This window comes from Danio rerio, chromosome 1 (genome assembly GCF_049306965.1).
Source record: "Danio rerio strain Tuebingen ecotype United States chromosome 1, GRCz12tu, whole genome shotgun sequence".
Classification (NCBI taxonomy): Eukaryota; Metazoa; Chordata; class Actinopteri; order Cypriniformes; family Danionidae; genus Danio; species Danio rerio.
The window spans coordinates 6,728,092-6,872,270 of record NC_133176.1 but is presented as its reverse complement, the minus strand read 5'-3'; the positions used below and the strand labels follow the sequence as shown (position 1 = coordinate 6,872,270).

The window sequence follows — 144,179 nt, the reverse complement described above, 5'->3', positions numbered from 1 at the left end:
AACTCAATAACCTCGATCTCTCAGCTCAATAATTTGGACATAAAGCCGCTCAATCAGACCTCTAGCAAGACACTGTAAATCACACTTATATGCAGAAATTGTGTCCCAGACAAGATGACAATATCTTGATAAGATTCAAGTTAGAATTATCCACAAGAAACACTTATATGACATGGTGTTGTTTTATTTGGGTTGTGGCCCGTTTCCACTGAGTGGTGTGCGGTATAGTTTGGTTTGGTACGCTTTTATGGGCTTTTGTTGAAAATCGGATGAAAGAGAAGAGTGGAAGAACGAGCAGGACGGGGCAGGGGTGCACGTGAACACGGGGAGAACATGCAAACTCCACACAGAAATGCCACCTGACCTAGCCAAGGCTCGAACCAGCAACCTTCTTGCTGTGAGGCGAGAGCACTACCTACTGCGCCACCGTGTCGCCCTCGCCAAAAACAAATATTTTAAAATATATATATATGAACAGTAGCCAAACTGAGCTGATCTGAACTTTTTATTGGTCATTTTGAAACATGGGCTGCGTCTAAAATTGCCTACTACTTAGTAGACTGCATTTGAATTTAAATTTACTACTCGAACGTTAGAAAACTGTTCTATAATGTATAAATGTGAGCAGTATGAATGGAACTCGGATGTACTACATCCGCCATTCTGTCATGATCACTTGACCTACGCATGTCAGTCGGTTCAGATTTCAGAGGTGCTGGATCCGGATCAGGCTCGTTCCGACACAAATTAACGTCAACGAGCAACAAGCTCTTGCAACAAGCCAGGAAAATGAAAACAGAATATGAAATGAAAACAATGCTACAAGTGTGATATTGCATTTATACAACAGTTCGGCTGCATAATCCTGTATAAAACAAAAAGAAAATCAAACATGGAGCGTCTAAAAAACCTTTTTAAGAGGAACTTTATTCTTCCGCCATTTATTCACATCTGCAGCTGACGTCAGAACAGCAGAAACCGTTGCTTCTTCACAAACATCCTTTTAGAGCTAGTGTTTGATTGAGCAAAATATCTAAAGAGATGACAAAACAGGTGATTTTGCTCACATTTTAAGATTATAAGGCTGAACAGCATGAAATGCCATCAGTCTGCAGAGCTTTCCCAGTATTTCTCTGTTGTAATTGGGAGATCACAATAATTAACCCTGAAAAAGCCAAAGCAAACCAAACACTACCAGACTACTATGATATAAATACAGCACTACAACATATTTAAAAATAGAGAGATCAACCTTTTAACGGCTAAATATGTAATAAAAACAAATATGTAATAAAATGTTTTGACAATATTTTAAAAAAAAAATCTATGTAAAAATAAAAAATAAATAAAATTATATATATATATTGATTTAACAGCCTGGTAAATTTCAATGATTCGACAATATAAAAAATAAACAAGTAAATAAATCTATATAAAATTATTAAAAAAGGAAAACAAATAAAATAAATATATATAAAAATAAATATCGATTTAACAGCCTGGTAAAGTTCAATGTTCAACAATATTAAAAAGAAAATATTAATAAAATAAATAAAAAAATCTATATAAAAATAATTTTAAAATAAAGCAAATAAATAATTTATATAAAAACAAATATTTATTTAACTGACTGGTAAAGTTCAATGTTTCAAAAATATATATATAATCTATATAATATAATATATAAAAAAAAAAATATATATATATATATATATATATATATATATAAATAAATATTGATTTAACAGCCTGGTGAAGTTTAATGTTTCGACAATATATAAAAAACAATAAATAAATAAATCTATATTATTATTTTTTTTTTTTTACAAATAAAAGAAATACATATAAAAATAAATATTTATTTAACAGCCTGGTGAAGTTCACTGTTCCAACAATATTTAAAATTAACAAAAAATAATAATAAATGAGTATTTTATTAGATCTGTGAGGGCTGTACTCATTTAAACTTGTATGACAAATTCACGATTTTGGTGAACCTTGCAATCATCTGTGATCTCGAGTGTGCTTTTATAAGATATCATTTGAAAAGTATTCTAGCTGAACGCACACCATCCAAAATCTCCATTCAACAGATGCTTGTTCTCACAGCCTTTCTCATAATCAAATTCACATAGTCTGATGTCCACTTTTCTGCATGAATAATTAAACGGCAGCTTCATGCAAATCCATACAAATGTTTTTTTTTACCAAGGACAAATTGAAGTGGTTAATAGATGGTGTCAACATCTGCTGGCCACACACACACATGCACTACAACATAACAAATCAGTGTCATTACTCAAGGCATTTAAGCGCTGTGTTGACTGTCACAATAGTTGTCTGGAAGTGTTCAATTGTGGCAGGTCATTAGAGGGAGCGTGTGAGTGAGACAATGGAAGAATAGAAAGGGCCGTGACTGCATTGTTCTCTCGTGTAGGATGTGGAGATAAAGCTTTCAGACAAGGAGGCAAGGAGAGGTCAATGTCTGAGCTGGAGATGTTTCTCACATTCCTCTGAGAATGACAGAAGTGCCGTTATTGGAAAACTATATTTAACAGAGGAATTAGTAAGGAAGGATGACAAAAATTGTGGATTTTCTGTTTAAGCCAAACTGTTGATGTTTGTTAGAGGGCAGTGTAGTTTTTATATCAGGTGGAAATGGTTCATCTTTTAGTTATCAAGTTAACTGTGCATCAAAATAATGGTTTACCAGTATTTCCTATATTGTTTCTCTTCTGGAGAAAGTCTTATTTGTTTTATTTCGGCTAGAATAAAAGCAGTTTTTAACTTTTGAAAACCATTTAAGGGTAAGAATTATTAGCCCCATTAAGCAATATTTTTCAAAGGTCTACCGAACAAACCACTATTATATAATGACTTGCCTGATTACCCTAACTTGCCCAAGTTATTAACCTAATTAACCTAGTTAAGCCTTTAAATGTCACTTTAAGCTGAAGGCTGTCTTGAATTATATCTAGTAAAAGATTATGTACTGCAGAGATGCCCAAAGAAGGCCCGTTGTAAACTTTGATTTGGCCCACCATCCCATCTGAGAGAAGTGAGTATGATGGAGGGATCGTCACAGAGATCGTTATTCCTAACTTGACGTAACTTTTTTGTTTGTTTTATTGCTGAACTTCAAAAAATAAAAGCAAATTGAGCTTAAATGTGGCAGCATGGTGACGCAGTGGGTAGCACAATTGCCTTCCAGCAAGAAGATCGCTGGTTTGAGCCCCAGCAGGGTCAGTTTCAGTGGGGAGTTTGCATGTTCTCCCCATGTTTGTGTGGGTTTCCTCCGGGTGCTCCAGTTTCCCCCACAGTCCAAAGACATGTGGTATAGGTGAATTGGGTAAGCTAAATTGTCCGTAGTGTATGTGTGTGAATGTGTGTGTGGATGTTTCCCAGTGATGGGTTGCAGCTGGAAGGGCATCCGTTGCATAAAACATATGCTGGATAAGTTGGCGGTTCATTCCACTGTGGCAACCGCAGATTAATAAAGGGACTAAGCCAAAAAGACAATAAATGAATGAATGTAATTAAATGTTTCAATTCAATGTTCTGAATCTGGATAGCGATGGATAGAGAACTATACAAGACACCGGCAAGCAAATCAAGGCAAAAACTAGTGTTTTCAGTTATAAATGAGATTATTTTGTTTTTATTGTAATAAATTCATTATTAAATGTAAAAAAAAACTGTATTATATTAATATAAAGCAATGTTTTCTAGTCTTTTTAAAAAAAACATTATTAAATAAACTAGGATGACAACTAAATTTACCTCTGGCCCACTAGCCTCAATCAAGTTTGTTTTCTGACCCTTCATAAGATAAAGTTTGGGCACCTCTGATGTTCTCCCTGCAGGCACAGGACATCAATATGACGTCAGATTGACGTTGTACCCCAACGTCATTTTGGACTTTGGTTGGTTAATTCCACAACCTAAAACCAACCAAAAATCAATGTCTACTAATGTTACACTTTGATGTTGTATGAATGTCCAACGCAATCTCACGGCAATTCGTAAATTTTTGATTTAGTGGCTAATGCGTATAAATTCATACAATCTAATTGGTACAATTTAGTACGATTTGCTCATCCCCCAATGACGGTTGGGGTTAGGGGTGGGGTTGGGTGCCATGCCTTTTAATTAAAATCATACATTTTCGTATGACTTAACTGCCACAAAACTGACAAAACGTAAAATACTTTAATTTCTTCGTGAGATCAGGCTGGAATATCACATTATGACGTTAAGATGACGTTGGATTTTGGTTAATGCCACAAATTTCAACCAACCAAACATCAATGTCTACTGTTGTTAGACTTTGACGTTATATGGACGTCACATTATGACGTTTAGATGACGTTGGACTTTGGTAAGTTAATGCCACAACCTAAAATCAACCAAAGATCAACGTCTGATGTTATACTGACGTTGTATGGATGTCTTACTATGACGTCATTTGACGTTAAACTGAAACTAGATTTTGCTCCCTGATGTCGCAACCAAAATATAACCAAATACCTACGTCATATGACATTGTGTGCCTTCTGGGCTGTCATCAGGACAAAGCTGAAAGAAATAAGTTATTAGAAGTTATAGCTATTGAAACTACTATGTTTAGAAATGTGTTAATCTTTCCGTTAAGCAGAAATTGGCGACAAAATATTCAGAAGGGCTAATTATTCAAACTTCAACCATATATTTCATTTAAGTGAACTTTTAACATTATTACATAGTGGGTTTTGATTGCTTTCCTGCATGGTAAAAGTTAAAAGGAGTCCCGATTCTCAGACAAATTAGCCAATAAAGGCCACACTTACTGTGTGCTAATGACTTGAACTTCCTCATTGACTTTATAAGTCACTTTGTCGCTGGGCTTCAAAGGCCAAGCATTGTTATCTATGCCAAAATCAACATCAATTAGCACAGATGCAGCAGGTAAACGATAACCAGAGATTACAGAGAGCGGGAAACAAACTGCAGGAAAAGAAGAGAAACTTCAAAGCGCTCCATTTTCTCTCGTAAGGCCAGAGATAATGGTGTGTGGAGATAGCAGGGATATCAGGGTGAAAGTAATGATGTTTTCTTGCATGTGATTGGTACAGTATGGGTTGTTTATCTACAAGCACACAATGAGGCCCTTGTGCGGGGCCATAAACAGCCTGGTTGTTAAAGGCTGCCCATTAAACCGCCATAAAACTCAACACCGTCTTGGGAAGCGTAAGGTGCGTTTGTTACCTATGTGGAATAAAACAGGTGGCTCAATGCTACTTCTAAACTCTTAAAGCAACAGATATCCTTGACTTTTCATTTGAGGAAGTGTTTTTTTCAAACATCCAAAAGCATTTTATTTATACAAGTATTTTTTTGTATTTTTGCATCTAGCTAAAAATACAAAAATTTAAAGGAAAACTGAACTTACTAAATAAAAACATATTGAAAATATTAATACAATAATAATAGTACTCAGAATTATTAGCCCCGCCTTTTTTCTTTTTAAAATATTTTCCAGATAAATTTTTACAGAGCAGGGAAATGTTCACAGTATGTCTGATAATATTTTTTTCTTCTGGAAAAAGTCTTATTTGTTTTATTTCGGCTAGAATAAAAGCAGCTTTTAATTTTTTAAAATCCATTTTAAGGTCAAAATTATTAGCCAATTTAAGCTATATTTCTTTTTGATCGTCTACAGAACAAACCAACGTTATACAATAACTAATTACCCTAACCTGGCTAATTAACCTAATTAACCAAGTGAAGCATTTAAATGTCTTGAAAAATATCTAGTCAAATATTTTTTACTGTCATCACGGCAAAGATAAGATAAATCAGTTATTAGAGATGAGTTATTAAAACTATTCTGTTTAGAAATGTACTGAACAAATATTCTGTCTGTTAAACAGAAATTGGGGAAAAAATTAACTGGGGGGCTAATAACTCTGACTTCAACTGTATGTGTGTGTGTGTGTGTGTGTGTGTGTGTGTGTGTGTTTGTTTATTGTAAACTATTGGGAGTTTTAAAAAATATTGGCAAATATTTTGCATGATGATTGATGACAGAGCAAAAACATTTTTACATAAATAAATAAATAAACATTTAAATATTTAAAATTATTATAATATCAACCAAAAATTTATGTTTTCATTTATTTATTTGTTTATCTGAAAATGTCCTAGCGCTGTTAATCATCATAGAAAGTATTTCCCAATATTTTCCCAATTATTTTGTATTTTACTGTTCACAATCTTTTGTATCATCAATTTTTTTTTTTTTTTTACCAAATTAAGCTAGCTAAGCCTTTAAATAGCTCTTTAAGCTGAATACTAGTCAAATATTATGGAATAATGGAATATTTGAAAATCAATTGTCCATTTGTGTGGTTTTGTTCTCCTCAAATAATAATGTCTCTTCCCGGAGAATTATGTCAATAGAGAACTAATCATTTTTATTAGTTTATTTTTTAAACTACTTTACTCATAATTAAACATGAAATGTTGAGGTTAAAATATTCTAGTTAAAAGAAAAAAAGAAAAAGAATATCTGAAATACTTCAACAAACTGAATTATCTACATATTCAAATGTAGAAAATCCACTTAAACAGGTAAATTATTCCAAATTTATTCCATGATCGGTATAACATCTTCAAAAATACTGACTGCTATAATAAAGTTACTAACATTATCATTAATCTTGCTTAAATTAATAATTTATTTCATTTAGCAACTGGGAAAACTTTTCTAAGTCCAGGGTTTCTGCAGGTTTCACCAAGTCAAATTTAGAACTTTTTAAGACCTTTTAAAGATGATTACGAATAAAATTTCAGACTTGTACAGGGCAAAACGTTTAAGATTTTTTGTAATAGTCAGTGGAATATTTTTTACTTGCCCCATTAAAATTAAAATTCAGTTATTTCTTAGCCACATATTTTAGCTAAAGTGTCAAAACTGAGTTATATTTTTATCACCATAACAGTTCTTTAACAACTATAACAAACTAAATTTATTCACAACAAACAATTATGCATAAATACATGGAAAATTTTTAAACAAATGTTATTGTAAGGATGTAAGAAAGATAATTAAACCATTTTGGGTTCATCAATTTTATGTTTTTTTTTCTGTAAGCCAGAGATTATGAATCTGGGTTATCAAATGGATCCTGAACTAAAGCTTGAAAGCCAAATTCGGTGTGTTGTTCTCGCTAGCTACTTTCACTTGAGACAACTAGCCAAAATTAAGCACGTTTTATCACACGAGCACTTAGAAACAGCATGTTTTTTTATAACCTCCCGCTTGGACTACTGCAATGCACTTTATTTTGGGTTGAGTCAGTCTTCTATTTCTCGACTCCAACTTGTTCAGAATGCAGCTGCACGTCTTAACTGGCACACGCAAATACAAGCACATCACCCCGATTTTATCTTCTCTTCACTGGCTGTCCGTGCACTTCAGGATCCATTTTAAGTTACTTTTATTTGTTTTTAAGTGTCTTAATGGTACTGCACCCCTTTACCTCTCTGAGCTTTTCTGTCCCTACACAATTTCTCGTTCACTCAGGTCAGCCGACCAGCTCCTTCTGGGTGTGCCCAGGACCAGTCGAAAGCTCAGAGGGGATCCGGCTTTTGCTGTGGCGGCACCAAAATTGTGCAATGAGTAGCCGTTGTATTAGACAAGCCGCATTACTCTTCATAAAACCCACTCGTTCAATTTGGCTTTTAGCACAGCGTGAGATGTAGACATTTTATGTTTGTTTATTTGTATTTTAAAGTTTGTTTTACTCTCTGTTGTAAACACTTTGGTCGACTTTGTTGTTTTAAAGTGCTTTATAAATAAATTGAATTAAAAAATTGTTGGTTGTACCGATTAGGTATAGCTTTCCATGGAAAAAGGAAAATTAAGACGTGTTTAAAAGTATTTAATACTTACAACCTCATATTTCAGTGACTTTAGGGCCTATAGGCTTTGAAATTTGAGATATTTTAAAACTTTTTTTGCATCCAGTTTTATATTTCACCTGAATTTGCTGTAAGTAGTTTAAGTAAACAACATCAGTTTGAAACCTAGAGTTTTGTACAATCAAGAATCTACATTCAGTTTTCATATAGTTGGATTAATTGAGACGTTAATATACACTGGCCCTGCTTATGACAAATATAAATGTGAACAGGTGTTACGATTATCTTTAAAGACGTCTTATCTGAATGAAGGATTATTCTTGACCATCACAGAGCGATCGTAGTCATGACAAAACTGATCAACACAATAAAGCCACATCATTTAATGCCAGCCGGGATGAATTTATGAGTCTCGATGGGCCGCAACAGATAAAAGCATATCACGTGAAGCCGCACAAATGAGCAACCGCTGAGAGCTGCAAATCCAGGACAAAAACATTGAAGAATAATGATTCGAAGTTACTTTCTGGCATTCGGGTATAAAAGCTGGACATTTATCAGTGTTTAGAAGCAATGCCAGGACAGACAGAGATGTTTTCACAGCAGGAATAATTAGTATAATGCATTAGGCAGAAAACGTAGGCTAATTTTTCATAAGATGCTACATTAAAAGCTCTCTTGAAGGGCAGATCTTTAATTAAACATTTAGAAAGCAAAACTTTTTTTGAAGTAAGTGCTTGCGCTAACACATTAAAATGAGTATTTTAGCATTCAAAGGTATCTTGATGTCAAAACAACACCACAAATGATGCCAAAAATGCAAGTCAGTTTGATGTCAGTTGACAACCTTGATATAAAATCAACATTAAATTGACGTCTAACATTGGCGTAAAAAAAAAAACACAGCACAAATCGATTACAGGATTGTTCTCTAATTGATTTATGATGTTTTTATGCAATTGCTAGATGCAATTTTGACATCAAGGTAGTTAGAAAGTCCAGTGTAAAATGTGTGATTTGTAATGGAAGCCTTCACAACCTTTCTTATATTATTTATATGCAATACTTTTTGTGTCATTATGTTGGTGATCAACAAGGCATCAATGTGTGGATGTCAAATAGAAGTCAAGGTTTTGACATCAGATTGATTGGCATTTTTTGACGTCATGCTTGATATCAATTTAATGTAATTTTGACATCACAAATTTTCTTTCTCACTTAAAAACAAAAGTTATTTACTGGTATCAATTGACTGCCTTGATGTCAAATTGACATCTGGCGTCAAAAGCACATCAACAGTCTATTACAGAACTTTTAAATGTGAATGTTAGATGTCGACTTGATGTCGATTTGACATTATTGTAGAGATACAAAATCAAGTGTCAATGTATAATTTGTAATTCAAGCTTTCAGCTGATTAAAACATTTCTTATAATACTTTTGCGTTGTTATTTTGACGGTAAAAGGGCATCAATGTGTGGATGTCAAATACACAAGATTTTGATATCAAATCGATTGGCATTTTTGACGTCATGCTTTTTATCAATTCAATGTCATTTTGACATCACATATTGCCTGTTTCTCTCTTAAAAATAAAGGTTATTTACTGGTATCAATTGACTACCTTGATGTCAAAATGACATCAAATTGACATCTAACATTGGTGTTAAAAACACATTAAAATTGATTACAGGACTGTAATTGATTTTAATTTTTTTTTATGTGAAAGTTAGATGTCAATTTGATGTCGTTTTGACATCAAGGAAGTCAGAGAATCCAGTGTAGAAAATCCAGTTTGTGACTGGTAATTAGAGCTTTCAGATGAACTAAACATTTCTTATATTATAATACTCTGTGTCATTATTTTGGTGATCAAAAGGGCATCAATGTGTGGATGTCAATAAATAAAGGAATATTAATTGACTACCTTGACATCAAAATTACATCAAATTGACATTTAATATTAAAAATTGTAATTGATTTTAGATTTTTTTTTTATGTGAAAGTTAGATGTCAATTTGTTGTCATTTTGACATCAAGCATGTTAGAAAATCCAGTGTAGAAAATCCAACTAGTTATTTGTAATTGAACCTTTCAGATCAATAATAAAAATATTATATTGCAATACTTTCTGTGTCATTATTTTGGTGATCAAAAGGGCATCAATGTGTGGATGTTAAATAGACATCAATGTTTTAAAATCAAATCGTATTAAGTTTTTTTTTTTAATGTCATACTTGATATCACAAACTGATGTTTCTTAAAAATAAAGGTGTATCAATTGACTACCCTGATGTCAAAATGACGCCAAATTGACATCTAACACTGGCATCAAAATACACGTCAAAAGTCGACCACAGGACTGTAATTAATTTTTGACTCTTTTAATATGAAAGTTTGAAGTCAATTTGAAGTCATTTTGACATCAAAGTAGTTTACATGCCTTTAGAGATACAAAATCAAGTGTAATTCGTAATTCCAGCTTTGAGTTGAATGAAACATATCTTATATTATAACACTTCTTGCGTTGTTATTTTGGTGGTAAAAAGGCATCAATGAGTTGATGTCAAATAGACAAAGGTTTTGACATCAAATTGATTAGCATTTAAAAATATATATATATTAATTTAATGTCATTCTGACATCACAAATGGTCCACTTTTCTCTTGGAAATAAAGGTTATTTAATGGTTCTGCTAACAGCATGTGCTAAAGAAATCTTTTGGAACCCTTCTTTTTAAGAGTGAAGAACGATTGTTGGGTTCCACAAAGAACCTTTCAGTAAAGAGTTTTCTCAGAAGAAGAGAGTTTTTAATAATCTGAAGAATGTTTTTACCCATAATAACCTTTTGTGGAATGAAAAGGTGGAGGGATTTGCTCTTCAGTGTTTGGACTTTCAGCAGTGAAAATTAAACCACACTGAACTGAACTTCAATTCACAGTTTCAATTTACTGGAACTTCTAAGCTGCTTTGACACATGAAGATGAATTGAAAAGATTCAACAGATGTTAAAGGCTCTTCATGGAACCAGTGATGCAAGTAAAGTGCAGTTCCTAAAAAATGTATTGTTAGTGAAAAAAAAAATTCAACTAACTAAATAATTAATTAAGGTTCAGTCTTTAAAATAAAAGTGCTACATATTGGCATCAATGCATTCCACTCCTACTAAACAGTTCCAAAGCAGGATATTTTGCAGCAATGCCATGTTTGGCTCCCTAAAGAACCTTAAAGAGTTTTTAAAAATGTATGAAGAAAGTTTTATTAATCCAAAAAAAAAAAAAAAACATGGAATTAAAAGTTTCCATAGATTTAAAGGTTGTTATGGAACCACTGACTGATGTGAGAGTTAAGGTGTGTTGTTCCAGACAAAAGTGTTTTCTGGGGAAAAAAGACCCTCAGGTCAGTCTGTACCAGACTGTGATCTAGGTCATGGTCATCAGACTTATACTGTATTTCATTTCCATTGAAAAAGAGAGAGTGCTGAGTCAGACAGAGGATCAAAGAGAAGTCATAAGACACCGGGACATCCGCCGGTCACGGCTGTGTGATCGTTGCAGAGCTGCGATAATGACCACAAAATATGCTTGTAATCGGTGATAAGGCCTTTAATGTTCTGTAAACGCGACAGGTACTAAAGTTTACAGGCCTAGAATTAAATGATAAACTTTGACTTTCAAAAGCACATCAAGAGTGAGCCGTGATATGAGCACTTTATATGTTCATGCATAGATCCATGTGAACACTACATCATATATTCAAATTATATTATGTTTTAGAAAATGTCTTATTTTTCTTTATCGTTTTAGAGTGCACAAAAAATTTCATATATGAATATCACCATAACTGATGAATCTTTAAAGACAGACCTGTTTGAGCTCTGGGATTGCCTATGATTATGTGTAACCCACTGTTAGTTCAATGTCTTTTTAAAACAATCATGTTTAATAATGGAAATGTTGCCGGTAATAAAAACATCATTTATTTTTAGCTTCATCCAAACACTATGAATGAGTAAACAAGTCTGTCTACCCCTTCAAAATATCATGTGTACATATTTTGCAATAAACTAAAAATATATTGTATCAACTAATAATTGATTAACTACTTTTATATTTCTGCATAATTTTTTATTTGAATGTGTAATCTGCAATGCATCTTTTGACCAATGTTTAGTCTTGGATCTTTAACTTTTTGCTTGATTTTCTTAGCTTGTTATGTTTACTACAGAGAAAAGTGAACAAGTAATGCACTCCACTATGAGTAAAACTATATCTCAATATGATCTTACTAATAAAAAAACTAGCTGTCAAATAAAAACATTGTTTAAATTTAAAACATTTCCTTTAAGACTTTGATTAAATAATTGTGTATATAAACTGTATATGTAATAAGTTAAGGAACTTTAGAAGACACATCTGAGAAAAAAGGTTGAAACAAAACATGTAGTTAAGTTAATAAAACACCATATAAAGAATTGCTGGAGTATGTTTGGTAAAACAAATACTTTCAGGCTAATTAAAAGTTCACATTCGATCAATGTGTTCCTTGTTTCTTTAAAATTATTTCTGTTAATTATTAATTATCAGATATTTAAGAACTGTTTTAAAGTACATCCATCAATTTTTGCTGATGAATCATGCAACATCTGACTAATAAGGAAATAAAAGTAGTATTACACTTGCTTTTTGGATGCATGAAAACCCTTTTTGATTCAGAAAAAAAGTAGAATTTTCTATTGCAACGCTGCAAGGCTTTAATTAAATCCATCTAAGCAAAACATCTCAACTAAAACGCGGAATTAAAAATAAATCAGAAAACTATGACACAACTATAATTCATGTTACAGAGAGTGTTTCAGCCGTCTTATTTTAGCATTGCCTGTCAATGCATTGAATCACTGGTGTTCGTGTGCGCGCGCGCGCTCCGTGACACGAGGCCGGCGGTGCGACCGCGCGCATTGATTCAATTTAATTTGCGCACCTCTGTCACAGGGTGCCAATGACGGATTTACCAGTGGCCGGGCTGTTTAAATTACTTTTAAATCATAAAAGCAGCAGCAGCCGCCGAGGGGAGGGACAGGTTGCTGGGAATATGCAGAGAGCACTTGACTTCATGAGCAAATTAGCTCAGTGGATCCGTCTCAATACGCATATAGTTACCTAACTGGACGGCTTCATAATAGTATTATTATTTCGTAAATTTTCTTTTAGAGATCGCAGATATCTCGTGAAATAAATAAGTAGGCCTATGTTAGCCCCCCAAAAATCTATACTGTATACTTTAAAAACATCACATTTAAAATCTATTACTTGACTGATTGTATAATAGGCTACTATTTTGTAGCCTATTTTGTTGCATGTGCACTGTAAAACATATATATGATCAATTAGTTCTGACAGCATGTTTTAGCTCATTGCAACTTATTAAACTAAGCTAATAATGTTCTAACTTAATTGTATAAGTTAGCTACACAAGCTGTTTTAAGACAGTTTAACATACTATAAGTTCAATGGACTCATAAAGATAATTTGACTCAGCTTAAAAATGTAAGGCAACCATGTTTTTCAGCATAGCTACATTACAACAAAACATACAATTTAAACGAGAAAATCAAAGAGAAATCAGAGAGCCGTTTAAGGTTTAATAAAATACAGTGAATTTTGGTTCGTAATTATCTAATGCGCCCTAAAACGTGTTGTCTGTTTAGGGAGCACGTCGTGTTTTGAGACAGACCCCGCATCTGTACCGCAGCCCATTTGCGGGATAAAAGGGCGGGCCGCTGCAATCTTCTCAGGTCAAGGCGAGAATATCAGCTTTTCGGCCTCCTGTCACCCGTTTTCCATGTTATTAATCCACAGTCCATGTGGAGGCAATGTTTAAAATCCCAATTGCGAATTTCAATACATTTCGTCTCGATTTATTGCGTGTTTACGACAGGTTGTCCGTGTGTGATATTAAGGTTTGGAATGAATTGCCTCTATTTTATTTATTTATTTTACATAGGTCAAAAACCCTTTTTATTATTTGTATTATTACCCATAACGCAGGCTATACGGAGTGTACTTACAAGAGTCTCGTTTTATTTTTTCTCTAAACATACGATGATTATTTATTTCACGATGTTTTCTCGAATGGACGATTCTGTCTAAAAAATAAAAATAAATAAAATCCTAAAAAGTAACTATTAATAATTAGAGTCGCTCATAAATGTCGGCAGGTGATTTGATCAATTAATGAAGCAAAAACTACTTTAATCAGTATTATTATATCATTAATTATATGTTATAATAATAATAATTGAAAACAGAGATGCATTCAGATTTTATGCTATTTTAAGGGGTCAAAGATATTTCTACTTGGCTTGCTCTTAAACTTTTTTATGTGTATTTAAATCAGTATAGTTTGGTCTGTTTAGTGAACAAAAAACAAGCAATTACATGAAACGAAACTAGTTATTTTAGACCATGTTTTATTTTTAGGAAACTATTTGTGTAATAAAATAAATAGTGAATATTTTACAGATCCTGCAAATAAATCATAAATATAAGCTATCGCAAGATTTTATGAACTGTGTAATGTGAACTCATAAAAATAAATTATCTTGATATTACAGTCGCGATTCCTTAAATTAGCAGGTCGTTAAAATATTAGATCACATTATTAAAATGTCTAGAGCAACTGCTCAGTGAGCTCACCCGTTTGTAATGTTTACATTATTATGTGTCACACAATATAATAATAATAACCTATTATTGTTGTTGATGCTGCTACCACTACGGATATTATTCTTATTATTTTTCATAATTAGCCTATTACTATTATTATTATGGACATAATTAAAGGTCTCACTAGTCAAAAATAATAGCAAAAAACAACTACAATAAATTAAGATCATTGCCATTATTATGTAGCTTGATTATTTTGATGATTTTTGATGATTTATGGATACCTTTAAACTTGCAATTTCTGCAATTAATTAACTATAGATGAGAAACGCTTGGTGTCAGGCACTTTGAAAACTCCGCACGCGTCTCGCGCTCTGATGTTGCTTCAGGAACAAGTCTGAGTCCAAGGACGCGCTCCAAGTGTCTATACTACAGTATGATTAGTTAATTAGAAAACTGTCAAGTGATCTGCTCCCCCAGGACAAGCTCTGCAGCCAATCAGCGCTCGCACAGGCGTTATGAGCGAGATGTGAACGCGCGCGGAGGTTCAGAGAGCGGATCAGATGACAGAGATACTCCTCTAAACAACAACAACTAGAGCTCTACCATAAAGCGCTTAAATCTTTTTCTGTGCGTACTTCGGCTGTCTCATGGGCTGAGTTCCAATGGGAAAGTTCTAGTTAGATTAAACTCTACATATCAATAGTTAGATATAACAGAAAAATATCATTAATCGAGATTAAAACGAATGCATCTGCGCGTAAAACGCAGCTATCAGCGCAATTACCTGCAACTCTAAACACAACAAAAGTGTTGCAATGGAAAAGTCAAAGAACTTCAGGATCGACGCCCTTTTAGCTGAAGAACCACATCGAGGGAGCCGAGAAGTTTCCCCTGGACTGAGCAGCGACAGCCCGACTGGGAGTCCGGTGTCCTGCAGGCGCGGTGACACCCCGTCCCCCCGCGGGACCCCAGGTGCCATACACCTCCAACCCGGAATCATACCGAAACCAGGGCTGCTCAATCTCCCTCACCCGGGACTCACTTCTATCCCAGGCATGTACACGACGCCCATGTACCCCATTTCAGCATTGGGAGGTCAGCACCCTGCACTAGCGTACACTGGGTTCACCCAGCTGACGCAGCCGTACCCGGAGCAGCTGAAGGCGGCGGCGATGGCCGGATCATTACCGCTGGAGCATTGGATACGAGCTGGCATCATGGTACCACGACTGCCCGATTACACCTGTGAGTGGGGTAGCATTCAGATGAGTGGGTAACACTTTAAGTTACTAATAAACATCACACAGTCCTTATCAGATCAGCAGTTAATGCTATAAATAAAAAACGATTACGTTTGATTATTGTTTAACAGAAAATTACTTGCCGTTTCTTTATAATTAGTAGTAAAATGTAAAAGCAGTTTCGATTTTTTATGCACATATTTTCCTAAGTGAATTTAAATAATTTGATTGTTGATTTCTACCTGAATGCATTATTTAGGCCTATACATCTACTGAAAAAATGATTCAGAGAATCCTTGCAGTTGCTAATTTTTTAGTAAAGGTTAGGTGGTTGTAAACAATTTATTTGGGTTAAACAAATTAAGCTGAACATTACTGGATTTAATTTGTTTAAACTCGACACATATTTGTTAGCAACTATTTTTAGACATCATTTTTTCAGTGTGTTATATACTCACTGAATTGCTTTATTATGAATGATGTTTACTATTATACAAGAAATTGTAGTAAAGCGCCAAATTAATTTCCCCATATGCATTTAACATAATGACCATCATTTAACAAGTTAAAGTCTACACTGATACATAAACAGGATGTATTATGGAATAATAAATGATTTGCGTTTGAATGCAAATGTAATTTGCATTTTTACCAGTTAAAAAAATCAATAATTATAATTATCGGGTGCATCATATTAGCACCTTATTAACGAATGCCGTTTTGCCTTTAGAATAATACTCACACACACAAAAAACCTGGTTGGCTAATTTTTTTAAAGCTGAATCTAATTAACCTTACAAATTCATGTTAAACTGACTTAAAATAAAATTAAGTTATAGCGTGATTGATTTAGTTTAATAAGTTACAATGACCTGAAAACATATGCTGTCAGGACTAACTGATCATATAATTTTTACATTGCTTGCCCTCAAAAAATGTTTTCTGCTTGTTCAAACTACTTATTTAAAATGAGTTGAAACAACACAATTCTTAAGTTTTTGGAATAACTTAATTGTTTTAGGTTCGATCCACTTCAATTTGTAAAAACAATTAAGTTAGCGCAATCGATTCGGGCTGGGATAACATGAAGGAATTATATGAAACCCAGCTTTTTTCCTAATTGATTCTAATCGTAGTTTTCATTTAATAGTCCGGTTTAAAGTATCCAGAGTTGTATCGAAAGTTTTGCTTAAATCATGCACTGCTTGGCCTGTGCTCCTCCATCATTAAAGCGTCATTACTGTCACACGCCAAATTTTGTTGCATTACCGCCATAGTCAGTTTGAAAGCAAATATCGTAAAAGCGCATGAAATCCTTTTCAACATAATCAAAGGTGAGGGAAAGCAAACAGAGGGAGAGGTGTGCTCACACACACCTGTGACTCTTGAAAAGCCCCGAGTTAATTTGTCACCAAGCAATTATGATGTTTACAACTCCTGTTTGATGGATTATTAAACTGAAATCATGGCGCAGCATGTGGCGAAATTAGTTTGCAGAACTTTATATGGCAAACGATAAAACAGTATCAGGAAATTATGACTTTGCCTTAGCTTTTTTCCCTATGTATTTATTTGCAATTAACAGGAAATCAATCATTAACAAGTGAACAAACCAAATATATCTGATCATATCTAACATATACAACACACTCCACATAGACATGATTGAAAGTTAATGTTATCCTTGGATAGTTAAAAGAAACGTCAACTTAACAGTAAAGACAGTCTGACTTAACAATGGCTACCAGGATTTACACCAAACCGTAATAATATAATTTTATTTTGGGCTTTTTTTATAAAGCCATAAATGTCAGCTCGATGAAAATTGTCTTTGTGTGAGAGAGAAACTATAAACAAACACCTTAAACATACTGTAGTTCATCAATAAAATCCCAAAAGCGTTCATTGAATTTTCATTAAGTTAATGGCTTGCTCTTGCGTTTTATGGCCGCCCAGCCCTGCTTCACTGTGTTTAACAATAAGCTGCAGTAAAGCTATTATAGTAAATGATATAGCTGCGAATTCTGGGCTTTCTTTTGTAGTGTGTGTGCGCGCGACCCCGCGAGTCCTTGACATTATATAAAAGAGACAAAAATCTCATAAAAATAGTCTAAACGTGGATTACAGCAGCTTGCATCCTTTTGCCTGGTGCTTAATTTTTATATCTGCAGGCTCAAGAGGCCTGTTATTAATTGGGAACAGATTTACAGTTTCACCAAATGATATTAGTGCTGGTAATTAAAAGTAAAAATGCTGCTAAACCTTTATGCCCTTTGTTTGAGGTTTATATTAGATCAACGTAAAGTTACGTTCAACTGCAGCAGAATAATCCACATGACAAGAGTTGATTTAATGTAGTTGTTGTTGTTAGTGACTATCTTTGATTTTTGTGCGTGTGTTTGTCTTTCAGCTGCCCCTCAGTCTGGTTTGATGGGTAAATGTCGAAGGCCTCGGACAGCATTTACTAGTCAACAACTACTGGAGCTGGAAAACCAGTTTAAACTTAATAAATACCTTTCCAGACCCAAACGCTTCGAAGTGGCCACATCTCTAATGCTGACTGAGACACAGGTAATGCTGAGATCCACCATGGTCTCAGTGCTATTTATAGTTAAATATAACTAATACCATAAAGTAAAAATAAACAAAGAAAATGCATATTAATGGGAAAACTACTGCTGTTTCAGACAGTTGCTAAAAAAATATTTCTAAACTTGAAAATTGAAATGATTACAATAATAAAAATGTATAAAATTTATTTTAAAAATCTCAACAATAAAAAAATTCTGCTGCCCAAAATTATAAAAAATACTGCTCAAAAATCTTGGGTCGGTATACCATTTTTACTGTTTTAAATGTCCTGTGCATTTATGTATTTTTAAATCATTACTTTTTATTGCGTTCTTTTCTAGTGATGAAAAGCTATTTTGCTTTATCAAACGTCTTACAGAAGTTATTCTATAATGCCCAAACCCACACATCATCAACTGAAACTGTCATCATATCATTAATAATGTTGAAAACATTTGTGCAACTCTGCATTTTGTGTAAAAACAAATTAAACAATTAAACAACAACAACAACAAAAAAAATCTCAACATTTATCAACAAGTAGATGTTCTTTAGTCAGTAAAGAACATTTGTATAGTTAAAAGCATTAAAGGGGCCATGAGCAGTACTGTACTGTCACATTCAACTGCTGTAAACTTAAATCAATTAAATGCAACCATGCAGAATAAAAATGCATAGGAAACAGTACAGTTGAAGTCAGAATAATTAGCCCCCCTGTTTATTTTTTCCCCAATTTCTGTTTACGGAGATAAGATCGGGAAAACAAAAATTGCTTAAAGGAGTTAATAATTTTGACCTTAAAATGGCATTTAAAAATTAAAAAAATGCTTTTATTCTAGTCGAAATAAAACAAATGAGACTTTCTCCAGAAGAAAAAGTATCATCAACCATACTGTGAAAATTTCCTTAATCTGTTAAACATCATTTGGGAAATGTATAAAAAAAAAGAAAAAAGAAAAAAAACTAAAAGAGGGTTTAATAATTCTGACTTCAGTATATATATATATGTGTATATATATATATATATATATATATACATATATATATATATATATATATATATATATATATATATATATATATATATATATATATATATATATATATGCTCTTATTACATTACTCATTATTATAGTTAATTTAAACTATTTAAATTTAAAAGTTAATTTTAGAAGACTTAAAAATTGTTTAACAGGATGTAATGAACTAAAACTGAAAAAAATAAAATAAAAAAGAGGGATAAATAATAAATAATAGTAATAATACCAACCTTAAAACACTTCATAATTATAGAAACTTTAAAATAAAAATATAAAAAAATGTATAAAATTAACACAAATTCTGAATTTTTATAACAAAACTAAAAAAATAAATACATAAAAAAAACCATACGAAAACCTTTTCTGGTTCCCCCAAAAATATTATCTTTTGTGCTATGAAAAGGTTCCATCAATGCCAATACTCATATTAAAACAGTATAGTTTCTATAAAATTGTGATAATATAGTATTTTCCATATGTCTTCATTCCTCTACAATGTAAATACAATCCATGAAGATGTTTTTTTTCATGTTAATTTAGCTTATTAAAATAAGTTATTCAAAATAACCATAATTTAATTCATTTGTTGATTGTGTTCTTTTGATTAAAAAATGATTCAATTGATTTACATTTTAAAGGTTAGTGATTGTAAACAATTTATTTGGGCTGAATTTAAACAAAGTAATAAAGTTGAGCATTACTAAAGTTAACTTGTTTGTTTAAATTCAGCCAATATAATTTGCTTGCAATCACTAACCTTTAAAAAAATTGTAAATCCAGTGAATCATTTTTTGAATCAATGAATCAAGTAAAATCAAATGAACAAAATCAACAAATGAATCAAATTATATTCGTTTTGACTTAAAAATAACTGAAACTTGCTGAACTTTTTATGAGGTTAAATTAACATGAAAAACATTGTTTTCTTTGATCGTATATAGCTACAGCGAAGCAGAATAAAGACAGTAATTTTTAGAGGACATTATTTGGAAAATACCTTATCAATGTTTTATTTGTTTGTTTCATTTGTTTATTTTAATGAGTAGAATAAAAAAAAGAATAAATTCAGCCCATGTAAATTGTTTGCAACCACTTACTCTAGCTTAAAAAAATTAAGTAAACCCAATGAATCATTTTTTTCAGTGAAGCAGAATGCATCTATTATTGCTGATCACCTTGTGTCCATGCATGTGTGTGTGTTTCTCCCACACCAGGTGAAGATCTGGTTCCAGAACCGGCGGATGAAGTGGAAGCGCAGTCGTAAAGCTAAAGAGCAGGCGGCGCAGGTGGAGGTGGAGCGGCAGCGTGGAGGAACCAAACCCAGCGGACGGGACAGCAGACGCGCTCCAGCAGCTCCCAGTGTGGAGGAACAGGAGGAAGAGGAGGAGGAGGAAGAGGAGATAGATGAAGACGAAGAGGACGAAGAGGACGGACAACACAAGTTCATCAACAACAGCCTCAGCGTGTCCCGATCCACAGACTTTCTGCACCACACCGCTGCGTTATATCATCCCGACAGCCCCTTCTCGGAGGACGACATAGAGGAGCTGCATGGAGGAGAGAGGAAGATCCGGGCAGGGTTATGAAGACTTGTTTAAATTACTATGGAACTTTGACTCTATGGTAGCATTAGGGGTAAATATCAGCCAGCCTTTTAGACACTTATCAGTGATGGCACTGGACATTGGAGAGTAGAGGATTGCCACTGATGTTAAAGGAGACAGAGGAACTCAAATGTTTAATATAACAAATAACATATATTTAATAAGCTGTGTTCCAAAATCTGAAGACATCTTTTAAACATCTTAAGGAGATTTTTTTTTTTATAGTACGTATATGTATATACCACATACATATACATACAGCTGAAGTCAAAATTATTCGCCCTCCTGTGATTTTTTAAAAATATTTCCCAAATAATGTTTAACAGAGCAAGGAATTTTCCACAGAAATTTCCTATAATGTTTTTTTCTTCTGGAGAAAGTCTTATTTGTTTTATTTCGGCTAGAATAAAAGCAGTTTTTAAATTTTTAAAGCCATTTAAGGTAAATATTATTAGCCCCCTTAAGCAATTTTTTAATATTGTCTAGAGAACAAACCACTGTTATGCAATAACTTGCCTAATTACCCTAACTTGCCTAATTAATCAAGTTAAGTCTTTACATTGCACTTTAAGCTGACAACTAGTGTCCTGCAAAATAAGTGGTTCAACATTACATAGTCATCAATGAAGAAAAAAATAATATAACTTAGCTATTAGAAATTAGTTGATAAAACTATTATGTTTAAAAACGTGTTATGTTTATTGTGTTTCAAAAAACTCCATTAAAAAGCATTTGGGAAATATTTAAAAAAAGAATACAAATTTTACAGGGGGGATAATAGTTATAATAGGGCTAACAATAATAATGTATTACTGTAAAAACTATTGTTCAAAAATTTGAGGTCGGTTAGACTTTTCATTTAGGATTTTTTTATTAAGACTTTTTTAAGAAATGTATTTATTTATTTTTCTTTTAGCAACAATGTATCAAAAAATTAAGTAAAATTAGTGAAGACTTTCATGATAAAGTCTTAATATTAATATGAAATTATTAAAGATAATATTACTTTTCTAAGTAACGAGTAAAGTAATGCATTACTTTTAAAAAATTAAGTAATTATATTTAAGCTACTTTTTAAAAATGTTACATTTTAGTTTCATTAATTCGCTTTTAAAAAATAAAATGCTGAATTAAAATGATCGTATCATTGAAATAAGAGAATGCAGGAACTGGCAGCAAGGAAGACGGCAGAACCTTACATTTCTGTGAAAGAAATATTTTCATTATTTTGAACACATTGAAGAAAAACAAAAGATGGTTGTCTGAATAGACACTGATTATACTTTTTAATTAGACAAGAAGTACAAAAGTTGCAAACGCATTGCTTTAAACTTTCATTAATCTGTGATCTGCAATTAATAATGTACTGTTTCACCTTCATTTAGCTTTAAAAACACGTTATGTTTTAGGATAATGTTATCTGAGAACTTCCTGACCCCAGAGCTCTACATGGCGTACGTACAGATTAATGAATGCTTAAAGCAATGCGTTTGCTACTTTTGTACTATTTGTAAAAATCACTGTCCATTGAGACTATAATCCCCTTTTCCTTTTCTTCAAAGCGTTCAAAATAATAAAACACAATCTCTCACTGACTGCGTGAATCATTGTGATTACTTTCATTTTAATTCAGCAATTAGTTTTTCAAAAGCTCATTAATTAAACTACAAAGTAACTTGCATTACATTTTCAAAAAAGTAACTCAAATAGTATTACTTACTTTTTAATCGTTACTTACAAAAAGTAACAGTATTACATAACTCGCGTTACTTGTAATGCGTTACCCCAACACTGTGTGTTATGATACTTCACATTATGTATTTCCTTTCTCTTTCCTAATTTCCTTCTGTCAAAAAACACTAAAAACCCCAACTACAAACCTTTAAACGGTTAATGTATATATTATTTGTTCAGTGCCAAAAAAAATGATAATAATAGTATTTAACATGTCAAACACTATCATAACTGCATACCAAATCAGTCACTTAAGTTTTCATGTTCATGATTGAAGGCAGCTGCCTATGTAGGCAACAAGAGCTTTAGATTACGGTTTATTGAATGTATGAGAGCTGCTGTACGTCTTGTTTCAGTAAGACATAAATGTTAATTTATTGCTTTATCATTGTAAATAGCATTCGATGCTCCATCATGCTCAAATATATGCAATTTTTGCAGTAAAACAGTTTTGGCTACATAATTGCCAATTCCCCCAAAAATGAAGGAGGAAAAATAAAACATTAATCTAAATTACCCAGTTTTACTTAAAACATTCCTGGTTTGTTTACACCGTGCATGATTTATTGGTGCACAGAATAGGATTGTGGTTTTGAAAAGTCGTTACAAATAATATTCAACTTCAATTAACGCATTTTTAGTTTGTTTAGGTGCTTTTTCATTAAAATGATCTAATATACATCTCTAATCTAACATGCATCATTTGCCTGTGTGCTGGAGAAAAGACATGTATATTTCAATGTGTCATGGTTACATTCATATGTGGCTCAGTGTTTGTTCACTTTAATGTTATTTAAGCAAGTCTGTAATTTATTTCCACTGAAGAGTTGTCGACGCACTGTATAATGATGCTATATTTGTCTGGGTTGCTGTAAATGGCTTCAAATAAATGAAAAGAAAACTTGCAAAATCTGAGCAAAGCTCCCTTATTGAGTTAAGTAACACCCAATTCATTGTAAAAAAAAATGTCTGTAACTTGTTTTCCGTAATTTGTGATTCATGCTTTATCATTTCCTTTATTTTTTTTTTTTAAAAGTGACTTTAAAAGTTTAAAGTGATATTTTGTCTGGGCTGATGTTGTATACTACAGTACACAAACCTTGTAATAAACTGCCAGTACAATTGATATATATCAATATATATATATCAATATAACAAAAGGGGTATATCAATATACCCCTTTTGCCTTCAGATCTGCCTTAATACTTTGTGGCATGGATTCAACAAGCTACTGGAAATATTCCTCAGAGATTTTGGTCCATGTTGACATGATAGCATCACGCAGTTGCTGCAGATTTGTCGGCTGCACATCCATGATGGGAATCTCCCATTCCACCAAATCACAAAGGTGCTCTGTTGCATTGAGATCTGGTGACTGTGGAGGCCATTTGAGAACAGTGAACTCATTTTCATGTTCAAGTAACCAGTCCTAGATGATTCAGGCATTATTACATGGCGCGTTATCCTGCTGAAAGTAGCCATCAGAAGATGGGTACACTGTGGTCATAAAGGGATGGACATGGTCAGCAACAATACTCAGGTAGGATGAGGCGTAGACATGATGCTCAATTGGTACTAATAGGACCAAGGTGTGCCAAGAAAATATCTCCACACCATTACAACATCACCCGCCTGAACCTTTGATACAAGGCAGGATGAATGCATGTTTTCATGTTGTTGGTGCCAAATTCTGACCCCTCCCTTTACCATCCGAATGTCGCATCAGAAATGGAGACTCATCAGACCAGGCAACGTTTTTTAAATCTTTTATTGTCCAATTTTGGTGAGCCTGTGTGAATTGTAGCCTCAGTTTCTGTTCTGAGCTGACAGGAGTGGCACCCGGTGTGGTCTTCTGCTGCTGTAGCCCATCTGCCTCAAGGTTGGACGTGTTGTGTGTTCAGAGATGCTCTTCTGCAAATCTCGGTTATAACGAGTGCTTACTTGAGTTACTGTTGCCTTTCTATCTGCTCGAACCAGTCTGGCCATTGTCCCCTGGCATCAACAAGGCATTTGTGCCCACAGAACTGCTGCTCACTGGATATCTTCTCTTTTTCAGACCATTCTCTGGAAATGGTTGTGCGTGAAATCACAGTAGATCAGCAGTTTCTAAAATACTTACATTAGCCAGTCTGACACCAACAAGTTGCTGCCATGAGAGTGGCTGATTAGAAATTTGTGTTAACAAGTAGTTAAACACGTGTACCTAATAAAGTGGCCGGTGAGTGTATATATATAATCGTTTATTTTTAATTGAATAATACTTGAATAATTTAAACTATGTAGTGGCTGAAAAAAGCATAATATTTAAATGTTTTTATCTCTATAAAATTAAATAAATTAAATTAGAATTCTAATAAAATTAAATATTACATTCTGGTTTCAGATATCGTGAGTTTCTATTTTTATTTCTTAACATTAATGGAATGTTATTTTAAGGTTTGCATAATGTTCCTACAAATGTTCTTTCTACCTAAATTTTATGAACAATACAAATGTTCAAGGAGTGCTGACTGTATATCATTCATTCATTCATTTTCTTGTCGGCTAAGTCCCTTTATTAATCCGGGATCGCCACTGCGGAATGAACCGCCAACTTATCCAGCATGTTTTTACGCAGCGGATGCCCTTCCAGCCGCAACCCATTTCTGGGAATACTGACTGTATATTCCAAGAATATTTAAATTTATAGTCTTTAGTTTTAATGTTTGGCAAATGTTTTTCATTCATTCATTCATTTTCTTTTTGGCTTAGTCCCTTAATTAATCTCGGGTCACCACAGCGGAATGAACCGCCAACTAAACGAATGTTTTCAGGGTGGATGCCCTTTCAGCTGCAACCCATCACTGGGAAGGCAAATGTTATTTTAAAGTTAAAATATAGCTCTTTCAACGTTCCTTCAACTGCAGTCGGTTAAGTCACTGACTAAAGTGAGCAGCTGCCTTCATCTTCAAACACAACCAACACGGCTGATTAACATGCTGGAGAACCACAGAATCTGCTGGCCATAATAAAGCAGCTGAAAGAGCTTATTTACAGCCCGGCCTCTCAAATATGAATTACTCATGCAGGTTTACTGATAGTCAAATAATTAAGCTAATGAACAGGAAGCAAAGTAATCAGCCCCTTGGTGGTGATGTCATCATGCATATTTCATTTACCGAAAAAAGCAGAAAATAAAAGCAAAATGATGTGATATATACGACCAAAACAATGCACTTTATTGGGCTTTTGTATGAGTGCGGTGATTAAATTAAGACAGAATATCATGTCTGTCACAGAGGCTACAGGACAGCATGTTTATATAGTAATTAAATGCATTTTTAACTGGCCTCAGAAAAGGTGCCTCTGTCTTGTTAAAAGCTGAACCAGACCGGGACATCAAGGACAGTCTCCGAGCGAGTTTTTTTTACTCATTTTCAGAGATTGGACTACACAGGTTTATTTCCCGATGAGGTGAATAACACGCGCTTCCTGTAGGGAGATTATAGGGCTTTACAGTCTGAGAGTTGTCAATGAAACCCTCAAAAGTTTTACACCGAGTAGGTTTTAAAGTCAAGAAAAGGACTCCTGTAGTGTCTATACCTGATTAGGTAATTGCACATTAGCATTTGCTTTACATTTGGCAAGCACATAAAGCAAGAAACGAGCAATATGTTGGATCAGTTTATGCAGGAATCAATTACATGACCTTGGAATTTTGGCAACAGGAATGCAACAAACTAAAAAGATTTAAAAGGCACTATTAGGTTAAAATAATAATGATAATTCCTTACATCTATAATAATAATAATAATAATAATAATAATAATTCTCTATGTTTATAATAATATTAATAATTCATTGTTAATATTAAAAATATTAACATTAATAATAAAAATATTTCCTTACATTTCTAATAATAATATTGATATTATTAATAATAATTCCTTACATTTATAATAATAATAAAAATAATAATAGCTCTGTACATTTATAACAAAAACTAATAATTCCTTACATTTATAATAATAATACTAATTTTAATTTCTTACTTTTATAATAATAATTATAATAATAATTCATTACATTTATAATAATAATATTATTAATAATAAAAATATAATAATTATTCCTAACATTAATAATAATAATAATAATAATAATAATAATAAAACCTTACATTTATAATAATAAAAATAAATTACATTTATAATAATAACAATAATTCCTTACATTTATTATAATAATAATAATAATAATAATAATAATTTCCTACATTTATAATAATAATATTAATAATAATTCCTTGCATTTAAACTAATAATAATATGAATATGAATATTAATAATAATCATAATAATAATTCTTTAGATATATATAGCGCTTTTCTGGACACTCAAAGCGCTTTACACATTTTTGGGGGGAATCTCCTTATCCACCACCAAGGCATTAGGATCCACACAGACCGCAGATTAAGTGTACCCTGCTGGTCATGCTAACAAAAGAAGTTGGTATGATGTGCTGAAAAAAATAAGTTGATTTGGGACAGGGAAAAAAGCATCTAAAACATCTTAGAAACTACATAGCAAGTTGTGTGATAAATTATATTTAATTCAATCACCTCACAGCAAGAAAGTCGCTGGTTCGAGCCCTGGCAGGGTCAGTTGGCATTTCAGTGTGGAGTTTGCATGTTCTCCCCATGTTGGAGTGGGTTTCCTCCGGGTGCTCCGGTTTCCCCCACAGTCCAAACACATGCGCTATAGGTTAATTGAATAAGCTAAATTGGCCGTAGTGTACGAGTGTGAATGCAAGAGTGTATGGGTGTTTCCCGGTTTTGGGTTGAGGCTGGAAGGGCATCCGCTGTGTAAAACATATGCTGGATAAGTTGGCAGTTCATTCCGCTTTGGCGACCACTGATGAATAAAGGGACTAAGCCAAAAAAAATAAAAAATGAATGAATCATACACTGTTTATTAGTTTCATATTTAATATTTTTAGATTACACTTCTATACACATCAGGATTAGCTAGCTTTAGTCTGTAACCCAACAGCAGTGAGCCAAGCCAAAGTCATGAACATGGACTTTCCACTCAGCTCCGCTTTCAGCTCCTGCCCTTTTATCCGCATGAAAATGTCCGTTTCATAGTGAAATAAGTAAACGCGACTCTACCAATTTGTCTGCAGGCAAATCAGCAACAATAAGTTGAGCGACATGACCCTGTAAAATATTTATACCCTGTAGTTTAATCAATCAGACTCATTACGGGAATATGAACAGATTGTGTGATCTTTTAAAGTAATCACCCTTATTGCTTGAGATTTCCCTCGGCCTTGTCGTGTCACTTAAGCTAATGGGAAGGTAAGAGAATGAGAGACTGGCCCCATAAATTCACATCTGTCCCGACTTTAACCGCAGCTCAAACACACACAAAAAGGCCAAGTTTCAGTAATAAAGTTTATTGAAAAAGGCTCAGCCTTTTCTCTTTAAATGCAAGCTTGCGTTCGGGACAGGCATTTATTATGCTTGCGGGAAATCTATCAAACAGATGCGAAATGTGGCTTAATAATCAAGATAAGCGACTCGCTAGCCGTCACGATGATTATGATTGGCTTGGAGTCAGCAAAAGGCCGTGTTTGTTTTTCCCTGCCGCAATAAATAATCAGCCTATCCTTGAGATGTGATTTCTGAATGTACACGCAGAAAACGGCCGATGTTTACTTTTATACGCTAGTGGCTAATTTCACTGTACCTTAGCTTTAGTATATTTATAGCTGACTGCCTTATGGCTGTTTTAAAGATGTAAACTCCGACCTTGTGGTCCAATATAGATAGACGCTCTGTGGTTCAATGTCAAATGTAAACAATAGAAATACACTAATTTTGGATTCTGAATGTTAAAAAGGTCAAACAGATGCAAGAATTGTAAACAAAGAAAGTAGTCAAATTGACCACGTCCAACACATTTACACTGTATTTCCTTCTCCTCTCTGTGTTTTTTTTCTGGCAGATCTGTGATTTAGTGAAGGAGAGAAACACTGCAGGATCAAAGGCACTCAACGCTGACCCATAATCCCTAGCTAATTAAATAATTCACTAATTGATTCATTGCTAAATCAATAAAGCTGGAGATGGTTTATGGTGTTTGTATAGTGCCATGCCACCAATCGGTTGCAAAGAGGAAAAGGCATTTTTATTAAACATATTATAAAGCTTAGTACTGTTAATATAGTAGGTAGTTTCAGGTTTGAAAAAAACCCAAAAATAGGAATTTAATTTTACTACCCAGAACAACCTAGCAAACACAAAGCAATGTGATTCAAAAAAGAAGAATTAATAGACCACCTACCATTAATAAGCATTTAAAGTAAATAATTCTGCAGTATACAATACTTTTCCAAACTTGTAAGTCATTATAATAATACTTACAAACTTGTAAGTATTTTAGAATAGCAAAGTCGAGTAAAAGAGGTCGAGCCTTCTTGTTTATGGCTCCTACACTCTGGAATAGCCTTCCTGATAACGTCCGAGGCTCAGACACACTCTCACAGTTCAAAACTAGATTAAAGACCTATCTGTTTAGTAAAGCATACACTAAATGCATCACTTAACGGGATTCCACACAAGTTTCTGCATCTTGTTTATATACACTATGAACAGCAGCTATGCTAATTATTCTCTTTTTTTCTCCATTTCCACCTGGGGATACTCATCCCGAGGCCCTAAGACTATGTGGAGTCACTGATTGGATCCAAGACGAGATGATCCCAAGGTTTCCATATCCTGGACCAGGTCATATCCTGAGCAGCTGCTGCGCTGGTCATGGAGAAGTGGAGAACATGAGACTCCTGTGACGCTCCAGGGACAGACGAGTCTTCGCTGAGGCCAGCTTCCAGCCTCCGCCTCTGGGACTGCAGTTCTGCACAAGACGTTTGGCCAGCGGAGAAATTAAAATGGTCGTGCCCAACTGAGTCTGGTTTCTCTCAAGGTTTTTTTTCTTCACTCGCCGATCAGTGACGTTTTTTTTTCCCTCTTCGCTGTCGCCTCTAGCTTGCATGGTTTGGGATCAGTAGAGCTACCGGAGCACTTGAAAAAAACCCACGCAAAAACTAGGAGAACATCCACACAGAAACACCAACTGACCCAGCCGGAACTCAAACCAGCGACTTTCTTGCTGTGAGGCGACGGTGCAAACCACTGAGCCACCGTGCCGCCCATCAACAAACCAAAAACTAAATCCTAAAACAATCAAACTTTGGAAAAGTATTTAATATTTTAACAAATACTTACAGATGAATCTACAAATGATTATAATTTTCTTTAAAATAATGATGACAAATATATCCAGCTGTAGCCCATTCAGTATTGATAATAATACATATTTAGCACATTAAATCAGCATATTAGCATGATTTCTGAGGGATCATGTACATTTAAAATAGCTGAAAATCAGCTTTGCCTTCACAATTATGAATTAATAAGTGGTAATTGTTACATTAAAAGCTTTATTGTGACAATATTTTGAAACATGACAAGTTTTAATGCCGTTTGGTCAACTGAAGAAAATCTTCATTCAATTATTCATTTTCTTGTCGGCCCTTTATTAATCCAGGGTCGCCACAGCAGAATGAACCGCCAACTTATCCAGCAAGTTTTTACGCAGAGTTTGCCCTTCCAGCCGCAACCCATCTCTGGGAACAGACATTCACACACACACACTCATACACTACGGACAATTTAGCCTACCCAATTCACCTTTACCGCATGTCTTTGGACTGTGGGGGAAACCGGAGCACCCGGAGGAAACCCACGTGACGGCAGGGAGAACATGCAAACCCCACACAGAAGCGCCAACTGAGCCGAGGTTCGAACCAGCGACTCAGCGACCTTCTTGCTGTGAGGCAACAGCACTAACTACTGCGCCACTGCCTCGCCCTGAAGAAAATCTTATTTTAAATTTAAAAATAGGGTTTTTCCCAGTGTTGGGTTGCGGCTGGAAGGGCATCCGCTACGCAAAACATGTGCTGGAAAAGTTGGCGGTTCGTTCCGCTGGGGCGACCTCAGATTAATAAAGGGACTAAGCCGAAAAGAAAATGAATGAATGAAAAAAAATAGGGCTGTCAAAGTTAATGCATTAATACTGTCTGCTGGAATATTACGAATGTTCTGTGTTAAAGGATGCCGTGGTTAAACCCCTCTTTTTCGAAGGACATCCTAAGATTTTTTACGAAAACGTAGTCAGGACCTCGGTTTAACGCTCAACCGAAAGACGTTGCTCACTGAGCAGTATAGATTCCCTATCAGTTTACTGGGGCTTTAGGATCTACACAGACGACAGGCTGAGCGCCCCCTTCTGGTCTCACTAACACCACTTCCGGCAGTTAACTTGCTTTCCCATGTGAACTTGTAGCATTTGAAGCTACATTTGTTCACAAGAAGCATCAGTGGGCAACCATGTGAGAGTTGCAGAGAGCTAGCTGCCGGCTACTAAATTGAATCAACTCTAAATTGTTGTGTATTAAAGTTCCTTAAATTGATGTTTTGTTAATTATATTAATTTAAGGTGCATTTAGAAGAGATAAAATGTGTGATAAAGTGCAAATAATCCCATGTTAACTCATGGCAATCATGCAATTAATAACGATTAAAAAACAATTCCATCCCTAATAAAAATATTAGCTTTTTAAAACATCTGAATAATAGTGTTTTTACAATAACAGTACAATAGTAGTGTTTAAAACAATAAACTTTATGACCTGGACACATTCGCATTGTAAACAGCATTACAAAAAATATCAGCTCCACCATCATATACACACACACACATAGCTATTCCAGCAGGGATGCAGATTAACCCACAAAAAATATTAGCCTCAGACAAAGCCAAGGTATGTTTGGTGTGACCTTGAAGTGGACTATAACATGACATCATCTCATAGCCGATGGGATCATGAAAACAGAGCGGAGGACATTCGCACATAAACATTGTTTCTGGATAATGAATGATTATCCAGAAGAGACCGACTGGACCTGGTTTGCATGGATGGGAATGCTAATTAAAGTGTAATTCATCCCACTGGAACTGTATCTCTGTCTTTGCATTACATTGACTGTCTGAAAACCGGTGATGTTTAGGTAAATGTGTGTGTGCATATATGCAGTTTATAGCTTTTTTGTACCCCTGTCGGTGGCGTAAGGTCATTGATGAGATTGATTAAGATGAATATTGAGTAAGAGCGTCACTTCTGACCCCCACAACCTCAGGGAACCATAAATTCTGGTGCTTAAACAGCTAGTAATAATTGTTTCATACCTTCAAGTAACAGCATGGAGAGGTTTGAGCAGATTGTTTTGTAGACGTTTCAGGAGGTGGTCACTGAAGAAACTGTATTTGTGAAGGTCAGCCTCTGAATAAACAACATTAAAACATGGCACATCGTTAGAGACCCAAAGTAGGGATCAGTCACAGAGTTTTGGATCAAATTCTGATTTATACAAAGCAAAAATCGATGTAATATTTTAGTTCAAATAAAAATATGAACAAATAAGCACATTCCACTGTGGCGACCCCTAATAAATAAGGGACTGAGCCCAAGGAAAGTTAATGAATGAAAGCACATTAACAATAATATTTAAAATAAAAATAAATCACTACTTGCTACTACTCACTATTAAAACTGCTGCAGAATTATTTTTCTTTATGTTTTTTATTAAATAGACTTACGTTAATATTGGGGTTTGATTTAAACAGCTTTTTAACAATTGTCAATTAAATAAACATGTAGGTGAGCTATATTTATTTCAAAAGCAGACATTTATTGTTTTGCAACAAACATTACATTTTAAAGGAGATTCTTCCTTTCTAAACAATTATTGCCTACATTCCACGCTGAGAAAACAGCTTAAACCAGCCTATGGTGGTTGGATGGATTTATTTGGTCGACCCCCTATTTTTAAATGGGTTTTGACCATTCCAGGCTGGTTTCCAGCAATTTCCAGCCTGGTCTTTGCTGGTCAGGCTTGGAGATAATCAGCTAAAACCAATTTAACCATCCTGGTTCTGGCTGGACTCCAACCCTGGTTAGGGCTGGTCATCTCCCAGACCATCAGATCAGTAAAGACCAGGATGGAAGTGTCTGGAAACCAGCCTGGAATGGAAAAAAACCCTCTAAAACCTACTACAGGAGTACATTCGTATACAACGGTAAATTATTAATTCCCTGCTGAAAAATCCAGCTTAAACCAGCATAGGCTAGTTGGCTAATTGACCAGCTTGGTTTTAGAGGGGTTTTGGCCATTTCCAGGCTGGTTTCCAGCTATTTCCAGCCTGGTCTTAGCTGGTCAGGCTGGAAAATGACCAGCTAAATCCAGCTTGACCAGTCTGGTTTAAGCTGGACATAGTTTTGGCTGGGCTCCCAGCCTGGCTAGGCAGCTCAAGCTGGATTTAGCTGGTCATTTCCCAGCCTGACCAGCCAAGACCTGGCTGGAAATGGCCAAAAACCCCTCTAAAACCAGCCTGGTTGACCAGCTAAAACCAGCCAACAAGCCCAAGCTGGTTTAAGCTGTTTTTTTTCCACTAGGGTAACTTAATACTCCAATTCTTCGGACACACTTTGAAGTGTTAGCTTATAAAACAGCATATTATCATTTCTCGCCATGTAAATATGTCACTACAGATATCAAAAGTAATCAAAACGATCTCGAAATGTCAGAAAACACTCACCAAACCGCGTCTTCAGTTTTCTTCACCGTTTAACCGTCATCAAAACACAACTTGAGCAACATCTCCATCTTGTGGCTATACTGAAAACCAAACCACAACTCATATCTGTCGACTGTTCACACTTTATTCGGTTTTTAACAAAACAAAATTCCTGAATACATGAATGCCAAGTTAAAAGTCTCCGGTCTTATATGCTATAAATTAAGAGTCTTGCATAATAATTCCTGAACAGAAACAAACTCGGATAGAACTTTGTGTGCAAGTTCAGATGACCTTTTTAAACACCTAAATCTGAGAAAAGTAAATGTGAATATAATTAGTTCAAAACAGACGAAGAAAAAGCATGGAAACATTTAGGTCCTTATTTACGGTTAAATTCCAATTCCAATTAATAAATATAGTTATGGAATGCTTGAGTTATTTCAGTCCTGAGTTATGAAAAAGCATGTGATGCATATCTCATGAAAACATGTCAAGGCCAACGTAATGCCCCAATGACAAAAACAAAATGTAATCAAATTAACAGTACAGAATACATGCAATTTATTACTTTCTATTCATTTATCGATGTTGAAAGCTTAAAAAATATGACCTGGATATGTTTCCATGAGACTCATCCTCACTAACCAAGCCTTACTAGACTAAACAAAAATGCTAAAATGATCTCTAGATTTCTAGCTCAATGAACACAATTGCTTATTACAATTCCTTTAAATGACGCCATAATACTGCAAGCAAGTGTTTCTCAACCATGTTCCTGGAGGACCACCAGCTCTGCATATTTTCCATGTCTCCTTAACCAAACACACCTGATTCAGATTATCAGCTCATTAGCAGAGACTGAAAGATCTGTAATGGGTGTGACAGTCAAAGGAAACATCCTAAACATGGTTAAAAAACACTGCTTTAAGCAATGAAAGAAACTTGTTAAAGGGTATTTGAGCACCCATTTGCACCTCTTAAAATGGCAAAAGTGAACACATTCATCTTGGAAATTAATGTGAAATAGCAACAATCTGTTATGAAAACTAAGTGTACATAACATCATTTTCACTTGCTGATAAAAGCCAAGTATTACTTATTCTTGAATCCACAAATTTATCAGACTTTTTTCACACTTCAATAAACATGAGCAGTACCATTTTTACAATCTTACATCAAATGTATGAATTAATTAACAAATGACAACTGTTGGTTGTGTGTTTCACATATGAGGACAAAAGGCAGTAGCACAGCTTTATCTGCACTCTCAGAAATAAAGGTGCGCGAGCTGTCACTGGGGTGTTACCCTTTCAAAAGGTGCAAATGTGTACCTAAAAGGTCCATATTAATACCTCAAGGGTACATATCAGTACCTACAAAAAACAAGTGTTCTTAACTTTTTTAGGAAAAAATATATACTTTTGAGGTACCAATGTGGACCCTTTAAGTACAAATGTGTACCTTTTGAAAAGGTTCCACCCTAGTGACAGCTCACGTACCTTAATTTCTGAAAGAGTGTGGACCTTTTTAAGAAAACGTTCATAATTTTGTCCACAAAAAAAACTTGTGTCTTGTTTTATTGTTTACATAATCACTTTAAAATAAGATCTATGACGAACAATATATATAGCTTCAGCATTTTAGTCTTCATTTATGCATTTTTGAGGTCACAGTTCAACCTGAAATGAAAATGTGCTGTTAATATTTACTCAAACCATTCAAGATGTGATATATACCTTCAGAGTAACATTAAATAAGCTGAAACCATGGTTATTAGTAGCACTCTATAAGAATATACACTATAAATAAATGCATATTTCACACATTTCCTTCATGTTGTCCCAACATAAATCAATTGACCCTTCGCTAAGCCCCGCCCGTCAAGCTTTCGTGCCTGACATGGCTTTTACTACGTATGTGTATGCGCCGGTGTCAGACATTGCCAGGGAGATATCCTAGAAAGCCAGACAAAAAAGGACGCAAGTTTGCATTACAGGGGTATATTCACGACATAGGCAACCCATTAGAGAATAATTTAATCTAAATTAAAGCTAGCTTAGCCTAGCTGCCTCATATGCTGACCAGTCAACAGCTTAGCTCATGGTCAGCAGGAGAGGTGACATTTAAAAATAACCTAATAATAACAAATTAAACCGTGATTTCTCTATTTTTAGCCCAAAAGCCTGATAGACTATTGTTGTGCAATGAAATATAGCGTTACTAACCGACGAGGAAACACGCATGACAGTGCTTTTACAAAATTCGTTCTTAGAAAGAGCAGCCAGGAAGGGGAAACTGATGGATTTGTGCGGAATATTAGCATCATTGACCCATAACCATGTAATGTACAGTGAGTTACCTGTCAGTATGTTTGTATGCTCTTTATAAATTACTGAACAACAGCTGCTGGTAAAGTATATTGATCACAAGTGCTCAGTCTGTGATCATATCTCGGTTTTGTTGTGTTTATTTGTAATTTCAAATATTCGTAGCTTAAAATAGATGGAAATATGAAGTTCAGTAAAGTTAGCAACAGATTCGCTCTGCTCCTTTAGCGCCCCTCACACTGCTTGATCCACGCTGGCATTTCTCCTCTTGGTTTTTTGGTTTTGAAAAAGGAAAAAATTCCACCATCCCGTCCAAAATTTAAGGATACCGGGTATCAGATGTACACAATCCATATGCACTCGCTCGAAAGTTTGAGAGCCCCTGCGCATTGCTACAGTTGCTAAGCCACCATTGGTGGGTGGCGGTTTTTGGGTGTGGCTTAGCGAAGGGTCAATTAACTTAACTGAATAATGGAAAAAAACAATTAAGTAGTCGCCCAAAAAACTTGAATTGTGTCTAATTTTAAATAAGTAGCTTGAACAAGCAGCAAAAGTAATTTCTTGACTATACAGTCACATCAAAATAATTACCAGTGTTTCTGGATTAGATTTTGAGTTCTTATATTGGAAATAATGTTTAGTCTCTTGCACAGGTTTTGCTCCATAAGTCATCAATGTATCATCAGGACCAACAGGTATTAATTTTGTTATTCCTGTACATGTTTTTGACTCTCAAAAGTGATGACTTTTATTTTATAAATCATCGAATCAATCAGATAAAAGCATAAAAGCATGTAAATGTTATGCTAAACAAAAAAAACTCTACATTTTAAACAAAAAGTGAAACGACTGCAAATTTAAATTTCTGGGTGAACTGCCCCTTTTAATGCATTGTGAATAATCAATAAACGATTGTATCATTTATGAAATAAACCGATATTTATCATAATCCTTTAATTCATTAACTAATGGTAAAAACAAGACCTTATTGGAAAGTGTTCCCAAATAATCTAACTTCTGTCAGTTACACTTAAAACATCAATTGAGAACATTATAAATAATCATTTTTGGTTCTTTAAAATGCACAAACAAATACAAGTAATAAAAAAGGGTATTATAATCAGAAAACAGCTTGTTTGATGATACGTAACATTAGTGAACAAACCTATTGCACTCTCTAATGTGGTTTGTGTGATAATATTGTGAATATTGCAACACGCCTGCTCAAATTTGACCCACAAAACCATCATAATTTCATGAATTTTAGGGCGGAAATTGAGACAGTGTGTTAATGGTGCGCTGAGCTCACTGAGGTAAGAGAGAGCAAATGTTTGCAAGGCTTATGAGTTCATTGAGTTATTTTTGTCTGAAATAGAGAGTGCATAGTCCAAAATGTCCAGAGTCCAGTGGAAACAGACGGGACGGCCAGAGGAATCATCATACTCTGTTTGTGTCGATATCTGTACCGTCTGAGCCCCGCAGACTCTTGATCTGATCGAGAACCCAGCCGATTCTGGGCCTTTCCTGAGGATTGGTCACCATAGTGGAGCTGAGCAGCGTTTGGAGCTCTGGAGAATAACTGCATCAAATATACAGACATGTCAACTGCTTATAAAGTTAACACAGTAACGTTTTGTTTTATTATTATTATTATTTGTTAAGGCAGCATTCCCAGTTGTAGAGATGCAAGAATATGTTATGATTAGAAAATATAAAGTAGCTTTCAATTTAATGCAAGAAAAAAAATAAATGTTATCCCAGTATACATTATTCATTCATTCATGGTTGTTTCGGCTTAGTCCCTTTATTAATCGAAGGTCACCACAGCGGAATAACCCGCCAACTTATCCAGCACGTTTTTTTTATGCAGCGGATGCCCTTCCAGCTGAAACCCATCTCTGGGAAACATCCACACACTCATTCACACTCATACACTACAGGCAATTTCGCCTACCCAATTCACCTGCACCGCATGTCTTTGGACTGTGGGGGAATCAGTATACATCATTTTATATATACATCCAAAAACAAATTAAAAGTGCTTCAGGGGTAGTTAATGTGTCTGTGCTCTTTGGGTAAGAGACTGATGAAGATACCTGATGAAGGTAAGTGTTGCCGAAATGCGTAGGCGTAGTTTTAAACGAATAGACAGTTATGATAATAATGGCTTTGTAATTTTTTCACTTACATTTCGAGTGCCTTGGAATTATGGTTTTGTTGTTTATCACTTTATATATATTTACCACAATGTATAAAAAACTTATATACATGTACAGTTGAAGTCAGAATTATTAACCCCCCTTAATTAAACCACTTGTTTATTTTTTACCCAATTTCTGTTTAACGGAGAGCAGATTTTTTTTTTACACATTTCTAAACACAATAGATTAATAACTCATCTCTAATAAATTATTTATTTTAGCTTTTCTATGATGACAGTAAACAATATTTGACTAGATACTATTCAAGACACTTCTATACAGCATAAAGTGACATTTAAAGGCTTAACTAGGTTAATTAGGATAAACTAGGCAGGTTAGGGTAATTAGGCAAGCTACTGTATAACGATAGTTTGTTCTGTAGACTGAGAAAAATATAGCTTAAAGGGGCTAATATTTTTGACCTTTTAATAAAAAGTGCTTTTTTTCTAAAAATAAAACAAATAAGACATTCTCTAAAAGAAAAAAATATTTTCAGACATACTGTGAACTTTTTCTTGCTCTGTTAAACATCATTTGGAAAACGTTTAAAAAAGAAAAAAAAAATTTCAACTGTGTTTATATATATATATATATATATATAACCCATTTCAGGGAAAATAAGTTTTAAAAATACTTAAATTAAATATAGTGAACATATCTTTACATTTAAAATGATTAATTACATTTTTAATCCAATTCAATTAACTTTTAATTAAATTCGAAAACTCAATTTGAATTTCTGAGTACAATTTTATAACATTTTACACGGTACATTTTATAACATTATGACATTATATACATTTTCAATGTGGAAAATGTTTTTGGAGCTTTGGTGTTGCTGCCGCTGACAAATATGTAATATACATTTTCAATGTGCAATTTTTAAAAATTAAATATAATGTAATCAATTTTATCTAAAATTCGCTATTTAAAATTTCATGTTTTAAATTAAACAAATTCCTATGCAATTTGTTAATGTCTAAACATATGTTTGGCATATAATATCACAGTATAACACATATATTATTATTATTATTATGTTTTCATTAAACATGATCTTTTATATATATATAAAATATTATTCAAAAGTAAAGTTCTACAATTTCCTATGCGTTTTGTTTAATGGGGGAAAATTATATTATGTATATATATATATAGTAGTCAACAAGTGGATCAAATAAGTTTTTCAAAATTGTCTTAAGACATTCATTAATTTTCCTTCGGCTTAGTCCCTTTATTAATCAGGGACTAAGCCACAACAGAATGAACCGAAAACTTAACCAGTGTATGTTTTACGCAGTAGATGCCCTTCTCGAAGCAGAGACCTTCTTACTGTTAGGCTACAGTGGTAACCACTTTGATTAAAGGTTTTGATCCACTTTCATCCAGTGTTGACAACTACATGATTATAAAAGTAATCAGCAAACATGTACATAAAGCATTGCACATGCACAGAGCTGCCTCTTCCAATAAACTATTGTCCTGAAAGATCTAAAGCTCACCTGCATGGCTGTGGGATGGAGACTGGATTCTGGACAGCGAGAGCCACACTGTCCCCCTTCTGAAAGATCAAATCATATGGTCCCTCCAGCATCATCATACAGTACAGCACACAACCTAGAGACTACAGGCAGAAAAACAACATACAAGTTACAGACGTAACACTAGAGATGTAAAAAAGACAAAGTTTATTAATTCCAGACCTGCACACACACAACAGTCTACACAATGAAGAGCAATAAAACAACATCTATAATATTATATTATAATTATAAATAATATGGGTTTTGAGTGCTGCTGCTGAATTCAAGCCTTTATTCATGTCATCATTGTTATTTTGGGAAAGAACATCTGAAAGGTGAATAAAAAAAAAAAGAAAATAATTACCCAAATGTCTGTTCTCTCGTCAATAATACAGTGACTCTCCACATTAAACAGCTCTGGCGCTCTATAAGAAATGGTGCATCTCTGCGCTGCCCAATCCTGAAAGACAAAAAAAAAACATATACAAACATAGAATATTTTATTTTAAAGACAACACTCAATAAAGTGCTGCTTAATATTATTCTCCTCTAACCTGGACTGTCATGGCCTCCCGTGACCCCCGGACCTCAATCCTGGCTTTGTTCATGGAGCCCAGGTCCATTAAAAAAGGACGATCGTTTTCATCCAGCAAAACATTGGTGGGTTTCAGATCTCTGAGTTCAGAAATAAAAAAAACATGTTAGAGTCATAAGAAGATATAACATTGTAAGAGGCTAAATTATCATATGCATTTGTTTATAGGAAAAAACATGTCTTTTTGACTCAAGAAGGTCCATACTGACTCCAAAGGCAGATACTGGTAAGATCAGGGCCTGGTATGTGAACTTTGGGGGTTTTACAATGTGGTCACATGTTGATTGGTTAGTTTGAATGTCTCAGCATTTAGACTTTAGGCCGTACTCACACTAGGCACAGTTGCCTTGAACCAGGCCAAAGCACGCTTTGTCAAAGAACCCTCCTGTCTCCCCCGACAGCACGCACTCACACCACAAACGGGCCTGGGCACGCTTACGTCATTGCTGCTGCGCTGTTCAGTGAGAAGCACTCTCTCACTCAGCAGCACAGTGGAGATTTCTCTAGTTATATCGTTTCAGTCGTTTGTTATGCAGTGACATGCAGTCAGATAATTAGCCAAACAGTCATTAGGGATGCGGGGACAAGCAGTCAGATATTTCGCCGAACAGATCCGTCACTTTTGGCGCTCATAAACAATCATAAAGCCCTCGTGCTGCAGGAATGAGGAGGTCTGCTGAAGGCGCGCAGCTGTCGTGCTGTGAGGAGTTCTCGTTTTTAATAAATGACGGCAGTTTGCGTTCACTGAACAGTAAGAATTATTAATAAATCCATATAAAACAGCCCCTTAAAAGTCACGTCTCGCTTTCAGTTTTGAGCTTTGGCGCGTTTTGCACTCACACACAAGAGTACTGTGCCAAAGCACAAGTGAACCGTGCTCAGGCACACCTCTTCCAACCGGGCCAGGGCCGGCCAAGTGAACCGTGCCTGAGCCTGATTCAGCGCACTCACACTTCTCAAACGATCCAGGAAACGGGCCTGGGCACGGTACGGATGGCATAGTGCGAGTAGGCCCTTAGTCACATGGTCAAGAAAGATACAAAATAGCTAGTAAACTAGTGCTCTGCCTCTTCTTTTCCATCTCTGCGCTTTCCTGCTCTGCTCCTCTCCTCCTCTGGAGTCTATCTTCTCGGACTCTACTGCAATCAGGCTAACTTCTGGGCCTGCTCCCTTTGTCTCTCTCTCCCTTCCCCTGTCTCTCTCCAACCTCTGGTAACTTTATTTTTACATTTAAGCTAGGTAAAATTTATATCATATGTTTTATCACTTCATATTTTATCATTTCATACAGTTACTTTGTAATTAATTCAGTTGTAACCATAGAGAATTGTTGCCATTAAATCATCTCATTTTCAAGTATTTGTGAATGACTTTTGATTGAACATCAACATTCATTTGTTCCATATTGCAATACAATACAATCACATAATATCAACGCTCTCCCACATTTATAGCTATTAATACTGCCCTTATTTCCAGTTTTAGAATAAGATTGCAGAAGAATGGTTTGACTAGAAATGTACAGTTTTTTTACCATCATGCTGATCACTTTTTAGTCACTCTGCAGAACTACAGTTTGAACCGCTGTGGTTAAAACCCATTAATACAATATACTAAAAGCAGGTCATTCCTGCCATAATATAATAACTTATTTGGGTTGCCATTACTTAAGGTATATTGATAAGATTTACATAAATGAGATTTTCTTTGCTTTTTATTTCACATCTTTAAGTTTTTTTTATAAAAGAAACTATACTTTTTATTCGTTTAAAATAATATCTCGTTTGTTAAAATTAGCATTAGCTAAAACTAACAAGCATTATGTGTTTAACAGCCTTTATAAATATTTGTTAATGTTTCTTAATAGAAATACTATTAATTGCTGTTTGTTCATGTCAATCCTTATTGCACTGACCATTGTTAACACAACTTTTGATTTAAAAACTGTATCATTAATTGTTGTAAATGCACTAATAAAGATTATTAAAGGACATACAAGTTTTGTTCATTGTTAGTTGATGTTAACAAACAGAAAGTCATTGTAAAGTGTTGCATTTGCATAAGCACTATAATGTAATTAACAAGACAGAAATAAGGCAGGAATTTGGGCTTCAGCTAGATGCATTTTACTTTTAGTACCTGTGTGCATAGCCTTTGTCATGAATTGCTTTAAGTCCTTCACAGATGCCATGCAGAATGTGTAAGATTCGGCTCTCAGGCATAAAGCTTCCCTTATCCCGCAGCTTTTCCAGAACAGACCACACGCTCCCCTTCTGCACACAAACAATTCAGAAAAATCACACAATTATAAGGCAACAAACTGCATGTGAGTGAGATCAAATAAATTTGACCTTACTTCCAGTTGACTGATCACATTAAGCATTACAATCATTTTGCACGTGCATTCATTGTAAACAGCTTTTTAAAATAATATGTTTATATATACAAATGAGGCATTATTTGATTAAATACGCACACATTTGTGTACATTTCTACCATAAACATCAGAATACAGGATAAAGTCAGGTTTCAAAATTCTTGATTTTACAAAAGAGATTTTGGGAAACTCATTTTATTCAGAAAGTACACAAAACAGCCCACCAAAAATGACATTTTCACAACTTCTTTTTGTACAAAAAATGACGTATATATTAAAGCAAATTATGTATAAACAAATCGCCAGGTAAAACTCTTTATAATATAGATATGAATTACACTGTAAAGTGTGGTGTATAAAAAAACTCATTTTGAGAAAACTGCATTTGAAAATATGCACTATAATTAAAATCTTCAGACACAAACTGATCAAGTGCAATAAAAGAAACAAATGAAACTTTGTTTTGGATCTTTTCTTTACATCATAATCTCAAAACTGAGTGGTGCATGAAAGGCCTTTAGTGTCTCGGCTTAAACTGCATATTTGTATTTATTTACTGTATTTAATAATGTAGGCCTGTGGTGTGAATTATACAGTTTGTGTAAACACCTGCCTAAAGTAAAAGGGAAAGTACACTTACTTAGTAAAAGGGAAAGTACACTTACACTAAAATAAATGTTCATTTAATTCATGAATGACTATGGCTCGTGATGATTTAAAGTGGTTCGGTTAAATCAATGTTTAAGTTAACCCTTGTGTGCTGTTTGGGATGTTTTCATCCCCTCTGGGTTGATTTTGAGTCTTAATGTGGCCACAACTTCCTCTGTGTTTCAGCAAATGGAGAGATTTTTGGTGACAAATCTTATTTGACACACATTTTGGAAAAACGTTTTGAAAATTGTCAAAAATTCAACAATACACTCTGGGAAAACGTACTACTCATTATGTTGGGGTTGTTTTTGCCCCATAGACTTCCATAATAATGACATTTTTTTATTTGAAAGCCAAAGATACCATATAATCATGCATGAAGAGGTTAAATAGGTAGTTTTTACTGTTGATCGTCAGTTTTAGTGCAAAAAAAAAAAGTGTAGTTTGTGGCTTAAAATTGTATGGTTATATGGAGTATAGTGTGTATGTGTGTGTTTGTATGTGGGAGACCTTTGCGCACTTACCTTGATATATTTAAGGAAATTAAAAATAAGCAGCTCAGCTCTCAGATCACAGTAAGTGTATTTATGCGTGCACACTATAATTTGTTGCTTTACTTCACAGAACTCCACCTTCCACAGGCCTATCTAAAGGGTTAATGATGCCAACTGATGATCAACAGTAAAAAGGAAAACTTTTACCTCATCCCAACAGGGAAAAACACCAACAATCAAGACTGCATAATTATTTGGTGTCATGGCTTTTACAATCAAAAAATGTGCTTATAATGGAACTCAATGGTGCTCAAATATGTTTACTTACACCTGACACACATTCTCCCGTCAAGTTTGCTTTTTTATAGATCACAATTCCTGCATCGGAAGTGGCATATGCATATGTCCATCGCCATTCTGTGTGTACGGCATCTTTATAAAGAGAAGCAGAACCCACAATCTACTCACACTGATGTAGGGGAGCAGCAGCCAGGCCTCACACTTGCCGCTGCGCTCCATGAAGGTGTATGCAGTGAGGCTAAGGACATTCGGGTGGTTAAAGAGCCGGTGCATCTCCACCTCGGTCTGCGCCTCCTTACGGGCCTCGCGGTCATGGCAGAGGATTCGCTTCAAAGCATAGAAACGACCATCGTGCGCACCTTCTACCAGGTCCACATAGCTGAAACCACTAGACAGAGTGGACAGGATGGTCATGATGATGGTGAATTTTTGTTTAATGCTATGTCAGCAACAAAGGCTATTTTCATGGTTAGAACATTTCATTAATTAATATACAATTAAAAACAACAAACTAATTAATGCATAAATTGAATAAGATTTTTACGGTTAATACATGTTAAAAATTCTAAAAAAAATTCTAGTGGCACTTTGCTAAATATGTCCTTTTAATAAAAGTAAGTAATAAAAACGTAATAAAAATAAGAGTTTATTTAATAAAAAAGCCTTCTGCAGTCATTAACGCTCTTATTATCCTTGGGATAATAATTTTACCCCATTCAAAGTAAAACGTATGTGCATATATTTAAATATATACATATATATATATATATATATATATATATATATATATATATATATATATATATATATATAATTTCTTTTTACTTCAGATTGAATCTTTTCCTAATTTAAATGGAGAAAATTCGTTAACAAAAAATTAACATGATATTATTTGTTCAATGCCCTGTACACATTTTGTCTCATCAGTGTTCTTTGGTGTCAATTTGACCCCAGGGTCTTTTAGCTGTGTAAAACACAAGACATATAAAAAGGTATACATATTTGCTGTGGGTGATATTGAGGCCACTATAACATGCTATGATGTTATAATATGTACTATAATTTTATATGGTAAGTATATAAAAAAACGAACACAACCATACCTTTAGTATTGCGAGAAACACTGACAGTTCACATGACATAGGGATGGGGAAGGTCCTAAATATCATGAGAGCTTTGATATTGGGGGGTGTGCTTGATCATTTCCATTAGAGCATGATTTTAAAGAATATCAAGACACATTCCCATTCCCAATACATTTCATCAGTAAAAGCAATCATGTTTGGACTGACACTGTTCTGGTTTTGAAGGCCTGAAACTGAAGAGAGGGGTCTGGATGCAGACTAGGCGCAGTCACAAGGTGAGCTGCATGCAATGCTTTTTAATGTACACACCTAACCCTACCCCTGACAGTGACATCACTAACTCCATTAAAGCGCATTGCACGTCTGAAACATGCAGTCTCACCTTGCAAATCCAAGTCTGCATCTACACTATTCAAAGTGAACAGTCTAGTTAAAGAGCCTTACCCTTCTTCTAGTTTCTGAACAAAGTAGTATCTCTTGTTGTCAATGGTGATGGCACTGCGAGAGCAGATACACAAAGCCTGGCCCATCTTCTCTGGAGCATCGCTTAACACCAACCATTGGTGGGGGAGAAGCACTGAAAGTCACCAAAACTGGATTATTTCCATGTAAATGCTTTACAGCAGTGGTTCTCAAACTGTGGTACGTGTACCACTAGTCACTAGTGACTAGTGGTACGCAGGCTTTCTTCAAGTGAAACGTGGAGGAATCGCTGAAGAATTAAAGTTAAACAAATGAATACTTTTAACCCTTATAATAACATCATGTGATCAGTAAATAGATTTTAATAGGATATTTATTTTATTTTTAATTTTCTAATGTTTGTTATGTATTCTATCATTTGAAACTAGTTTCCTCTCCATATTTGTAAAGGTTGTTGGGGGCGTATCCTGTATTTTTATAACCGAATGTTGACAGGTATGGTTTAATCACTTGCTTTTCTGACACACAAAGCCTATACTCTAACGCGCACTAGGCAGATCTAGTTTCTAATTTAAGTATGTAAATCCAATTCATATATTTAAATACAAGTTAATACTTTACATTGGAGTACAGCATTTTTCTTTTTCTTTTTTAAGAACAGTGCCATTTTTAATAAACTTTTAAAAGCACATTTTAATTTAAACGTTAATGTTTTATTTTTTAACTAACTGTACACAGTGCAGTGTTAATGTTCAAACTATTTATGTTTAAAGTGGCTGACAATAATAAATATTCATAATAAGAATTAAGCTGCCATGCTTTTGAACTGTGCAGAGCTGTAGCTGCTTAATTAAGCCTACTATGCTACTGTACTTCAATACCGGTCATTATAGTGGTACTCAAACAATTTTTTTTTTGAGGTGGTACTTGGTACAAAAAGTTTAAGAACCACTGCTTTACAGGATTGATTCAACTCCATTTCTTCAGATCTCTATTCTTTTCTTTTCTATAAAGAATAAATGTGTCACTGAAGGGTAAAAATATTATAGTGCAAAACTAGGTTTAGACTCAGGGTTCCCATTATGTATATTGCTCCAATATTTTTGTTTATTATTATTTTTTGTTTTATTATTATTAAAGGATTGCAAATTGATGAATTGTAAGAATTCAGCATTATTGCATTTGCATTTAAAGTACTTGAATACAACCCACTAGATTGTTAATATTATATTATTATTATTCATAATATTTGTTTTGTAATTAAACTTAAATAATTCTAAAATGATAATTTAGTATAAATTCAAATAGTGACTAACAGCGCTAAATAAAAACACGTTATTATTTTGGTATGGCTGTCTACAGCCCGGAACTAGAAACCTAGTTAGCATTTGTCAAAATAACACGCATTCAGCAGATAAAAGTGGTGTTAAGGTTGTGTTTAATACAGTATATCCAACTTTAAATCAATACATTGTTAAACTACAACTACTACTAATATTAATAATAACAGAACTATTATCATTAGTATAAAACCATATTATTAAATACTAAAATTAGTTAATGACTTATTTTATGATATATGATCAAATTAAGCTCGATTCAATAAATAGGTTGTTTTTGTTTAAACATAAAATATTGCTATAATCTATTTTTAACTAAAACCTTATGGAAAACGTCTGTAGAGATGTTATTGAGGTAAAGTTGTTTTCATTTTCACACATTCGGACTCTCTCCTTAAGAATATCATTCCAGAGAAGTGTTGTTTGCAAATTCTAAATAGTGAAATCACATTAGCATCCAATGACTATCAATGTTTACAGTCAAGTAAGTAATGCTAACTTTGATTTCAAGTCAAAGCCTACTAACATGAAAATTCAGACCGAATATTCAAAGTACTATGGTAAACAAAATAAGGAGCATGTCACAAATTGTCACTGAATAAAACGTGAATATAATAACAACCTTACCTCAAAGTACGACATTGTTCACAGGCAAATAAATAAAGGGAGCATGTCACAAATTGTCACTGAACTAATGTGTTAATATAAAACCAACATTACCTCAATAGAAATGTTCACCATCTACTTGGTAACATAGAGGTAAAGTTGGTTTTATATTCGCACATTCGTTCATTTAGAAGTCTCTATATTGTTTACCATGTTACTTTGAATATTCGATCGGAACTACCATACAAATATGACTTGAAAACAACATTAACACTGTTTATTTGACTGTGAACAATGTACTTTAATAGTCATTGGCTGCTAATATGATTTTGCTATTTAGACTTTGCAAGTAATACTTTTATTAAATTATATTATTAAGGGGAAGGTCTGAATGTGTGAATATAAAACCAACTTTACCTCTATCTTGGTAACAAGAGCCACATCTCTGTAATTTGTATTACAGATTAATTATCCTATTTTATTGGTCTTTGTAAAGCAACGTTGCTTCATAAACCAGACCATTTTAAAAGCAAGACAATTTTGGCAGTTCATTAAAGTGAAATGAATATTGTCTATTTACATAAGACAGAGTCAGTGTCTAATTTTCCACTGAAATAAATTATTTATAGTGCACGACGGAGCTTTCTGACCTGCTCCTTATATTATTCCCCCTTTTGACGTGCGATGTTGAGCTCAAAACATGTCAGCCTAGACTTCAGCGAGTTGCTGTAAAACAACTCTAATTACTCCGTAATGTTTTTGTGAATTAATTCACGACTGTTGTTACACACATTGACTTGAATTGTCGACTGCAGTAAACGTGGCGTCTTCGAGAACAGCTGGTTTGTGTTTCGCAGGCAGTGTTTTCAACGAGAGACCCGAAAGATCCAGATTTACAGTAGGTATTGTTAGCTATTTGTTTAATGCTTTTATCAACGGATTTGTAATGAATTTAACTGAAGGGATAATAAATTGAGAGACTCCGTTTACCTTTAAAAGACGCTCTCTCTGTCCTCCGCTGATTTATCCGGTTTCTTCCGTGTACAAAGAAAACGTGACCGTGACGTAAACTGACGGCTGCCGCATTAACCCAATCAGTGCTCCTATGCCTTTTTACTGTTTAACATTAGAAACAGAAATGCGTAAACAAAGAATAAATAAAAATTAAATTAATCTTATAAAGCATTGTGTACATTTAATTTGCGTAATTCTATGTTATTGTTATTATTATAATTACTTTTTACTATAAGAGATCTGCAGAGGGGATGGCAACATCATCAGTCTGAGGTATCAAGAGATTTGTGCTGCCCGTTACATTACAAACCACAGGAGAGAGCAAATTCTTCAGCAGGATAGCGCTCCTTCTCATACTTCAGCCTCCACATCAAAGTTCCTGAAAGCCAAGAAGGTCAAGTTGCTCTAGAATTGGCCAGCCCAGTCACCAGAGATTAACATTATTGAGCATTTCTGGGGTAAGATGGAGGAGGAGGCATTGAAGATGGATCTAAAGCACCTTGATGAACTCCGGGAGTCCTGCAAGAACGCTTTCTTTGCCATTCCAGATGACTTCATTAATAAGTGATTTGAGCCAGCTCATGGGAGTCATACACAATATTCATTCTGTTTCCACTGCAGCATTACTTTATATTCTATGCTGGACATTATTTCTGTTAAGTGACAAGACTATTGTCTAAGCAAAGTCAGACCTTACTGTCCTAATTAAATAAATAAAATTCAAGGCATGATATTCTTTTTTACTTCTGATACCAAATAATCAACGTCAAGTTATTATTTGTTATTCCTAAAACTTGCATAGTCGACAAGACTTTTGTGGCCTACTTTCTCTCATTTCTTTTTTAAAATATTGTGAGATGTATTTGTTTGTAATTATTTGCATGAAAAGAGCTTTGGAGAAAGAACAAATTACTTAACTTTTTTTAAAAATCAATGCTGCTAGGCTGTACCTTAAAGAACATTCATCTCTCTTTATTAATCAGTGTTTAAATAATAAGTAAGGTGTAGGCAATTCTTGTAGCTATGTAAAAAATCTAATTATAGCATGAGAATATAGACAAAGAGAGATATATATTAATTCTGAAATATGCTAATTATTATCTATAGGGAAAGAGATGGTACTTTGAATAATCTAATTATAAAATATTTCAAATTTGTATGTGCACAAAATTTGCTGGTAAATGTGACAATGTAAATATGTTTTTAACTGGGAATTATTTAGCATAATAGTTAAATTAATTTATTATCATTTTAATATCATATAGTTATTTATATTGTAATTAATTAATATTTAATATGCTTAAAATTTAATAGCTTTTTTTGTAATTAGGGATCATAAACCCAGAATCCATTAACAGACAACTAAAACATGTAGGGTCATTCTTATAAAAAATATTAAAATGATAAAGAATAAAAATATTTTAAAACAGTGTTAATAAATATTAAATATATGAATAAATAATATGTATTAAAACAAATAAATCTATTTTAAAAACAATATGGCTTACAGTGCTCAGCATAATTGAGTACACCCCATTTTGAAAATGAATATTTTTATCCATTTCTCATTAAATATAGGAAATGTATTTTGGTGCATTTAAACAAAACAGATTTATTAAACAGATATATTCACTAAAATAATATGTTAGTCACCAAACATATTTAGAAGTTGAAAGGTAATACAATTAAATTAAAGCTAAATATTACAAAAAAATTACAACCTACAAAATTTCAACTAATATTTTATATTATTTTGCTTCTCTTGATTTTTCCTCTTTTTTAAATTTGTTTTTAATATTTTTCTAAAACATTTAAAATCGACTGTACTAGTTTTTGGTTTGTTTCAAGTTATTTTGTTAGAAAGACCTAAAATTCAGCCTTAGTACGGACTAATCTAAAGCATATGCACACATTTAATATTGTATAGCTTCCTATTAAACAACTGAATGTATTTAATACATTTTATTTTATATTTTAATTTTAATCATGTTAATTAATCATTAATATGCTTGATGGTAATAATCAGAAATTGAAAGGTCATACAATTACATTTAAGCAAAATATTGAAAAAAATTACAACCTACAAAATGTCAACTAAATTTTTGCTTCTCTTTATTTTATATATATATATATATATATATATATATATATATATATATATATATATATATATATATATATATATATATATATATACACACACACACACATATATATATATATATATATATATATATATATATATATATATATATATAATATATATATATATATATATATATATATATATATATACACACACACACACATATATATATATATATATATATATATATATAYACACACACACACAYATATATATATATATATATATATATATATATATATATATATATATATATATATATATTTCTTTTTACTTCAGATTGAATCTTTTCCTAATTTAAATGGAGAAAATTTGTTAACAAAAAATTAACATGATATTATTTGTTCAATGCCCTGTACACATTTTGTCTCATCGGTGTTCTTTGGGGTCAATTTGACCCCAGGGTCTTTTAGCTGTGTAAAACATAAGACATATAAAAAAACATTTAAAATCGACTGTACTAGTTTTTGGTTTGTTTCAAGTTATTTTGTTTGAAAGACCTAAAATTCAGCCTTAGTACGGACTAATCTAAAGCATATGCACACATTTAATATTGTATAGCTTCCTATTAAACAACTGAATGTATTTAATACATTTTATTTTATATTTTAATTTTAATCATGTTAATTAATCATTAATATGCTTGATGGTAATAATCAGAAATTGAAAGGTCATACAATTACATTTGAGCAAAATATTGAAAAAAATTACAACCTACAAAATGTCAACTAAATTTTTGCTTCTCTTTATTTTTCCTCTTTTTAAATTTGCATTTAATATTTTTTTATAAAATATAAATTTGGGCGCGAGGCAGTGGCGCAGTAGGTAGTGCTGTTGCCTCACAGCAAGAAGGTCGCTGGGTTGCTGGTTCGAACCTCGGCTCAGTTGGCGTTTCTGTGTGGAGTTTGCATGTTCTCCCTGCCTCCCTGCCCTGTCCTCCGGGTGCTCCGGTTTCCCCCACAGTCCAAAGACATGCGGTACAGGTCAATTGGGTAGACTGAATTGTCCGTAGTGTGTGTGGATGTTTTCCAGAGATGGGTTGCAGCTGGAAGGGCATCCGCTGTGTAAAAACTTGCTGGATAAGTTGGTGGTTCATTCCGCTGTGGCAACCCCAGATTAATAAAAGGACTAAGCCGACAAGAAAATGAATGAATGAATGATATAAATTTGGGCTAGTTACTAGTTTTTGGACCGTTCTCGTAAGTTATTTTGTTAGATAAGCCTAAGATTATGCTTCAGTACTAACTAATCTAATGTATATGCACTAATATAATATTGTATGGCTTCCTATGAAAATATGAATTTAAAATATAGATTTGTGAGGGGTGTACTTATATATGCTGAGCAATGTGTATAGAGAAATTGAACATATTATAAAAACAATATTTTATAATACCATAGTGTAAAGCATGAAACTAGTATAAATGTTTAATTCTCAATGTTAAGAGTAATCAAATAATGCAGTTGCCATTCTCAAAATCCCAGCACCACATTAAAAACAACACAACGGGACAATTTAAAGCTTTACTTTATTTAGTTTTTGGTAGAAAAACAAACAAACACTTTTCTCTTTTAGAACTCTTCCCCCTCCTCGTCTTCCTCAAACGAATCAATGCCCACTTCTTCGTAGTCCTTCTCCAGAGCTGCCATATCTTCTCGAGCCTCAGAGAATTCGCCTTCCTCCATCCCCTCGCCCACGTACCAGTGCACGAAGGCTCTCTTGGCGTACATCAGGTCGAATTTGTGGTCCAGACGAGCCCAAGCTTCAGCGATGGCAGTGGTGTTGCTCAGCATGCAAACGGCTCTTTGCACCTTAGCCAGATCTCCACCGGGAACCACAGTCGGGGGCTGATAATTGATGCCCACTTTGAATCCAGTGGGACACCAGTCCACGAACTGGATGCTTCTCTTGGTCTTGATGGCGGCGATGGCCACGTTGACGTCTTTCGGCACCACGTCTCCCCTGTAGAGCAAACAGCAAGCCATGTATTTCCCATGCCGTGGGTCGCACTTCACCATCTGGTTGCTGGGCTCGAAGCAGGAGTTGGTGATCTCCGCCACTGAGAGCTGCTCGTGGTAGGCTTTCTCAGCAGAGATCACTGGAGCGTATGTGGCCAGAGGGAAGTGGATGCGAGGGTAGGGCACTAAATTGGTCTGGAACTCCGTCAGGTCGACGTTTAAAGCGCCATCGAAGCGCAGAGAGGCGGTGATGGAGGACACGATCTGACTGATGAGCCGGTTGAGGTTGGTGTAGGACGGGCGCTCGATATCCAGGTTTCTCCTGCAGATGTCATAGATGGCCTCGTTGTCCACCATGAAGGCGCAGTCGGAGTGCTCCAGGGTGGTGTGGGTGGTCAGGATGGAGTTGTACGGCTCCACCACAGCCGTAGACACCTGTGGAGCTGGGTAAATGGCAAACTCAAGCTTGGACTTCTTCCCGAAGTCGACCGAGAGACGCTCCATCAGAAGAGAGGTGAAACCTGAGCCCGTGCCTCCACCGAAACTGTGGAAGACCAGGAAACCTTGCAGTCCTGTGCATTGGTCAGCCTGTGGGGATCAAATGATTTGAAATCATTTTAAAGAGCCACTAAATATTGATTGATAAATCAACAAACTCGTAATCATGTTTAATGTACTTGTTTTATAAATGTGTGTCTACCACATGTTGTTTTTGTTTTTCTAAAATAAAAGTCCTATTATAGGGACAAGTTGGTCTGACATTGCATCGCTGAGTGATGCAAACTCAGCTTGCATCAAAAAGGCTGAATCCAGATATTATTGACAAGTTCTGCAAATTAGATCATTATGGTACATGCAGGGATGGCTGTTAATGAATTGAATAGAATTTTTATTTGACAGATTTTAGACAAGCTATACAAAATACAAGTATCTCATACATTTTAAAATAAAAGCCAGGATAAAACCACAATAAAGCCCTAGGCTTGTTATGTTGGCTTGAGAAAGCCAACATACTGCTATACTACTCTGTCCTTGAAAACAAACGTATCTCCTCCTAGGCCGTTCATGCCACAAGGCCCAAATGTGGTCAAAATGTGCCTTCTACATTCAAGATTGTTGCTATATCTCCTCATGCCTATAAGACTTATTTTTTTTTTAATAAAAAATGTTAAATATTAAATTTATATAATCCGGGCATATAAAAAAATTATACAAGCCCCAAATATGGCCAAAAGCTGTATTTAGATGCGTTAGGTTTTGTTGCTATATCTTTAACGTTTATTAGACTTATAGTTTTCCAAAAAATAATTTTTAAGCATTAGTTTTCTTAAAATATGGCAAGCCATTTTTGACTTAAACTCCATATTTTTTACTGATATGGCAAGCCATCTTTGCATGTATCACTTTCACACTTATTAAGCATTGTATTTTCAAAAAAATACGGCAAGCCATTTTTACATAATGTTCATTCCCTTAGTCCCTTTATTAATCAGGGGTCGCCACAACGGAATGAACCGCCAACTTATCCAGCGTTTGTTTTACACAGCGAATGCCTTTCCAGCCGCAACCCAACACCAGGAATCCATAATGTTCAAGTACAGTTTTTGACAGTCATAAAGACTGTCATAGAAACATCGGGGTTGATTAAGATCACTCATATTGCCAAGAAGCTTTGATGTATGGACGGTGTAGTCCCCATAGTAATAAAACAGTATAACCTAGCAACCATTTAAAAATAGCAATATCTCTACATCAGAACATCGTAGGGACCTGGGCATTGGCTTGTTTGACTTATGCTAGCAAATGGGACTTCCTGTGTACTATGCATGGTAACAATGATAATGGAAGCCAAGTGCTAAAAACGATTAGCTACATGCTATGAATGATTATCTAAATGCAATAACATATGCTAGAAATGCCTACTAAGTATTAGCATTTGATCAAACATGTACACGAGCATTGCCATTTAGCAACTGCTTAGCAACCACCTAACAATGCCATAATTGTTTTAGCAACTGCCTAGCAACCACTTAGCAACAGCCGCTGTGCTTCCTGCCAACTGCCATTCCCAGTCCTAGCGCAGTCACGTTGGCTTTCTCAAGCCAACATCAAAGTTTATCAATAAACTTTAGGTTCTAGTTTCCATTGTGGTCCTCGCTGTTAAATAAAACAATGTCTTCAAAATACAGTTGATGCATAAAAAACTGTACCTCCACATTTTAAAACAGGAACAAAATTATTCACAAATACATTTATTCTTTCATTGATTTCTTTTCTTTTCGGCTTATAGTCCCTCTATTAACCAGGGGTCACGGTAACCCTATTCACAATACAGTTGAAGACTGAATCAAAATCAGAAATTTGGCTAATAATTTTTACCTTAAAATGGTGTTTAAAAAATTTAAAACTACTTTTATTCAAGCCAAAATAAAACAAATAAGACTTTCTCCAGAAGAAAAAATATTATCAGACATACTGTGAAAATTTTCTTGCTCTGTTTAACATAAATTGTGAAATATTTAAAATAGAAAAAAAATTCAAAGGGGGGCTAATAATTCTGACTTCAACTGTATATGCTCTGAGGAGGAATTGAGCGAGTGTTGATGTTTACGTGAACAATATCTTTAATTTGAGGGCTTTTGTAAGCTAATGTAAGTGTTTAGCATTACCAGTTTGCGAATGCGGTCGAGCACAGAGTCAATGATCTCCTTGCCGATGGTGTAGTGCCCGCGGGCGTAGTTATTTGCTGCATCCTCCTTTCCTGAGATGAGCTGCTCGGGGTGAAACAGCTGGCGGTAAGTGCCTGTGCGGACCTCATCTGAAACAATAACAGCACCACATTAAACCAAATCCTGACCAGCGTTGGGTACTAAACCTACACTGTAAAAAAAATTAGATGATCATTTAGTCATGACAACATTTGTTTTTAGTTAATTGTAACTTATTAAGCATGTTCAAACCTAATTTAATGAGTTAAGCAAGCTATTTTAAATAAGTTTAATATAGATGACTCATTTATTCATTAATTTTCCTTCATCTTAGTCCCTTAATTAATCAGGGGCACCACAGTGGAAGGAACTGCCAACTTATCCAGCATATGTTTTACACAGCGGATGCTCTTCCAGCTACAACCCAGTACTTGGAAACATCCATACACGCTCATTCACACACATACACTATGGCCAGTTTAGTTTATTCAATTCCCCTATAGCGCATGTCCAGTCTTTGTGTTGGAACGTGATCAAAATTCAACGTCTGATAGATGTCATAGTGATAACGTCCACACAACATCAAGGTGTAACATTATAGACATCGATATTTGATTGATTTTAACTTAAAAGCAATACGAACAAGGACTTGGCACTAATCTTGGGCTAAATGACGGAAAACCCTTGGATTGTTGTCGTTTGAATGATGACATCGATGACATATATATATATGTAGTTTATATATATGAGCAATATCACACGAGTAGCAGTGCCGATATACAGCCATATCGCACTGCCACTCATGTGATATTGCGTTTATACAACAGTTTGACGGCATAATTGTGTATATAAAAGCAAAATCATACATGGAGAGTCTCAAAAACCCTTTTGTATGAGGAACTACTTTCTTCCGGATTTAAATCATAAGCTGACAGTTAAACAGTTGAGCGTGCATCATTTAATCTTTAGATCTGTAGTGTCTGCTTTTTGCTGGCTGTATGTGGGCGGAGTAATACACAAAGGGTAAAGAGGCTGTAGGAGTTCTGATATTGGAGAATATCGCACGGCTATAAGCCAATCAGATTTGAGAACCAGACAGAACTGTTGTATATATATATATATATATATATATATATATATATATATATATATATATATATATATTGGGTTGATTATAGGTTGATTTTACGTTGGACGTTGGACATTGATGTCGGCCTGACGTTGGGTTCTGATGTCAACAGGATTTACATTTCCAAACAAAATCCAACATTCCCACGACATTGGGGTACAACGTCAATATGAAGTCATGTTGATGGCCTGCGCCTGCAGGGGTAGCTGTATTGTAGCAGGTGCCAGCTTCTTTCTGTTATGCAATATGTCACTCGGGACTGCACTAATTTTACTCTGTGCTGCATTGCTCATGTAGTCTAATAGTAAACTGACTAATGCATGTGCTCTTGTTGCCTTAAATAAAACCCCATGTTGATTTACCAATGACTGTCGGCTCCAGGTCTACAAATATTGCCCGGGGTACATATTTGCCAGCTCCTGTCTCACTGAAGAAGGTGGTGAAGGAGTCGTCATGTCCTCCCACTGGTTTTTGGCTGGGCATCTGCCCGTCCGGCTGGATGCCGTGCTCCAGACAGTAGAGCTCCCAGCAGGTGTTGCCCATCTGGACGCCAGCCTGCCCCACATGCACAGAGATACACTCACGCTGAAAAGAGAAGAAGGGTTACATTAGTGAATGAGGGATGATGCTCAGTACTGCTTTATGGGACATTTGGCAGTTAAAGTCAATGTGAAAATTATAATCGCTAAATTAATACCCAAGCAAAGAATTCTGGCCCAGATTTGGCATAAAGCTGGTACAGCAGGCCTTCATCGGGCACTGTGGGCCAAACATGGGCCAGGTTTGGCAGAGGTGGCGTCATCTTTCAGGTGGCATAAAAGACTTAGGCCAGATGTCAAATGTAGAATTTGGCCCAGAGGTTAAAAATTGGTATGTGGGCCTTAAGTTTGGCCTATTTTGACCCACATTTGAAAAACATTTAAATTATTTTTGAGTTAAGAAAAAAATTCTACCAATCAGGTCGCTTCGAGAAAAATAAAGCTAATAAAGCGCAATACTTCATGGGATTATCAATTTCATTGCAGTTGGGACACACCAACATATCTGGCCCAGTTCAGTCTCAGTTATAGGTTATTAGCTTCGCTGAGACTTGACCCAGATATGGTCCATGTTTGGCCCTTGTCTGGAAGCCAGACCAATCATGCCATTCACCGCAGCATGTGGGCCAAGCAAAGCTGATTGTGTGGGCCAGAGCTGGGCCACACACGCTATGTGGGTATATCTGCTTATATACTTTCTTAACACACACATTTTTAGTAGTCCTGTGCAAAAGTTAATCGTGATCAATGGTTTTTAAAAATAAATTTTGTTTTACTTAATTTATGTACGTATGTTTATTATGTATATATATAAATATACACATTTATGCATATATTTGTGAAAATTTTTATTTGTATTTAGTTATAAAACATATTCAATACAAATTATATATGAGTCCATGTAACGAAATTGGTTTGTTTAGTTTTGTTTCTATAAATGTGTATCACATATACATAATAAATAATAAATGTTATATATATACACACACACAAACACACACATAAATTTTGTCAAAACAAATGTTTATTTAATCAATCTAGATTAATCTTTGCCCAGCATTAATTTTTAGTCTTTTCAGTTTGTTTATTAAGTTTGACAAAGTAATAATATCAACATAACATCATCATCAACATAATCATGATAATATATTTATTTCAGTAACCAATATCACAAACTCAGAGTGTGTTTAATTTAGAAATCTTAGAAATCAGATTTAGAAATCAAAAAATGAAACAAAAATCACAGAAAAAAAGTGATTTTTATTATATTAAAATCATTATGCTATAATCATTATATATATATATATATATATATATATATATATATATATATATATATATATATATATATATATATATATATATATATATATATATATATAATAGACAAAAACAATAGGTATGCAACAAAATTATTAAAAGGTGAACATAATAATAATAATAATAATAATAATAATAATAAAAATAATAATAATAATAATGATAATAATGATAATAATAATATTATAATAATAATGTAAGTATCACAGCAAGTAGGTCACTGGTTTGAGTCATAAACTAAATTGGTCGTAGTGTATGAGTGTGTATGTAGGTTTCCTAATACTTGGTTGCAGCTGGAAGGGCATCCACTGTGTAAAACATATGCTAGATAAGTTGGCGGTTCATTCCGCTGTGGCGATCCCAGATTAATAAAGAGACTAGCCTAAGCCGAAGAAAAATGTATCCATGAATGTATGTATGTATTGCATTTTCCTACGGACTATGTTCCAAATAAATACCAAAGCTAACATTCAATCTGTTTACTTTCTTAATTTATTGGTACTTTCTTAAGGCCCAAAATGTAAACAAACTGATTTATTTAATACAATAAATTAAATGCTTGCATTTCTGATAAATTTAAAGATTCTATTTCTTTTCAAAGAAAACAGGTCATGCGTCAATTTACTTTTCAATGGGTATTAATTATATATTATGCTACACATCTATCCAATAAGAAGCCCACACTCTTGAGTGTTTTCCAACTAAATAATAATAATAATAATAATAATTTTTATTTATATAGCGCCTTTCCAGAGCTCAAGGACACTTTACAAGGAATGCAACAAAAAGATAAACAAACATACATGAGGTCAAATATAACAAACATGAATAACACAATCAAAACCTAAGAGACATATGAGCAGGATAGTGGTGGATCAGATTAAGTGGTCAGTTTGGTAGATCAGATGCAAAGCATTCAGAAAATAAGTGAGTCTTAAGTAAGGATTTGAATTCAGAGATATTATTAGCAGAGCGAAGTGAGTGTGGTAGAGAGTTCCAGAGTTTGGGTGCAATAACACTAAATGATCTGCCCCCCATAGAATATGTAATAACATCTGTATAAAATTTTAGTTTCGCCCACCAGGGGGCAGAAGAAAACACAAAACGTCCCTTTATTATTATTATTATTAGCGTGAGGGTGGTCTCAGTGTATGCCATTCACAGATGACTGACATCTGCAGCTGACAGGACAGAAAAAGGTGCTTATCAGATCCCTCATAAAGCCACCAAACATGTTTGTCATCGTGGGTCTGCTCCTATCTACATAACAACCCTGAGATAACAACGTCCGAACTGTCCTTGAATGCATATTGTGGCGTGTTAAAGTTAAACACCTCTGTTTGTTTGTAAAGGGAGTTTCCTGAAAGACTCGACCTGTGAGCCGTTTACGATGTGACACTAGAAACATATGGCAGACAGACCTACTAACCCTCACAGCCGTTATTTTCTCCTCACACATACACACTAAAACCTTCCACAAACAAGAGTGAAGCAGCAAGATGAGGCTTGAGGTGTCGACAACAGCCCTGACAGGTTTATATCAGAGCTGCGCCCTAACGAGGAATTCATAGTATGTGTCCTAAAGAAAGTTGAAGATCAATGAATGGAAAAACTGATAATGAGTATGAGGAGCTAACATGGAAGATGCTGTTACTTGTAACCTTTATACACTATAGGCCTATATGGTTTAAATTAGCGATTAGCATGGACGTATTTGATCAAAACTAACTATAAATATATTTCCTGGCAGATAGACAATATCATAAGACGTTAATATTAGGTTAGACTTAGGTTGCCAGCGTCTAAGGACAATGTAATTTTTACATCCAATAAAGTCGTGAAATTATGTTAATATTTGGTTGATTTTAGGTTGTATTGGAAAGTGACCAAAATCCAATGTCAAGCCAACATCTTAAACCAACGTCCTATTGGCATCAAAAACTGACATTTATTCTTTAGGTGTGGCAACCAAATCTAATGTCTGATAGATGTCATAGTGGTAATGTCCACACAACGTCAAGTATTAGATGTTGATATTTGTTCCCACATAGCTAAATTTCTTCGGCCCAGCTCTGGACCAGACACTCAACTTTTGCTTGCACCATATCCTGCAGCGAATTACGGTACATGACTGGACCAAGTCTGGCTTCCATACAAGAGCCAAACATGGACCATATCTGGGCCTAGTCTCAGCCAAGTTAATAACCCATAACTCAGCCATAAACTGGGCCAGATATGGCCCATGTTTAGCCACTGTCTGGAAGCCAGATTTAGTGTGTCATGACTGCAAATAAAATTGATAAACCTATGAAGCATTGCGCTTTAGGTGCGTTATAATAGTAATGTTAGTAATAGTTAATAATAATATAATTTGTAAAATAATAATTTGGTTAATAAATAATATGTAATGTAGGTTCAATTCCAACCAAAGCTCATTATGAAATCGTAGCCCCGCGGACGTTTCTGGAGGCCGTGCTTTACGTGGCCGGAGGGTGCATTTTATTTTTTTAAGCGAACGCTATGGTGCGGTGTGACGCCGCTCCTCTTCGCCGGCTGACAGCTCACCTCCGTGTGGAGGGCTTTTCCGCCACAATCAGTTAGCTCGTTGTGTACGTCGGTGGAGTGGAGATCCAGAGTGGAGCCGATGGCGACGACTGGGTTTGAGTCCAGGGAAGAGCGGTTCCAGAACTTAGGTAAGACAAAAACAGAATCTAAAAAATAAAGTGAACGAGTTTCTAACAGCGCGAAAATGTGGTGCAATCCGAAAATGCGATCAAAATCAGACAAGGGCTTTTCTTTTTCAGGTCAATCGGTTAAACTGGTTGGGTTTAGGGAGGGAGGAGGAGGGTGGGTCAGCTGATTGGCCGATCGCCCAGTCAATCATTCAGTCAGTCGGCTTCTGGCGGCTTCATAAAATAATTTATAAAAACAATGAAAAAAACATTAGTTTAAAAATATTGAACGACATTATGATATGACGTACTTCCGGAAACTTTCTCTGTTTATGCGTCTGATTTTAGTGTGGGTTTCTTTTGACCGCGCCCTGTCGTTTTAAAAAATATCACAACGGTGAACACGGCAAGTATAAAAGCCTCAGCTGTTTCGCGAGGTGCGCGCACAGTCAGCGGAGGTGCGCCATGCGGCGCCAGGCATGAGTATAATTCGCCCTTTACGCGAGAACAGCGCAGGTGCGAACGGCGCTCGTGGGAGGCGTTCGAGATACGAAAAAGCGCGCACAACGGATCGCGGATTCACGAAAACAAAAACTGCATACGGGACATATTTCGCTGTCTCCAGAAACGTCAGTTATTAGAAATGAGTTATTAAAACTATTATGTTTAGAAATGTGTTGAAAAAAAATCTTCTTTCCTTTAAGCAGAAATTGGGGGGAAATATACAAGGGAGCTAATAATTCAGGAGGGCTAATAATTCTGACTTTAACTTTACATATAGTGTGTTGCACAATCAAAATCGAGGCCAATGTTTCACTACCAGGGAATGCTAGGACTGCTAATATGCAAATTGTTTGGTTAAAAGTATCTGCCAAATGCTTAAATGTAGGTGTTGCCATTATGCAGTCAAAACAACAATGCAAAAATAAAAGTCACGTGGGTCTGCAATAAAAGTGCTCTGTAATGATTCAGCCCTTAAATCTGTGCCTGTGCTCCAGAGAGATGGCCTACTTCAGCCCGAGAAGAAATATCCAAACTCTGCTTCTCCTCTGTGGGCTTGACTCTTCCTCTGGATTCGTTCTCCTGGGGTTGGGACTCTATTTTTACCCCCTGTCCCTCTCTGTCTATTGGTGTGTCAGTGGGGAGGGGAACGGGACATTACACAGGCACATGGGACTGCCTAGTTTGGGCATGGCAGCCAGGTTAGAAGTTATTTATGGGTCGTTACAAGTCATCTTTCCCCACTAGCTATTCAAACCCTCCTCCACCAACCCATGAACACTTTCTGCTCATCTCTTGACCTCACGGTTAGCTGATACCTTGTTCTGCTGCATTTTTTTACTTGCACAAATTATGCTGCCTTGTAAATTTCACAGAATAGATGCAAATTATAAAGTATGTCCTGAGGAAATCAAAATCAGAGCTTAAAAATGTATGTAATCCTCTTAAAAACGCTATTAAAAAAGCTATTTGGGTGTTGTTTTTACGAGTTGCAGTAGGTGAAACTATATTAGCACAACATTACAGATGAATCACATTTGCCACTTGCTGTTTATGCTATTCCACTGTTTTTAAAGGCACAATATGTAAGACTTTTTCATTAAAATATGAAAAATCATATCCTAAATTATTGATTTTGCAGAGTTATGCACTTATATTATGCGAAATCTTTCAATGAATGTTCAAATCCAGAGAAATAAGCGATTTTAACTAGTGACATGGGCCTGTGCTAACACGCCAACCTGATTTGACCAAGTTGGACATTGTTCCTGGATTAACATCTATGTTGATCCTGGAGCAACATTCCAATCAGCCAATCAGTATTAAGGGATATGTTTACACTGTATGTTAAGTTTAGGCTTACGATTAGGTTTATGCACTTCTACATTGTGGATTGTTATCCAACTATTATTCCCCTCTCTTTTTGGGAAGAGTTTACAGTTATGGTTGGGTTTAGGGGTAGGGAATAGGTGTGGAGAGATGTTAATCCAGGATCACATCATTCTTGGAAAAATCGTTATGTGCTGTCCTATGTAGTCATCTCGATGTTTGGTTTTGTAGAAAAGGATAAAGATGATTTAAATTCGGCTTGAACCTGAAGTTATAATAATAATAATAATAATAATTCATTTTATTTATAAATGGCGCCTTTCTGAACACCCAAGTTCGCCTTACAGTAAGCATCATCAGACATGCTAAACAACTTAAACATTACTAAAAACAATCAATGACCAAACAAGTTAAAACGCAATAGCGAATATAAAAGAACATAATAAAAACATGATAAAAAAATTGTTAAGTAAAAGCCTGCTTAAAAAGATGGGTCTTTAGACGTGATTTAAAATTGTGAAGACTATCACTGCTCCTAAGATCTACTGGAAGTGAGTTCCATAGCCTAGGAGCCATAGAGCTAAAAGATCTGTCTCCCATTTTGCTCAGTCGAGTGCGAGGTGGTGCCAGAGTGAAGTTGTTAGCTGACCTAAGGGTACGAGAAGGGGTGTAGATATGGAGAAGGTCAGTGAGATATTGAGGAGCGAGATTATGAAGTGCCTTGAAAGTTAGAAGTAATATTTTAAAATCAATTCGATATTTTACTGGAAGCCAATGAAGCTGATAGAGGAGTGGTTTGACGTGCTCGTGAGATGGGGTCCTAGATATGACACGAGCTGCATGGTTCTGAACCAGTTGGAGTTTATGGAGAAGTTTGGAAGTAAGTCCAGAAAGAAGTGCATTACAGTAGTCAAGACGTGAAGTAACTAATGCGTGGATGAGAATGGCTGTGTTATTAGTTGTGAGAGAAGGGCGGAGACGAGTGATATTACGCAGGTGGAAATATGCAGTACGTGTAATATTATTAATGTGACCTTCAAATAAGTTGCTGAGACTCTTATTTCAGTATGTTGATGTACTTCCAATAGAAACTGAATATTGAGTAGGGGGCGGGGCTTTCTTTTGCGCATCATTCCCTCATAACAAATTAAAGGCTGATTTATACTTCAGTGTCAAGTGCATGCTTATACTCCGGCGCAGTCTTCGCTGAGTCGCATAGCCTTCGCTGTGGCTGATGCACAACTCTCAAAAAATTTAACTATACAACGATGCATAGAGCAAAGTCTGTGATTGTTCAACTTTTTAGCTGTGACGTGAGTGTGTGAAGTGTTGAGAGCCGCGAGCCTGATGGAGTGAGTGTGTTAGTGTCAAGTCCAGTGAAGGAGCTCCAGATGGAAAGTTTTAATTTGTGTTTCCGCCTCAGAATGAGTGAGTTTTATTTACTTGTACATTTAGGTAGCGTTAAAAAACCTGTGAGGAAACTCGACGTAGAGGAACATAAAACTTACGGCCGGCTAGCCTTTCGGAAGTGTTATTGCAGAGCAACACATACAGCGTGCAGAAGTATAAATGCACAGCTACGCACAAGGCAGGCACCATGGGTTACACCGATTACTCGATGCAGAAGTATAAACCAGCCTTAACAGTTAGAGGCTCTTGTTTAAAAAAATATATAACGTCAACAGAAGGACCGCCACTCAGAGAAGCAAATGGTCAGTCATTTACTGTAGATTACCAAAACAAACTTTTTTTCAATGGATTAACTTGCACAAATATATATTTTCACCTTAAAAATAACAACATGAGCTAGCAAAATAAACATTGTCAATTTCATTTTCACACTTACTTTAATATCTTGTGTATTTTATTAGACTGCACAATGCAGCATTATAACAGAAGTCTACATTGTATTTTGTATTATAAAACAGCTCTGCTTCTTCCCACATAATCACGAGCCAAAAAACTGGAAGCATTGGACTATAGCATAATAAAAGCTTTGCTGCTTGTACCACATCCTCTCATTAAAAGTTGATTCAGCACTTTCATTTCACTTTTTAGGGGCTGTACACATCGAAGGCACTTATTGCAGTGAGAGGCACATCTTTCTAATGGTTTGTTAACAGCCTCACGTTTTTGCCATTGCATGCTGTGTGCTTGCAGTTGAAAAAAAGTCAACTCTGATCGGAAAAGGCGTGTTACGTCAGTCGCGTCTTTTTCATTCTCCAATCAAATAAAAGCAGAGATGGGGTTTTTGTTGAGGTGACAGCAGTGTTTGTGTTGTCAAGATGACAACAGAGAGATTAGTGGTTGCTGTTTCAAGTTATCAAAATCTGTATTACTTTACAAATCCTAAATATCACAATATTATTAAATATTACAATTATAACAACATCAACAACAACACTTGCGCACAATACGCAGCTGATTCAGTCATTGCCTAGTGACATAAAAAATTGCACTGCGCTTCTTTTTCTCGTCAACAAAAAAGGCAGTGTGCTGTGCCTCGAGTTTTCAGAACAGAAAAGCGTGTTTGGTGTGAACGGCCCCTTATGCTTCAACTTGATAATTCTAAAATACTTTAGCTCATCCCTCAATATGATTCTAGTGGAGTCATGTAGGATGAAATCAAGACCAAAACTCCCATGATTCCACACCATCATCATCAAACTACACCAAAGACTCTAGAATACAAAAGACATGTCACTTTTTTGAATAGGGAAAAGTGTAATTGTCAATATGGTAAGGCCCTGCCTACTAGTACAGGAGCCAATCATTGATTGCTATGGACTGATGATAATTTGGGGGAGGGGCTCAGACCAGACTTGAGTTTCTGCAGATTTTGTGTGATTTGGATTTTTAGAAATGAATCTAAGGACACAGTTGTTTAATTTTATTGGTGATTCCTAATATTTAATTCATTTATAAGCTTGACAAAGCAGTTTTGGAAAATTCGATGTTTCTCCTTTCAGACAGAATGCCTGAGCACACTGACCGAGAGGCGTTTCAAATATGCCGCTGAGTGATATTACTTGCCTAACGCCCCATTCACACGGGGCATCAGCTTCAACGCTTCCCATTCACTTTGAATGGGTGACGTCAGGCGTTGCCGAAGAGCATTGTGCTCGCAGCAGAAGTTGGGACTTGCTCAACTTTTCAAGCACCGATGAAAACGTCAGCCATTCAGATCGCTGTCTGCAAATTCACCAGCTTATAGACAGTGGCCTATTACTGATTAATTTTATTGGCTGACACTGCTATGACGATCGCGTCAGCCCCAACTTCAGACATGCCCTCTATCAAGCGCTGACGCCAAGCCTCGTGTGAATGGGGCGTTAAAGGAACTTTGACTACGCCAATGTTATTTACAAACATGCTGCTTTTAGTGGCAGAAAATTCCATACTGTGCCTTTTTATGTAATGTTCAAAGTAGTTTCTATACAGAAATGTGTTAGGGGAAACCTGTTTGGAGACAATCATAATTTTTTTGCCATCTCATTAGGTGCCGCCAGTGACAGAATCACACATGAGACAGCATTTGCAACCTTTACTCTTTACTATATCTGAAACAGAAAGTACTAAAAACAGGACTTGATTGAGTAGATCAGTCAGATTTGAATGAAATGAAACAACGCCCAAGTAACTGCTTGCCTTTCTTAACATAACAGCTTTCTTTGCAAAGGCGTTGTCATTGGAAAAGGAAAATCATGTGTGAACTTATTTCAGTTCATGAATGATTATGCAGGAAAAAAAAACTAACTTAAGAATAAAGTTCTTGGATAGATCATTAAAACTGAAGTTAGTTGTGGTATTTACTTTTGTTATAAAATTGACTTAAAGAGAGTATTTATTAAATTATTTTTAAAGTGCACAAGGTCACTAATTCATTCACATGGGTCTGTTTTTTTATGGAAAATATATTCGGACCATAAAAATATAAAAGAACCATAGAAATATAATAGATTGAACTTTATTCTGTCTAATGATTGCAAAATAAGCAAATAATTGACAAGGAAACCAAGGTGATATGACAGTCTGTTAATCGTTAACTCGTGGCAACTGACCTGGCCACATGCATTTGTAAAGGAAATAATATATACATATTTTTGATGGGATATTAGGCAAAAGTATTAAAGTTTTAGTTGAAAAAGTCACTAATATAATTTAAGAAATCTTAAAGAATATTTCTCAAGGTTTTGGCGGCATCCAAAGCCCCCAAAAGACAAACACAATGGCCTCAAGAGGGTGATTTGGGACTTTTAAGTATGTGAAATCCATTTGTCCCTTGAGAAATGCACAAACAAACTCCTAAACATGTGGTTCTAATATATATTCCATTCAAAAAACAGACCCACAATACATCCTTTGGGTGACTTGTTGGCTATGAAATTAGTTTTACAATGTAGGTGTATTCTCAAACCCACACAATGTTCCACTTATTTAACCAAAGCTTGAGCTATCCACACACGTCCAGGCCCTTTAGATGATGTGCAGTTACAGCAGAAAAACAATTATTTTTACATTCAAGCTCATCAGCACAAGCTCATCAGGACACACACTCACTAAAAAAGAGGCCAAAAGCCACATCAGCGCTCAGTAAAATCCCTAACACACCCATAACCACACTGCTTGAGGCATAAACCTTTCAGCAGTTTCCATACTAGTGGAAATACGGTGGTGAAGTGTGCTCAGAACTAGCTATAAAAATATTATGGCATATAAAACAGTCAGCATTTAAAGAGACACAGACTGAATTTAGCTATATATAAACATATATTTTTAAATAACATGCTTAATAAAATTCCAAATGCATGTATGATAACTTCAGTCAAGCAGTTGTTTAAATCTTTAAACATAGTATTTTGTAAATACTCAATTGACAAAAGTGCGTAGTGTGACGTAATACCCGCATGATTGCTCAATATGTTGACTTGCATGCAAAAAAACTGTTCAATGTGTGTTTAAATATTAAAGTAATGCTCTACTTACCATTTTGCTTTGGAGTTGGATTTGTTTTTTGCCGGGAAGGTATTAAGAAGAGTTCGTGCCCTCTCACTGCGTACCTGTTATGTGGTATGAGTGAGACAGTCTGACAGACTCGCTGACAGCAGCTTGACTTTATACCTACAGCAGCAGCTCAGAGGAGGAGCAACACACTCACTGCAGCACTCACAGCCCACGCTTATGGAGGACAGTATATTTAGACACGTGATGAATAATGACCACGCAAAACTACGGAAGCGTAGAGCTGCCACCTAGGTAAAAAAAAAAATCTGAGCTTTATCACGTTTGTACAATATACTTTTCACGTTTGTACAATATAATATCACGTTTGTACAATATAATTATCACGTTCTTACAATATAATATCATGTTTGTACAATATAATTATCACGTTATTACGTGAAAACTTTATTGCTTAGGCTACTGGTGCGATCAGAGCGTGAGAAAATGTCTCGTTTTACAGAATTAATTAAGTTCTATTTTATGCTTGGATTGAGACATGGGGAAATTTTGCAGCTACTCAGGGGCGCAACTGCACATTTACTGATGGGTATGCGGCTTCAACTTTTGCGCGCCCCCTTCAATCCAACTATATTTTTAACAGGCAAGTGATAAAATGTGGAAAAAGTTTCCATCAATAAATTAAAGATATTTTTTCATAAAGATATCAATATGCTTCAAAAAAATACAGTTTCACAGTTCTGAACACAACTGAAATAGTATGAAGTAGTAAAAGGTATAATTACATTAAGCATGTTAAGTCGCAAAGAAATGCATCTCATATCACCCCAAATTTCTTCTCAATTGAATTTCCCCTCACTAAATGATTATAGCACCTTGACTAGCCTTGCTTTTGGACTTTTTGTACTACATTTGTCAAAACAAAATGATAGACATGGGAGTCCTAAAGGGCAAAAAAACATTGCAATTATTTCTCACATGCATACTGTGAGAAGTGTAAGGTCTGTCTTTGCAAGAACAATTGACTGAAACTGCTAAAAGTTAAATAAAAAATACTGTCAAATGTTTAGTGTAAAAAAAACAACAACAAAAAAAAACAAACAAAAGTTCTTTTTAATTGAAATGTTATAACTTTGTAGCTAAAATTAAAAAAGTTTTGAGCTAAGAAGTTACCAAAAGGCCTGATGAATCAATATGACACATAATAAATTCATAAAAACATGTATATGGAATGAAAAATGGGGGTGGGAGGTTAAATGATTTTTTAATTTAATAAAATACAATATTATACGCGTATAAAATGCTAAATAAACATTTTTAACATATATATATATATATATATATATATATATATATATATATATATATATATATATATATATATATATATATGTTAAAAATGTTTATTTAGCATTTTATACGCGTATAATATTGTATATATATAATCAATATATATATATATTATTTGAAGCTTTTAATATGGATAATTTCAAAAATAGTTTTGGCACAATGGCGCCCCCCATGTGTGGCGCCCTTATGCGCCGCATATACTGCATACCACCTTTTTGCGCCACTGCAGCTACTGATTGTGATTACTAGACCCAGTAATAAAACAGTTATTGACGTTATGATCCATACTCCATCGCAAGAATCTTTGCATGTCTGCCATTGTGACATTTTCTGTTCCCAGATCGGAGCGAATCCGGGAAGGTGTCCCAAGTCTCTTTTCAACTTGAAATGAAATAACCAGCAATGATTTTGGGATCACTGTTTGTTAAAAAGGCATGAAGCCAAATCATAACTCTCGAAAACCCATCAATGGCTCCATTTATACAGATTCCAAAGGGCTTCAGTTTGTCGTAGGAGTCGACGTGGTATGTCGGCAAATCAATGCCAGTATTAATCGAGCGCAGCAGTGATGTTTACGCGCGTTTAGAAGTGAACCGTGAGCAGATTACATACGCGAGCGCACAGGGGATCTTCACGCGCGCGCTCAACTGATCCAGCGCGAGAAAAAAAGTCCCGCGCGCGCACATCATCATCTGTGCGCACGTATGGCGGCAAATAACGTGATAATTATATTGTACAAACATGATATTATATTGTAAGAACGTGAAAAGTATATTGTACAAACGTGATATTATATTGTAAGAACGTGAAAAGTATATTGTACAAACGTGATATTATATTGTACAAACGTGAAAAGTATATTGTACAAACGTGATATTATATTGTAAGAACGTGAAAAGTATATTGTACAAACGTGATATTATATTGTACAAACGTGATATTATATTGTACAAACGTGATATTATATTGTACAAACGTGATATTATATTGTAAGAACGTGAAAAGTATATTGTAGGGGCGGACTGGCCATAGGGAGCACCAGGACATTTGGTGGCCCAACGGTCTGGCCTGCCACCGTGATTCTGGCCTGCCGTCAACCCCCCCACACACACATCGCCCCCCTCTCCCCAACTTTCCATATACATCACTCTTCCCTACCCCCCCCCCCCCCMMCCCCCCCCCCCCCCTGGTTAAAAAAGCTGTCCTAGTCCGCCCCTGCCCATAACTCATTAGGAGAATAAGCACAACCCTGATAGACCATGCGCTGGTGCGCAAACTGTATTTTTTTCATTCTTAAAGCAGCAAAAGTGGATTCGGAAATGTCCCTAATGCTTTTGCACTATGCCCTTTAGACTTTGCGCCAAGATCGTTAGAATAGAATCCATACACTACAGCCAATTTAGTTTATTCAACTCACCTAAAGTGCATGTATTTGGACTGTGGAGGAAACAGGAAACCCGGAGGAAACCTATGGAGAGAACATGCAAACTCAGAAATGCCAACTGGCCCAGCCGGGACTAGAACCTTCTTGCTGTGAAGCAACAGTGCTAACCACTGCCATACGCACACACACACACACACACACACACACACACACACACACACACACACACACACACACACACACACACACACACACACATATTTATATATATATATATATATATATATATATATATATATATATATATATATATATATATATATATATATATATATATATGTATGTATGTATATAAGCTAAAGAGCTCATCTGTGATGTATACACTTTATAAAGCATTTCTTTCTTTCTTAAAACTGCACTGCGTTATACATGTGGATGTATTATGTGTAAAAATGCATTTCTTAGCACTTTTTCCGTTGAATGTTGAATGGGGTGAGTTTAGTTTAAAAAGTGGTGAATGGAGGTATTGTTTGGATCAGGCGCTGCTTCATCGCATGACAACAAACAGTCATGCTTATGGCTCTGTGTGAGGAGGCCCTCTAGTGGCTGAACTAGAAATCATATCAGAAACAGCCTGTTAAATCTCATGAACTGAACTGCTTTTAAATCTTGACAATTGACAAATGAACAAACAAATGAAGCTTACATTAAATTGTACAGTGTTTGGCTGCTTTGAAAAACATTAAGATAAATAAAAAATATTCTATCTATATTTTAATGTACATAACATATTGTTATACAGTAACTCAGTGGTTTGCACTGTCAGCAAGAAGGTCGCTGGTTTGAGTCCAAGATGGGTCAGTTGGCATTTCTGTGTGGAGTTGCCATGTTCTCCCCGTGTTGGCATGAGTTTCTTCCAGGTGCTCCAGTCCGCTCTCTAGTCCGAACACATGCGCTATATGGGTGTTTCCCACTACTGGGTTTCAGCTGGAAGGGCATCAGCTGTGTAAAACAATTGCTTGATATTTTGGCGGTTCATTCCTCTCTTGCGACCCCTGTTGAATAAAGGGACTAAGCCAAAGGAAAATTAATGAAAAAATAACATTGTTTTGTCTATGTTTATGTACATACCATATATAGCATATATATTTTTTTCTTGTTATTTTTTCCTTTTGCTTATAGTATGTGTTTGTTTATATGCATGAAACTTTACAGTTTATGTACTCTGTGCTAAAAAAAAAACTTTTTAAGGTCAATATTATTAGCCCCTTTAAGCAATTTTTTTGTCTACAGAACAAACCGTTTTTAATACAATAACGTGCCTAATTACCCTTACCTGCCTAGTTAACCTAACCTTAAGCATTTAAATGTCACTTTGAGCTGTATAGAAGTGTCTTGAAAAATATCTAGTCAAATATTATTTACTGTCATCATCGCAAAGATAAAATAAATTAGTTATTAAAGATAAGTTATTTAAACTATTATGTTTAGAAATGTGTTGAAAAAATCTGCTCTCCGTTAAACAGAAATTGGGGGAAAAATTAACAGGGGGCTAATAATTCAGGGAGTTTAATAATTCTGATTTCAACTATATATATATATATATATATATATATATATATATATATATATATATATATATATATATATATATATATATAGATAGATAGATAGATAGATAGATAGATAGATAGATAGATAGATAGATAGATAGATAGATAGATAGATAGATAGATAGATAGATAGATATAGATACATCCCCTGACTTTAGAATGTGAGCTACATAATAAACAAACAAACAAATAAATAAATACTATTATTCCTACATATTTCCATTTTTAAATGTCTTATGTCTTTGCATTATTCTTCCAGTAGATGGAGTTATGCATGCTTGATTTCACAACTCACAGCCTGTAGTTGTTGACACTGAAGAATCCCTGCTGAGGCTCTTTGACCTTCATTTATGATTCTAGTGATGAGATACAGATGCATGGACAAATTAATATTTTATATGTTTATTTTTACAAATTAATAAATAGGACAATGTTTACATGAAGCAGCACGGTGGCGCAGTGGGTGGCACAATCGCCTTACAGCAAGAAGGTCGCTGGTTCAAGCCTCGGCTGGGTCAGTTGGCGTTTCTGTGTGGAGTTTGCATGTTCTCCCCATGTTGGCGTGGGTTTCTTCTGGGTGCTCTGGTTCCCCCAAGTCCAAAGACATGCGGTACAGGTGAATTGGATAAGCTAAATAGTCCGTAGTGAATGTGTATGGATGTTTCCCAGTGACAGGTTCCCTCCTTTGCGTAAAACATGTGCTGGATGAGTTGGCGGTTCATTCCGCTGTGGCGACCCCAGAATAAAAAAGGGACCAAGCCAAAAAGAAAATGAATGAATGTATGAATGAATGAACAATGTTTACATAACGCTTCTTGGCAGGTCACATTGAATGACATGTAAATGACAAAAACTAAAACTGAAGGAAAAAGGGGTGTAAGCTGTAGTCAGTTTTTCCAAAATCATACAAAGCTTATTAGCTACAAATGACATAAACAACAGCTTACACTGAGCAAAAACTTTTCCTCCCCTTTATTAATAAGAAATTACATAAACAAATTTAAGAAAGGGCAGCACGGTGGCTCAGTGGTTAGCTCTGTCACCTCACATCAAGAAGGTCATTGGTTTGAGCACCAGCTGGGTCAGTTGGCATTTCTGTGTGGAGTTTGCATGTTCTCCCTGTGTCCAAATGCATGAATGAGTGTGTATGGATGTTTCCCAGAACTGGGTTGCAGCTGGAGGGGCATCTGCTGTGGCGACCCCTGATGAATAAAGAGACTAAGCTAAATAAAAATGAATGAATGAGAACATAAAGTCTGTTTTTATAGTCCTATTTGCACATTTTGCAAATACATTTAAAAGTCACTATATCTTTGTAAATGACCAAATACACATACACACACGCACACACACACACACAGACACACACACAAACACACACACACACACACACACACACACACACACACACACACACACACACACACACACACACACACACACACACACACACACACACACACACACACACACACACACACACACACACATATATATATATATATGCACAGTGGTGCAGTTGGTAGTGCTGACACCTCACAGCAAGAAGGTCGCTGGTTCGAGCCTCAGCTGGATCAGTTGGCATTTCTGTGCTGGATAAGTTGGCGGTTCATTCGGCTGTTGTGACACCAGATTAATAAAGGTACTAAGCCGAAGAAAAAAAGAATGAATGAATATTAATGCATATACTGAATGAATATTATATTGTATAATGCAGGACTAAAAATGCAAGTACAACAACACAACATGAACTAAGAGATAAAAAGTGTTATTTAAATAAATCCCAGCAAATTATACAAGTTTAGAAGCTTTATACCGAGTTTTACATGCAATATTATTATTAGAGTTTTTAAGGAGATCACATATGAATCAAAATCCTTTCTGAAAATGAAAAGTAAAGGTGTTTCTTTGAAAATTTACATTCATGGATGTACAATTTTGCAAGAAAACGGAATGAATTAATTATAAATTTACAACGAGAGGGGTCTAGGTTCAGAGAGTAACCGAAGAATACAATTTTGGGGGATATAAATTACTAAAAAAAAATGTTTGACGTGCACAGTGCAACGTCATGCCTGCGTCACGGACTACTCCTCCCACTCGCTTTGTTTCTTGGGGCAGGACGCGACAGCATCTGCATGAGCGTTTGCGGTAAATCATGGCTGTTCTGTGAATGGAAAGAGCTGCCTTTTTCTGTATATAAAGAATCCGAGCCGTATGATCTCAAGTAAGATCGAGACCCGACTTTAATTTGATTAGATCAAGGATTTTCTGGTTTTGTTCACCGCTTGCTGGGCTGGCCGTGTATGAAAATGGACCAGGCGGCGAGCCGCTACCAAGTGGTAAGTCTGAATCCACGCAACGTTATATAAGACGATCTAACATGCCATGTTATACAATATACTGACATCTCATGTTTGTTATGTTTGGTTGGTGGCATTTTTTCCGACTGTCTTTGAACGTTCACGACTTCCGCATCATTACCGTTACAAAGTGCGCGCTGCTGTTCAGAGATCCGCTAGCTGATGTATTGAAGTAAAGTTGGTTTTTTAACCGCACATTTAGACTTTCTCCTTAATATCATTCCTGAAAAGTATTCTTGCAAATTCTATATGGGGAAATCAATAGCAGCCAATGACTGTCAAAGTACAACACTGTTCACAGTCAATTAAATGGTGCTGAGGTTGTTTTGAAGTCATACATGCGATTTCAGACCGAATTTTCTCATGGGGGAGAGTACTGAACAAGCATACTCAAGTAAAAGTACCATTACCTGCCTAAAAATGTAATGCAAGCAGATTAAAAGTGTCTGTTGTAAATATTACTCAAAGTATGAGTAAAAAGTAGCCCCTTTAAAAGTACTCAAGAGTAGTGAGTACACTCTCAGAAAAAAAAAAATAGTACAATGTTGTACCAAAGACGGTACAAACCCTTGTCACTGGGGTAATACTATTTGTGGGACAGGATTGTACCTTAAGTCAAAGAAACAAATTTGTACCATAGCAGTTTGTACCTTAAAGGACATGATTTGTACCGTGGTAAACCAAATTCTACCTTTTAAATATTAAGATACAATATTGTACCTTCATCAAAGGTACAAATCTGATCCAAGAAGTTACCACCACAGTGACAAGACACTTTGTACCTTAACAGTGTCAAAAATGCTCACCAAACTTGTATGTAAAATGCCTTAAATGTTTAGTTGACAATACATTTACATTTAGTCATTTAGCAGACGCTTTTATCCAAAGCGACTTACAACAAATGAGGACAAGGAAGCAATTTACACAACTATAAAAGCAACAATGAATAAGTGCTGTAGGCAAGTTTCAGGTGTGTAAAGTCTAAGAAGGAAAGCATTAGTAATGCAAGTGACTGCCGTTCTGATGCAGTTAGGGAGTTCATTCCACCAACTGGGTTGATTGAATGCGAGAGTTTGGGAAAGTGAATTCTTCCCTCTTTGGGATGGAACCACATGGCGACGTTCATTAACTGAAGGCAGGTTTCTGGAGGGCACATAAATCTGCAGAAGTGAGAGCAGATAAGAAGGAGCAAAGCCAGAAATCGCTTTGTAGGCAAACATCAGAGCTTTGAATTTGATGTGAGCAGCAAATGGCAGCCAGTGCAAACGGATGAGCAGCGGAGTGACATGTGCTCTTTTAGGTTTGTTAAAGACCCCTTGTGCTGCTGCGTTCTGGAGCAATACCTATAGTTTAATGTTTTACCGGTTGTTTTGTATTATAGAACCTAATAATTAATGTTTATACGTTTTTTTAAAGATATGCTTTTAAATGATGATTCTTGTTTTAATATGGGAATTATTTATGAAATCACTATGCCTTTCCAGTAATATTTAATATTATAGATATTGTAATAAAGAAGGATTTATTTAACACTTTTGTACATTTTATATGAGAACAATTGTGTGACTTCATTTCAGTTGTACCATAAAAGGTACAGAACAGTATCATAAGAGGTCTTCTCTGTACCATACAAGATAAAATTTTTTACAAAGGTACAAAACTGTTTCTCAAGGAACATTATTTGTACCATTGTGTACCTTTTTTTTCTGAGAGTGTAGTGAGTATAACGCTGTAAAAAGCTGATGCTTTTACATGTAATTTGTGGATGTGTGTAAACGTGACATTCTGTAGTGCATTTAGTTATTGGCAGCAAGCTCACAATGTCATAAGCCATTCATTTTAGGTTGTGATGTCACCAAAATTTGATGTATAGCCAACGTCTAAGGACAAGATTATTTTGATGTCCTATAACGACGTCAAATGACGTTGATATTTTGTTGATTTTAGATTGTGTTTAAAAGTAACCAAAATCCAACGTTGAGCCAACATCTTTAACCAACGTCCCATTGATGTCGAATACTGACATTTATTCGTTAAGGATGGCAACCAAAATCCAACATCTGATAAACGTCAAAGTGGTAACGTCCACACAACGTCAAGCTGTAACATCATTAGACATTGATATTTGGTTGATTTTTAGGTTGGACGTTGATGTTGGGTTCTGATGCCAAATTTTCATTTCCAAACAAAATGCAATGTCCCAACAAGGTTGGTGTACAACGTCAATCTGACGTCATGTTGACATCTGGTGCCTGCTGGCTGTTTAAGGCCCGTTAGGTCATTATACAGTAAACATCCACAATCTTCTTATCAGTGACATGCATCTAAACAGTCTCTGGGTGAATGCGTGTAAAGATTTTGGACATCTTGTACACTTTTATTGCTTCCGAACAGTTTGCTGCAAATATAATCGTCCATCTCTTGAGGTTGTTCATTATGATGTGATTTACCTTCTATGTGCGATTTGATTGGACAGGAATCACAGGACTGGATTTTCTAATCCCCATAGACAAGAAAAAAATAAAGTAGTGACTGCAGGTTAAAGGAAAGTAGAGGAGTAAAAGTACCAATGCAGCACTGAAAATGTTCTCAAGAGAAAGTAAAAGTAAATTTTTTAAAACTACTTAGTAAATTACAATTCCTGAGGAAAAACTACTCCATTATAGTAGTTTTAGTATTTGTAATTTGTTACAGTACGATGTATAGGAATCGTGTCACAACACTATTCATAAAAACGAACAAATGTGCAAACATAAAACCAACTTTACCTCAGTAAGTGATGATTAACGTGTTTGATAAGTAGTAATAACTTTATACCGTCTGAGATATGATACAGTAGGTCATAGTCCAGTTTTTTTTGTAGTAAAGCCACACATCTACAATTAAATCATCACTTTTAAGCAGTGAATTAGTAATAAAGCAATGGAAATATAAAAAAACGAGCTGGACAACAGTTTTACTATAGTAAACACAATGTTTTAATATATGTAGGCATAAAGAACATGGTGTGAAAGGATTTTGTAAAGATTTGAAATTATTTTAAGTAGCATTCACAGGGTCAGACAGAAATGTAGCTTTTTCTCCTCTGAATTTTGCAACCAAAATATGTGGAGTATGCCGAATGATTTTGAGAGGATTTCAACTAAAGACTCCTGAAATAAAAAATAAACAATTTTTTTAACCTTTATTTGTTGGTTTACAATTAGAATTGCTTGATTGTTAAAGTATATCTCACATTTAATGTATTTACTAAAAGGTAGAAAGTATTACTTCACAAACTGTATTGGACTTAAATCGTATAAACATATGAATATTATTCAATAATATATCTAAAATTTGTATAAAAATACCTTACATATTTTTAGGTATGTTTCACACACTTGCGTAAGTAAACAAATAGACTCAATGAAGGGCTAAAATGTCTGCGGATGATTCCGTGTGGGCCAGTCATTGGTTTTGAAGAGTTCATGTATATACTGATATGCTTTTGCTGTGTTCAAATGGATTTAGAATCTTACACACTTGGGGCATTGAGTGAAATTTAATGTATAATACCTCAATGGTGCATTGTTGTGATCATCTATGTTGTTACATATTCTATATGTTGTTATTATATTGTTGATGATGCATAGTGTTGTCATGATACTGGGATTTTTACCTTTAAAACCTCAAAAATATTGACACGCTATACTATTTTCAGTACCAAGTCTGCCGCTAAAGCATTAATTAAAATAGCAGTTTTTATTTATTTGCTAATTTCTTCATTTCACTGGGCTAGTCCAGATTTTCACTTGGTCTGACAAACTGTTTACTGGCAGACAGACAGATGGATGGATGGATGGATGGATAGATTGTGCCATTTTGGTGACTGTCGCTTTAAATTCAAATGAGAATGTTCTTTTTTTCAAAAGAAGGCGGAGCAACAAATGCCTATAAGTCAGCATAGTGGCAGATTTAAAAACAAGACTAACCATGTATGCTAATGATGGTGAGATCATCACTAATGGGCGGGGTTTTCCCCTTTGATGACATGTATCAAGGAAGAATGTCAATCAAAGTGTTTCTGCACACTGTTTTAGTGTTTTTATCAAGTGCGATTAAAAAAAACTAAGATTAATACATTTCTACTATTAGAAGCTGGTTATTTTTACAGACTCCTACAACAGAAGTGTTTAAACACCTTATAAAAGTGATTTTTGCATAAAGGGTCTCCTTTATTTTTAGAGTACAAACTACTAGCCTAATTTACATAAAGTTAAAACATCATTGAAGCCAAGTGAGCAGTCAGTGATACAGAATTAAGCAACAGAACACAAATACAGTGCTTGACGTTCTTCTGTCTAAAGTTGATTTTGTCTTTTAATGTTGATTAATATTAGAGACGGCAGCCGGTTGCTGTTACTTGGAGAAATGTATTCCACATATTTAGGCTGTCAGTTGAAGCACCAGAACGTGTAAAAGAGATCTCCATTGATGCGATGAGGCAAAAGTGCGCAAATTCTAGTCAGCGTTGGTTTGTTTTGGAGCTTTTGAGTAACACTAGTGCATTCCAGTACATTTTGTGGTGTTCACTTGTTTTAGGCCTTTCAGAAATTGCAATGTCCAGTAAGTGTTTCAATGCATTTTGGTGGATTCAAACACATTTTGCCAGCTTGTTGCCTTGTTTTTGTCCAGTTGACTGAGTTAAAAGTGTTGGGCCAAAAGAGAGATAGAGACACACACACAAAGTCAAATAAAAGTTCTCTTGGGTTTAAGTCACTGTATCATAAACACCAGAAGTGTGTTATGATCACAAGTTAGTGTGCGTTTTCTACCCCAAACAACATCGCTCTGGCCTTGACTGCTTGCTTGTGATTCATCTGGATCAAGATCCTTCTGTTTATTATGGAAATCTGGTCTACTTACTGCTGGAAAGGTTTCCTAGATTATAATATAATACATTTTACAAACATGCAGTGCAAAATGCTATGAATTACCATGGTAATAAATAATTAGGGCTGCACAACATTGGAAAATATGACATTAGAATGTTTAGTTTTTTTTTTTTTTTGATAAATATGCGATATATAAATAACATTTTACTAGACATTTGGTAAAAAAAAAAACACTAATTTAGACTAGGCCTGTCACAATATTCAATATATGGGCTTATCGCACAACACATGGACATGACCTCATCATTTTTGGTGATGCAATGTAGATCACCCATAAATAAAAACCAATTCTAGCAACATTTTAACTGATTGTGCAACATATCCATCTCTATTGGAGGTGTCAGTGTCAGTATGGTTAAAAACACTATAGTATTTACTCTAGTATCTACTATAGTATTCACTAAAGTATATTTTCACATCTGACAACTGAAAATAGATCTGGTAGCAGATATTGCAGCCTTTGTTTCTAGCGTGGTTCGTTTGGCATATGTGAATCCAGCAATCGCGCTTGGTTCTACGCCAAAACAATCAGTCCAAGATCGCCTGAATGAGGTGGTTTTGGCTGGATTTAGTCTGGAGCGAATCGATTGTAGTGAGAAAGCAAACGATCCGAGCTCGGCTATATCACAGTGTTTTATGGATATGTAACAGGCATATGGCTATAAGAGAGAATTATGAGTAAAGTGGGAGGTAATTCCAGACATTCCAAGTCTCCCGGAAGTTTCGGGAGTCTCCCACAAATGCACAGAGACTCCCGGATGCAAATTCTGACCAATCTGAGGAGAGTTTACTCACACGACTTGTTTTAGCTATTTTGGTCCATTTAGAAACTTTGCTCTTTCATCCATTCGAATGATCGTTTTGCTGCGGTGCTTAAAACAGGCGTGTGCGATTAGCGTGCTCAGTTACGTGAAGCCATGTCTTAACAATAGAGTCACCCAGGAAAATTTTGAATATTTTTCTGGAGTCCGGAGTTTGGAGGCGTTCTCACGCTATGCTATCCGAATCATGCCCAGGCCCGTTTCCCGGATCGTTTGAGAAGTGTGAGTGCGCTGAATCGGGCTCAGGCACGGTTCACTTGGCCAGTCCTGGCCCGGTTGGAATAGGTGGGCCTGAACGCGGTTCACTTGGGATTTGGCGTGGTACGCTTATAGTGTGAGTGCAAAGCCTGAAACTGAAAGCGAGACGTGACTTTTAAGGGACCGTTTCATATGGGTTTATTAATCAATCGTACTGTTCAATGAACGCAATCTGCCGTAGTTTATTAAATACGCAAACCCCTCACAGCACGACAGCTGCGCGCCTTCAGCAGACCTTCTCGTTCCTGCAGCACGAGGACTTTATGATTGTTTATGAGCGCCAAAAGTGGTGGATCTGTTTGGCGAAATATCTGACTGCGTGTCACTGCATATCAAACAACTTAAACGATATAACTAGAGAAATCTCCACTGTGCTGAGCGAGAGTGCCTCTCTACTGAACAGCGCAGCATCGATGACGCAAGTGTGCCCAGGCCCGATTGTAATGTGAGTGTGGGCCGTCAGGGGAGACAGGAGGGGGGGACAAGCGTGCTTTGTCCCGGTTCGAGGCTACTGTACATAATGCGAGTAAGGCCTTATATACGGTACTTTGTGGTTTTCTGGGGAGTCTAACAGTATTTACAGAAATGTAATAATCATATTTAAAACTACACTGTAAAGTCACCATTGTATAAATAATTCAATAAAATAAAACATTATTAAAGTTACCAAAAGGTCGAGTTCTGTTGCCTGAATGCATGCACATTCACAGGCCTTAAAAACAAATGCAAATGAAAAACTATCACTCCATTATGGTTGCATTACTCTGCAGTAACTCCACAAATCTCATGCGTTTTTAACTTGCTCATGCTATAATCCGAGTTTTATAAACTGATGAATTGACGCTGAAAGGATATATTATGCAGCCCTAGTAATAATAATGTTTTGGAACATAGTACTACTAGGGTTGTAACAATATACCGGTATGACGGTCTACCACAATTTGAACGTGCATGATTATCATACCATGAACAATTGCATATCAACGGTTTTAACCCTTAAAGACCGAGACCGAAAAATAAGTATTGCTCTTAAATGTTTAATAACTTTTGATCCGCTGATCCGATTCATACAATTCAAAGATTGGCATAAAGAAGAGAATCTCAGCTCAGTTGCGGACTTTCAGAGGCTCCGGAATCAGTGCGGTTACGTCATCAAAATTTGACAACGCTGATTTGACAAAGAAACGCTCGTCACTGTGTCTCCGGACAAACCAGACATGCTACATTGATGCATTGTCCCTCCTCCATGCCCAGATTGGTTCAAACTCGCTATATCACAACCAATAAGCATAGGTTTCGCTTTTGTTTGTGGACCAACACTGAGCTTTTTAAACAACACGGAATGAGAGATAGGCATACATTTATGCGCGGCTAAATAAAACGCAAAAAAAAAAAAGGTTTGCATGAAATAATTCTCATACTTAGTACTTTTGCATGCACAGCAGCACAGAAACATGACAAAACAGTGACACAGCAAAGACGAACTGCTGCTCTTGCTGTTTTCAAAAGACGCAAATGAAGGTGCAGCTGTTTGTCTGCATTGCAGACAACCCTATCCAAATCCATATCCACAGACAACCATATCCATGCTGGCACATAAAACCTAAGGATGTTCCATATTGAATCTAGTTTCGTTATGTAACTATTTATAGTACAGTAAATATTTATATCTATTTTTTTACTGAGGATTTGCACCATGTTTATTTGGACTTTATTTGGACTTTGACACATTATTTATTATTTTCTTTTTTTTTTTTGTTCATTGTAAGTGGTGTTGTTTATAGTAACTAAAAATATATTATTTGGAAAAAGTCAAATTTGCTTCACTGTTCTACTATTTTGTAACATTTGTAACATACCGTATACCGCAAAACCGTCAAACCGTGGTGTTGTTTTAGACGATTATCATACCGTAAAAAATTCATACCGTTACAACCCTAAGTACTACATATAATAACATGACATATTTGAAAAGCAATGCATTATATATATTTGCTAGGTAAATATATGCACTACTGCACAGAGTGTAGACTTTGGATATGAGTATCTGTTAAAGGCTAAAGTGGACTTAATGTTTATTCATGGTTTATCAACAACCCTGTTACTTTGTGCTCTGAGAATCATTTGATATTAAAAGCACAGCCCTCTGATATTTTTCATTTCCAGAGAACAGCACAGCAATTGAAACTCAATTCCCTCAGCGTTGTGCAATTCATCCAGCAGCCCTCAGTATGTTTTCTATTCACGGTTTCTATGAAGGAAATTCAAACTACAGCTCGCTCTTAGTCACAAACTTTTTTTTTTGATCTTGCTTCATACTAGAATGTTGCCATAGTGACCACCGCAGAATACTGCTGCTTTAAGAAGTGTCAACAAACAGGCGTAGCTGGTCTTAAGATAAATCGATGTTTGGGTGGTTGTGGTTGTGCCACATGAACCTTTCTCAGAAGTCTCTTGCAGCAGGTTTTTTATATCTTAGCCTTCTAGTCCTTCCTCTTTCTTTATTTTACTAATCTTCTACCATCATGTTGATTTCTTCCACAAAACATTATCTTTGTCAGACCATTTTATTTTAAGATTTAGGAATATTTTAAACTTTGTAGGCTGATTTGCAGCATCCATTTTGTTATTGCACGTTCTTTCTTTCATTTTCTTTTCGGCTTAGTCCATTTATTAATCGGGTCACACCAACGGGATGAACTGCTAATGCTAACTTAGCCTGCATATGTTTTACACAGTAGATGCAACTGCAACCCATCACTGGGAAACACCCATACACTCCCATTCATACACATATACGGATAATTTAGCTTACCCAATTCACCTACAGCGCATGTTTTTGGACTGTGAAGGAAATCCACGAGAACACGTGGAGAACATGCAAACACTACAGAGAAATGCTAAGTCTTGAACCAGCCACCTTCTTGCTACCCACTGTGGTAGCCCTTTTTCCACATTCGCTATATACAATATTGTTTTGTGATATGCTTTTAACTCTGTTTGATGATTCAATTTTTGTTGTGTTGTGGATTGTGTGGGAGATAAAACTACACATTCCTTTCTGGCCAGTCATTGCTTGCTGTTTTAATGACATGCATGATGTCATCAAGAAGTTGGAACTAGCAACATAGTTTCAGACACATAGGCTGTTTCTCAATATGCATTCCTCAGTGGTCTTGCGTCCTCATGTTCTCAGGTTTTCATGTAACATCATCATCAACTGCCAAAGTTCATTTCCAATACCAGGGCTCAATAATAGGGACTGCCCAATGGCCCGGGGCAGTCCTCCAGAGAGATGCTCGGGACAGTAAACAGAATTGTTTTTGGCCCAATCAGGCCAGTGCTACCATGTCACTAAATTTTAATTTGCCTGGACTACTTGTGAATTTAACGCAAATAGTCTTAGAATAAAGAAACAATTTATGATTTAAGCCTTTAAATTCTACCTTCTCTGTGAAGTCGTAAACACCATATTGCTTTTTGTTTCCTCTTATCTGACTGGATGTTGTGAGCATGTTATTGTTGTTCATAACCTGGTAAAAACAAGTACAGCGAAGAGACGGCAATATTACTGCAACATAAAATTAAACTAAAAGTAAACGTCTGAAACAGACATTTACATGGGTACAACACAACGAAAAAAAGTGCTGTTTTACATAGTTTGCAGTCAATTTTAAGTCAGGCACCTTTTGTTTTGCAATAAAATACCTGCACACTTTCCATACTGCTTCCATACCAAAAAAAAAAAAAAAAAAATATATATATATATATATATATATATATATATATATATATATATATATATATATATATATATATATATATATATATTATCACGCATGCTAATCATTTAGTTTTAAAGTTGAGAAGCATGCTTGACAGACTTCATAAGAAAAAGATGATTAATTCTAGCATCCCAATGGCCAGTGTTGTTTACAACTTTGTCTGAATTGTAGGCTAACTTTGTTTCATTATTATTATTAATTTATTAATGTTGTGCAGTCTGGTCAGTATGGTCAACTGATAGTACACAGTTTTGTTTAATTCATAGGCTATATTGAGAAACATTAATAATTTAGAAGCACTTAGTCTTTTTAAAATCTGTGTTAAGTGACTGGTAGATTGCATTGGTAGTCTTAATGTTTTTCCATCCATCCATCCATCCATCCATCCATCCATCCATCCATCCATCCATCCATCCATCCATCCATCCATCCATCCATCCATCCATCCATCCATCCATCCATCCATCCATCCAATAATAAAGAATGTAAAATGACTGTTGTAACATAGTAATCAGAGTTATTTAGTGCAGTGTTTCTCAACCACGTTCCTGAAGGACCACCAGCACTGCATGTTTTGGATGTCTCCTTTGTCTGTCACATCCATTACAGGTCTTTCAGTCTCTGTTAATGAGATGATGATCTGAATCCGGGGTGTTTGGTTACGGAGACAGTAAATGTGGTGGTCCTCCAGGAACGTGGTTGAGAAACACTGATTTAGTGAATTTAATTTCATCTTTAAAAAATAGAAATGTCAAAATGTTCTATTCTTAAAATGTATATTTATTTTTGCACGTGTAGTATTGCCTACTTAGTTACATTCACTGTATTTTAATTTTATTTTCATTAATATCAAGATTGTTCTATTGGACAACATTGAACAAGAAAAAAAAGAAGATGAAAAACCAAATATAAAAGCAAAAAAACTAAATATAGAGTAGGGCTGAGTGATATAGCAAAAAAAAAAAAATCAGTTATTGTCTTTAAAAACGTCATGATTTTCGATAATGTCTACCCCGCCGTTGATGCTAGCATCCAACATCAATTTCTTCATGATAAAAATGGAGAAGGACAGCCTTAAAATCAAAATCAAATCACTTTTATTGTCACATCATAAGCAGCACGTGTGCTGTGATGAGTGAAAAGCTTAGGTGCTGGCTCCAGACAGTACAAAACACAGCAAATACAACGACAGTCCAAAATACAGTAAGTGCAAAATACAAACAGTACAAAAACAGCGATAATGTGAAATTGACAGCGATATGTACAATGAATAGGCGTCCACATTGTTGTAGGCAGTATTGTTTCAAGTATGAATTGGTTCAAGTGCAGTGCATGCCACATATTGATGGTGTGCAGTGAGGGTTATGGAAGAGTCTGTGTGTGGTGTGTTAAGTGTTCATCAGCCTGATAGTCTGAGGGAAGAAGCTTTCCTTCAGCTGGCTGGTGCGTGATCGGATGCTGCGGAACCATCTGCCTGAGGGTAGCCGAGAGAAAAGTCTATGGCTTGGGTGGCTGGAGTCACTAATAATTCTCTTGGCTTTCCTCATGCACCGCCTGGTGTAGATGTCCTGGAGGGAGGGAAGTCCAGCAGTTCGCACAATCCTATGTAGGCCTTTGCGATTGCTGCTGGTGCTATTTCCATACCAGGTGGTGATACAGCCAGACAGGATATACCTAAGAAAGGATCTTCATGCATTGTTCAGCAGTATTTTGGTTTCAAATCGTGTGGCAGGTGCAAATGGTAAACCAGAATATGCGACTATCTGCAGGCTTTGCAAGAAAAAAGTAAAGGTATATTTCAATCCAGCTTAAAATACAGTAGTATAATATTTTGTCCATATGCCAGCCCTAATCTGTAATGTAATCAATAATCGACATGGTCTTAGTATGCATCATAGATATATACATTAGATGTCGCCTACCCTGTTGTTGTCTATTGGAAGGAATGCGTCAATAGAGCCGCCATTTTGGAACAGGGTAGCGCTGCTTTGAAATGAATGCGGGACCAAGGTACAGTGGAGGACTGTGGCCATCCAAAGCCAGAGATATACACATATATCTATGATCGGGAGTTTTCCTGGACGTTAGAATGCAATTTTCTTTTTAATTACGAAAATTTATAATTTTTCATCACTTTTCTACATTGATGGATCAGTGATCGCACTGGCATTCCTGACAAAAAGCTTGTGTTTGTGTGTATGGAAATGTACTATCCACCCTCCATGTTAAATTTGATCTAATCATGTCCTGAAACACAGCTCCTCTCCTGCTTTCACTTCTCATACTGACGGAGGGAGTGATTCGTTTGTGAATGAATCTCCGTTATGAACGACTCTTTCACTAGCCGATCATACAAGTTTCTGGCACCGCAGCATCTCGTTATCATATTTCTTTTGCACAGTTTGCTGATTTTATTCAACAAAACTAGCGTGTGCTGAGTGTTTAGTGCGAGTTGGAGCTACTTTGCCTTATGGTGAATGCAGTAAGTGACTGTATTATCATCAATATTGTTACCTGTTTAGCACAAAAGTTCAGAACATACAAAAACGTAAAAAAACTAAACCGTACCGATGAAATGTTCTGCCTTTGTGTTATGCTTTCTTTGTTTGCTCGTTACTACACCCGTAGACTGCTCTAAAGTCCCGCATCTTGACGTAATAACACTGTCTTGACTAGTGCGGTTGAATGACACTTCTCCTGGGAGCACTGTACCAATGTGGCGGCGCTATTGACGCATGCTCAGGGTCCCTATGCGATATCTAGTGTATATGAGTATGCATCCTTCTTATTGCTTCTTTAATCCATGTTAGTAAATGTTTACTTGAAGCTAATTCTACTGGCAGCAAGTCAGTGCTTTTCTTATTTTAGTATTTTTGGTGAACACTGATTCTGTGCTGTTTTAGTCAAAACAGAGATAAGATATATTATTAATCTCTAGTCTGGCCAGTTTTAAAGTATTTCAGTGCTCACCACTAGAGATTCTTGTCTTCTCGATGGCTGTTTATGTATTTATGTAATGCTCATGAAGGTTGTCTACTGGTTGTCTTCAATGCAGAGCAAGAAAGCGCACGTGATGATAACCGTGTCGTTATTCACATGCAGACTTCATTGAATCTCTAATCCCATTTCTATTCACATTTCATCAAGGCTAGCCGCTGAACCTTGAGCATTGACCTATGCATGCAGAGAGTTCTGTGGCTCTCAGCCCTGTCAGGCGGCCTCAGATACTATCAGGTGGTGGTGTGGTGTTGTGAAAGATTGTGTCCCAACTTGATCTGCTTAACTGGCAAGCCATTGGTCATCATTTCATTAGTTGTTGTTGGAAGTACCCACTCTAGTCTGAACCCTCTGTAGGATAGTCAATGAGCTGTAAACAAAAGTTGTAGTCATTTTCTGGCCATTGCCGCACGTTTCTTTTGTTGTAGATGTGTGTAACATGGTCTTTATAACAGATTGAGTCTGTGAATCAGACTCATTTCATCAGGTTGTGTCCACTCGTTTGGACGATGCTGACGACACATAAAACAGGTGCTGCTGAAGGATCAGTCTTGTGCCTCCGTCCCGTGGTTTGCATTACCGTTGCTCTCCTGTTACTGCGTGAATCTCGCTGTTGGCAGACAGCTGTGCATCATACTGATCTCCGATGTGCCAAATGCGTCCCTGCAATCTTGAACTGCCATAATAACCAGAGACCGCAATGCTCGGAAAGACATTTTCAGGTCACTTCATGCGGATTAAGGTTTAAGCCTTCTCCATGTTTTATTCAGTGCCTGTTTTCTTGAAGTTTAGCTTTACTGATTGTTTTGTTCTCTGAAGGGCGAGGGCGGTGAAGTTAGGCCACCCAGGAGACCGACTTGTTGACTCGACTTGTTGACGTGTTCTTGCAGTGTTAGATGATATCCTCCTCCCTTCATTCAGTACATTGTGGTGTCTATTTAGTAAACATGAGACACAAGGACTTAGGCCCAATACCAATTCTACCCATTAGCCCTTCCCCTTACTTTTACCCCTCGTTTTACGCGGTCAGGTGAAGGGCTGTCCCAATTCTATTTAGCTTGAAGGTGTAGGACTAAGGGGAAGGGCTAGGTAGCCCTTGAAACAGATTTTCCAGGACCACATTAAAGACCAAGAGGTACGAAAATTTCCCAGAATACTCCATTTACAAAGGCAACATGGCTGCATGCGAGAGTCAGGAGGTCTACAAATACGTATTTATTGGCATTAAGAGTTTTCACAACTTTTTAGCTTTCCAAAAAAAAAAATCGAATGGGGATTGGGCCTCAATCTTAAGGGGTTCCTGTTATGCTTTTACACTTTTGACTTGCATTTAGTGTGTAATGTTGCTGTTTGAGCTAGGAAAGAAGTTAATAAAGCACTCTATATCTGTTATAGTGAACAAGGCCTGAATCTCTATATCACTCTAAGTTACTCTATATCAGTAAGAACTCTATCCCCCGGTTTCACAAACAAGGTTTAAGGCTAGTCAAGATTAAATTGCATGTTTCATCGGTCTCAACTCAAAGAAAAACTTGCGGTAAGATGTCTTAAAATACGTCAGTGTCATTTTTTTTGTCTCCAGGTGAACACCAGTGATATATTTTTCTAAGGCCATTTTTATAAATGTGGCTTAAATAGCCTTATTTAACTTAGGCCTAGTCCTGGCTTAATCTAAGCCCTGTTTGTGAAACTGGGCCTATATCTTTGGTGGATGAGAGAGCTTAACGCACTGGAATTAAAGGCTGATGTATACTCCTTCGTCAAGTGCACGCATATATATTCGCACAACCTACATGTGGACGCATAGCCCTTACAGTGGCGGTCACCAACGTTGACACGTACCTCTCAAAAAATAAAACTACACAACGCAACAACTCGTAGCACAAGCTCCGTGATCGATTGGCTTGGTAGCGCTGATGAGTATGGGTGGAGGTGAGAGCCGCACGAGCCCGATGGAGTGAGTGTTTACAAGTGTGGAGTCCCATGAAGGAGCTCTAGATGGAAACTGTGGCTTTGAACTCTATTTTGAAGATCCAGGCGCAAGGTCCAAGGCGCAGCGATTTGTTTTAAAACTATTTCTAAATTCAGTTCTAATAAGTAACATAATAATAATAATAATAATAATACAAATAATAATAATAATAATAATAATAATAATAATAATAATACAAAAATGTATACAGTGCCCTCTGGTGGATTTGTCATCTAAAACATGCAGCAAAACAAACCCATAGCAATGTATTTTATCTTCTGTTAAAATGTAGGCTGAGGAACGTATTACTGGGTTGAACATAATGGTGTGTCCAAGAAGACTGGAACCATTGATGACTCAATAACTTCATTTATCTGAACTGATCTTCAAACTTTGCAGTCCTTTGTTTTACATCCACAAACAGTAACGTTACACACTACATGATAGATCATTTCATGGAAATAAAAGCATAATGGTGCACTTGAACAACTCTTAATGTCGTCTTTCTTTAATAGTTGTGTTTGTGTTCTTCCTCAGTTGCACAGTGAGGATGACTCCTCTGAATATTAAAAACACTGTGGCCTTTAGTTATGTGATATGATGTGTAAAGAATTGGGTGCATCTGAAATAACGGTGCACTAGAACAACTCAAAGTGGTCTTTCTTCAGTCTGAATAGTTGTGTTTTGTATGCCTCCTCAGTTGCACAATGAGGATGACTCCTCTGAAGGGGCCGCCAGTGCTGAACCGTCCACATCCACCCAGGCCGTTGGCGCTTTGGAGGGAATCAGCAACCTAGCAGTGGATACAGAAGCTCCACCTCCTCCATATGCAAGCGTGGCACTTGGAGCAACAGCTGCACCAGGTATGGAGATCCAAAAAGATTGATCATTTCCTCATTTGATCTGATCTGATTGATCATTAAAACCCTCGGCCAGATCACACGATTTTTATTGTCGGTTATGAAAGTCAGATTATGTGGTTATTGTCTTGATAAAATTTTGATTTGTCATGGGAATCAACTGTGCCAGACTACATGTTCCTTCACGATCAGTTATTCCGGGACGTCTACGATGAGCGTTATTTCCTAAAGCAGTCACAAGTGTTGCAATAACGATATTTCTTACCTCAATTTCAATATTTTTTTTTTATCTTATTTCAATCTCTGTAAACACTGATGCTTGCTGACAACTAGGCTGCATTATTTAAAGGCATTTGTTATGACATTGATAGGGTCAAACATATATTTTCTTTTTAATATTAAGATATTTTCATTTAAATCTAAATGTGTATTTTTCAGCCATGGGCTGCTTATTAAACACTCCCTTACCTGAACTTGCCACGAATGAGACGGAGAAAATGAAAGCACATCAGCACCGAGGAAAAATCAGATGCTTATGACAAAATAATGATATATTAAAAAAAATTTGCAAATATATGACAGAGGTGGTGACGCAGTGGGTAGCACGTTCGCCTCACAGCAAGAAGGTCGCTGGGTCGATCCTCGGCTCAGTTGGCGTATCTGTGTGGAGTTTGCATGTTCTCCCTGCGTTCGCGTGGGTTTCCTCCGGGTACTCCGGTTTCCCCCTCAGTCCAAAGACATGCGGTACAGGTGAATTGGTTAGGCTAAATTGTCCGTAGTGTATGAGTGTGTGTGTGTATGTGTGGATGTTTCCCAGAGATGGGTTGCAGCTGGAAGGGCATCCGCTGCATAAAAACTTGCTGGATAAGTTGGTGGTTCATTCCGTTGTGGCGACCCCAGATTAATAAAGGGAATAAGCCGACAAGGAAATGAATGAATGATTGACAGAGGTTTGTGATACAACAGTTACAGTGGAGCATTAAATCCTTATTTTCCAAGAGCGAAACAAATCATCCACCAACACAGTTCAGTAGTGGATGGGCACAAAAAAAGAAAAAGAGAATAATTTGTAAATTTTTCTTGGAAAGAATATTTGATTTTAAACAAGTTTTGTTTGTTATAATTTGTATCTTAATTTTAATGTAGTTTTTGTTGGTCAGTTATCTACCAGTCCGCTATATACTTCAGCCACCCATTACTAGGCTAAATATGCAGCCTATTTTTTGATTACTTGACCCGCTGAATGAAGGCATCACCGTTCATCTAACTGTAAAATTATGTGCTCCTATTGGCCATTGTCACCCACGTGACTGAACTGTGACCAACAGGAAAGAAAATGAAACATTCTAGACTTTCTGGGATGGTGTCCTGAGAGGTGGTATCAGTTGTCGTGAACTATGCCATATTAAACGAGAAGAAAGGATTGAATCTTGTGTCACAACACCCATTTGTTTTTTTCGACTCCCTACATCAAGGAAATCGTGCCGAAATCATGACAAACTCATGTGATCTGACCGGGGCTTAAGACAATACTGTGATTAAGAGTCAAACTTTTGATGACCTTAATTCGATTTCTGCTTAGTTCCATTATGACTTTAGTCGGATTAAGACATGTAGGCCCAATCCCAATTCTATTTTTGTACCCCTTCCTCTTTCCCTTGGCCCTTACAACAGAGGGTTAAGGGGAAGGGCTTCAAAAGTTACCCCTAAGAATTGGTGCAATACTACAACACCAGCACACGGCATCAAATGTCCTCGCGATTTCTTGCTTCATATGAGAACAGACGATCGCGACTGCTGGAGTGATTCCAGTTGTGTTATTTTTTGGTATTTATCTTCAGGAAATCACTGAAGGTATATATTATGTTATCATAATGATCTAATGAGGCAATAAGATCGTAATATTGTGCATTTAACACAGTGGCCATGCTCATCAATGTAAACACACAAAACAGCCTTAACATTATAGCAGACACTGTAAACAGCTTATTGACAGCCACTAGTCTTTTTTGACAGGGTATTCCAGTGTCATCGAGTGTCAGAATGTTGTGGGACTGCTGTACAGGAGTTATTATTAGGGATTGCAGATCGCTAAAATTATGCAATTTTTTAAATTTTTTTTTTTATTTTTTAATTTAATTTTTTTATTTTATTATTATTATTTTTTATTATTATTATTATTATAATTTTTTAAGTATGACGGTAAAACACGAACGAGGTTATGAATATAATAAAATGTGTTTGTTTGTTGTAAAAATTAGTAATAATGACAAAAAATACTAATTTGTGGATCTAATTACTTCCGGGTGCAGCTGTTGCTGGGGTATTCTGGGAAATTTTTCTTACTTTTTTCAAGTGTGGTTCTGAAAAGTCTTCGTTTAAAGAGGTGTATACCCCTTGCCCTTAGCCCTACGCCTTCAAGCTAAAGAGAATTGGGACACCACTACCCCTTCAAGGGCACGCGCAAAATGAGGGGTAAGGGGAAGGGCTAAGGGGTAGAATTGGGATTGGGCCGTGGAGTGTTTACATGGTATACCCTTAATCTGATTATTGTATTAAAATCAAAGTATTAGTGTCCATGTAAACTTACTTGATTCCATTGAAAGAAACTAAAGTTTTTCCTCTCACTAGAAGTAATTCGGTTAATCACAGCCATATATTTATTCAAAAGAGATGTACTGTAGGTGTTTTATCCAAGCTTTAATGGCAGGGAAAGTCCCTTAAACTTGCGAGCGGTCATGTATGATGTATTTCTAAGTGGTTATATTTTCGCAATTTCACAGGAACTGATTCAGAATTTCCGTATAAACAGATCAACCTTTTTTTTGTGTGTTGTGCAATGCAGTAGGGCCTTTTTTGATGCATGCTGCATCATGTCTGCTTGTGAAAGATCAACTATTTATAAAGAATGATCATGTGACTTGCATCCGCCATATGCTCTGCAAATGGCAAAAAAAAAAATGATGTAAGGACATTTTTGCCGAATTGTCATGTTTCCATTAGGCAGATTTTCAATTCACTACTTAAAGTGGGACAATTTGGCTGAATTTACACTGCACTGTTCAAGTGACTCAATTCCGAATGTTTTTTTTTTTTTTCTTCTGTCATGTGGCACAGATCGGATATGGCCCATGTACTTGTAAGCAGGAACAAATCACATGGATTCCGATTTACTCAAATCAGATTCATGCCTTGTTCACTATAACAGGTAAAAAGAATTAATAAAGGAACTCGGCAGAAAAGAAAATGAATGAATGAATAAATAATTTAAAGATATTCTGAGGATATTCTCAATATAAGTGTGCCAAATATTATTATTATTATTATTATTTTTTTTTTTTTTACCAAGCACAAGGCAAAACCTACTGCTTATGATCACTGCATCACAATTTTTTGCATTAAGGAATTTTTCTCACATCTCTAGAAATGAACAATAGTAATAGTGATTGTGATGCTCCTTTGAAGACTCGAAACTAGAAATGTGTGACGAATGGCTGACCTATGTTTTCTCAATTGTTTTTCAGAGAGCACATTTGCAGGGGACTTTCCCGTTCCTCCACCATACAGCATTGCCACGTCTCTGCCCACTTACGATGAGGCAGAGAAGGCTAAAGCAGCAGCCATGGCTGCATCCGCGGTGGAGGTCATTCCACGAGTGAGTTTCTCATCCGCCTACAACACTACATGCTCTGCAGAAACAAATACCAAGCCCTCGATTCACACGTCTTTCCACTGGGACTCAACCATTTTAGAAAATAATAGATTTTAACCAGTATTGAGATGGGGATTTTTATCTTCAGTATTATTAAAAATAGACAAGCATTCGGTTAGAGCTAAAGTACATCTAGGAGGTTGTTAGCGCAGAATAAAACTTTACTTGATTATCGGCTTTTTGTTGACTGAAGGCCTTTATTCTTTGAAAACAACTATCCTCAATGTACTTTATCCAGTTTATTACACTGCTACTTGCCACAAAATATAAAAATTGTACACAAAATATTGTAGTGAGCCAAAATAGTTTATTAATTCTCTAATTAAATGCAAAGCTGACAGAAAGGAAAGCAGCTGAATAGAGCTGATGGAGCTTAAACTAACCTGCACATTACTCAGCTACAAGATGGCGCCAAACAGTCAAAAATGCAAATCTGACGGAAACAGAATCAGTTGAATGGGGAATTGACTAAACGATGTATTATTCATTTAAAAGACTACACCAAACAGTCAGAAACAGGGTAGTGACAGAGAGGAAAATACATATATAAGTAAATGTTAGTATATGTATGTGAAGGTAGGACCATTCACAGACAGTCATGGTGATTCGAAGTTCCCAGATGAGGCTGTGTTATTCAGCGGTTGTTAACTAAGATAAACATACCTTGGAATGTCTCAACTGACCAATCAGAAGTGAGTATTCCAAACAGCCATGTTATAAGTAAGGAAAAAGTACATCCAGCTGGGTGTTATTGCAAAATAAAGCCTGACAGGTTATCGGCTGTTGTATAAGCCTGAAGGGCTTTATTTTGCAAAAACAACCACCTGAATGTACTTTATCCCACTTATTACATGGCTACTTGTCACAAAGCTCTAAGCTGATTGAAAGGAAAACAGCTGAATAGAGCTAATGGGGCATACACTAACCCACACATTATTCAGCTACAAGATGGCGCCAAACAGTCAAAAACGCAAATTTGACAGAAACCGAATCAGTTGAATAGAGAATAGACTAAATGATGTATCATTCATTCACAAGACTCCAGCAAACAGTCAGAAACAGGGTAGTGACAGATAAGCAATTACATATTAATATAACTATAAGTATTTGGATGTGAAGGTAGGACCGTTCACAGACAGTCATGGTGATTCGAAGTTTCCGGATGAGCTTGTGTTATTCAGAGGTTGTTAACTGGGAATAACATACCTTGCAATGTCACGACTGACCAATCAGAAGTGAGTATTCCAGACAGACGGGCTATAACTAAGGTATAAAGTACATCCAGTCAGGTGTTATTGCATAATCATCAGTTGTATAAGATTAAAGGGATTTATTTTGCAAAAATAACCACCTGGATTTATTTTATCACACTTATTACATGACTATTTGCCACAAAGCATAAAACTAAGACCCAAAACATTGTTCTGAGCCATAATAGTTTTTTAATTCTTTAATTAAAACAAAAACAGCTGAATGAAGCATACACATACCTACGTATTATTCAGTCACAAGCTGGCTCCAAACAGTATATACATACAGATGCGAAACTATTCACTGACTCTCAAGATGATTCAAAATACCTGTATGAGCCTGTGTTATTAGTTTCAGCAGTTTTTAGTGGTTTTAAAATAAAGTACTGTGGTATCATTGTATTTTATTGTCCAACCCCACCTTTAGGGTTGTCAAAAGTATCGAATGTCTAGACCAGGTGGCCAATCCTGTGCCTGGAGAGCCACCTTCCTGCATATTTCAGTTGCTACCCATATCAAACACACCTGAACCAATTAATTAGGACCTGAACACCACATGATAATTACAGCCAGGTGTGTTTGATATAGCTAGCAACTGAAATCTGCAGGAAGGTGGCTCTCCAGGAACAGGGTTGGCCACCCCTGGTCTAGATCAATCGCTACTAAAATTTTAAAACATTTATTTTGAGCGTGTTCTTAAACACCGCTGATTGGCCATGGTGTTCACAAGCTCAACAGATATGACTGTGATTGGCCGTGAAGGGCATTGGTTTAGACACTGTAGCGTTTTAAAGCCACGTCAATCACTTGATCCATCAGCGAATCGCTCGTATGTCAGCTTTGAAAAACTCCAGTGTCCATGTTTGTACTTGCTAAACAGTGGTGAGGAGTGGTAAACCAATGACCTTCATGGCCAATCACAGTCATATCTGTTAAGCATGTGAACACTATGGGCAATCAGCGAAGTTTAAGAATGCGAAATGAACGCTTTTTTTTACAGTACAGATTTTTAGTGAGCTTGATACTTTTGACAACCTTACCTACTTTCCACTGTGGCTTTGTTTGTCCAATACCTTCTGTCAACGTGACAACAAAAATCTGTAGATGCTTTCTGATTAGCTTTTAGCATCAGCATAAAAGAGACATTTTTGGAGGATGTGGTGTGCCATAAAAGCCTTGACCTAGAAAGAGAATCCCTCAGAAACTCTGATTTCTCTGAGCTCAAATCTAGATGTGTTATGCAATGCAGCCCCAAAAAGTATTTGAGCGCTCTTAAGATTGTGTGAATGTCGTCGCATTCGATAACGGAATGTCAAAGCAGCTGACATCTGCAAACAAACACGGCTTTTCTCAGAACTAACTTCCCTTTTGTGAGCCTTTTTTTGCTGTGACTTTCACACAGTGCGTTCAAGGTGATGTGTTTGAAACAGAATGCAAAACTGCTACTTGCTGAATACTAACACATTTAAAATGGTGCATAGTTTAAATGTTCAGGGTCTATGTATTCATTTAAAGGTGCTTTATGTAAGTTTTTAACTCTTCTAAAGCATTAAAAATACCATAATATGTGTGCAGATGTTTAAGAAACATGCTAAGTGAACATTCTTGTTTATGTGTTTTTTTCGATTCCTTTAACCCGCCAAATGCCAGTTCAGCCAATTATATTTCAGCTCCCCGGGTTTCCTTGATTGAAAACAGCCTATTTCATTAATTCAGTCAGGAAGGCTCTCTAAGCATGCATCCGCAACCATAATGCATCCTCCGGTGGACAGAGTTCCACATGACGTGGTTATTAATTATTAAATTATATAAATATTACGAACGTAAACATTTGGTGAGCAGGGTATATTGTAGGACCGTGTACAAACAACACAATAAGTAATAAGGTTTGCAGTGATAAGCAGTTTAACAGAGTTGCAACACGACAGAAATTCATAAACAGCCATTCTTAAGCACACAATAGTGCACTCACTGCACTCCAATGAAATGGTAAGGTTTATAATCTAATTAATACATATTAAACCTCTTTAACAATATTAAGGCGATGCGGTGGTGCAGTAGGTAGTGCTGTCGCCTCACTGAAAGAAGGTCGCTGGTTCGAGCCTCGGCTGGGTCAGTTGGCGTTTTTGTGTGGAGTTTGCATGTTCTCCTCGTGTTTGCTCAGGTTTCTTCCGGGTGCTCCGGTTTCCCCCACAAGTCCAAAGATATGTGGTATAGGTGAATTGGGTAAGCTAAACTGTCTGTAGTGCATGTGTGTGAATGAGTGTGTATGGATGTTTTCCAGGGATGGGTTGCAGCAGGAAAGGTATCCGCTGCGTAAAACGTTTGATGGAAAAGTTGGTGGTTCATTCCGCTGTGGCGACCCCAGATTAATAAAGGGACTAAGCCAAAAAAAAAGAATGAATGAGTGAATGAATGAACATTATTAAATGTAGATGCTAAAATACTGATATGTGTCGCCTTGCACATTTTGTCTCAGAATTTTCCAAAGCATTTTTGATTCACTTGTAATGTTGACTACTGTAGAATACAAATTTAAATAACTCCAGAAACAGAATAAATCAGAGTATTTTTGAAGACTTTTGCTTGTTATGGAAGCTCAACAGCTCTGTTTGAAGCTTTTGTAGGGATGGAGTTTTACTGGGTGTTGCTGAAGGCGTAGGCTTGATCATAAAGGAGCAATTCACATAAAAAATGGTAATTATGCCATTTACTCGCCCTCACGCCATTCCAACGCAGTGCAACACAAACCATTGTGTAAAAACTTCAATATTGATCAACAGTGGATTCTTACAGTGATGGTGAAAGTAAAGGACTATGTGGCTAAAAAAAAAAGAAAAAAAAAAAGATGAGGCATAAAAAATAAAAAAATAAACAAAATATAAAATTAAATTACATTAAATGAAAAAAAAGATAAAATATAAAGAAAAATATAATAAAAAATAATAACAAAATAAAATCTTAAATAAATCAATAAAATCTCCCTACGTTTTCGTGGGTTTCCTCCGGGTGCTCCTGTTTAGCTGAATTATTTGGCAGTTCATTCCGCTGTGGTGACCACGGATTAATAAAGGGACTAAGCCGACAAGAAAATTAAGGAATGAAATCAATAAAATAAAATCAAATCTAAAATAAATAAATGTAAAAATAAAAATAAACTACAAAATACAATAAAATAAAATGAAAATAAGATATAAATAAAATAAACTAAAATAAAAAATACAATTTAAATAAAATAAGATAAATAAAAATAAAATATGAATAAAAAAAAATAAGAAAAAAAAAATAATAAAATAAGAAAAAAAAAACATTCTTAAAAATTAAATTAAAAAATAAACCAAGTAGTTCTGCAGTCAGACTTTTGCATATATTCAGAAGCATTATTTTTCCTTTTTTATTGCAGCTTGAATTTTCTGAAACGTAATATCAGGTCTGTTCATGAGGAATCACTTGCTGAATTCCTCATCATACAAAGCTGTTATGTGACATCCGAGCACATAAATTATAGCATGGAAGCCATATTGACCAGTGACTTTCAGATCTTTTAATTTATATTTTAGCCAATTTATACTGTACAAAAATTATGTTGTAAATATAAAGGTAATTTGTACTAAATAACATATTAACATTTTGTATTCATCAATTTTATTTTATTGACATTTTATTTAAATTTAAATGTTATATTATTTATATTGGTTGTTTTTTTAAATCAATGATTATAGCAGTATATTTATTTGGTTAGCTTTTAACTTATTTTTCATTATTTAATTAATATAAACGTCTAATATAAACATTTATTTTAGTGAAATATTTATTTCCTTTCTTTTAAGTTCTATATTTATTTAGTAACCATGTAAACATGGTTATATCTATTTATTTTAATTATTTTAATTATTTATTTAATAATTTTTTATTATTTATTTATTTAGATTTGAATTATTTGTGTATTTTGAAGCAATTTTTATTTGCCTTTATTGAAAAGGCCTTGTGCAAAGTATTTGTTGTTGAGTGAATTATGGCATTGGAACATTGTGAATGTTTCCTTTTAAAAGCAAAACAAAGATGAAATTCACAGCACATTCATTGCAAATACCCTTGAACTGGAAAAAGGCTGTTCTGAAGGGGCTGTCCCAGCTTTTGGAGCACTCCAAATGTCTTTGTATACATAATAAGAAGTCATCAAGCTTTGGAAAGGCAGAAAATCAAGATTTGTATCACTTTTTTTATCATTTAATTTTGTCTATAATTGAAGTGACTCTTCCAGAGAATTCGATAGAGAAAACTGCAGAGATTTTGATTCAGAATAAGACAGGAGTTTTTTTAGTTCATTTTGGCATCTGTACCTTTAGTATATGCAAATATCCTCTGCTGTTCTTGGATAGCATAACATTTTAATTCATTTTTGTTAGTTTTTAGTTCACTTTTGCCTTTAAATGCACTTCTGAAACACTTACTATATATTTTATTATTATTTTTTTTATTATGTTTTATATTTATTATGCATCTGCCTTTTGGAAAGGATGAAGATTTTCCGGTTCGGGATGACTTCAGTGATGCAGATCAGCTGAGAGTGGGAAATGATGGGATCTTTATGCTGGCCTTCTTCAGTAAGTCATGTATACTCTTTATCAGTCAAACACCGGCATCAAAATAATGTAGTATATGTACAATATATATTTATTTACTACTTTTAAGATGTTTTTCTCTCTTTTTGTAAGCATGTATAGCATTTTTTTAAAGAGATCTTAACATGAGTCAGATTAATTATGTTTTATTTCTACAAAGCAAAATTGTTACTCTGAATGATGATGGAAAATAATTTCATTTGTACTTTGGTGTTTTTTTTTTTGCAAATGTTATCTAAAGCATGACAAAACACCTCAGTTTAATATGCATTCTTTGCACATAAAATCACGTTTGCACTTTTGGTTTCAAGCAGACACCCAAAAGGCTCATCTTGAGTTTGTCCTGTGTTTTTATACACATATTTTGGAATAGCAGCATATTATTGTAATCATACCAGGATAAAAAATGCTTGCACACCTCGTTTGTTGCTGAAATGGATACACATGCAGCCAGAAATTAATGATAGATATTTACATTATTCATACGATAACGATAATTATACCAATGCGAATTACAGGGGGGTTTGGTGCATTGACACCCCCCAAATAACTCTTGATCCCACCTGAAGGACGTCAAAACAAAATGCATTGGGAGTCTGTCCTTTATAGTGAGAAGTAGTTTTATCCTATCTGTATCTTAAATAGCAAATTTAATAATTACAATAAAAGTTCATATAAAAATACATTTGACCACCCCTGTAATGGATCATACCATTGTAAATGCATAATTGCGCCAATCAGTCTATGCGAGGGAAAAATATCCGCACATCTAGAGCACCGATAGACAAAGTATTTAAAAGACACTTTTCGCATAAAATAGCTGTTTGTATCTAGATATAGCCTCACAGTGAAGTAAAATTAGCATCGTTTTCATAGTTTGATCTAGAGTAACCACTCAATTAAATAATCAGCGGTTACTGTCAGAATACACTAAATATAAGCCTACCTCAAAACACTGAAAACTTGCATTTGTTTTATTGATAAATTTGATGTAATTTAAACACATACATTTTATTAACTAAATGTATTAACTATTTATTAACCAGCATGTATTACACAAACTAAAACTACTGAAAAAGTTGACTCCACCCCCCGATTGTCAATGTATAATTTACACCCTGCATTATTCATTAAATTACCCTAACGTTAAACCTAAACCCAACCACCACCGTAATGTAGAACAGTACTTATACAGAGTATTATTTATTAAATTACCAATTAAATTGTATTTTATTAACGTCCACCCCCACCCCAACTCTAAACCTACCCTTAACAGCAATGTAAACATACTAATGTTGTACAGCGTCACAAACATTATGCTATAGTGAAGAGAGGATCCACAGCTGGATCCCATCTAGACTTTGCCACGTAGTACTGCATTAGTGATCGTTGTGCGCCCTCTGGTGGTAGTGCGTTGTGTTGCAGTCTGTGTGTTTTCATAAACAGTAAATCGTGTTTACATTCATTACAGAATTCTTCCAGATATCATGTTTTTTTTGTATTAATCATTAAATAACTTTTTTTTTCAACAGAACAAAGACATTAATTCATAAAAGTTTAGAATCACTCGAGTCTGAGTAAATGCTGAGCACTTTCTTTTTTGTGAGTGTAGACTATCCCTTTAAGCTGGCATTTCAGAACCTCATTTGGTAAACTATTATGGTTATTTGCCCACTACACATTAATTAGGATGTACTAATTTTTGAACTTGTTTTTTTTTTTGTTAAATTACTTCTGGTTGTGGCTTTTTCTAATGTTTATGCACAAATATTGTATTGCTAAGCAGATGAGATCTGTACTCATTCATGCTGGGCAGACTATATATACTTATGTTTTGTGATTTCATATACTTAAAAAAAAAAGCACATTTAATTCATGCACGGTGCCCAAAATTTAAAATAAAGAGGCTTCAAAGTTCAGCCTTAAGTACAAAGTGATTACTGTGTGTTTGTATAATGCTATTTTGTATTTTATTTTAATTTTAATGTATTTATTTTTTATTATTAGTTCAAATTTACAGGCTGAAAAGACTATATAATGAAATATATTAATATATCAACATAAAAACAAAAACAGAATACAGTAATAAGTATAAATAATGCAAAAAAAATACAGAAAAACAACATAAACAAATACCCCCTGACACCGCAAAATTCCCCAACATCATAAGAGCCCGTGGCAGCATCCACTTTCGTTCACCAGAAAGTCAACGTCGGCCACCCTCTTCAATTAAACATAAACACATAACTGTATACTTAATATAAACAGTAATGACAGTCAAATACCGCTGTATAAAGAAAGTCATATAAATAAACCAAATATAAGTAGTTCCAGTTAACGAGTATATAACTAAAATAAATTATTAAAAATAATAATAATTAAATCATATAAAAACAAACATCTAACGAAATGCAGAAAAGAAATAAGTTAACTATTCATTCATTCATTCATTCATTCTTTTTCTTGTCGGCTTATTTCCTTTATTAACCCGAGGTCGCCACAGCGGAATGAACCACCAACTTATCCAGCTAGTTTTTACACGGCGGATACCTTTCCAGCTGCAACCCATCTCTGGGAAACATCCACACACACATTCACACACACACACTCATACACTATGGACAATTAAGCCTACCCAATTCACCACATGTCTTTGGACTGTGGGGGAAACCGGAGCACCCGGAGGAAACCCACACGACGCCAGGGAGAACATGCAAACTCCACACAGAAATGCCAACTGAGCCGAGATTCGAACCAGCGACCTTCTTGCTGTGAGGCAACAGCACTACCTACTGCACCACTGCCTCGCCTTATAAGTTAACTACCGAAACAAAAATAAATAATACTAATAATAGTAATAACAACCTCAACCAACAACAACAAAATATAAAATATACGTGAATAAATGAAATCATCTCAGCTCTCAGGTCTTACGTCCTCTGAAACAGAATATTAAAGTTTTACATGGAGAGCAGAGGTGTTTATACCGAACATGTTTATGGACTTTTTATTCGTTGCATACATTGAAGTAATGCTTTCACACGTCAAAAATACTGACTGTCAGGGTCACCAACCCTGTTCCTGGAGAGCCACCTTCCTGCAGAATTCAGTCCCGACCCTGATCAAACACACCTGAACCAATTAATAGTACCTAAAGCAGCACTTGATAATTACAAACAGGTGAGTTTGGTCAGGATTGCAACTGAAATCTGCAGGAAGGTAGCTCTCCAGGAACAGGGTTGGTGACCCCTGACTTAAAACCTTGTTAAACTACAAAAGGAAGAGGGTTTGGACAGAGCATCAGTGTCTCTTGTCTCAGCCATCGCGTGCAATGTTTACGTGACCTCTCTATAATGCTATTTCTATATTCTTTTCAGTCATTCTCCATCAATGTAGCATTTTCTCTTTCTGTTTCTATGACCAGTGGCCTTTCTTTTCAACTGGATCGGGTTTTGCTTGTCCTTCTGTTTGACCAATACCATTGCTGGTCGATATGGTGCTATCTGCGGCTTTGGCCTTTCTCTTATCAAGTGGATCCTGATTGTCAGGGTGAGTCTCGGAGTTCCATTACTACAGAGTTCATTCTGTTACTCAGAATACATTAATTAATTAAAAAAGTGATTATCTAAAACGGGGGTCACCAATCCTGGTCCTGGAGGGCCGGTGTCCTTGCAGGATTTAGCTCCAACTTGCCTCCACACATCTGCTTGGATGTTTCAAGTATTCCAAGTAAGACCTTGATTAGCTTGTTCAGGTGTGTTTGATTAGGGTTGGAGCTAAAATCTGCAGGACACCGGCCCTCCAGGAACAAGTTTGGTAACCCACGTAATAATTAATAGACTTTAACTATAATGACCATTAAAAACAACTGGCTCAGATTGTGATTTGTGATTTTTAATGGTTCTCTACTTTTCAGTTTTCAGATTACTTTACCGGGTACTTCAATGGACAGTACTGGCTCTGGTGGATTTTCCTGGTTCTTGGTGAGATTTTTAAAATTATTTAATTGTTATTTTCTTTATTAATTATTATTTTTCAAACGAAGGTTAAACTGAGTATGTATAGTTTGGTGGTGTAATCATATCAAAATGAGTGTCAAAATAATAGTTTAGGTTTGCCTAAAGTCAGTCCCGACCCATTATTTAATTTAATTCTCTACCGCCATCTGCTGGTTAACTGACTACAATAACAAATTCAAATTCAATTCAGTTAATAATACAGCTGTGGAAAAACTATAGGTGGATTTATTAGGAATGTTTTTGACTAAAATGTTAAAATATTGTTTAATTCTATAAATATCTGATAACATTTTATCCAAATCTGAAATAAAAATATTGTCATTTATAGCATTTTGTTTGACATGAAACAGCAATTGGTCAGAATAACAAATACAATGTTTACAAATTTTTATTTGTTGTGATTTGAAAATCAGGGTTATCCCAACAAATATACATTTCTTAACTTTTTTTGGCATTGTGTTGTCTAAAAATGAATGTAAATAGCTTAAAACAATTTTTTTTGTTATTTTATGCGAGTATTAATGATCTATATTACAATATTTGTATTTTATTTTGGGAAAGAAATGTCTTTAAAACTTTACAGAAAAATAAAAAAAGCTTACGTTTTACTAACAAACAACTATAAATCATAACATTTTAATCCTGATTTTTACAGATTTATGCAGGCTACATACAGTTGAAATCAAAATGATAGCCCTTCTGTAATGTTTTAATTATTTAAAATATTAAATATGTGAACTTTTCTGAACATCACTTATGAAATATACAGTTGAAGTCAGAATTATTAGCCCCCCTTAAATTTATTTTTTTCCTTTTTTGAATGTTTCGCAAATGCAGATCAAGGAAATTTTCACAGTATGTCTGATAATGTTTTTTCTTCTGGAGAAAGTCTTATTTAATTTATTTCGGCTAGAATAAAAGCGTTTTTAAAAAAATTTTTAAACACCATTTAAGATCAAAATTATTAGCCCCTTTAAGCTATATTTTTTTTTTGATTGTCTGCAGAACAAACCATCAACATACATTGACTTGCCTAATTACCCTAACCTGCCTAGTTAAGCCTTTAATTTTTTACTTTACGATGTATCGAAGTTTCTTGAAAAATATCAAGTCAAATATTATTTACTGTCATCATGGTAAATATAAAACAAATCAGTTATTATAAATGAGTTATTAAAACTATAATGTTTAGAAATGTGTTGAAACATCTTCTCTCTGTTTAACAGAAATTGGGGAAAAAATAAACAGGGGGGGCTAATAATTTGGACGGGCTAATATTTCTGACTCCTACATCACAGAATCAAGGGATAATATTTTTGCTTTCAACTGTATGTACACATTTTGAATGTTCAACAACATATAATTTTAAACAATAAATAATTGCTGCAGTTTTGTATTTGCTGCTATTTATAAAGCACTTTTAATGCCATGATTTGACCCAAAGCGCTGTACAGAAATTGGTTGCACTTATTTCCTCTTCATGAATATGTGGTGGTGTTTGTTAAGCCCTGATATGAATAAAACATTCATTTTCAAGGCCTTTTCATCTGATAGATGGAGTGGCCAGAGCCCTGACCTGATCCAGGTTTCGATCTTTAACCTGTTTTCCTTCCTCCCCAGGGCTCCTGCTGTTCTTCAGAGGGTTTGTGAACTACCTGAAAGTGCGTAACATGTCAGAAAGCATGGTTTCCTCACTCAGAACCCGCTTCTTCCTCCTGTACTAGAGGTGAGGATGACTTTACACACACTTATAAAAGAGCAGAACGTCCATTCAAATTGATTCGTAGCATTTTTTTTTTGTGCATTAGAATGTATCCTAAGCTAAAAAAAGAAGAATAAAATAACTAATATTAATACATTAGCTTGGTTTGCAGAAGGCTCCTATTATAATGTAATTCAGTTTAATAACAGTAGCATATATACAGTTGGTCAAAATTATTAGCCCTGTTAAGGAATTTGTGTGTTTTAACTGAGATTTTCAACACATTTCTAAACTTAATAGTTTTAATAACCAATTTGTAATCACTGATATCTTTTCCATAATGACAGTAAATAATATTTTACTAAACATTTTGCAAGATACTAGTATTTAGCTTAAAGTGACATTTAAAGGTTTAACTTCGGTTTATTTATTTATTTATTTATTTATTTGTTTATGTGTGTATGTATGTATTTATTTATTGCTTTATTTTTTATATATTTATTTATTATGTATGTATTTATTTGTTTATTTATTTATTGTTTTATTTATTTATTTATTTATTATGTATTTATTTGTGTATTTATGTATGTATATATTTATTTATTGCTTTATTTATTTATTTATTTATTTTGTATTTATTTGTTTATGTATGTATGTATGTATGTATGTATGTATGTATGTATGTATGTATGTATGTATTTATTTATTTGTTTATGTGTGTATGTATGTATTTATTTATTTATTGCTTTATTTTTATATATTTATTTATTATGTATGTATTTATTTGTTTATTTATTTATTATTTTATTTATTTATTTATTTATTATGTATTTATTTGTGTATTTATGTATGTATATATTTATTTATTGCTTTATTTATTTATTTATTTATTTTGTATTTATTTGTTTATGTATGTATGTATGTATGTATGTATGTATGTATGTATGTATGTATGTATTTATTTATTTATTTATTTATTTATTTTGGGCTAATAATATTCACTTTAAAAAGTCTTAAAAAAATATTTAATAAAAGAAGCATTGTTTTCACCAGAAGAACATATTAGGATCTATTGTGAAAATATTCTGGCTCTTTTAAACATCACTTGAGACATTTTTGGAATAGAAAACAAAATTTAGGGCGAAAAAATTACACTTCAACCATCTTAAACACAAATCTTGTATTTACATACCACAATATGCTTTTTTAGGATTACAGTGCAACCCCAAAACACTTTTTCAGGGTATCCTCAGGGTCTTAAAAAGTCCTTAAATGTTTTAAAGTGACTGTAATATTGTTTTGTAGGTCAAAAATCTTTTTAAACGTGTCTTAATTTTCCTTTGTTCATGTAAAGCTACCCAGCCACACATCCAATCACGAACAAAACTTTTAGAACGGTTTGTTGTGCATTCATTTAGTTTTTAAAGAGTTTTATATGTTGTTAATTGTGTTAAATAGTTGTAAAAATATATGTATATATCTAGGATCTGCTTGTTTTGAGGAATTATTACAAATATCTGGCTACAAATAACTAGAATTATAGGCAAATCATATTACATAGGGCAAGTACATTTTTCCTTATGGGCCATTAAAAAATCCTGTGTAAGTGTGGAATTTTATTCCTTATGGTCTTAAAAAGGTCTTAAAGTCTTAAATTTGACTTTGTGAAACCAGCAGAAACCCTGTCTTTGTTCAATCAAATTAACATGCACAGTTTGCACATTATACACATTTATCATGATCACTTATTCTTGTATGCATTACTGTGAGTACTGTATAGAATAAATATACCATCTGTTCCTCTAAAACTTATTTCACTCCACATTTTGACATTTTTACAAACATTATTTGAAATATGTGTGCATTTTGCTTCGATACGTTTCCAGTTTTATACATTTTATTTGATTCAGACATCAAAACAGGACATCTTTACCCATGCATTTAGCTTTTACAACAGAATATTGTTATTCCAGTAGTTGTGTTTAGCTGTATTGAGGACATAGGGCAAGAAATAGTACACAGTAAAACATTATATGACAAAAAGTCATGAAAACAAAGGTTTTATGCTACTTATTAGTTACTAATTAATCAGGTTTCAACAAAATTGTTTGAATTATATAAGGTTTAACTTAATATTTGTATTCAGTTTGACAAATGTAAGTCGCAATGACAAGAAAAAAATTATTTGATTCAGCTAAACAATTTAAGGCAGTAAGATTTATAATTTTTTTTACAGTGTAGCTTTAGTTAGGTTTGATCATTTTCATCTTTTGCAAACAAAATGTTTAATCTCATTTTCTTTTAGTATCATATGATTGCCTATTAAAAATGGTAATGTTATTTGAGTTTACTTTAATTGTATATATTATTTATGTCTGTTTTATTAAAGTGCATTTTATTTGTTTTAATATTTGGTACAGAAAATTGGTCAATAATGAGTGATGCAATTACTGTTTAATTACATTCATTCTAATCAATTATTTAATAGACATTGCAATTTGAGCAGGTTAAGTGTGTTTTGGGCTGAAATAATTTTATTGAAATGATTATATTTATTCAGATTTTATTATCCTTTACTTTAAAGTATAGTATTATATTAGTATTATGTGTAGTATAGTATTATAATATCATCTTTTTAATGTGTTAATATGTTTGACTGCTGCTACTAAATACTTTAACAGACCAAAGCTGTCACTTTTTTTTTTTTTTTTTCCCCTGTGGTAAGCTTAATTACTGTGGCTGTCATGTTATGTGTTTAACGTTGCCTTGAGAAGAAACATTTCCTCTTTGGTCAGGAATTGCCTAATATGCATAATTACCAAGCTGGAAAATAACCAAGCAAAACACACGCATAGCCAAAAATTCTCTTTTGATATTTGAGATAACTCGTTTGCTCTCAGATGACTTAATAAAAAGGGGAAAACAAAAGGTAAACATGCTTTTACTGATGCTGATTTAGGGCTGCATGATATTAGAAAAATCTAGCATTGCGAATTATTATTATTATTATTATTATTATTATTATTATTATTATTATAATTGTTATTGTTATTATTGTAATTATTTTTTATTATTATTTTTATAGCGATATATATATATATATATATATATATATATATATATATATATATATATATATATATATATATATATATATATATATATATATATATATATATATAGCATTTTGATAAATAACTTAATATCTCTATTTGGCAGGAATTAATGATGTAAGATCCATTGATTGAGATGATTTTGCAGTGGGAGTGCATCTCTTTAAAATCTGATAAGCAATCTATAACATTTTTGGGGTCCCCTGACAAATTTTGATGTAGTCTGTGCTATTTGCGGTGCATTTCTTTATTTGCATGTGTTTTTTCATGAATAATAATCTAAAAATACAATCAAGTAAAAGATTTTAAAAATGTGTTTTACCGTTTTTCGAGTTTTTAACAGTATTCAAGTTTAGTAATTAAATGATAAACATAATATATATTTTTTAAATTACTTGTTGTTAAAGTTACAAATGGTACAATTTATTGTGCCTGAATGCTTTTAACATGTAAATTAATTACTTAACTCAGTGCTAATTACAGTCCTCATGTATATATATAATTTAAATAAAATAAATATTTATAAATAAAACAAACCTTGAGTCAAAAACAAAATATAAAAGTCACAATGTCATAAATAAAATCAAACTTTCAGTCATTAGAACTATGATTTATGAGTTGCATATAACTGTGATAAGTGACAAATATTTCTGTGAGTTACAAATATTTCTGTGTACAAATATTGCTTGATTAAATTTTTTTAATCACTAAAACTAAAATGAATTAGTCATAGTTTAAATATTTTTGTGTACGTTCATTAGTTTCAACAGATTATTTTAAAATAAATGACATTGATTTATGATTTCAATGTTACATTATGTGGCAAATGTATTTATTTCATAAATAATTTAACTGTATTATTATTATTATTATTATTATTATTATTATTATTATTATTGTTATTATTATTAATATAATCATTATTAATATTATTATTATCATTATTGTTGTTGTTATTATTTTGTAATCATCATCATTATTTTTATCATTATTATTATTAATGTTATTATTGTTGTTGTTATTATTATTATCATCATCATTATTATTATTATTATTATTATTATTATTATTAATGTTGTTATAATTACTATTATTATTATTATCCTCATCATTATGATTATGATTATGATTATTATTATTATTATTATTATTATTACTATTAATGTTATGGTTATTATTATTATTATTATCATCATCATTATTATTAAAATTTTATTCATGTTATTATTATTATTCATGTTATTATGGTTATTATTATTATTACTATTATTATTATTATTATTATTATTATTATTTATTAATGTTATTATTTTAATCATTATTATTATTATTATTATTATTATTATTATTGAGTCTAGTTATATTCTAATGCTAGGTTAATTCTGTATGTAGAAAATACCAATTAAAATAACAAAAGATGTTATATTATACATGTTTTACACCACACTGTGGAAGTGCCTTTATTTTATTGAAGCAGGCAAACACTTTTTTTTTTTTTTTTTTTGAGGGAATTGGTGGGGGATTTGTTCCAGAGTTCAAGAAGAACTGATTATGCTTTTGTTAACTTGGACATGCAAGCCGGATGTAATTTGCTTCATTGATAATGGCTCTCATAACCTTGCTTGTATGCAGTTTGCACAATGAAGGCCGTGGTGGCAAATCTCCAGAAAACAAGCTTCACTCTCATTCACTCTGTCTCTTTCAAGGTCGCCTCACCAAAACATTCCTCCCTAATGTGAAATTCCTTCATGATTTGCAACCCGTCAAATGAACTGGACTGGATCCCACTGAGGGGAAGAGGATGAAGAGAGAGAGAGAAAAAAATCAAAGACAAAACGAGTATCTCTGCCAAATGTTCTGAACTCAACCCGGTGAATATGAACTCTGAACGAGTGCAAATCAGCTCCCAGTATTCAGTTTTTTCAGAACTTCCCTGCCTCCCAAAAACTTCTTAATACTGTATTGCAAACATACACACACAAAAACTTACCAAACATTGCATGAAATGTAATGGATTTATGTGTATCAGCAAAAATGACTAGAAAATATGCAGTCCAGACCAATGTTGGGTACGTTACTTCAAAATAGTAATTATTAGTTACTAATTGTATCATTAAATTACCTTGTCTGAAAAGTAGCTTAATTGCTCAATATTTTATTTAATTACTTAACTCAGTGCTACTTAAAATCATCGTAAATATCAAGCATGTGCATCACTGTTTCTTCATCATGTGTAATCGTCTTTGCTTAGTTCTTTGCTTAGTCCAAAGTGCAAAATTTTCATATGTGTCTTTTTTTCCTGTATTTAAATCCGGAATTTTTTTTCACACACACAAACCTTGCACACCGAGTCCAATACATATGAATTAATCTATTGCAAAATAATTCATAAAACAATAGATGAATTACCGGTGTGCTAACATTCAGGATATGCGCTTGCAGCGAGGTTGCAGTAAAAAACCATGAGCTCTAGCATTTACAGCGAGGGAATGACATCCGCTGCCGTACAGAGTTTGTTGTTGCCTTAGAAATAAGTTCTATTGATTACATATTATATATATTATTTACATAATGCTTTCAGCATATTATAACAGCTCGTCACCCAGTGATAAACACAGTTATTCTGCAAAATTAACGGTAAAGTGAGCGGCGTTCGTCTGACAGGTCCATTTGCAATAGCACCCTCCCAATAGATATTGGGTAAGATGAAATGGCCAAGCATACAGCCCCAAATATACAACTATCTCATTGAAACTCCAAGTGTTTTTACAAGAGAAGTTAAAGGCCTGTAAGTCTTTGGATGCCAACAATTTTGTTCTGTGTGGTCATGTGCAAGAAATAATGCTCCATGATTACCAGATTGAAAACTTTGTAGTACCAAAAACCGAGGTTCTGCCTAGCCAAAGACAAGGAAAGAAGACGGAGCTATACAAGGGCTGGCTAATCATCAACAAGCAAAACAACGGCATTCTGACAGCGAACTGCACCTGTAGCAGGGTATGTGAACTTGCATGTTTATATTTCAATCTAAGCATTCAGTGTCGGCAGTTTAATTCACCATACTTAACTGTTTTTGCTAAAATCATTGCTGCAATCAAAAGCGGGTAATGTTTATGATTCAGCATAGCGTGAACTTACCTGATCTAAAATGAGAAGTGCAGAGTCCAGCATTTTTAATTAGGTCCTCACTCCATTCAGCTCCCCTTTAGCCAAAGACATCTGCAGTTGGCATTAAAACCAGTGTGGTGTACGGTAAAAGTTAAGTTTTGTTGAAGCCTGCATTGTTTATAGCAGGGGTGCTCAATCCTGTTCCTGGAGATCTACCTATCTGTACAGTTTAGCTCAGGGATGGGCAAACTTGATCCTCAAGGGCCGGTGTCCCTGCAGAGTTTTGTTCCAACACTAGTCAAACACACCTGAACAAACTAATCAGTGTCTTCAAGATCACTTGAACTCTATAGGGAGGTCTGTTTGAATAGGGTTGGAGCTAAACTTTGCAGGACACCGGCCCTCCAGGACAGAGATTGCCCACCCCTGGTTTAGCTCCTACCCTGATCAAACCCACCTGAACCAATTAATTAGGACCTGAAATCCACTTGATAATTACAGACAGGTGTGTTTGATAAGGGTTGCAACTGAAATCTGCAGTAAGGTAGGTCTCCAGGAACAGGATTGGCCACCCCTGGTTTATAGTGTATGTGACATATTCTGAGACAAAAACGTAATGTGCACGTAATGCACCTTTTTGTAATAACAGAGGTTTAATAACAGAAATTTACCAGAAAACTTAACTTAAGGAAATTTCTGTAATTTAATGTCAGTTATTTTACGTTTTTTTTTCGTCACCCCAGCTGCCGTATATAAACCATAAAGTTACGGATTTTTTTTACAATACACATTTTGTAATAGACGTGCCAGACACGAAAGCTTGTAACAACAGTAACTAAAGAGGGTGGTGCTTAGCGAAGGGTCAGTTGCTGGATTATATTGAGCATATAGTGTCACACAAGAGGACATGGTTTTCAATGACAAAATCTATCATTGTTTTAGAAATGTGTATATAAAAAAATAGCCACTTGTAAAATTAGGCATCTTTTCAATTTATAATACTTGCCAAATATATGCTTGAGCCAAAATACATAATAACACAGCAGTTTTTATAGAAGTCAAATAAATGATGACATTTACTGCATTTTAATTGCTACTCATATTCAGTTCCCTACAGTGAAAATGCTACGTCACATCAACAAACTGATTTGGGCTGTTGAATTTATGCACTGCATTAAGGGTGCTTTCACACTAGCACTTTTGGTCAGCACCCAGGTTCATTTGACGTCATAGTACGGTACGTTTAGCTAGTGTGAACGTGTCTTCTGAACTCGGGTGCGCAACCGTGAACCGTACCGAAGTCCGCCTGAAAGAGGTGGTCTGGGGTACGGTTCATGAGAACTCTAGTATGGTTCACTTCTGATGTAAATGCAATCATACCAAATAACGGAAGTGAAACGCCAACTGTACAACAAACTATTGTTTTCATAACGTTCGTTCGTTCGTTCGTGTGTGTGTCTGTGCCACGTTTCGTAACTTGGTGACGCGTGCGGGACTGAGCCAGGGCAAACACAGTGATGCACAGGGATGTCTGCTTGTCTGCTCCAAAAACAGCTCCTGCAGACACGTTGTGATGTCTTGAATGTTTCTAACATTTTTGAGGCAGATGGACGCGAGTCGCTTTCTGCATGTCCAAAACTAAAAGCTTCAGTTAAAGCAGAATGACCGTGATGTGCGGACGTCTTTCCATTTTGGCACTTGCTTTCGTGACTGTCGCCTAGCAACGGCTGTAAACAAAACAGCAGCTCAGTGATGCAAGCGTACCGGGGTTCAGAAGGAAAAAAGACAGTATGAACACAAAACAACCGAGGAGGTGGCAAGGGGAGACAATCGAACTTGGGTACGGTCCAGGCAATTGAACCAAGTGTGAAAGCACCCTAAAAGATCTGCGCGGGACTAAATTTTAAATCCCGCTTCCGCCAGGTTTTAGCCCGAACCCGACCGCTCCTGCTTGTATTCAGCATTTGTTGTCCCGCTGCCCGACCCGCCCTGCCCCGTTTTCTACCCGCCACGCCCGTTCCTGCTAAAGAGTGGGGGGAGAACTAAACCGAAAACTACCCAGCTATACAGAGTCCAGACAGCCTATAACAAGCTGTCTGTATCAACACACACACACACACACACACACACACACACACACATAAGCACCAAGCAAGTGACAAACACACACACACCAACACCAACAAACAAGCTAAACGCAGCATCACTCTGTCTCATTCACACACATACATATGCGAGCGAGCGAGTCGGGAGCGATATTGCTAGACTGCCGCTCCCGTCCAAAATTAAACCAGTTACTGACCGCTCCCGTGCTTTTTTTGGAAATGTATTCCCATGCCGCAGAAATCTGGTCGGGTCCCGCGGCTGCAAAATGCAGACCTCTACCCTAAATAACTAATTAGATTACCTAAAAAATAAAGAGAATCCTTTACTTTTTTCAGATTAAAAGTAATTTAATTACACCCAACACTGGTCAAGACCTCCTATGCAATGTCTTTTAACAAACTTGGTTAGATTGATGCTACTAGACTAGTTTAATTCCCTTTTGCTTCATTGCATCCAAGGCCTTGATTGCATTGCAGTATCAATGAGAGAAGAATAGTTTTAGGTAGAATTTGACTAGTAAGCTATAATTGCAGTTTCTCCTCTTCTTAACTCTCGCTTAACTTTATAGTAAATGATTAAGTAACTTCATTGATGTGTTTCGAACTGGAAACGGAATTTGTACTTATCCTGAAATATATATTTGCCTTTTGCACCTTGGTTTAGTTTCCCTCATCCCTCTTTTTATTTCAGTGTTTGTTGTTATTAAGTTGTGCTCAAGCTGTGACCTGCTTAGATGACTTTAGTTACTTGAATGCCTGAATGCTAATGTCATTTGTTTCTATTAATCACAAGCCTCTTCAGCAATATCAGATATTCAGACAAATGCATGGTTAACTCAGCGGATTAACTGACTGATCCAGTAAACAGACAATACTTAAGGATTTTGGATGAGATGATTGTGTGCTGTATGTTTATTCTCTTGTCTTGCATAATGCCAATAAAATTGGAAACTCTGCGTACTTTTTTTTCCTCTTCTTTTTGGATTTTTGTTTTAAGCTTATTTCTGAGTATTTCACTCATTTGCTGGTTAGTAATTAAAACCACTATTATATTTCAGCGGTGTTAATATGTTTATAATCGTCTATTCATTAATTCATACTGCATTTATAGAGAGGAATAAGTTATAATTATATAATTATATTTAATTAATACAGTTGGTTATCTACTATTAATTAATTAATTAACTTATCCATTAATTTATTCATCCATTCATCCAGACAGACATTTACAGTCTTCTATTCATCTTAAATGCAGATGAATAAGTGATCAATGCTTTAAATTGTATTTTATTTATTTATTTATTGATTCATTCATTCATCCATACAGAAATTTACAATCTTCTATTTACCTCAAATTCATGTGGATTTAAAGAGACGAATAAGTTTTCAATACTTTTAACTGTAATTGTTATTTATTTATTTGTTTATTTATTTGTTCGTTCTTTAGTTCATTCATCCATACAGAAATGTGTAGTCTTCTATCATCTTAAATGCATGTGGATTTAAAGAGAAGAATTAGTGATCAATACTTTTAACTGTTAATTTATTTATTTATTTATTCATACATACGTTCATTGGTTCACTCATCCATACAGAAATTTGCAATCTTTTATTCATCTTAAATTCATGTGGATTTAAAGAGATGAATAAGTGATCAATACTTTTAACTGTAATAGTTTATTTATTTGTTCATTAATTCATACAGAAATGTGTAATCTTCTATTCTTTTTAAATGCATATGGATTTAAAGAGATTAATAAGTTATCAGTAATTTTAACTGTAATTGTCTTTCATTTAATTATTCATTCATTCATCCATCCATCCATAAAGAAATTTACAATCTTCTGTTCATCTTAAATGCATGCTGGATTTAAAGAGATGAATGAGTGATCAATACTTTTAACTGTTATTGTTATGTATGTTTTAATTATTTTATTAAATTAATTAATTAATAATGTATTCATTCATTCATTCATTCATCCATACAGAAATGTGTAGTCTTCTATTCATCTTAAATGCATGTGGATTTAAAGAGATGAATTAGTGATCAATACATGTAACTGTAATTATTATTTATCTATTTGTTTATTTATACATTTGTTCATTCATTCATTCATTCATTTATTCACTCATCCATACAGACATTTGCAATCTTCTATTCATCTTAAATTCATGTGGATTTAAAGAGATGAATAAGTGATTAATACTTTAAACTGTATTTATTTGATTATTTATTTACTCATTCATTCATTCATTTATCCATTCGTTCATTCATCCATGGAAAAATTTACAATCTGAAATGCATGCTGGATTTAAAGAGATGAATAAGTGATCAATACTTTTAACTGTAGTTGTATTTTATTTATTTATTCATTCATTCGTTCATTCATTCATTCATACAGACATTTAAATTTATAGAGATGAAAAAGGTATAAATACTTTAAATTGTAATTTTATTCATTCATACAGATATTTACAGTCTTCTATTCATCTTAAATGCATGTGGATTTATAGAGATGAATAAATGATCAATACTTTTAACTTTATTTATTTATTTATTTATTTATTTATTTATATACATTCATCCATACAGAAATTTGCTATCTTCTATTCATCTTAAATACATGCTGGATTTAAAGAGATTAATAAGTGATCAATACTTTTAATTGTATTAGTATTTTATTAATTTTTTTACACATATATATAAACAGAAATATACAATATACACTTTAAAATGTCACACATTGGTCTTTTAAAGACAAAAGCGAATCATAATCATAATTTATGCTAATTTGTTTTTGCAATGTCACTTAAAAAATAATAATAAAAATGAAAGAATATTTAAAAATAGCATGTGCGGTGTCATAAAAATAACATCCATACACAACAATCTCTCATACAAAACTGGCATCCATACCAACACACCCATAATTATAATTACATCATTTTAATTCATCTAGATTGCAGTGCTTAAATGCTGAAAACAGGAAAAAGGCGATTATATGCTGCATGCAAAGGCCAAACATGAAGAAATGTGCCAAGATATTACACTTTTTTTTTCTTTTCTTCTTTTCTTCACTATTTTGAAGCCTTGCCAACTAAGTGGAGGCCTGTTAACAAAGAATGCAAGACATTTTGCTTAAACAACACTATGAAATACTGCTGCTTTAATGGGAACATTTCGTCTCGATCATCCTGACAGGAACTATTTTTGTACCTAGAGTGCAAAAGATTTATGAAAGGAAATGACTTTGGCCAATTTTTATCCTGTTTGCATTAACACTGACAAAATTATCAACCAAAAATAGGCCACAATTAACAATAAGGTTTCATTAACGTTAGGTCATGTGTTTACTTATTACTAACAATAATTCAGGATTTGTATATCATAGTTTTATTATTAAAGTTAACTTCTGACTCCAAGTATTAGAGTTAACATGAACTAACAATGAACTACTTTTTTTTATTAAATGTGACCTATTATGCTAAAATCACTTTTAGAAGGTGTTTAAACACCATTGTGTTGCAGCAGTGTGTGAATATAACCAGCTTTTAATAGTAAAAATGTATTAATCTAATTTTTTTATAACCACTCTTGATAAAAATAGTCTGCAGAAACACTTTGATTGACATTTTCCCTTTGTACGTGTCATCAGAGGGGAAATAAGCCCCGCCCATCAGTGACTATCTCTCCCTCATTAGCATAAAAGGTTAGTCTTGTTTTTGAATCTACCACTATGCTGACACACAGGCATTTGTAGCTCCGCCCTTTAAAAAAAAAACACACAATCTCATTTAAATTTAAAGCGACAGTCACCAAAATGGCCTAAAAGGGTTAGTTTCAAGGGTTAGGTATTTTGATGTAATGTAATATATGTGAATGTGTTACACACAAATAAATAAACCAGACTTAAATGTTCATAGATGCACAAGTGTGGTAAATGTGATGCTAAATGACGTATAACACTTTGATTTTTAATGCACCAATGCTGTAAAACCTTGAGACTATCAGAGTTGCATATTACAGACAATCACATATGAATGTTGTTCATTCAGTTCCATAATAAGTACCAAATCAACATCTTCACCACCAATATCCATCCACTTAAAAACGATTTCTTCATCTCTACCACTAAGGGGCACTTTTTCATCTAACCCGTTTTCAAGTGTTTGCATACATACACACACACACACACACACACACACACACACACACACACACACACACACACACACACACACACACACACAGAAAGAGAGAGAGACAGAGACAGACTCTTAATAAACTTTTAATGAGTGACCCATTTACATAACGCCTTTCCGGACGACACATGGTACTGCTGTTGTAAACTGCATTCTTCCGGTCTTTTCTTCTAGATGGATGCCTTGCTGCATCCAAGTCATTCATATATATATATATATATATATATATATATATATATATATTTTTTTTTTTATTTTTTATATATATATATTTAATTTTTTTTAAATATATATATATTTTTATAATATATCATTATATTTTTTTTTTCACAATATTGATAAATCATAAACAAGCATTGTATTTACAGTACTTCACAATTAACATTTACATCCAATAAGAGAAACATATGAAAAATAAATGTCATTTTTTGTATTCATATTTATTATTTTGTTTAATTATTATTTTTGTAATTCTTGCATGTATAAATAAAAATACTGTATAAAACTGGTGCGTTTATTGGATGAATTTATTTATTTATTTATTAACACAATTAATTAAGTAGATAAAGACCACATAAACATCATATAACTAATTGAATATTGACAGTATAAGGGTTTGACATTACAGGAAAAATCAATGCTACTTCAGTGTTTTAATAAAATATTATTATTATTATTATTAATAATAATAACAATAATAATAATAACAATAAAGGCCACATAATACAAAGGGAGACACAATATTTGAATGTTTAGTATTTTAATGTATTTTATTATTATTATTATTATTATAATTATTATTTACCATTTTTATTCTTTTTATCATTATTAATATTACTATAATTGTTTTAAATATTATTATTTTTATTTTATTACTATTTTATAAATATATATATATATATATATATATATATATAATTACTATTATTGTTACTTTTCAAATTTTTAATTATCATTACTATAATTATTATTAATTTTATTATTATTGCTAATTATTATTAATAATGATATTTTAATTTTGTTTGCATACACATAAATGTCAAATATTAAATTTAATTCAGTGATGTTGAATAAACAGCTATCAACATACTACACTGTGTACGCGTGCGTGTGTGTGTTTGTGTTTGTTAGTGAAAGCGCAAGGGCCATACTGACAATTGCTGTCGGCAGCATTTTCAGGTTTTTTTTTTTTGTTCCTGGCCACGTCTAAAGCGAGTAATGCACCCACTGGCCTCTCCTCCTCCTCCTCCTCCTCCTCCTCCTCCTCCTAAAGGCTTTCCGGCCCGGCGGGTAAATAGTGTGTGTTCTGGGCTCCTCCACTCAGTGCTCCACATGCACAGGTACAGAGAGGAATGTCACGGGCTGCGTCTCAACCTGCACAGAGTCGCGGCCCGCCTGCCTGCTGCTTTTCTTCCTCCTGTTCACTCTTAATTGTTTGATCTTCAAACTGTGGCGCTATATGCAACCAAAACCAAGTCGACAAATCTATCTTGTCAGGTCATATGCAATCCTTTACTTGCTGTCGAGATTCATTGAAAGGACTAGAACTACGTTTCTACAGCAAACTACAACCATAATACTTCACTTGTAATCATTTAAAAGCAGCTGATTAATTGCAAGTGTTTTCTGGTTACTTACAGTTGTGAATTGCATTCTGGGATGTTGATCTCTGCTCTGTCAACTTTTGATGTTGGAAATTCAACTCTACAGTTTAACAAAGTGACTTTTATTGACATTTTAGTACTTTGAAATAATATAATATGTAATATATAGAGAAATAAGCCTGTAAAATAACAGAAAATGTACTGGCAGATTATTTATTTATTAACATCAACCCAGACAATATCACATTAAACTATTAAAAATGTCAGTACATTTTATTTTACTTTTTACCTTTCAAGCTTAGAAGTTATTTATTACATGGAAGTTATTTATTTATTAGGATAGAAACTTATTTGGATAGAAACTTCCATAAATATTACATAGTGCAAAACATTACATAAAACTAGTTGATAAGGGACATTCTTTGATTTTTATGGTTATAAATATTCTCCGGAACGGGCAGCACGGTGGCGCAGTGGGTAGCACAATTGCCTTACAGCAAGAAGGTCGCTGGTTCCAGTCCTGGCTTTTTTGTGTGGAGTTTGCATGTTCTCCTCGCGTTTGCGTGGGTTTTCCTCCGGGTGCTCCGGTTTCACCCACAGTCCAAACACATGCGCTATAGGTTAATTAAGCTAAATTGTCCGTAGTGTATATGTGTGAATGAGTGTGTATGGGTGTTTCCCAGTGATGGGTTGCAACTGTAAGGGCATCCGCTGCGTTAAACATATGCTGGATAATTTGGCGGTTCATTCCACTGTCGCGACCCCTGATTAGTAAAGTGACTAACACTGTAAAAACAATTGGTTAACCATTTCAGAGCTCACACCAGCTTTATCTTTAAAGATGATTTATTATTTATTTTTAATCAGGCACCTAACTGCTTCAGATATAAAGCCTTCCTATTATTGTCAATAATAAGATTATGAACAATCCAGCTTTGATTTGTTGAACTTTCAACAACACAATGTAAGCTAACACAACAAGATTACTCACAGTTGCAGTATTAATAGCATCAAGTTGTATACAATAAAAATATATATATTGCTTAAGGCGGCTAATAATATTGACCTAAAAATGGTTTTAAAAAAATTCAAAACTGCTTTTATTCTCGCTGAAATTAAACAAATAAGACTTTCTTCAGAAGAGAAAATATTATAGGAAATACTGTGAAAATTTCTTTGCTTTGTTAAACATCATTTGGAAAATATTAAAAGGAATTTCACAGGAGGGCGAATAATTTTGACATTAACTTTATATCGTGAATAGAGAGTTTTGTTGCATCATGTCATTTTTTCTTTCTTTTTTTCTTTCTTTTTTTCTTTCTTTCAAATTTTCCCATTTATTCTTAATACAACATATTTAGATTTAGACGGAATGCTTCTAAGTAAATAAATAAATGAAATAAATAAGTATTTATGATGTAAATTGCTTAGTCATGAACCACCAGCACAAGGAGAATTAAAACAACACTAACTTTGGTTTTACACAAAGTTTATGAATAATTTTGTTATGATTTGCTTAATGCCACATTTTGATTGATGGAATTGTTTTATAGCATTATGGGTAATGTAGTTTTAAGCACAAATACTGCTATTAAACACTTAAAAACACTAAAACAATTGGTTAACCATTTCAGATCTCACACCAGCTTTGTCTTTAAAGATGTATTAATGATTTATTATTTATTTTTATTTAGGCAACCAACTGCACAGTATAGTTCAGATATAAAGCCGCCTTATTATTTTAATGATTAAAAACAATTCAGCTTTGATTTGTTGCTCTTTCAGTAACACAGTGTAAGCCAACACATCAAGATTACTCACACTGTTGAAGTATTAATAGCATCAATACAGTTGTACACAATATATACTGTATATATATTATATAAGAGGCCTAATAATATTAAGCTTAAAATGCTTAAAAAAAATAAAAACTGATTTTATTCTAGCCGAAATAAAACAAATAAGACTTTATCCAGAAGAGCAAAATATTATCAGACATACTGAGAACATTTCCTTGCTCTGTTAAACATAATTTAGGTAATATATAAAAAAATCGCAGCAATAATTTTTATAATTTTGGCTTTAACTGTATATTATAATCAGATAGTTTTGTTGCATCATGAAATTTCTATATTTTAATGTTATATCTTATATTTATTTATTTGTGTATTAGTTTATTTATTTGTTTGTTTGTTTTTCTTTCTTTCTTTCTTTCTTTCTTTCTTTCTTTCTTTCTTTCTTTCTTTCTTTCTTTCTTTCTTTCTTTCTTTCTTTCTTTCTTTTCCTTAAAATCAAATGTGTATTTCTGAGTGAACTGTCTCTTTAACACACTGTAGACCTCTCTCTCCGTTTCTCTCTCTCGTTTGCCCACAGTTGACGGGTTGAGGGTAAGTGGCGCCCGGGGCCAGCATGGCACAGTGCCACACCTCTCTTGTATGTTGTCAACGGCCTGTCAGATGCTTCGAAAAAACTTCCACCTGTGTTTTTCAACACGCTTCTCGCAACAGGCTCATTCAACAGCACGTCCGATGAAAAACCGCCTGAAAACAAAACCCTTCACCTTGACGAATAACAAAACGTAGGTCTAAGAACAAATATATGTTGTTAAGCGGTAGTTTTCTTTTTGCTGATAAAAGCTGACACCTTCATGCCTTCTTGGAGCTTCGGAGAGCACCAGGGAGGGAATGAAGAGCAAATCCACTGCCTTTCAAGTGGGCAAGAAAAGCACCACAGTGGCTTGGCTTTCACTTGTTTTTCTGGCACGGACGGCCGTGCCTTTTCTAGATCATTGACAGAAAACCGCAAACTGTTTGGCTGTGTTCCCGCTTTCAGGAGATCAGCAGAGTTCACTCTTACGTTTTTATAATCCTGGATGGAAATGTAAAACATTATGTGGTCAATAAGTAGAACATCAAGTAACATGGGGGATTTTTAAAGTCGTCACCTATTAAGAATAAACCGAAAAAAAAAAAAGATTCAGAATCTTTATTGTCACTGTACAAAATCTAACGAAATTTACGTTTGCCCTTCCCTTCAGGGGCAGTCCTGTTTGTTTGAAACAACAACAATAATAACAAGAGATAAAAAGGTAAAATGGCAACAATAATTAATTATAAAAGGAGTAACAATACAATAGAAGTGCATATAATGTGCGTATAAAGTGGCAAGTGCATTTCCTAGCAGCTTTTAAATTCTAATGTGAATAAAATGTTGGCCTGAAAAGCATACAATTTAATGTCCATGTGTATAAAGTGGCAAGTGCATTTCCTTGCAGTTTTCAAGTTAAAAAGTGAGTATGATTTTGGCCAGAAACACCCTCAACACCCTTAATTTAATTCTTTGGATTTACTATTTTTTTTAAGTAATTGGTTGGAAACAACTGATATGGGAGGAACTTAAACAAATTAAGTTGAACATTACTAAGTTTAATTGGTTGTTTAAACTCAGCCCTTATCAATTGTTTGCAAACACACTGTGAAACATGCTGGGTTCCTCACAATTCCTTTATGTTGTTCCTACACAAATCGATTACATTAACTTAATTGTTTTTGCAAATTTAAATACACTGTAAAGAAAATCTGTAATTTTACGGTTTATTTCCGGCAGCTGGGGTGCCAAAAAAAAAAAAGTTAAATAACGACCGTTAATATATGTTAAATTACCGTAAAATAACAACTGTTGAATTACAAAAATTTACCAGAAATTTCATTTTAAGAAAATGTCTGTGATTTATTCATTTTCTTCTGGCCTTAGTCCCTTTATTAATCCAGGGTCGCCACAGCGGAATGAACCGCCAACTTATCCAGCAAGATTTTTTTTGCAGCAGATGCCCTTCCAGCTGCAACTATCTCTTGGAAACATCCACACGCATCCACACACACACTCATACACTACGGACAATTTAGCCTACCCTATTCACCTGTACCGCATGTCTTTGGACTGTGGGGGAAACAGGACCCACGCGAATGCAGGGAGAACATGCAAACTCCACACAGAAACACCAAATGAGCCGAGGCTCGAACCAGCGAACCAGCAACCTTCTTGCTGTGAGGCAACAGCACTACCTACTGAGCCACTGCTTTGCCCATTTCTGTAAATCAATATCCACAATTGTACGGTATATTTCTGTAATTTAAAAGCCGTTAATTAACTTTTTTTGGCACCCCAGCTGCCGGAAATAAACCGTAAAATTGCAGATTATGTAGATTCAGCTCATTTAAATAGGTAATTTGAACAAGCAGCAAAAATATTTTTGAGTGCAATTACATTAAAGGTGCAGTATTTGCAAATTTGGCACCCATTGGTTGAATTAAGTATTGCACTCCTGGTTCAAAACACACACAGGTTGCCAGATTGACGACACCAACAGGATTGTGCCTGACTATCAACCCTAACGGCTGATTTAAATCGTGTTTTAAATAAAAGCAACACCACATGATAGAAGGAATATTTTGCATATTAAAAATAGTTTTTGTCCTAACCAACTATTTCTTGTAGCTGAACAACAAGAAAACTGACAATGATCGCCTCAAGTACACCCCATGTGCTTTATTCAGTGTTAACTGCTAATAATTTGAGTTTAAATGCTATTTTCCTGACATTTATTGCCATACTACTGAAAGCAGCAGCAGATAGTTCACCTCAGATCTTGAAAATAAAATAAACCGTTTAAAATTAAACTTCAGAACTCGGTGCAAGCCAACACATATCAGTGATTCAACATCTACATTTAATAATGTTAAAGAGGTTTCATATATATTAATGAGATTATAAACCTTAACATTTCGTTAAAGTGCAGTGAGTGCACTACTCTGTTCTTCTGAATGTCTGTATTTAAATTTCGGTCATGTTTCATTTGAAGCAATCAGCCAAATTGCTTATCACTGCAAATCGCATCATGTAATGTGTTGTTAGGACACTGGGTTACAATGTAACCTGTTCACCTAATATTTACATTCATAATATTTATATTATTTGCTAATTAAAAATCACCTCATGTGGAACTCTGAATCTGCGTCTCATTTTGGATTCTGCAACTGTCCACCGGAGATCACATTTTGTTCACGGATGCATGCTTTGAGAGCATGCATGAATGAAATACACTGTTTTCCACCAAGGCAACCTGGGATGCTGAAATATAATTGGCTAAACTGGCAGTGGGCGGGTTCAAAGAACCAAAGCTAAGACAAACTTTCCGGCATGATGGACATCTTCAAAGCAGAATATCCGACTTCAGCATCCTTTTTCAGATGTCCACTAAGCATGTTTCTTTAATATCTGCAAACATATTATGGCATTTTTATGCTTTAGAAGTGTTAAAGTCTTATAAACAGCACCTTTAAAACATTTTAGTACATTTTTCAGTCTAAAACTTTTCCACTGAATCTGTTAACTTATGCCTCAAGGTCCATGTTTACACTAGCGTCATCATGTGATCTGTCCGGCATATGCCTAAAAATACGCCGACCATATGTTTCTCCAGTGCTATTTTCAAAGCTATTGAGGAACGTGCTATTTCGCAAACAAATAAAAATTTATTGCTTTACGATTTTTGAACAGATCTGACGAGGCCGACATCACAGGCAGTGCAGCTGTTGGATTTAATAAATCACCTCAGCTTTGTTAGCGATAAAGACAGGTCTTGTTGCTATGTCAAGGATTTGCTTATGTGCGTTTCTAAGCTCTGAACGGTCGACGTGAGGTGTAGAGAGGTCAGTTCCCAGAGCTAGAGCTTTTACAACTGACCCGAGGGTCGTCCTGTCACTTTGGCAAAGATATCTGCAGTTTGGTGTGAAATGGGATCAAATGGCTGAGTCTTTGGACTGTGGGGGAAACCGGAGCACCCATAGGAAACCCACACCAACACAGGGAGAACATGCAAACTCCACGCAGAAATGCCAACTGACCCAGCCGGGACTCAAACCAGCAACCTTCTTGATGTGAGGCGACAGTGCTAACCACTGAGCCACCTTGTCACCCCTAACTCAACGAATTTTGGGGGGAAAATATTCCAAAATCTACAGATGTGAGCAAGGAAATTAAACCGATGTTGTAAATCTGAGCTGTTGATGAATGACTTGCAACTTTATTTAGTGCACGCGCAGCGATAATAGTCCATTGATAAGCAGAAAGGAGCAAAACATGCTTCGAGAGCAGAGTGAAAATGAAGAATGGTGGAGTGAGAGAAGGGTGATGTTTTTCTGGAAGGATATGCGCGTGTAAAGGCTGTAAAAGGAGACGCGTGTTTGCGCTCCCTCAGGACTGAAGAAAGGCCTCAGTGGTGTTGAGTTAGCAGTGGAGCCAGCTTGCCTGCCTGCCAGCCATTCTCTCTCTCTCTCGCTCACTCTCTCTCCTTCGCTTCCTGGTACACCCCCGCTTGACAAGGTTAATCTGTCCTGATGATGAGCAGTTGCGCTTGGCTCCGCTTTTTTCGTAGATTCCTTCCGATAACCGTAACCTGAACCCTGCGCGCGCGCGAGATACGAGGCCGGAGACGCGGCGCGATGAACAACGCGCGCCTCCGACAAGTTCAGCTTTTCCTTGGACGCTTTTTTTGTTAGGCAGAGCACGATGACTATCTGGGGGAGAAGAAGGTGCATTATGTGTTTCGGTGCAGTTTTGTTATCTGATTAAAGAACACGGTTTACTCGAAGGGAATCTCACCAGGTGTCACATCAAATGACAATCAAACAAAGACAGAAATAAACAAATCCGCCCACAAGTTGATCATATATATATATATATATATATATATATATATATATATATATATATATATATATAATTGTTTAATATTTGAATTTATAGGCATAGGAAACAAAATCATACTTACATTTTTTTTATTATATATGCAATTTATGCAAACCTTTTTCCAGCGGGAAGGGCATCCGCTGCGTAAAACATATGCTGGATAAGTTGGCGGTTCATTCCGCTGTTGCAACCCCTGATTAATAAAGGAACTAAGCCAAAAACAAAATGAGTGAATGAATATGCACACGTAAATATTAAATATTTGTTATTTAACAATAATTGATATTAATATCTACTACATGAGGTGTAATTATAATATATCAGCATAGTAGTTTATTTAAAATTCTGTAAATTTCCTAAAATTTTTATGAAATTAAGTTTAAAATGTAACATGGCACCTCTTTGTGATTTTATTCAAGAAATATATGCTATATGGGACATTCTACCAGAAAAAAACATTATCTGTAAATCATTGAAAAAAAAACATAAATACAGTGAAAAAGAAGTATTTCATCCCCAAAAAATCTAAAATAATTATATATTATGTAGTCGATACTATTTATAATAAAATAACAAACACTTTATTAATTATGTTTGCATATAGGCCTATTATTTTGTTTCCCAGGCCTATACTTTTAAATATAAAAAAATAACTGTAATTGTTAGTCAGAATTATTAGCCTCCTTTGAATTTTCTTATTCTTTTTCAAATATTTTCCGAATGATGTTTAACAGAGCAAAGAAATGTTCACAGTATGTCTGAAAATATTTTTTTTCTTCTGGAGAAAGTCTTATTTGTTTTATTTTAGCTAGAATAAAAGCAGTTTTACATTTTTTAAACACCATTTTAAGGACAAAATTATTAGCCCCTTTAAGCTATATTTTTGTTAGATGGTCTACAGAACAAACCATTGTTTTACAATAACTTGCCTAATTACCCTAACCTGCCTAGTTAACCTAATTAACTTAGTTAGGCCCTTAAATGTTACTTTAAGCTGTATAGAAGTGTCTTGAAAAATATCTAGTAAAATATTTTTTACTGTCATCATGGCAAAGATAAAATAAATCAGTTATTAGAAATGAGTTATTAAAACTATTATGTTTAGAAATATGTTAAAAAAATTCTCTTTGTTAAACAGAAATAACTGATTTATTTTATCTTTGCCATGATGACAGTAAATAATATTTGACTAGATATTTTTCAAGACACTTCTATACAGGTTAAAGTGACATTTAAAGGCTTAACTAGGTTAATTAGGTTAACTAGACAGTTTAGGTCATTAGGCAAGTTCTTGTATAACAATGTTTTTTTCTGTAGACTATCAAAAAAAAAAAAATTAGCTCAAAGGGGCTAATATTTTTTACCTTAAAATGGCTCATAAAAAATTAAAAAGTGCTTTTATTCTAGCCTAAATAAAACAATTAAGACTTTCTCCAGAAGACTAAATATTATCAGACATACTGTGAAATTTTTCTTGCTCTTTTAAACATCATTTGGGAAATATTTAAAAAAGGAAAAAAAAATTCAAAGGTGGGCTAATAATTCTGACTTCAACTGTATGCCTTTTAGTTTAGATTTTTCCCAGTATCACATAAAGAAAACAAGCATGTAAGCTCACAGCTACATTATCAGTAGACATCTTGTGTAATGCCAATCTTTTTTCTTCCTGCTCACAAGGAATATATTTTATTGTGAAGACTGAAATTGATTAAAGTCAGACAGAGTTTGTCTTTTAATGGCTTTAAATCTCTGTAGAATGATCAGTTTTCACACACTCAGCCTTTGTGAGCAAAAAGATACCAAGGATGGACTCACAGGCATTTTAAAAACAATGTTACAATGTTTTAGATGAGAATTTCTGTACAGCTCTCTAACTCTTAAACAACCAGCAGATTACACATGGCTGTAAAATCCCACTATTTATAATGCATTTGATCTTTACTTTAGCAAAACCTTAATCAATCTATAATATCAATATATCATTGTCAATCACATGATCATCAGTAATAAATATTTCCATCACACTAAAAACAGTGTGCAAAAAAAAAAAAAAAAACATTAACATGTTAAACAAATACTCCATGGCATCTCCTGGTGAGCGGTCAGAATCTCCAGCTCGCAGCGCCTGGACTCATGCCAACAGGAACAGGTTCTAGGTGAACTGAATCCTGCCAGCTGTTGCCTGGTCGTGGCCATGGAGACTGGCGCACAATATTTGTATTAGGCTGTGTGGAGGGACATCTGATACAGACAGTGCAGAGCGGCTCGCTGCAGCTGTCCCAAAAAAACAACTTTCCCCTCGCCCTTCACGCTCCTCTCTCTCACTGCCGACCATGTGGAGGCGTTTGGGTCGAGCTGGGTCATCCTTAGGACAAAATATAGTGCTTTAAATGCAAGACACTATAAGTGAATAGGATTGAAAGAACTAATAATTATAAGCGTGTCAAGATAGTGGACTTGCGTTTATTTGCTTTCCCTGGTTTTCCCTTTTTTTGCTGCTTTTCTTTTGTATCACCTGTGTATTTAGTTCATTAGTGTGTGTTTAAGTTTCCCTTTCTGTTGTTTTTTTAGGTTATTGTTTGTGTTTATAGCAAGTCCTGTGATGTTTGTTCATATTTGGATTATTAAATCTTATTGGATTACATTTACTGTGTTATGCACTCTTTTCTTAAAGCGTAGCCTGACACCCAGTCACCTTTTGTTATAATTGTTATAATATATATGCCTAAATAAGTAATAAAATTTAGTAAAAAAGTATTTTTTATTTAATAATAATGATAATATTTAGTGTATGCTACATAATATATAACTTTAATATTTAACCACTGTTTATATATATATATATATATATATATATATTTGTTTTTTTTTTTTTTTTCTCAGAAAATAACAATTTGCTAAAATAACTAGTCCCATTTATTAATAAAAATCAGTATTATTCAACCACATTGATTTCCAGACTCCCCTGAAGTCTAAAAATTAATATAAACATGACCAAAAACAAGGCACCTCTTTTTTATTATTATTTTTAGTTTAGATTTTTTTTGCCAGTATTACAGAAAGAAAACAATTGTGTAAGCTCACAAACACACACACACACACACTATATATATATATATATATATATATATATATATATATATATATATATATATGTGTAGTACAATTATTTAATTATTTATTTATATACAATTATTTATTAAGTTTATTAATTTAGACATTAGAGTCAAATATTTTTTTCAAAATCAAAATTAAACAGAAATTGGGGAAAAAATACACAGGGGGACTAATCATTTAGGAGGGCTATATATATATATATATATATATATATATATATATATATATATATATATATATATATATTTAATTGAATTCATCTTCATTTGTATCGCGCTTTCACAATGTAAAAGAAAATGTTTAACCTTGTAACCAAACAGTAATGTTTGTTGTATGTCCCGTTGAAGTGGAGATTTATAGCTCAGTGCAAGAAAAAACCATTGTGAAAACAACGTTTAAGAATATGTAATATATTAGACATTAACGCAGAAATTAACAAAAGTGTTTTATTACATTAAACTATAAAACACCCTACATTCGCAGAAATAAAGTTACCAAAATGGTCAGTAGGTATACATTTTCTAAAGATACAATTTTGTACTTCTTAGCACACTTTAGGTACTAATATGTATCAATATGGACTCTTTAGGTATAAACATTTATCCTTTGACATAAAGTTCCACCCATTACTCCTTTATTTCTGAGAGTGCATGAACAACTTAAAAAAGCACAGTTAAATGTTTGGTTCCACTCAATTCCTTCATATTGTTCCAACACTAATCAAGTTAATTTAATCGTTTTACAAATTAAAGTGGATTGAACATAAAACTATTAAGTTGTCGCAAATAAACCTTAAGAGTTGTGTTGTTTCAACTCATTTTGAATGAGTAGTTTAAACAAGCTGCAAATATATCTATTTTTTTAAAGTGAGCCTCACATTTCACAATTGCCTGAAAAACAGTTTTGCCTGCAGCATCTCGCTTTAAATGAAAATAAAAAGGCATAATGGGATAACATTTCCGCCATGTGTTGTTTTAGGTCGAGTAATGAACACGCTGTAACGTCTGTAAACATTGACACTCTGTTTAGAAGATGCCACCTGGTTAACCTTTGCCACAAACCTCCCCTCGCCAGGCGCTGCGGTATTGACAAAGAGGACAAATGAATATTGTTTGACATGATTGTGGAACGTGTCCAAGGCTGTATAACAACTTAGCGGTGCGGTATATGAATCACCGGTGGAGGCCAAATCCACAGTACAAACCACAATCTTGTAGCTCATTCAACAGGCTTGCTTTGTTTGTAAGCTGTGTGATGGCAACAGTTGGGTTAGTTCAGCGCATGCGGTATGCAAAAAGAGTCAACATACGTACAACTACTGTATATGTTTGCACTATTGAAGCTTTCGATATTTGTTTTTAACTTGTGGTTATGTGATAATGTTATTCACTGGAATAAATTATTGGATATCAGATGGGTATAATAGGCTACTGAGTATTTTCTGGGAATATCAGAAGGCCTTAATGTTCAAACTTTCAATGATGTTCAATGCTAAATGAACTGAGCAGGTAATTTCATAAATAAAGTTTATACAATTATAATGCATTATAATACTAATCTATTTATCTATAATACACTGGAATCAGTTTGTTAATGTTTAATTTTTTAGCTGGAATAAATTATTAATTCAAGTTTATACACACACACTTTATTGTTTTTAGTTTGTTTTAGTTTTTATTGCCACATAACGTAGTTATCTTAATGAATCCTAATACTCATTAAGGTATTCATTCATAATGCAAGGGTTTGTTTTTTGAAATCATTTGACATGCCTGACAAAAGTCTTGTCGTCGATCTCAGTTGTAAGAGCAACAAATAATAACTTGACTTCTAGTTGATCATTTTTAAAAGTGGCAGAAGGTAGTTTTTTCAGATGAAGCATCTGTTGAACTGCAGCCCAATCATCACAAATACTGCAGAAGACCTATTGGAACCCACATGGACCCAAGATTCTCACAGAAATCAGTCAAGTTTGGTGAAGAAAAAAATCATGGTTTGGGGTTACATTCAGTATGGGGTGTGCGAGAGATCTGGATGTGAGAGAGAGAGTGGATGGCAACATCAACAGCCTGAGGTATCAAGACATTTGTGCTGCCCATTACATTACAAACCACAGGAGAGGGCAAATTCTTCAGCAGGATAGCACTCCTGCTCATACTTCAGCCTTCACATCAAAGCTCCTGAAAGCAAAGAAGGCCAAGGTGCTCCAGAATTGGCCAGCCCAGTCACCAGACATGAACATTATTGAGCATGTCTGGGGTAAGATGGAGGAGGAGGCATTGAAGAGGAATTCAAAGGATCTTGATGAACTCTGGGAGTCCTGCAAGAACGCTTTCTTTGCCATACCAGATGACTTTATTAATAAGTGATTTGAGTCATTGCAGAGATGTATGGATGCAGTTCTCCAAGCTCATAGGAGTCAGACACAATATACATTCTGTTTACACTGCACCATCACTTTATGCATGATCATATATTATTTTGGTAAAATAAGCGTAATCTAGAGGCCTTTGTCTTTCATATAAGCCACTTCTGATACTAAATGATCAACTAGAAGTCAAGTTATTATTTGTTGTTCCTGAAACTTGGACAGGCGACAAGACTTTTGTCAGGTATGTTCTTAGAGTTATGTAAAGAGTTATTTAAGATCTGTAAGGAGGATCTGCAAACTTTTCTAAAGTAAAGTTGTTTTTGCAGTTATGTAAAAAAAAAAAATTATATATATGTATATATATATATATATATATATATATATATATATATATATATATATATATATATATATATATATATATATATATATATATATATCCAATATTGGTCCCCCATTATAAAGTTAACGTTTATCGATATCGGCCAAAATTTTGGGCGCTATCAGTAACCGCTAACTAAGTAATGTGTTTATAGTTGATGAATAGATGACTTACTATCATAACTATTTATAAATAGATTACATTAAATTGCTTTATAAAGTTGCAGATTTTTTGTTTTGTCATTTTTATTAAGACGTTTTTATATAAAAGAATGGTACTGAATAGGTTATTTACTAGCATTTTTTAAAATCTGTTGTATATCTTTTATTTTTATTACTGTTATTATTAATATTTAAATAATATTTTAGAATCAATTACTTAAACATTTTTTATTTTATTAATCAGAATAAAAATATGTAATCTAAATTAAATTCATTCATTAGTTATATTTTATTTTGAAATAGTCAGATTTGTTATGACAAACTTCCACTTTCGCTTCCCAGAAAGTTTATGAATTGCTTTTTTTCTCTCGGGTGTGATATTTCACAAACACACATGAAAACCATTCCGTTTACATCCTTTATTGACACACTTCACCACAACTCAGTTTGTGACTTTATAGAGGGACAAAAAAGACTGTGTGAGCATAGTGCAAAAGTAAATACTGACCACAGATCAGTCACTGCTGGCTTTTTGTGTAGTTATTTACTTATATTCACTCTGTCTTGGAAAGGCAGGACATTTTTTCATGTTCATTTTGTGTTACAAGCACTGGACGTATCTCTTCTAAAACTGTAGTTCACCCAAAAAACTAAAAATAAAATAAAAATAAAATAAATGTATATATATATACATATGTATATATATACACATATATATCACACCTGAATAATGCATGTGACTTCATTCTCCATATGAAAGGCATCTTTAGGCATGTTGTTACTATTTACTATTTTGTCTAGCCATATTGTGGTTACATAAACACATCAGGAAGTTTCTCGCTCTTTTAAAACCAAACAAATATGCAGCTAAACAAACATTTCAATACTGAATTTAACTTATTTTTATGGTCTTAAATGACACAGGCAACTTAATATTTGAATGCTGATCATTTGCTTGTAACAATATTTATGAGGCACATCATAACACGAGGCAAAGGCTCGCTTGTACCGCCGTGGTGTTGGTGGCTAAAACCTTCGCAAGTCACCTCTGTGTTTTCTTAATAAACACGCTCTGAACAGGGGGACTTTTATCTTTGCACTTATGCGCCCATTAATATTTTGACAAGTAAGGCTATTTTTGTCCTTTCCTGAGTATAATTATGGGACTAAATGAACACCAATTATATGGTGGTGCTAAACTACCCCAAATCAACTTGGCCTTCATTTCCTCAGCTCAATTTTCCACTTATCAGAGGGCTGAGGTGAGTGAGGCAGACATGTTTGGATTAGCATTAGAGTCTCCATATAGCGTGACGTTATCTATCTATCTATCTATCTATCTATCTATCTATCTATCTATCTATCTATCTATCTATCTATCTATCTATCTATCTATCTATCTATCTATCTATCTATCTATCTATCTATCTATCTATCTATCTATCTATCTATCTATCTATCTATCTATCTATCTATCTATCATCTAGTCTGTCTGTCTGTATGCTAAAACAAGCTAGCAACAGATCTATCTATCTATCTATCTATCTATCTATCTATCTATCTATCTATCTATCTATCTATCTATCTATCTATCTATCTATCTATCTATCTATCTATCTATCTATCTATCTATCTATCTATCTATCTATCTATCTATCTATCTATCTATCTATCTATCTATCTATCTATCATCTAGTCTGTCTGTCTGTATGCTAAAACATGCTAGCAACAGATCTGTCTAAAAAGACAGATATCATCAATTGCAATGTTCGAGAACATGCTAGCAACATCTAAAGCATGTAAACAGTGTATTAAAAGTTTAATGATGTGAGCACACATTTTTACATGCTGTTACAACACGCTAGCAACATGTTAAAATGCTAAAATTGCCGACAGCTAGGTCTCTGCATCTCTCACATGGTCGCCCACTGAAGCTAAGCAGGGCTGTGCCTGGTCAGTACCTCGATGGGAGACCACATGGGAAAGCTAGGTTGCTGCCGGAAGTGGTGCTAGTGAGGCCAGCAGGGGGCCTCAACCTGCGGTCTGTGTGGGTCCTACTGCTCCACTATAGTAATGGGGACTCTATACTGCTCAGTAAGCGATGTCTTTCGGATGAGATGTTAAACTGAGGTTGTTAAAAATCCCAGCATGTCCTTCAAAAAGAGTAGGGGTTTCATCCCAGCATCCTGGCCAAATTTGCCCACTGGCCTCTGTCCATCATGGTCTACTAACCATCCTCATATCATAATTGTCTTCTCTACACCTATCAGCTGGTGTGCGGTCTGGTGCAATATGGCTGCCATTGTGTGATCCAGGTGGTTGCTGCACACTGGCGGTGGATTTACTATGTGTAAAGCACTTTGAGTGCCCAGAAAAACGCTATATAAATGTAAGGAATTAATAAAATACTGCTCTGTTTGTCTGTCTGTCTGTGATAGATTGCAATACCTTACCATCTTTGAGCTTTTAAACTAGTTACTTCAAATTAAACATCTTCAACCTTAAAAAAAAAAAGTGTTTAAAGCTGTATTTTCTTGCTGGTCATGACAGAACAAGTATTTAATGTCTCAGAATTTCAGAGCTTAAAGTCCAAATGTTTTTATCAAGCTATTGCACTATAACAGCATGGGGCTTAATGTTTGATGTTAAATCTAAATTAATAAATCTGGCCTTGTTATCATCGCTGTTAAATATAAAAGCTGAACTGAGAATTACACTATCCAAAATAAACTGAGATCAAAACAATGGATTAAAGCAGTTACTGAAATGTAAACTAGTATATCTTTTTTTCACTAGCTGGATTGGATATGTATCTCTTTACATTATTAGAGGAACAGTTTGTGTTTACATGTGGTGATAACAGTTATACCACAAAGTCTCTTCCGTGTTGTAATAAAACACCTGTGCTGGTATTACACTCTCTCACAGCACAACACAAAGAGCATGTTCATCATAGAGGTGTCGTATGCAAAATATTGTACCTATGCAAACACTGTTGATGATCCTTTCAAGCCTGTGAAAAATGTGCAGACACAAATACAAATTACAAATAAATGCCAATTCTACTGTCCGAGATAAATAAATAAATTTTATAATTAATAAATAAATGCATGCATGAATTAAGTTTGTTTATTTAAACCCAAGAAATAAGGGGCAGCTGATTCCATTGAATACTACACATGCCTTTCACATGACTTTTGCTTTGGAGTTTTGTTTGAGTTATTGTTCATTTAATCCAGGTCCATTCATTTATAATGAATGAATAAAGACTTTTAAGAAATGTATTTATTTAAAGTCCAGAATTGACATGCACTTGACCATATCTTTTTGCTATAGTTTTGCCACGTTCCATTAATTATTAATCATTATTTTATATAATCAATAAATAAAAAATATTTAACAAATAAAGAAATACAATTAAATAAACTTATTTTTATAAAAAATACAATCATAAATAATAGTAAATAGAATAAAATAAAATTAAATAAATCAATAAAATTAAATAAACTTATTTTATATAAGAAATTCAAACATGAATTAAATAAATAAATAAAATTAAAATAATTGAAATAAATAAATAAATAAAAATGAAATAAACTAAAATAAATAAACACAAAAATAAATAAAAATAAATAAATACATTTAAGAGACACACACATAAATAAATAAGTAAATAAATAATAAATAAAATAATATATAAAATAAATTAAATAAACTTATTTTATATAAGAAATACAAACATAAATAAATAAATAAATAAATATAAATAAATAAAATACTATACAAAAATCAATCAATCAATCAATAAATCAATAAATAAAACAATATATAAAAATAAAAATAAATAAAACAATAAAAAATAAACTTACTTTATATAAGAAATACAAAAATAAATAAATAAATAAATATTAAATTAAATTGATAAAAACAAACATAAATAAATAAATAAAAATAAATAAATAAACTTTTTATATAAGAAATACAAACATAAATACATAATCAATTAAATTAAAAAATACAAACTTAAACAAATAACAATAAATAAATGAGCTTATTTTAAATAAGAAATACAAACATAATAAATAAATAAATAAATAAATAAATAAATAAATAAATAAATAAACAAATAACACATATGCATGCATATATTCCTACATACACATATACATACATAAATCAACTTTCATTAATTATTTAACTCATTCATTCTTTCATTCATTATCAAGATACACCTGATTCCAATTAACATTGCATGACTTCTCCTTGACTCTTGCTGTTTGCATTTAGTTTGAGTGATTGTTGATTTGGTCCGGTTCTAGTTCAGCTGAAGCACAACTGCTCCGGCAGTTTTAGTGAAACTTGCTCCAGCGCCACATGTTTGGTCTGGGGGCCTGCGATCCCACAGGTGCTGCTTATAAACTTGGCGGAGCACAATGTGGCGAGTGTCCCGGTCAAACTGCAGAGACCATGATAAAGACCACCTGCTCTCCATCTGACTGGTCATAGAGGGGTCTCTGTGACCCTGCAGACACACAGACACGCACAGCCTGCTGTCACTGAGCTTTATCCACCTCCACTTCCTCCACACATTTCTATTGTTTTGGGAAGAAACCAAGACAGACCTACTCTAGATGAGCAGAATCACAAATAGCTTGAACTTTCAGGCTGTTTTGACAGTATATGGAAATAAAAAGCTATGACTGTTGTTTGATTAACATTTTACATTATGTATATTTTATGTAAAGGGTATCAAAAGTGTTGTGTATTAATGTCAATGTACACAAGAAACTGTTTACATATATACCTGATATGTAGAGTGGAAGTCAGAATTATAAGCCCCCCTGTTAAATTTGAATTCTTTTATATATATATATATATATATATATATATATATATATATATATATATATATATATATATATTAGAGCTGTGAACCTACACTAGTCTCACGGTTCTGTTTGGTTACGATTATCATGCCATCGATTCGGTTCAATTCGATATTTCGGTGCATCACGGTGCATTGACGATGCTTTTATATTTTCTTCACAGCAGCAGCTCTTGTATTAAAATGTATGAATGTATTAATATTTAAAAAGGCTTTTATTTGTAATACAATTGTGTCATTTAATACAAACAGTCAGATATATAAACTGTAACTTTTAAAAAAACGAGCATTTAGCAAATAATATAAACAAATATAAATATCCAGCTCAATTTCTGATCCTTGTCTAGTTCTATTACACCTCTTTGATTGGTTACGCACTCAACAAAAACGGTTGCGATTGGCTCTTGCGCGCTGCGCTCTTCAGATGAATGATAAGTGGCAGGTGGCAGCGGCGATCTCACAGCTGATCTATGATAGACACGGTGGAGAAAACTCTGCAGACACGCGCTCGTTTCTGTATCCAAAAGTAACGCTGTAAAACAGCCGAGAGGAAAAAAAAAGTCACGCCAGCAGGTCAAATGGGCCACTGTGTGTGTGTAAGAAAGAGAGACAGAGACAGAGGCAGAGAGAGAGAGAGAGAGAGAGAGAGAGAGAGAGATGGGGTAGGCTACTTTCATTCTCAAACACACACAGTGAAATTGTGCACAGTTCATGAGTATTAAGTAGTTAGATCGTTGTAAATACTCGCGATCGTCTCCCTCGCGACAGAGCGCATATGAGGTAAATGACGTCAGTAACAACCGGTTATGATTATTACTGAACCGATACCGAATTGTCCGCATCTGCATCGCGGTGCATTGAAGAAACGATTAATTTTGACACCCCTAATATATATATATATATACACACAGTTGAAGTCAGAATTATTAGCCCCCTGTATATTTTTTCCCTAATTTCTGTTTAACGAAGAGAAGATTTTTTTTTTTTTAACACAAATCTAAGCAGAATAATTTTCTAAGCATAGTATGTACAGTTGAAGTCAGAATTATTAGCCCCCCGGAATTATTCTTTTCCCACAATTTCTGTTTAACGGAGAGCAGATTTTTTCAACACAATTCTAAACATAATAGTTTTAATAAGTAATATCTAATAACTAATTTATTTTATCTTTGCCATGATGACAGTACATCATATTTGACTAGATATTTTTCATGACACTCCTTTACAGCTAACTAGGTTAATTAGGTTAACGAGGCAGGTTAGGGTAATCAGGGAAGTTATTGTATAACGATGGTTTGTTCTGTAGACTATTTGAAAAAATTGCTTAAAGAGGCTAGGAATTTTGACCTTAAAATGGTGTTTAAAAAATTAAAAACTGCTTTCATTCTAGCCGAAATAAAACAAATAAGACTTTCTCCAGAAGAAAAAATATTATCAGTCATACTGTGAAAATTTCCTTGCTCTGTTAAACATCATTCGAGAAATAAAAAATAAATAAATAAAAAAATCAAAGTGGGCTAATAATTCTGACTTCTACTGTACATATATATGCTTGGCATGTGGGTCAAGCAAAAGTTGATTGTGTGGGCCAGAGCTGGGCAAGAGAAATTTAGCTATGTGGGTAGTTCCTAGTCATATCTGCCTAGAAAATAGCAACCTTTCATTTTCCATCAGCCATGTACACAGTGTAACTAAGGGCGTACTCACACTATGTACAGTTGCCTTGATCCGGGCCAAAGCACGCTTATCCCCTGTCCTGTCTCCTGGGCACGCTTCTGTCATCGATGATGCGCTGTTAAGTAAGCGCTTTCGCTCAGCACAGTGGAGATTTCTTACTGTTATATTGTTTAAGTCGTTTGATATGTAGTGACACGCAGTCAGATATTTCACCGAACAGATCAGCCACTTTTAACGCTCATAAACAATCATAAAGTCCTCGTGCTGCAGGAATAGGAAGGTTTGCTGAAGGCGCAGCTGTTGTGCAGTGAGGGGTTTGCGTCTTTAATAAATTACGACAGTTTGCATTCATTAAAGAGCCCATATTATGGGTTTTTGAAAATTCCCCTCCATGTAGTGTGTAACACAGCTCTAAGTGAAGTGAAGTATCCAGCTAAGGCTTAAATCTGTAAGAATACAGTGTTTAAAACGGTTGATTCATCTATAAAAGAGTCGACTCATAGTGCTTCAAACGAGTCGCCTTGATACCGATTCATTAGTTGTTTCGCCATGACGTACGAACGAAACCAAGTTATTCACGTGCACGCGCAAACCCGGGAGATTTCAAACCTGAGGCCCCGCCCTCTGACGCAGAAACCCAGACACACACACACACCCACAAACACACGCACACCCACAAACACACGCACACAAACATGCCGGTCGATTGAAGTCACACTGCAGATGGACATTATATTGAGTCTCTACCCAAAGATGAAACATCAGCATTATAACCAAGCAGTTGGAAACTTCTGGAAGCTACATGCTACAAAGAATACTTCATCTGAGTTTGTTAAAGGAAGGATCAGTAAACAGTAACTTACTGATGGACGTCAGGATGGGTTTCTTCCTCCATTTCTCAAGTGTAAGTACGTGCGATTAAAGTTGTTGCCTCGTTGACTCTAGCTTGCAAATGTATTTAGTTGTGATATGTTACTTGTAACCGCGTGTACTGTATCAGGTTAACTGGCTATATTCTCTTATCGCGTGCAAAGTCACGTTAAAAACGCGACGCGTGCTGCTTTGTTTATGGAGCTCCGTGCTAGAGTTCTGCTCCCGCGATTTATTCGGAAATTTATTCCCGCGCCGCAGAAATCTGGCGCGGGGACAGCCGCGGGAATAAATTTCCGGATAAATCGCGGGGAGCGGTCGGTAACGGGTTTAATTTGGGACGGGAGCGGGCTGTCTAGCAATATCACGGATATTGCTATGCGAATGAGAAAGAGAGAGTGTGCTTGGTGCTTGTGTGTGTGTTAGTGCGCACGCGCGCGTATGAGAGAGAGAGAGCGCGAGAGAGCGAACAAACGAGCTTTGTGTGCTTGGTGCTGTGTTTATACAGACAGCTTGGCTGTCTGGACTGTATAGCTGGGTGATTTTTGGTCCCCCGCTCTAGCGGGATCGGGCGCGGCGGGCAGAAAACGGAGCGGGTTCTTAGGCTAAAACCTGGCGGGTGCGGGCGGAAGCGGGAGCGTTGTCGTCCGGAGGTGTGTGTGTGTGTTTTTGTGTGTGTGTGGCAGCTAAAATCCACGCCTACACTATCGAGCGTGTATGAACTGTGATTACTTTTTATATTGCTGATTGGCTATTGGCCATTTCACTCTCTGACTGAAGGCAGTCGACCAATCGCGAGAGACTGTCATCGGTCCAATCAGCGCAGATTAGCTTCACGCTAAGGAGGGGTTTGGGAACAAATGAATCACTGGACGATTCATACGGGAGTCGCTGGGATAATTAGGTAAAAATAAATGCAGATTATAAGACCATTAAAGTGTTTTTTGACCTTGCATGCATATTAAACTGTTGTTGGAGACCCTTACAACCAAGATATGACCCTATTTCATGTATAATATGGGCTCTTTAAACAGTGAGAATGATTAATTAATTCATATGAAAAGGTCCCTTCAGTTTTGGGCTTAGAGGCGTTTTGCACTCACACACAAGCGTACCGCACCAAAGCCCAAGTGAACTGCACTCACTTTGCTCGATTTAGAGCACTCACACTTCTCAAACGATCCAGGAAACGGGCCTGGGCATGGTTCGGATTGCATAGTGTTGAGTACGCCCTAAGCTTTAAGTAGGAAAAGTATCGAAACTCTCTGGTCATTTTTGAGAGTGATGCTAATGGTCTAATCCGATCCAATGATTTATGCTAAGCTAAGCTAAAAGTGTGTGAATGAATTCAACATGATACAACTCAACTGTTTAACTACAGGGGAGTTATAAACTGAGCCTGTTTTGTTTTAAAGTGGAGTGTGGCTTCAAGGATGGCCTCTGGTCCAACATGTGCTTCTGGTGAGAAAGGCATCAGCATTTGTACAGCTGAGGTCAAAAGGTCAACAGCCCTTAATGAAGAAAAGCTTGTAGTGTCTAATTTGGAAACACAAGCACATGCTTATCAGGTGATCAATGGAAGTTATTTTACCAAGACGTCGGTCACAAGTTGTTTTTGATAAAAATCTGCCTGTTTAGCTCAAAGGTTAGTTACACACCAGCGGTGACCTTAAAGTGCTCATCACAGTGGGGTTGGAATAAGGTTAACGGCAGGATTTTTCTTTCTTGCATTCAACTAAACAATGGCCTTCCCTTGGGCTACGCGAGAAGGAGACAATAGACAAAGGAAATGCCCTAAAACAGGCTGAAGAGTTATCAGTTTTATAACAGGGTCCAGATAAAGCAGCGTATCCTTCAGATGAATTGCTTCCAGTGAGATTGATGGCAGGGAAACAGACTGCAGCATATATGTTGAAATAAACTCAAGATTCCTTGCAAAGCATCAGATTTTGTTGTTTTATTGTCTGAATGTGGTGGCTCAGTGGTTAGAACTGTCACTTCACAGCAAGCAGGTCGCTGGTTCGGGTCCCAGCTGGGTCAGTTTGCGTTTCTGTGTGGAGTTTGCATGTTCTCCCTGTGTTGGTGTGGGTTTCCTCCGTACAGTCCAAAAACATGCGCTATAGGTGAATTAGATGGAGTAAATTGGCTCTAGTGTATGAGTGTGTATGTGAGAGAATGTGAGTGTATGGGTGTTTCCCAGTACTGGGTTGCAGCTGGAAGGGCATCCGCTGTGTATAACATACGCTGGAATAGTTGGCAGTTCATTCTGCTGTGATAAATTTGAGACTAACCTGAAGGAAAATGAATGAACTTTTGAATGTGTTTTGCCTTGAAAGTTGTTTACACTCACATCACCTGGAGTTATATACTCATATACAGTTTTAAAATAATAGAAATGTATAAAGGGTGACGCAGTGGGTAGTGATCACACCTCACTGCAAGAAGGTCGCTGGTTTGAGCCTCGGCTGGGTCAGTTGGCATTTCTGTGTGGAGTTTGCATGTTCTCCCTGTGTTTGCATGGGTTTTCCTCCGGGTGCTCCGGTTTCCCCCACTAGTCCAAAGACATGCGGTACAGGTGAATTGGGTAAACAAAATTATCCGTAGTGTATGTGTGTAACTATGTTTGTATGGGTATTTCCCAGTGATGGATTACAGCTAGAAGGGCATCCGCTGCATAAAACATGTGCTGGATAAGTTGGTGGTTCATTCCGCTGTATATATATATATTGTGATTTTAATGGAACAGTTTTTGAACATTTGGATGTAATGTATCCAAAAGAGCAGCTCAAACATTTTGCTAAATATCTGCTTTTGAATTATGCGGCAAAATTATTTGTGACATTTATTCAGCAGTATTTTTGGCAAAAGTGATGTACTAGTGTAGTTTTTGTTAACAAAAAATTAATCTTTTATAATTGTCATTTTAATTTAAATTTGAACTAAGTTTAATTATTGTTATGCATCTTTGTTAGTATTATTTACTTTTCCCCTGTTTGATAAGCCATATTTAGTTTAATTTAATTTGAAATGAACATAATAAATATTTCAGAATTGTTATCATAGATTGATAATAATGATGATTTCATAAATATTTTATATTGAACATTATAATATTTAAAAATGTTTTATAAATATTTCATCAACTGAAATAAAATATGATATATTATATAGATTATTTATTTATTTATTTATTAGAATACAGATTTACTGCTTTATTAGAATACAGATTACTGCTGTAATAATATATTTTTATTTTCAAGATCTATCTATCTATCTATCTATCTATCTATCTATCTATCTATCTATCTATCTATCTATCTATCTATCTATCTATCTATCTGTCTGTCTGTCTGTCTGTCTGTCTGTCTGTCTGTCTGTCTGTCTGTCTGTCTATCTACCTACCTACCTATCTATCTATCTATTAATCTAACTATTTATCTTTCCATCCATCCATCCATCCATCCATCCATCCATCCATCCATCCATCCATCCATCCATCCATCCATCCTCTATCTGTCTGACTGTCTGTCTGTTCGTCTGTCCAGTCATCCGTCCATCCATCCATCCATCCATCCATCCATCCATCCATCCATCCATCCATCCATCCATCTTCTATCTGTCTGTCTGTCCGTCCGTCCGTCCGTCTGTCCGTCATCTATCTATCTATCTATCTATCTATCTATCTATCTATCTATCTATCTATCTATCTATCTATCTATCTATCTATCTATCTATCTATCTATCTATCTATCTATCTATCTATCTATCTATCTATCTAATCGTTTAGCATATTACATCAAATTAAACAAGAACAAGCTGAACTAATTCATTTTATCCTATTAAGTTTTTATTAGTTTACTGTAATATTGTAATTAGAAATGTATTAATCACTGGTAAAATTGAAACTTCTTTTTTTTAAACCGTGAGTTTTCACAATCTCTAGAGACTTCACTAACTGGGTGTTATGGTTTGACTTTCAGACTTTAAAACTCTTTTTACTGACAGAACCCCAGCCATCATCCTTACTAATGTTCATTATTTTCCCTCATTTGTAAGTTTCAGTGTTAGATTTTGAATGTTAGATCAGTGTGGGAACTGTGTGTGCCGTATTCATGCATGTTAAGCACATGTGAGTGAGTTCAGTGCGAAAATATGCCAGCGGCTGGTTGCAATAAATAATGTGCGAACTGTGATTTGCGTTCAGACTTGCATCTGTCACGTGCTCCGCAGAGGGCCTCATCTGCGCAACAAATGAACATGGAACATATGTGTTAACCAGATGTGCATTTTGAGGAGAGAGACAGAAAGAAAAAAATAGACTTGTTTGGAATACCACTGTCAAGACTCCATTTGCACATTGTCCATCCAAGTCGATCTTTTAGGAAAATTGGAGTTCATGAGCCTGTAGAAATAAATCCTCAGCTTCATTAGTAATAATCTTTCAAAAGTTTGTTAGCCTTATCTCTATGATTACAACATCTTTCTGAAGGTTGTTGCTAGATCGGATATGGTTTCGGCTGGAAGTTAATGAGAATTATTTATATT

The 144,179-nt window shown here is 34.8% G+C and overlaps 4 protein-coding genes and 1 long non-coding RNA gene across 8 annotated transcripts; 3 read left to right on the top strand and 2 right to left on the bottom strand.

Moving 5' to 3' along the window:
- Positions 1-15,322: 15,322 nt before the first annotated feature.
- mnx2b (motor neuron and pancreas homeobox 2b) lies at positions 15,323-21,110 on the top strand. 2 transcript variants are annotated; one of them, NM_001009887.2, is made up of 3 exons: positions 15,323-15,815; positions 18,222-18,382; positions 20,637-21,110. In NM_001009887.2, the coding sequence occupies exons 1-3, from the start codon at positions 15,386-15,388 to the stop codon at positions 21,006-21,008; spliced, it is 963 nt and encodes a 320-aa protein (NP_001009887.2). In that variant the 5' UTR covers positions 15,323-15,385; the 3' UTR covers positions 21,009-21,110. The 2 variants fall into 2 exon arrangements, with proteins under 2 accessions (NP_001009887.2, NP_001315287.1); NM_001328358.1 differs by having other exon boundaries at positions 15,323-15,839.
- Positions 21,111-33,564: 12,454 nt separating this feature from the next.
- stk16 (serine/threonine kinase 16) lies at positions 33,565-48,450 on the bottom strand. Of its 3 annotated transcripts, none has more exons than XR_012400739.1 (9): positions 48,355-48,426; positions 45,440-45,572; positions 44,079-44,298; positions 42,228-42,361; positions 40,048-40,168; positions 39,858-39,953; positions 39,473-39,594; positions 34,904-37,348; positions 33,565-34,773 (listed from the first exon to the last, which is right to left on the bottom strand). XR_012400739.1 is itself a non-coding variant. In NM_001017630.1 (8 exon segments), coding segments are annotated over 7 exon segments (921 nt in total). In that variant the 5' UTR covers positions 45,526-45,572; positions 48,355-48,450; the 3' UTR covers positions 36,626-37,206.
- A 2,690-nt stretch (positions 48,451-51,140) lies between these two features.
- On the top strand, positions 51,141-52,595 carry LOC141384402 (uncharacterized). Its single transcript, XR_012405399.1, has 2 exons — positions 51,141-51,422; positions 51,521-52,595. It is a non-coding gene; the product is annotated as an uncharacterized lncRNA (long non-coding RNA).
- tuba8l2 (tubulin, alpha 8 like 2) lies at positions 52,036-67,867 on the bottom strand. Its single transcript, NM_200691.1, is given in 4 exon segments — positions 52,036-53,071; positions 55,153-55,301; positions 56,683-56,905; positions 67,668-67,867. Coding segments are annotated over 4 exon segments (1,350 nt in total). The 5' UTR covers positions 67,671-67,867; the 3' UTR covers positions 52,036-52,096.
- Positions 67,868-74,092: 6,225 nt separating this feature from the next.
- On the top strand, positions 74,093-114,574 carry ndfip2 (Nedd4 family interacting protein 2). Its single transcript, NM_213347.2, is given in 8 exon segments — positions 74,093-74,332; positions 89,821-89,983; positions 93,505-93,635; positions 99,462-99,549; positions 102,992-103,116; positions 103,484-103,550; positions 105,207-105,312; positions 110,108-114,574. Coding segments are annotated over 7 exon segments (714 nt in total). The 5' UTR covers positions 74,093-74,296; the 3' UTR covers positions 105,311-105,312; positions 110,108-114,574.
- The last annotated feature ends 29,605 nt before the right edge of the window (positions 114,575-144,179 follow it).

What these genes read in the sequence shown, in the direction of transcription:
- mnx2b (NM_001328358.1), top strand. Translation starts at nt 15,386, where the DNA reads ATGGAAAAGTCAAAGAACTTCAGGATCGACGCCCTTTTAGCTGAAGAA. An exon ending in GTGGGGTAGCATTCAGATGA is followed by an intron (nt 15,840 to 18,221) that starts GTGGGTAACACT and finishes TTTGTCTTTCAG; the next exon opens with CTGCCCCTCAGTCTGGTTTG. An exon ending in TAATGCTGACTGAGACACAG is followed by an intron (nt 18,383 to 20,636) that starts GTAATGCTGAGA and finishes CTCCCACACCAG; the next exon opens with GTGAAGATCTGGTTCCAGAA.